Source organism: Falco cherrug, chromosome 1, assembly GCF_023634085.1.
Source record: "Falco cherrug isolate bFalChe1 chromosome 1, bFalChe1.pri, whole genome shotgun sequence".
Taxonomy (NCBI): Eukaryota; Metazoa; Chordata; class Aves; order Falconiformes; family Falconidae; genus Falco; species Falco cherrug.
Genome location: NC_073697.1, coordinates 56505234 through 56649412, shown reverse-complemented (window position 1 = coordinate 56649412; position 144179 = coordinate 56505234). Strand labels below are relative to the sequence as shown.

The 144179-nt window shown below is 39.0% G+C and overlaps 3 protein-coding genes across 10 annotated transcripts in view; 2 read left to right on the top strand and 1 right to left on the bottom strand.

Moving 5' to 3' along the window:
* The first annotated feature begins 74987 nt into the window (after positions 1-74987).
* GNPDA2 (glucosamine-6-phosphate deaminase 2) lies at positions 74988-84626 on the top strand. 5 transcript variants are annotated; one of them, XM_055696897.1, is made up of 7 exons: positions 74988-75145; positions 76591-76754; positions 77064-77165; positions 77637-77819; positions 78142-78326; positions 78422-78596; positions 84547-84626. In XM_055696897.1, the coding sequence occupies exons 2-7, from the start codon at positions 76631-76633 to the stop codon at positions 84624-84626; spliced, it is 849 nt and encodes a 282-aa protein (XP_055552872.1). In that variant the 5' UTR covers positions 74988-75145; positions 76591-76630. The 5 variants fall into 5 exon arrangements, with proteins under 5 accessions (XP_055552872.1, XP_055552941.1, XP_055553066.1 ...); XM_055696966.1 differs by having other exon boundaries at positions 76591-76758; positions 77068-77165; XM_055697091.1 differs by lacking the exon at positions 84547-84626 and adding an exon at positions 81893-83001.
* A 1679-nt stretch (positions 84627-86305) lies between these two features.
* GUF1 (GTP binding elongation factor GUF1) lies at positions 86306-111620 on the bottom strand. 4 transcript variants are annotated; one of them, XM_055696683.1, is made up of 17 exons: positions 111296-111620; positions 110171-110282; positions 108491-108639; positions 108202-108282; positions 106069-106146; positions 103901-103984; positions 103333-103397; positions 99977-100180; positions 98347-98486; positions 96967-97090; positions 96452-96584; positions 94832-94975; positions 93682-93815; positions 91644-91745; positions 89476-89595; positions 88552-88588; positions 86306-87225 (listed from the first exon to the last, which is right to left on the bottom strand). In XM_055696683.1, the coding sequence occupies exons 1-17, from the start codon at positions 111431-111433 to the stop codon at positions 87088-87090; spliced, it is 1983 nt and encodes a 660-aa protein (XP_055552658.1). In that variant the 5' UTR covers positions 111434-111620; the 3' UTR covers positions 86306-87087. The 4 variants fall into 4 exon arrangements, 3 of the variants coding, with proteins under 3 accessions (XP_055552658.1, XP_005444854.3, XP_055552770.1); XM_005444797.4 differs by lacking the exon at positions 111296-111620 and adding an exon at positions 111023-111288; XR_008729895.1 differs by lacking the exons at positions 86306-87225; positions 88552-88588; positions 89476-89595; positions 111296-111620 and adding an exon at positions 111023-111257 and having other exon boundaries at positions 91658-91745; positions 92724-93815.
* Positions 111621-134472: 22852 nt separating this feature from the next.
* Positions 134473-144179, top strand: part of YIPF7 (Yip1 domain family member 7) — a 12398-nt gene continuing 2691 nt past the window's right edge. The window contains exons 1-4 of the mRNA XM_005444794.3: positions 134473-134588; positions 135600-135766; positions 137495-137640; positions 142151-142332. Of these exons, the coding sequence (XP_005444851.1) occupies positions 134473-134588; positions 135600-135766; positions 137495-137640; positions 142151-142332 (611 nt within the window). The remainder of the gene's footprint in view (positions 134589-135599; positions 135767-137494; positions 137641-142150; positions 142333-144179) is intronic.

Here is a 144179-nt window from a genome sequence, read left to right as displayed (position 1 = left end):
CATATGCAAATGCCAACAGATTCATTTCATAAAGGAGCGTCGAAATCCCCTGTACAGGCACTCAACTTTCATCATGAAAAGATACAAGCAGTGAGGTAACACAGAATACCCCCCACTCATCATGAATCCCAACAATACAGTGGTCAATATATGCATGGACCATTCTTAGAGAAACGTCACTCACATTTAGGAAATTGAATCAATTTTATCTCTTTCTTGCATGTGACTAGGTATATCTAAGAGCTTTTGACAGTCACGGCAGGACTCCATATTTTTGTAAGACGTATTAGTAAAGTAGTAGATGGGCACTAGCAACAGGAAATTAATCTTGCACTTGAACATTAATAGCTATAGCTAATTTCTAAAGTAATTTTTCACAGCTTGTATCTGGGCTGAAAAAGGGGAGTTCTCGGAGTAAGGAGTGCTCCGTTAGTAAGAGGAGATATCCTTTATATGCCTAAAAAGAGCATCAGCAATTGAAATCTTTCCTTGATCATTCATGAGCCACAGGGGCTCTGCCTCAAGCATTGTCATGCCTCTAGTAAACAAGTTCTCCTTTTTGCTTCAGTTATCCTTGGGAAGAAAAAAAACTTGAATAAAATAACAGAAAATCTAATCCACATCCTTATAAAATGTTGGTATATTTGTTATGTCCCTATAGTCTAAGAAAAGCTTACTGAGATTATAGTGAAAGATAACATTAGATTCCCAATTTTTGCTTATTTTAGTTTATATTGTAATACTTTAGCTCTTCATGGATTTTCTTCATGACTCATCAGATAGTTTATGTTCAAACTAAGGTGTCAAACTAACTCTTGAGGGTTTGACTTTTTCAGCTCCTCCAGCCCCTCTTGGTCTTTCTCAGCCTTCCCCAATTATCAAAGTTTTGATCAGATTAATTAAATTTGCAGGTATTCTTTGTGCTTCAAATGGGCTTTGAGTTACCTGAGGTCACTATACAATTTCTCAAGTAGATGGCCAGTGTCTGAGAGGCGATTGTTGGAGCAGAGGTGGTAGGAACTACAGCCATACAAACAAATCAACTGGTGGAGCCCTTGTGAATGCTGGGACATGTCTACTGTGAGAAATTTCTTAAGCGGGACATCACTGGAGGTGTTGCGTAAAAAGTGAGTGGAAGCTTAAGGTTAAGGATAAGGTTAAGATTAGACCTAGGGTTAGGAGAGACAGAAACATTAGAGCTGCAGTTGAAGGGAGGCTGGAAAAGGGATGCAAAGGGAGGGGTGACATGTAGAAACTTTCCTTCCCTGACAATTTTGTCACATGGGCAAGAGTTCTGGATCTTAGCTTAGGATTCAGGAGAGGTCCTAGTTTTAGAGTTAAAGTTCAGAAAGACACAAGCCCTAGGGCTGCACTGGGCAGGGGCTATCAAATGAAGTGGTGGGCTGGATGGAGTTTTCTCCTGTGACAAACTCGTCACCTGGACCAAGGATGGGGCACTTGGCTAAGGTTTAGCTGAGGGACTAGGGTTAGGATTAGGAATAAAGTTAGGGGGAGGGAGCCAAAGCCTAGAGCTGTAGCAGCAGTGGGGTTGAAGATGAGCTGCCAGCCAAGGGAAGGAGTGGGCTGCAAAATGTTTCCTGCCTTGAGAACTTTTTCATGTGGATGGGTGGCACATCTCAGGTAAAATCTCAGGTAAAGGCTCAGGATCTGGGTGAGGGTTAGGTGAGAGAAGCAAAGCCTGGAGTTTAAACTTCAGCAGAGTTTGAAAGGCATTGCCAAAAGGAAAGTTTATCTGAAAAATTATTTGTTCCCTGGGAAGCATCTAATCCTTGTTGGTGGGCCACAGATAATGCTCACTTGACATTTATGGTTAGCTTCAGGGTTAGGGTTTAGAGAGATGCAAAGCCTAGAAGAAGGGCTGGAAAGAAAATGAAAACCAGAAAAATGAAGTGGTGAAGTGGTGAGCTGGAACTTTTCTTCTGAAAAAAATTTTCTACCAATACATAATAATTAAAGGAAAAAAATATAATTTTGACTACTTTTTCTTATTGTGTTTGTTCTCCATGCTTGTTCTAGGAAATGAGCTTGTTGTCAAAAATACTTCGAGATAAACTGAAGTAAATTTGTATGCAAAACTTCATTCTACTAGTTACGCTCATCTGGATTAGCAGACAATATACCACCAAATAAAGCAGCATGAATTCGGAACACAAAAAAAGCATAAATAACTTAACAAAGACATATTGAATTAGGCATCATTTGTGGGAGTTATGGGTAAATAGTTTCACAAAGCTTAGAAAAATTGCCAGCTTAGAAAAACTGACAAACAAGAAAACAGAAAAAATACTCCTCACTGAACGCATGACACAATGAATTATTCTCCCAGTTATTTCAGTGACTGGTGCAAGTAAAGCAGTGTTCACAGAACAACTCAGAGCTAAATCAAGAGCTAACCACAAATGCTGTGTGGTGGTGGGTGAGCAGCTACAAGAGCTTTTATGCATTCAACAGGTTTGTAATGCAAGCTGCTGCTGAGAGAATCAATGCTTTTATACCGAGCTGTATTTTGACTACAAAATTCTCACTGCTTACAGAGGCAGACAACACTCTTTGAATGGGTGGTCTGTTATAGGTAAGTTAGGCATTACAGCTATTACAGTGATGAAGTTGAAGGCAGCTTGCATGATTTGAACCAGCTGCTATCCAGTCTGCCAGGTTCTGGCTTCTTATACAGTCTTTGGGAAGAAGTAGTTGCGATGTCTATGTTATACACTTGGCAGTGGATTCGCTGCATATGTGCAGACTGGCAATGCTCCACATGTGCATATGGTCGAGTTCAGGAAGGCCAGCAATGGCTACCTCTGTGTCATCTTCAAAAGATTTGCTAGGTAGTGCCTTATGATTTTCAGAGCAGCGTCCATCCCACGTGCAGTGTGTGTGTGTGTGTGTGTGTGTGTGTGTGTGTGTGTGAGGATTTGGTTGAAAACCTGAAGAATGCCAGCATGTGGATAAGAGACAATTGAAGAAGGTTTCTGTGGTGTGAAGACTGGGCTCCCCTGCAGCAGGAAACAATCTTCCTAACAAACCAAATGACTTTTTGAACAACAAAGCAGGTAAACCTTTCCTACTGAAAAATACTGCTACAGATGTGTCATTTGTGCTTTTCCTTCACTCTTAGTATTACTCCCTTCATTCCATCAGGCAAGACATCCTTTTGTATAAATTTCTCAATAGTAAACAGCTGGGAACAGACTTACCATCTTACCCATGAGTTTTCAGTAACAGTTGTTTCTGAAAATGCCATTTAGTTTGTGACAAGGTTTTGAGTACGTCTCAGCATTTCTGCCTTTAGAAATTTGCAAAAAAATGGCACGTGCTTCCCTAAAATAGAATGTACATCAGGCTAGTTCTGATCTAATACAAGCAGTCACCCCAAACCCTAGAAACTAAAAAAGCCACATGTCTTTGTGTTGGGTAGTTTGAGATTGTTGTTTCTGCTTTGTGAGCTGCAGACCTTTCTAAGCCTTGCTACAGAGCAAGTGTATGAATAATTTAAGATTAAAACACAATGTCTCCCTGAACTACACCCAGATATCAACAGTTATTCCAAGCTGTGCTGACAACACCCACAGCTTGATGCTCTGTTTAGTCAGCATGACTACTAGGTCACCTATGTCAGTAGTGGTTGAGTGGTTCATACAAGGCGTCATCCAGGACTGCCAAAGTGACTGTTCATTGTTGATGAGCTTAGAACCAAGAGATTTCAAGGAGAGCTTCAGAAAAAACAGACTTTACAGTAGCAGATCAGAAAGTACCTCATGTAAAATTCTAAATACATGACACAATGAATAAATAAAGAATAATGTATTACAGATAAGGCATAAAGAATTTAGGTATGAAACAAATACATATTTTGATCATACCTAGAGACAGGTAATGACAAGATAATTGTACATTAGAAATCACTAACAGATAGACAGCCCTTTAGGGAAGAAATCCAACCTCAGTTGCCCTTTATAGAAGCAAATAGTCATGATTTCAGAGCATCTGCAAATCAGAATCTCCAAATGCACACCAGTTCAGAAAAAGAAAAGGATCCCACCGCAGAGCAGAGCTACTCATTTAGCACCTTACTGGTTGATACAAGCCTGTAATTCTGAAAGAGAAAAAAATATTGTGTTACCTGCAGTCAAACTTACTTTCCCAGCTGTGTCCCTTGGAAGTCCCAAGTTCATCTTTCCCTTTGTGTGTTTCTCACTTTTGTGTCTTCTTGTTTATTAATAGTTACTATTAATATAAATAAATTATTAAATAAAACTTCTGTTTATTAATAGTTACTATTTCCTTTAGCCAAAAGAATTTCAAGATAAATCCCAGGCAGTTATGGTTTTCTTACATTCTTAAAACCCTGTATCACTTTCAGTTCTTTCTACTTAGCTTTACATTCTCTTAAACACTGAGGCCAAAGCCTAAGGTTACAAACCAAATCACACTACACAGTCAACAAAGAGAGCACCTACTGCTACTGTGGGTATTTAGCATCAGAACCTCAGGCAAACCCTGTTTTAGATGCTGAATGCTATTTTACTGCACAGTGAAGAGGCTTAGGTCTTGACTTCTGTAATAAATCATAACTAATTATACTAATACATAGGGCATGAAATTAGCTGTTGATCTCATGCTCGTGACACCCATTAATCTATATGTTGGCTTATTACTCACATTGTGATGTTTATGAAGACAAGTCAGCTTTTTCCTACAGTAGTACCAAACAATTGTTCCTTAATTCCCAGAGTCAAATCTTCCAAACCCCTTTATCAAAGGAGACTTTGGTGCCCCTTCACAACTCCAGTGGGACCAGCAGATATCCCAGCCCATGCAAGATGTTTACAGGGTCAATGTCCAAACAGCTCAAAATCATACAGGGTTGGTACTGTATGGATTAAGTAACTGTGCCTCAAGACTTAGTGCACAACTCATTATCAGCTCACAGCAAGCACTCAAATGAACCTCCAGTTTTCAACGTTACTTTTTTCATGGGTATATATTTACACTTGTAGGATTCACTATGATAAGTGATAAAAATTGCACAGTATTCATTGTCATCAAAAACATCTGTGAAATGGCACACCTCTCCCAGGTCTCCTATTCATCTTTTTTATTAGATTATGTTCCCCAACGATACATTACAGAACAATTATGTAACAAATGAATAAGTGATGGTAGAGCTGGTAGCATATCAGTTATTAATGCATCTAAATTCTTCAGTTATAATTGATGTTTCAGATGTCAAAATTTCATGTTTACATAATGTCCCAGAATATATTCGGGCTCCCTGAAAGGACCATAACAGTGGTGGCTGTAAATCAGCCTTTCCTACACCTCCCGCAGCTGTGCCTCTGGTTCTGCACTGCTCAGGGGCAGCCAAAGCCCAGGAGAAGGCAACGGGCATGGGCAGAGAAGCCTTACCTTCAGACACACTGCATGCTGAAGCTACATGAAGAAAGAGGGGGAAAAAAGGTTCCTGGTATGAGTTCACTGTTAAGAAACCATGTAAACCTTATTAACGTGCAACGTATACTCCACAACACACCAAACATCAAATCCGTTTTGAGAAGTGGATATCATGATTAATCCCACATGCTTTGAGTCAGGAAATGAATCAAGAATATATTTCTGCTAAGCATTTTAGCCTTTTTTGTAGATTATAAGACACCGAGGTCCTGACTGCTCTCTCTGCTTGTATCTATGGTGCCTGAGGCTTATTTCAAGATAGCAGCAGCAGAATATGGGCTACAGGGGGGACAGGTGGTCTGTGAGGACCCTGTGAGGGCAAGCCGGGCTGCCCCATGCCAGACAGAGACAGTTGACAGCTTCAGGTGGCTCCAAGGGACTCTTGCAGGGCACAGCTAGGCTCCTCACCCAAGCTGGTGGCACTTCTGGGAAGAGCAGAAGGTGCTCCATGGCAGAGTGGGTACTCTGCAGCATGCTGGAGCAGAGGAAAAGCATGAGGAAGAAGGAGTGACAGAGAGGAACCTCTGTGTCCTCTTGGCAACCCTGACACCACCACCCACCATGTCACTCCTTGGCTTGCTGAAAGGACTGAGTGTGACCTGTAGTGACAGCAAGGGTAGAGGAGAGGAGTCTGGAGTGATAGAGTGGAGTTTTCTTGCTCTTGATCTTCCTATTTTCTCCCCTCTCTGTCCCACTCCCCTGGGAGGGGGGGAGTGAGCAGCTGGGTGGGAGCTGGGCTGCCCCTGGGGCCACCTCAGCACCCGCAGTAATAATTGAAGGCTGCTGCTTCCAGATCAGCTTTAGCTGATCTCAGGGCAAGTTGCCATCAAATTCACTGCCCCACTGTGTATGTACTTCTGCCCCTTTCCTTGGGCTGGGGCTAGGTGTCACTGGGGGCAAAGAGGTGTCACTGGGTCCAGCTGGCATCAGGCCTCCAGAAGGTCTGAGGAGCCTTCTGCCAGCCCAGACAGCCGTGCTTGTGCACATGGGCAGGGAAGAAGCCGTGTCATCACCTTATGCAGGTGGAGGGTGCTGTTGAAGGGTCCCATCCACTCCCCTTCCCTACTGACTATCTGTTCTCCTATATTCTAATCAATATTTAAATGTTCTTATGAAATATTTGACCAACATTTAAAACTAACAATTCACCAAATATGATAAATATAAGAAAGGAATTTGTCTGTTTTTAAAAGTGTCAAACACATAGCATATGTTTTTTCTATGATATGGAGTTACATACAAAGTTTTAATAAAGAAATGAAGTTGAAATGCTCACTTTTTGAAAGAATACGTGACATTTAAACCTGAGGAGATAGTATGTCACACAAATCTTTTTTTCCTGCAGTTCCTGTGAATAACAAAAAATCATGTAAAAGGAAGATGCAAACAGATATAGCTGAGAAAAACATTAGTGATAAATATGTAATACACATTATCTACAGTTGTCTTCCCACTACTTCAAATAAACGTTACAGCTCTCTTTCGGGTTTCTCCTATTATTGCCTGATCAAACTAATAGAAATTCTGCTCATTTTATAATTTCTTTGATGATTTTCTGTAGCCTTAAGCTGTTCACCAGAGAAGATCGCAACATGTAGGCCCAAGTCACCAGAGAATTTAAACACATGTCTAATTTTATGAATTATCATATCACAACAGAGGAAGCTGCACACATGCTTAAAATTTCAAAAGCACTTTGCTTTTTAGTCTCACTCAAAATGTATCCAGAGAGGTTAGCTGAAAAGAATGTACCTTGCTCATTATCTGCAGATTTCAGAAGCTTCTTATTTCATTAGTAATTAAAAAAAAAATAAATAAATTACAGTGTTTATGAACTGGTGCTCTTCAAGGCATCGCATCTATGTCACATACTAGTAGGGAAAAAAAGCAGTAACTAAGGTCCCAGTGTTTGTCACTGTGGTTATCTATGCCCTTTGATATTAGACACGAGAAAATAGTCTAACATATTGCAGTAAAATCGATTTAACTACATAAAATATTTTTTGTTGATGATCCTGTGCATATTTCACATTTCTCCCCAGCCTTTCAGTTCCACTGAAGCATGAATGTTATTTTGCCTGTATAATTGAGAACTCTTATTCTGAAACAAAGTTCATTGAATTGGTACCCATGTGTAAATGTAATTATTAACATAACTTCTATAATGATGAGAACATCTGTGCATAGTGCAAAATTTTATTGATGGCATTTATTGCATTTTTAGTCTGTCCATAATGTAATGTGTACATAACTAAATATAATGCATTTGGCAAGGTTTTCCATGTGCTATTTAAAGCACTCGAAATAGTGTGAACTCAAGACATTTCATTGCTATATAAAATCAATGCTAAATAAAATACACAAAAAAACACACAAAATTAAGTCTGCAAGGGCAATCTCCAAGTCATATATTTTTTCATTTGATAATTTAGCAAAAAGGATTTTCTATTTGTAATTGCATTGTTTCAAAAAAGAGTAGGAGGCTCTGTTGAGTTATTGATCTGTGAAGGTTTCCTCGTGTTCTTTCCCATGTTAAGGCACAACCAGAAAGATATGGCTGATAATTTATTTCACACCTGCTGTGGTGGGTTGACCCTGACTGGATGCCAGGTGCCCACCAAAGCTGCTTGATCACTCCCCTCCTCAGCTGGACAGGGGAGAGAAAACATAACAAAAAGCTCATCAGTTGAACTAAGGACAGGGAGATCACTCAGCAATTACCTTCACCGACAGAACTAACTCAACTTGGGGAAATTAGTTTAATTTATTAGCATTTAAATCAGAAAAACACCTTCTTCCCACCCCTCCCTTCTTCCCAGGCTTAACTTAATTTCCAGTTTCTCTACCTCCTCCCATGGAGTGGTGCAGGGGGACGGGGAATGGGGAATGGGGGTTACGGTCAGGTCATCACATGTTTCAGCCTCTCCTTCCTCCTCACAATTTTCCCCCACTCCAGCATGGGGTCCCTCCCACAGCAGACAGTTGTCCGTGAACTTTTCCCAGAGAAGTCCTTCCCACAGGCTGCAGTTCTTCACAAACTGCTGCAGTGCGGGTAGTCCCTCCCACGGGGTACAGTCCTTCAGGAACAGGCAGCTCCAGCGTGGGTCCCCCACAGGTCACAAGCCCTGCCAGCAACCCTGCTCCAGCCTGGGCTCCTCTCTCCATGGATCCGCAGGCCCTGCCAGGCCCCTGCTCCAGCACAGGCTTCCCACGGGGTCACAGCCTCCTTCAGGCACCCACCTGCTCTGGTGTGGGTCCCTCCCCGGGCTGCAGGTGGGTATCTGCCCCACCGTCAGCCTCCATGGGCCGAGGGGCACAGCCTGCCCCACCGTGGGCTTCAGCATGGGCTGGGGGGGAACCCCTGCTCTGGCGCCTGGAGCCCCCCTGCCCCTCCTGCCCTGACCCGGGGGCTGCAGGGCTGTTGCTCTCACACAGCCTCGCTCCTCTCTTCTGCTGGCATGGATTTTTCTTTTTCTTTTCCTTCTTAATATGCTATCCCAGAGGTGCTAACACCATTGCTCATTAGCGCAGCCTTCGCCAGTGGCGGGTCCATCTCAGAGCACTGGCACTGGCTCCATTGGACATGCAGGAAGCTTCTGGCCTCTCCTCACAGAAACCACCCCTGTAGATCCCCCACCCAGTACCAAAACCTTGCCACGCAAACCCACCACCCCTGTGTACCGTGCAGGGCAGCAAACCATTAAACTATTTCTGCTGAAGAGTACCCACAACAGCCTCGTGTAAACCGCTTAGATTAAAAGAACAAAATGACCTTGTAGGAGGCTGATAGCACAAGTTGCAATATTATATGATTCTTCATTTCCTAATGATTAATAATTGCATGTTTCATGATAAGCATTGAGGTTTCCTTATTTACTTCATTACAAAATGAGAAAAGGCCTGTCCCATCACAACGATGTTTTCCAAGGATCATTAAGTGCTGAAATAATTCTGGAATCATTGTAAATCTTCATAATACTTCATAATATACTGCATAATCTTCATAATACATTATAACTCAATGTTATGTATCCATTCTATTGTTCAATAAACTAAACCACAAAGAAACTAAGTGATTTACTCACGGTCAAAAACCAGAGTCAGTGGTCATAACCCCCAATTTTCTATGTTTCAGTTCATGCTCCATCGTAAAAGACTTCACGTATTCAAAGGTAATCTAAGGCATCACAGGTATGTGAATTTGACAGGATAGATGCACGTCTGATTAACCAGATGATGAATTTAGTACACAGTATTTTTGCTTCAGTTATAAGAGACAATCAGGATATCTGCACTTGATATGGAGTTTTTCTAGTTATGACTCAGAAAGGAAACCTTTAAATTCTAGTGGCTTACTTGGTAGGACATTTTGGGAGATTGTTTGAGTGTGTTCAGTTGGTTATAATTTTTTGCCTTTTACGCTTAAGACTGTCATGCTTAAGATGGAGGTGTTGGAAGCACTTAAGAACCTACTCACAATTTAAGAGTTGCTCAAAAATTAAATTTTGGTACAAAAATACCTCCAAAACATGAAAAGGAGGAGAACTGCTTCAGCAATGCAGTACATTTGGCCCGTTTGTATTTAAAAAACCATCCACAGTTCAGCCTTTGACCTCCACATGCAGAACCTGAAAGTCACCTTACTGATACTCTGAGGGGAATGACCAGCAATGAACATCTTTCCTGTCTATTATCTGACACAGGAGAGGCCAGCTCATACCATATAGGAGTTCAAAAGCAGTTTGACATTCTTTGTGACAGATCACCAAAAATATAAGGCACTTTTGTAACCTGATATTGGAAATTCCTACTGGTTCTAAAATAGAATTAATCTATCTTGACATAGAGGGTATTTTCTGTACATACTAAAGACCCTTACCTGGCTGCACTAGCCATAGTATTCTTGTTCAAATACACAGATGAAGTCACTTATTATCATATTAGATATGTAGAAAATATGGTCCATATTTTTCTCTGACATTTATAAATGGTTAGTATCCAGGAAATGATTGGGCACAAGAAATTAGTTGTGACACAGTACATGATTTGTATCATGAGAAAACACATCTGTTTATTTAATAGTATATTTTAATCTGAAGGTGTCACTTTGGTTTGACTACAGATTTTTAGACATTCAGGAAAAATTGGTGCCAATTATGATTACATTGAGAACTCAATGAATATTTTGGTCTTTACTGAGTTGTTCTCTTGAGCAATGCTAGAAAATATTAATCTATAAAAATTAGGGGGTTATGTTCACCAGGATACAATAACTGACTCCTACAGGGGCTTATCCCAGAGGCTGACGAATTTTACATTTAATATACCTGTATGATTCTGATCATACCAACACCACATGCAAATTCAGGCTAAATGCACGTACATTTTTAACTGAAAACAAAATGCATAGGTAAAAGCGATGATATCCTCTTTTTACCAAGCAATTAATGGATAGAAAAGGAAAGGTCCATTGTTTGATTCCTTCCTCTTTCAGAGCAGACTTGCACCCAGATTTACTAGAAAGTAACGTAGAGATCGTGTTAAGTTCTATGGTAAGGAACAAATTCAGTCCTATCTAGAACAAAATCTTGATTTACATTAAACTTTGAAAAATGTTGAAAAGCAGAGCTTATTTACAGAATGGCAGAAGAAGGATATTCAGTGTTTGGGGCATTTCATCAGAGAGGTGGGACATCTATTCAGCTGCTCTAATTTAGGTGATTCGTATATAAGGGAACAGTTTCACTACAAAATAATCAACTTTTTAGAGAGAAAAGAAAACCAACTAAAAAGTCTAGTCAATGTGGATGGAATTTAATTCATTTTTGCCATGATTACATTCTCTACAATGATGTTTGCTCTTTCTCTCTTGCTGCTTAAGGATTATTCAGTTTAATGCCTTTAACAGTTCCTAACTTCTAATTCCTGAGAACCAACAAAAGAAAAAAAAACCCTACACATTCATTTAAAATAAATTCATGTCTTCCCATGAGCTGCTTAATTATTAAATGTAAGATTTACAAGTCCCTCATCGTTAGAACTCTCCTTTGGTTGTTCTCAGCATGCTTCTGATAAAAATGATATAACTTCTATACTCCACTGATCATAGCAAAATAGATATATAGCCCTGCACTGAAATTCTATCTATGCTTCTGTCGCTTGTGCAAGGGATCATAATTATATGCTGCAGAAAACGAATTAATGGAATAAATGAAGTATGCAGATATCTGTCAGCCCTGACAAACAACTTTGCTGTTCAATTAGCATAACTCCATCCTTTATTAAAGAACTGGGATTACTCATCACAGTTAAATGCTTTATTTATTTAAGATGCTCATTTATAAAACAGACCTACAGAAGTATCAATTTATTTCCCTGAAGCCTCTTAAGTGACAGAAGTTGGTGTGGTTATGTACAGAAGACGGTTTGTACATCTTTTTAATATTGTGGGCCACATCTCCAAGCCATACTGTTCTGTGAGCTCTTCACCCATTTACATGATGTGACATTCCCATGGCAACTACTGTAACTGCCAACATGGAAAAATACTAGTGGCATATTTAATGCATTCTAACTTAGCAGTAAGCACATCATACCTTTTGGGGGCGAAATGCAGACAAAGCAGCCATAGTTTGCAAGGAGTTGCAGAACGTACCAGAATCTGCATGGAAGGAGCAGTCAGAAGCACCCTGAGACTGCCCAAAGTCTCCAAACCCACTGGCAGGTTTTCTCAGCACTCTGTGCTGCAATGCTATGTAAAATACCACTAGCGCACGGTTCCTAGAAAGAAGGACTTAAGCATAATTATAGGCTTGGTGTCAGTATTCACAAGTTTCTTTGACAGCGGCCAGGGAGTGCTGATTTATGACAGCACACAGAGTGCAGCACACAGGAGAGGGCTCCACGCTCAGAAACTGTCCCCAGCCTGGAAGACCCCTGTCCCCTCTGTGCTCCACAGAAGCTGCAAAGTGCATTAGAAGAACCAATCCTCAAAGCACAGGACAGGCTGGATGTCTTACACTGACACCTTGAAAAAAATAAAAAAAAAAAAAAAGTGAAGCCTCATTCCCTCTAGGAAATAAAAAAGGAGATAAGATAAACACGGCCAGAAATAATTTAAGAGTCAGAAGTTTGAAGGACTTCAGTACAACCACAATAATCTTGTCTCATTTCCAGTGTCCATTTGTACATCTCTAAGACTGTTCTTTCTGTCTCTCACTGTCAGTAGCAAACACAGTAGAGGAAAAAAAAAAGCCCAAAACACATGCATATTAGGTGGACTAAAATAAGGCCATAAATCTACATTAAGGTTTCAAAATAGATATATTGGCAGGGAAAAATTATTTCTGTCCGCATCAGAAATCAATTTGATAGCATAAATGTAAAACAATTTGTAAACATAAATGAAGACTATAACGCCGTTATAAAAAGGAAAAACAGAGCTAATTCTTTAATACCGAAATAGTTCTCGTTGGCCATCACGTCAGGAATGTACTGGACGGTTGCTATTAGCTCTCCTTATCCTCTGCCGCCATCTGGTGGCCATTTAATTCAAAAGGCTGTAATTAAACCTGCAAAGAACTCGAGAAGTCGGGACCTTTAGCAAAAGGTAGGCAGAACAGCCAAACTTTGGGCGAAGCAGCATGTTTTCAGGCACGGGATACTAACAGTAAATTAACACTCAGCAATTTTTTTTAAGTACACGTCTTTTAACAAACCACAGAAAGGTGGAGGATGGCAGACCAGTAAGGGAAAAAAAAAATCATCCTTCTGTGTGAAAATCCGGTGTTTAGGTCAAAGCAGTTGTGGCATTTCCCTTCCTGAGGTAATGGGGAAGCAAAGGACAAACCAAGGCAGCTCCAAAGACAAAGTCGTCAAAACTGTTGGGGTTTAACCCCGGCTGGCAACCGAGCCCCACGCAGCTGCTCACTCTCTCCCCACAGTGGGATGGGGGAGAGGATCGGAGGGGTAAAATTAAGAAAATTCATGGGGTGAGCTAAAGAAAGTTTCATAAGCAGAGCAAAACCCATGCACACAAGCAAAGAGAAACAAGGAATTCATTCACTTTGTCCCATTGGCAGGCAGGTGTTCAGCCAACTCCAGGGAAGCCGGGCTCCATCACCATAATGGCTATTTGGGAAGACAAATGCCATCACACCAAACATCCCCCTGCATCCTTCTTCTTCCCCCAGCTCTATATGCTCACCAATGACACCATATGGCATGGAATATCCCTTTAGTCAGCTGGGGTCCACTGTCCTGGCTGTGCGCCCTCCCAACTCCTTGTGCCACTCCAGCCTGCTCGCTGCTGGGCTGGGGTGAGGGGCAGAAAGCCCTCGGCTCTGTGTCAGCACCGCTCTGTAGTGATGAAAACATCCCTGTGTTATCAACACTGTTTCCAGCACAAACTCCAAACATAGCCCCATACCAGCTACTATGAAGAAAATTAACTCTACCCTAGCCAAACCCAGTCCATTCCATCCCTTTATAAAATGGGATGTCTAAAGTAAATGGGATTAATTAGCATCTGTCTGTGCCTCGCTCTCTCCACTGCCTACAAAGGAATCCTCTGGGCACCTGACATTCAGATAATGTCGCTTAGAGAGCTCAATCCCACTGAGTGACAAGCCGAAACAGCAGACCTTATGGCACATCTGCATAAGTACATGCCTTGCATTGATTTAGTAGTATGCAAATATCAGGGAAGAGGAGACTGCTCATAATGCAACATTAATAATGTGATTTTGAGCTGCTAAAACAATGATATTTTTTAGCAGCTGTCCAGCTCCAGATAGAAAACCTTATATCTCACTTTCAAAGGAGGGAGAGTGAAAAGTACGTATTCAGTTAAATCAAAACATTAGGAGTATCACCATAAGACACCAAGGCTCAGAACTCCAGTAACAGAAGACAGCAAAGGCTGCTTTTCTCCAGCCTGCACTTGTAGAAAGGGTTTCTGCTGTACTCTGCCATATTTATATTAATGATCAGTGCTGCAAGAGAAAGAAGGGTGGCCAATTGTCAACAGTTGCCCATAATTTTGGTTTAGTCTCATTGGTATGCTGCTTTGACTAAATTTAGGACTATCAAAAGTGGGTGAGATCTTAAGAATGATTGGCTTCTCTCTGCCATATGAGCATGCTGACCTCTTAAATGCTTAGTGAAAATACTGATGTATTTCCAACTGCCAATCAAATTTTCTCTTCAATCAGATAAAGGATATTTGTTTTCTTTCTTTACTTATGTCTGTAAATATGTGTTTCAATGAGGATAATGGTCAATGGAGGAACAGCTACAAATATTCTTCCTAAAAGACAGAAAAATACTTCTATGCATGGAGAGTCTTAGTTTGGACAAAAATAAGTTTGATAGAGAAAAGCAGCCAGTGCTCCCATAAATAATGAGTTGACAGTTCATTCATGAGCAGCTTCTATCACTACAGATCCAGCAAGAAAAACAATTAACAAACAAAAAAAAACACAAAAAAAAAGGGAAAAGGAGAGCAAATGCTGGAGAAAAAAGTTGGCATTTAATGACTATAAAAGAAGGAGAAAAGTGGATGATTCCCATAGAGCAAGAAACAGTAGCAAAGAGATCCATGAGTGAGGAAACTGGGCTGAAGCTTGGTTAGCTTAGACAACACGCTAGTATCAGCCATTTAAAATGGTGGCAGCAGGGCATAAAACATGCACAATAATGAGTGTTCTGCATTGCTCACATCCCCAGCCATGCCTGAAAGCCATCAGAGTTAGTTTCATTGGGATTCACTGATGAGAAGACACTCAGTGAGTGACAGAAAACAAAACAGGCCTGCAGTGTTGAGAGGAAAAGTCACAGGTATCTACAAGCTTGGATAAGATGCTAAAGTTGATAGGAGAGGATCTCCTAGCTGAGTATGATTAACCTGGATTCAGGTTTATAATACAAGACAACAGGGAAACTACTTTCATGATTTACTGGCATTCTAACAGCTGGATGCACAAAAATCCTGCTCTCATAGGAAATAGGAAATGTCCCCTACACAGTCATGGGTACAAAGTTGCTTAATCTTCTTTACTCTAATTTTGTGGTTGCTGGGTATAGGTCCTCTTTCTTCTCTTTGGTGCAAAGTGCTAATCTGCTTTCTGGTTCCTAGTTTTTCCTGTTCTTTCCTTGTCAGTTATTTTTCATGTTCAATCTGCACTGGCACCATCTGGCTATCAAGGAACTTTCCCTTCCTCTCTCACGCTGTGTAGAAGCAACTATCCTAATGTCTGCCATCTAGGGAAAAAAAGATTTAGCCTGGAGTTCCTCCAGAATGGTAAAGGGTTTTCCCAGTTATGTTCCAAAAAGAAAAAAAAATCTTGATGACCTTCCGTCTGTTACATTGCTTCTAGTCACAGTTCATTAGAGTGAATCCTAATAAAGAGCAAGCTGCCTGCATGACTGATACCTACCTGGGTTAGGCTGAACTGCCATTGTCAGACACATCTTCTGAAAAACTCTGATGTATTTGGAGCAGTTGTAAAGGCTGGTGTGGAAAAAAAATATTTATTAAACAAAGAAGAAACATTTTTTTAGCACACCATTAGCTAAGGTTAATTTCTGCAGCATGTAAAAATATGCCAGACCTTAGGAAACACACTCAATAAAAGATGTTTTTATAATCTTGTTAGTACAGAAACTCAAATGTTAAGCCTAGGAGAAAAATGTTTTCTTCTTCTTTGTGAGATATCTATTATTTTAAATATTTCAGGTATTAGAACTTGTTTCTATTTTTAACACCCTTTTATATCATTTATCATGCCAGAATCGTCTAGCGCCTTCTGAGAATAAAATGTCTCAGCAGGTTAGCTGAATTTATGTAACACCGCCACAGATTACTTCTTCCTAGGAGCTTGTCAGTTTTATACAAAACAAGGACTGTACAGACACAAAATGAGTTTGTGAAGGACTTTTTAAGTATAGTAATTCTTCATTAAAAGGTATATATATATCAAAAATAATCAATAGAATGAAAAAAAAAAATCAAAGAAAAACATTCCCTGTAAAGCTTGGCCCAACCTCCCTCCCTTAATTTGGTTTTCATTATCTATTTGTATTATGGCCTTCAAAAATTGTGTGAATTAAAATGCATTGTTTAACGTGCAGGCAATAGGCCTGTGCAACCACTTCCAGCATTAAGATTTTTGGGTTTGGGATGCCACATAATTTGTTTGTACAGCTTTCCTTACTGAGAGGCACCATAACATCTGAGTGCCTCCTAATCATTAAACTTTGGATGCACAGTAGGAAAACATTACTTTTTAGATTTTACAGATGAGGACAGAAGCAAAGACTAGTTACCTAAAGTTATCAAAATCTTACTTTTTTCTATCATTACTCATCCTGTTGAATGTGCTGATTTTTGTGCTAACAATACATTTCAAAGGGTATAGTAATCACAGAAAAACCTAGTTTGAATGAAAAATACAACTTAAATAACAAAGTCATTCAAAAAGACACACACAAAACCTCATTCCTGTTAGTGAAGACAGATTGGGACATAGAGTTCAAATTACTGATGGCTTAATATACTAATATAATAATTTTGCTCATATATATTCAGTTTAGGTGAAAGTGTGCTATTAAAGATGAAGGGCAAAAAGAGACTAAGTAAGCCAAAGGAGAATTTGTAAATGTTTTTGAGCTAATACAGAAACGTTTTAATATAAGTCTGGAAGAATAAAAGCACAGGGATCTGTCTCAGCACAGATATAACTGATAAGAGCACTTTACAAAAATATGGTTAAAAGTTCAAAATAATTCTGAAAAATATAATAGATAACAGCACAAATTACAAATCAGCCTTTTTAACTTCTACTGGATCGATCTCTGTCCTTTAAAAGGCAAGAAAAAAATTAGACTCTAAGGGCCAGACCCAAACCAGAACTGCGGCTGGGAATTTAAAATTAGACTTGCATGGACTTTGCAATCTTCCAATAATCAGCTGCTGTCTGGACCTGCGGGTCTTTCTCTTCTGTAAGCATTTCAGTCCATTTATCTTCTAGTTCTCCAGAATTTTTCCAGTTGCACTTCAGTCTTCATAATGCTGAGCAGCTTCATGATTGCCTCATGTCTACAAAACAAGATATCCCTGTCCTTGTCAGCAGAGGGGCTCCATCTGACTGGCAATCTCAACAGAAACTTGTCCTACAGATGTTCTAATGAAGGACAGCAGCCAGGAAGGACAGCATCTCTTTTCATGTTCTTCATTTTTTAGCCACATCTCAGTCCTTAGAGTATGATGGCGGAGAAAGTTCTCCATTGCTTGGAAGAAGCCACAGACAGGTGGCTTCTTAAAGAGTCATGTGGCAACTTGGGGCCCCACTTCACAGACAACTGCCTGTAGCGCTCCTCATCCCTGCTGGGGGTAAGTCTGTGAAGACTAGATCTCAAACGTTGCTGGATCAAATTATTTGAAGCTACTCTTAATACAGACACTGTAAAGCACTTTCAAGCAAGCTAAACCTTGCAGATGTTTCTCTGGTCTATTGTTATGTTACAAGGGCTATAAGAGCACTTGCAAAAATGTTTTCTTATTAGCACCCTTACTGGGAAGGAAAGAACAGGCCTGACAGGTGTGTATGCTCCTGTATCATCCTGTTGGGAATACAATACAATCTTTGTTTTAAGTCAAGTGCTGTTCCAGATATGTCCTTTTTTTTTAAAGAAAGAAAAGCACTCCCCTTCTCTCCACAATTAATGGCAAGAGACTAAAAATATCAGTTTCATATGTTCAGTAGTAAATAATTCACTTCTGCAGTAACATTAGTCGCTGAGCAACCTGTAATTTCTCTAGAACCTCTCAGGGAAAAAGGGCCTGCTCAGCTGGAGTGACTGCAGCAAGCAGCTATCTCGTTTTGCTCTGCATTGCCTCAATACCCAACTAAGAGCCTGTCGTGGTTTAACCACAGTGCTATTTTTTATTCCTTGTGCTTTGGGGCTATTGCAGCAAACCCACTATTTAAACGTAGTAACAGTGGTCCACTCAGATGGAAGACAGTTAACTTGAAGAGGTCTACAGTCTCTGTTGCAAGACGTGTGTAGGGACTGGAAATGGGGTACCTGAAGATCATGCTGCTCTAACTGCATTAAATTCAGTCACAGCACAAAAGGGATGATACAAAGGACATTTCACTCCCCTAAATAAGATCATAATGGGATAGACAGGACTTTACTATGTAGACTCATGGCAAAAATATAGATATGCAATGAAAAAATGCCATGAGAGATAATGAACTCTCAAAGCATAGTGTTGGATCCATAGTGATGGCTGCACTACAGTTCTGTAGCCTGTAGGATAGGCTATAACCTTGTTTCTTCTTTAAAACTCTAATTTTTCCACTTCCAAACTCCCCATGTAAAACCTAAGTAGGCTGGGTACAATAGTTTTTACTTTAAAAGAGGGGGTTTGTGCTGGTTTTGGCTGGGATCGAGTTAATTTTCTTCATAGTAGCTAGTACGGGGCTATGTTTGGAGTTTGTGCTGGAAACAGTGCTGATAAATAACACAGGGATGTTTTAGTTACAGCTGAGCAGGGCTGACACAGAGCCCAGGGCTTTTCTGCCCCTCACCCCAGCCCAGCAGCGAGCAGGCTGGGGGGGCACAAGGAGCTGGGAGGGGGCACAGCCGGGACAGTGAACCCCAGCTGACCAAAGGGACATTCCATACCATATGGTGTCATTGCTCAGCATAGAAACTTGGGGGAAGAAGAAGGATGCAGGGGGACATTTGGATTGATGGTGTTTGGCTTCCCAAGTAACCGTTAGGCGTGATGGAGCCCTGCTTCTCTGGAGATGGCTGCCTATGGGAAGAGGTGAATGAATTCCTCGATTTTCTTTGCTTGTGTTTTTGGGGGTTGCTTTACCTATTAAACTCTCTTTATCTCATCCCATGCGTTTTCTTACTTTTGCTCTTCAAATCTCTCCTCCATCCCACTATGGGGAGAGAGTGAACAGCTGCGTGGGGCTCGGTTGCAAGCTGGGGTTAAACCACAACAGTTTTGAAGTTTCTTCATTTGTTTGTTAGCTCTTCCAGTAATGATTGGTTAAACAGGGATGAGTAAAACAAAGCAGAAAATAACCATTTCATTTCGAAGGACATACACTTCATCAGAATGTGATCTGACAGTGATGCAGTCTTTTCATAGTGCTGTGTTCCTGTGCATGGACTGGCTGGAACACACTTTGCCTTGGGAGTTTCTAAAGTGAGCTGAGAACACAGGTGTTTTCATCTGAAAATAATTCATCCAAGTGTTAAGTAATTTCTTCAGAAGAAAGGCTGACAATTCTCCTGAGAGCTTAACATCTGTAAAGAGGTTTTCTCTAAAAAATGGTTTTGGTTTCCCCCCCCCTAGATAACATGTAGTTTATTCTTGATTTTATTTAAAGGGTCTTGTTAAATTTCTGCAAAGGTCCTGTGCAAGGACAGTCATCAATTAGGTATGTTAAACATACATTATAGATCTTACATGCTTCCAAACCAGATGGCTCTTGGACCATGTAAACACTGCCTTTCCTTTGGTTTTGGTCTGTTAGCACATCCTCCTGTGCAACACCCACAGCCTCATTTGACAGCGCAGTCCTGCTGTCCAGCTGGTTGTGTTGAATCCAAGCTGTTCTGAGAGTCCACCTTTCTGAGCACTTTGTATTTATTTCAATAGCTTGAAGACTGTGTAGCAATTAAAAGAAGAAATGCAGGTTCTGCACAGAACATTCTGAAGGTACAAATGTACAAGATGTTAAGTCTTCACTTGCAAAAACAGAAGTAATTGAAAAGCCACAGACACAGATCGCTGCATATAGTTTCATCATAGTCCCAAGTGCTTTGCTGGACTTCTCTCGAGTATCTTTGTCCCCTTGCAGTCAGTGTGGCTAAACATTCACACATCAAAGTGTTACTTTCTTCTAAAAACAAGGATTGGAACCTCCCCTAACTTTTGTTTTTTCTCTAGGAGATTTCCATATGTCAGCAGGTAAGCAGGAGGCTGGACTAGAGACCTCCTGTGGTCCCTTCCAAACTGAATTATCCTATGAACCTAGTCACGGTCAAAGACAAGCTGATGGCTTGTTCACAGGTTTTTAGACCTAGTTTGCTGGCTGTTGCCACAGTGCTTACACTACTGAACAATAAGCACATTCACACAGCCAGGTTCCTCAGATCTCATAGAAAGCACTTGACATAAGCATTGATCTTACCTCAGTATTTTAGAATTACACGTTCCACTGATGTTTGCTATAACATATCTATAATTGTAGAAAACATTGACTGATCTATTTATTTCTTAAAAGCAAAATCTTGCTGAGATATTTGGCTCTTTGTCTTTTAAAGTATCAGCCCACATTAGGCCAAGTCCATTTACATTGAAGCCAGTGCTATTCTGGTGGCATGCTTTACCACACATTCAGCTGTGATATGTCAGGCTGTCACGATTCTACTGAATTTTATTATTTATTTGCTATCTGCCTGAGACTGTGAGATTATTTGCCTTTACTTTATTCAATATAATACAGATCTTATTTGAAACAATGAAGTAATCTTTGAAGGTAAAATATTGTTCTGACCTGTTCAAATTGAGTGAACATTAGCATCCATTAATATGTCCATTTCTAAGACTTTATTGTGGTTTACATCTACCCTGTCTATTCTGTTGACACACTGAAGCTTTAGACAATCACCAGAACTACACACATACACACAAAAATGTCTGAAGTAGTAGCACTCTGAACTGGAATGTTGCTGGCTAAAAACTGGGCTCTGAATGAAGAAATAGATCCAAACACAAATGAACAATTGTTGCTCGTCAATAATAAACACAAATACTTTAAAGTCAAGTGGTTCAATATGCCTCCAATTGCAATGCACCAAAATCTGAATCTAGAAATAATTGGGAAATAGCCCAGAGACCTTATTTTATCTCATGATCCCTGCTTGAAAAGCTACACATTTTGTACATTGTAGGGGTGGTGAGATAAGGAGTAGAAGTCACAGAACATGTAAAAGAACAGGAGAAAATTGCATGCCAGTAATATCGTTGAATCTTCATCAATACATGGAGAGTGAGACATTTTATACCAGTGTTCCTATGCTTTCCTTTTTCTCTTTGTTCCGTCATAATGCTGTTTCTCTTCTAAAAACAAACTAGACTTAAGATGACTGGTTACCAGACGTGACCATTGCCATTTCCCAGTTCCACGTTCAAACGACATTAGTGCCCTGTGGCCATGGAACTAAACTGAGACCACAGAATAAGAATTCTCATCTTGTATCATGACAAATACAACCACATTGTCTTTCTCTGTTCACTCAGAAATTCCATGTAAGACTTCTGCTCAGGAAAGTACATTATATCAAGCATATCACACATCATCCTGATAGTGTTATTTCACCATCAAAACACAAAAAGAGAGGCTACAATTAAAGTGTGTGCTTCTGATGAGGCCTGGAACAACTTGTAAGTTAAGGGCTATATCATTGATTTATTAGGAGTCTGATGACAATATAACCAGATGCATTTTAAAAATTGAGAAAGCAGTAAACTATGATATATGAGATAAAATGTTTTGAAAAAAAATATTAAAAATAGGAGTTTAATATGTGAGAAACTAGAATTCTATCCAAAAGAATCTAAAATGTTTCTTTATTCCAAGACAAGGGACATGAGTTATCCCCCCCAGGTAAGACTGTCAACTGTAGATTAACTACTTCAACTGATTGCTAACTGTCTGTGCACTTTGCTTTCTGGCCGACCAGTTTTATTTGTTCCAGGCTAGTGGTGCTTTATTCAAGAAGTCCAAGTCCTTAAACTAATGTCATTACCTTGTTCCTACTCTGACAACCATCCTTCAGAGGAACAAATTTAAAATGTCACTGGCTAATACTTTGAAAGTAAAAAGAAAGAGACACATAAAAAAAAAAAAAAAAAAAAAAGAAGACAAAACAATATCCATGTTGTCAAAGCCCTTCTGCTTCAATGTCTTGCACAGTTTGAAATAACTTGCAGTCAGCAGAGAGCAACAGCAATGTTGCAGGTCGTGGGAACATAAATAGCGGAATAAACAACCAAATACACATGTATCTCTATATAGAACAAAAAATCCAGAGGTAAGAGAAGATAGCAAGACAAAATGCATGGCTAACTCCAAGGCTGAAGCTTCTGTTAAGAGCAGGGGATAGTACAAGTCAACTGGCTATAGGTGGCAAGATTGTACCAGCCAGAAGGTCTCCCGAAGATAAGTAACAAGGTAACAGAATAAAAGACTAGATTACTTTCAAGAAATGAGAAACACTCTAGTACCATGAGAAGTCATTACCAGGCAGGTGAAACAGTAAGAGACAATAACAGTGTCCAAACCTACAAAACCTGAAATTGAAGCCTAGCCAAAGTAGTGATAGTCAATGATTACAGAACAACTCACAAAATCAAAAACTTTTCAGCAAAATAAAGATATCAGAAAAAGAAATAATGGAGTAATATCTAAATTACCAAGAAAACTGATCAGTCAGAGATAGTTGTGTAATATAATCTCACACAGAATAAAGGAAGCACTTGAAGCAAAAAAAACCAACCAACCGTAAACTAGATTTCAAGCAAGAAAACCACATGATAACTAGTGTTTCAACATTGGAATAGTCCTCAAGCTGAGAAAGCTATTCCCTCGTCTTTTTTATTGAGCATTGCTGATGACACAAGGAGCTGACGAATACATCAGAGTAGAAAATTTCACTTCTCAAGCTCATGACAACTCAGCTGCTCTGTAGAAAAAGAACAAATAATTTTATAACACCAGAGAAAACATTGGATTAAAAAATAAGATGAGAAGTTCAGAGTTGCCCTCATCTGACATATTGTACAAGGAGGCAGAGAAATTCAAAAGCCGATTTATTTACTACAGCTACACAGTGAGGAGTGTGCAGTGTACTAAATAATATCACAATTTGGAGAAGTAACAGATTACAAAACTCTACTTATAATGTTATCACCAGTTTAACAGACAGATGTGAAGGCTTGCAGTGCATCAAAGAAATGTCTCCCTTTTTCTGAAGTCAGCAGGAAGTTAACTAGAATCCTCTAACTTCTTTATAACCAGAGCCTACAGCTGCTCCCATCACATCTCTTTGGGATTTTCATGTAGTCTCCCATACACTGCTGTAATATTGCTGACACAGTATGGCCCAGCCATCAAACTCACTGATATTTGCTTTGGTGTCTCTGAAACCAAATACCTGATGATTATAAAAGCAATTAAAAGAGATCTATCTATACATGCCTAGACCAACTGGGGTCCAGTGATTGTATTAAAGGAAGAGACAGAAATATGAAGGAAATGTTAAGAACTAAGCTCCTTGGTAGCCACAGCAACAGAGAAGAAGGTTCTGACTTAAGAATCCATCTCTTCAGGACAGAACATATTATAAATACGAAAATCAGACCAAGCGAAAAAAATAAGAAAATGGTTGTAATTGTTTATGTATCAGATTATACAAAAAATATTTTTATTTAATATTAAAAATTAATAAAGACTAACATATAATACTTCAAATCACCTTTTGTTTGGCTTTTTTTGTTTGTTTGTTTGTTTGTTTTGAAATAATGCTTTGTATCAATAATTATCAAAAATTACTCTGCTAACTTACCAATAAATTCTACAGGAAATAAAAAGAAATAGTTTCTTTAAAAGATATATGATTAATCAGAGGAGATTTGGTTTTGAGGCATTTATTACGATATGGTTCATAGTTTTCTTTTCCTTTTTTTAAAAGGAATTATGGCCTTGTAAACTTACTTTAGACAGTTCTATGACTGCTAGCAACGTGAAAGGAAATACTTTCTTTGCAATGTAACAAATACATTACAGACCAACTGTATTGCAGAAACTGTTTCTCATTGTCGACAGGCCTCACTATTTTCAAAAAGTGAAAATTGTGTTGTTTACTTTTTCTTTGCCTTTTTGTATTTGATATCTCTATACTAACACCAGCTTCTTGAAGCATGTCCAGACTCCTGCTTTAGGCAGTGAAATCTCTCATCCCTCCCCATCAGACATTTTACTCTTTCATACACCAGGCAGGACTATTTATAAGCAGGTTGTTTATAATCTATCCATACATCTCAATGTGTTAATTATTCTTTGGGGTACATCATGTCTATGCACGTTTGGTTCACTTCAGCTAAATGTCTCTCTCCCTTTCCAAGGAGACATGAAGTCTCTTTAAGCAGCTTATCTAAGATCAAAGTGACATACATGTAAAGCTGCACACACCTCCCTATTCTCAAGTGTCAGTTCTATTTTTTATGTTAAATATCTCAAAAATAAAACCAAAAATCTCTTCAGATGGCAGTTTGAGGAAAACGTCTTCCAAAGTGGGTGTTAAATCTGTCCTGTGTTTTTAAGGACACACATTCAGACTTCTTGGCACACAAATGTGGAAAAATATTTTTCATTAAGTCATCTCTCGAAGTATTTACATTTGTAGAGTTATTCCTTTTTCTTTTTTTTTTGAGAGAGAGATTTTTAGAGATTTGTGTTGATAAGTACATGTCTTCTTTACCTATATATTCAACAATAACACTCAGGCTGTTGGATCTGCTGCTGTTGCAACCTTGCCATTGTGACAAGCAGAGAGAATATCTTGCCCCCTTTTTGGCTCTGCAACCAAAGTTAAAGGAACTTTCCTTGAGGCAAGCATTAGAAATGTTCTTTCAACTCAATCCTGTATTCATTGAGTTATCCTTTCCTGATTTTCCTTTATCATTGGTTTTGGATTGCAGGGGTTTTTCCCTCCATGCCCCCTTCTGCCCTGCCTGTTCCTTTTTCCTATTCCTTTAAAATTCTTAAGAAGTGCTTACAATTTTTAAGAAGTGCTATGATGATATATCAAGAACTTGCATGGATTCCACTTCCATGGACCCAACCTCTCCATCAAATAATGAGACAAATCAGGTGGGTTTCGTTTCTTCTGGGACCTCATAAAAGCTGATTTTACCTTCGTTGGAACATCCAAGGGACTGAGATCAGCTAGAGAATTAATTTCTCCTCTGTCCAGTTGAATCAGAATAACTTATGTACAGAGAAGGCTTTTCAACTAAAATTTAGATTTCTGGAGACTTTGTCATTTTTCAGTCCAGTGCTTTTTCTGAAAGCTTTCTAACTAAGCAGTGTTTTTATTTTATGTAGGTTCTGGACCAGTGTGTATTCTGGATACAGAGCTTTAAAAAGTCTGTGCAGATGGTACCATTGCTTCAGACATGTGTGTTCATAAATAAAGAAACAAAGAAACAATAATACCTTTTTAGAATAGAGCTTATTAGCATTTTGATGGCTTCTTTATCCTGGGAATAGTCTTTTGCTTTTGGCCTGTTCCTTCTATTCTTCACCCTGAACATGTCATCTTTCTCTAATAATTAGAATTTATACTAAGCAATCACGGCTTAGGTTGTCACAGCAAAAAATGAATAAAAATGAATTTTACCATGTTCTCCCTGCAGATAAGAATAGCATATATTTCCTTTATAAATCATGATTTTAATATGTAAATTACCATGAACATCAGATGGTGAAGGGTGTATGAAAAGCTGTAAAATTTCAATTTTTCTAAAGCCATAAGTAATTTCTTATAGGAATAACACGAATAACACTGGGGGGGGGGGGGGGGGGGGATTAATTTGGCTATGTGAAAAAAAATTGATAGCAACACTTTATGACAACAGTTAGACTTTTAAATGAGTAAAAGGTAGCATTCACCAAACCACCACCACGATAGGACTGCAACCAAATGAATAATAAATACTCTTAGATACCCGATTCCAACTATGTGATAGATGACTCTCAAAGCAATACCAAATCTATGACATTAGTGCAGTTGAGGCAATAACATTCTAACAGTATTTTCTAACCGTATTTCTATTATTATATAAATTAATCATAATAATGCAAAGTTACTCAGTCTTATTCAGTATCTTTAGTAGTAGTGGCCAATGTTAAGTATTTTTGTTTCTCATTATTCTATTCTATTCAGTCTAGTAAAGAATATTTTAAGGCATAACTTTAGACTTTGATGTTTCATCCTTTAATAAAGAAAATATTCTTAGTTTAACAGTTCAACACAGGTTAGCAGGTGTTAGAGGCAGAAAAAGTCATGCAGAATAAAGTGTTTTCAAACAGAATCAGGAATTCCAAAATCACATCATATTTAGAAGAGGCACAATCCTAGGAGGAGCAATACCAGAAGGAAAAATACTAAAACTCAATCTTTTACTGTTTCAGTTTTTTAGTTTCCAAATGCGGTTAGTCTGACAGTGTGGACAGAAAACCTCTGAGTTTTCTCTTGCAATATATTCCATATGATTTTCAGTACCAGATGCCACTTTGCAGGAAACTGAAATGGCTAAAGCAGTGAAAAAGCAGCATAATTCATGCCACTTTGAAGCCCAGCTTTCACACCTTTTCTTTGAATTTACTGATTCCTCAGACTCTCAGGTCTTGTGGACAGAGTAAAATAGATTTCCACAATATTCTAAGAAAACAAATAAATATATTCTGGGAACTGGAACTCTGGGGTTCTATTCTCGGTGCTACTATTTATCTCTGTTACTATTCCAGGCAAGTAGATGTGTCTTACAGAGCTTTGAGGAGTGGGGGAAGCCAAGGGAGATGGTGAAATACTGTTTTCTACTACCTTACTTGTCCTTCTTAATGAAGTTATTGATTGACATTGTTCAGTGCCTCAAAGCCATGCTGTATCCCTTCAGACTGTGTTTTTTTTCCTAACAGAAGACAGTGATTATGCTTACCCTTTGTTTTTACTTTCTTCTGGTAATTAACACAGCATTATTTTTCTTTTTCACATCCATCATAGCCAATACCACTTTGCTAAGGCAAACACTTAGATGCAACAGATTAACAATTGGGACCCTAAGCCATACAAAAATGTAACTGAAAAAGGATGAAAACCTCCAGAAACATCTAGAAAGAACTAGCCATGGGCTATTTTTCTAGTATTATCTGACAGAGACATTTATGACCAATCTGATGTGGCACATTTTGTTACCTGATTTCAATATTTTTACACCAAAAATAATAAAAAACCAAGTTCATTACTTCATGACACTATCTAAAAAAAAATATTTGTCCAAAAGTTCCTCATGACTCTACCTCTAAGTCTTTCTTGGCTGTTCCTTTTGCCACAGCAGGCTGCACAGGCACACACCATGTGGAACATATATCCGAGTCTCTGCTTTCTGTCTGGTTCTTGGGCGCTCTGTTACTGTGAGAAACAGCCTGACAGGAAGAAGTTATACAACTTCAAAGCATAGTTTTTATCTTCTGAGGAAAAACATGTAACAGACTGTATGGAAAACATATATGAACTATGGCAATTTATTAAACATTTCCAAAAACCATCATTCGGCAAACAAGCTTCATGCATTGGAAAGGATGAGAGAAGACAGAAGACAGTGAGCAGCTGAAATGAGTAACTGCTGGAAGAGTGAGAGTGACAGCAGTCAGCACGGGAGCCTGAATGGGTGAGTGAGGAGCCAGAAGACACAGAAGCCCTGCCTTGCCATGTGGATTCACATTAACCTGCAGTGGTCATTATTTTTCAAATTACTTGCCTGTGAGTACATAATGACAACATATGGGTTCTATATGTGAGTACTACTCTGTGATTAACGTAGTATGCAGTGTATGCAACTGCACAGGGTTTAGTCATAGGTACTTTTTCATGCGGTACAGTCCCAACGTATACCAAAATATATAGCAACATAAGAAGGGTATGGACCTGTTGGAGGGAGTCCAGAGGAGGGCAACAAAGGCCTGATGTCTGAGTGGAGACCAGTGATGAGCAGGGCTCCTCAAGGGTCATTACTGGGACCGGTGCTGTCCAACATCTTCGCCAGCAACATGGACAGAGTGCACCCTCAGCAAGTTTGCCAATGACACGGAGCTGAGAGGGGCAGTGGGCACGCTGAAGGGAAAGGATGCCATCCAGAGGGACCTTGGCGGGCTTAGAAGGTGTGTCGCAGCACTCTCCAAACTAGCCGGCTGCAACAAGGTCTTTTCCCATCTCACACCATCATACTTTTTATGCCAGTCCCTCTGCTGCCTTATCCTAGTCTCTCCTCACCCAGGGCACACTCTGTGTCTCTATCTTTTCACTGCGTCTTCCTCCTCTCTCTTCCTTGGCTGCCCAACCACTCAACAGAACCAGCCACAGCTGCACCTTGTCTACATCAGCCAACACGCTGCCACTGAAGCCAGCCCACAGCTGTATATTATCAATGCTAATTAACCCAGCTTCATTCCTCTACAGAGGTGAGCCCGAGCAAACCTCAAGAGGTTACAACACGGCCAAATGCAGGGTCCTGCACACGGATCAGGACAATCCCAAGCACAAGTACAGGCTGGTCAAATGACCTGGCAATGTGTGCTCACAGCCCAGAGAGCCAACCGTATCCTGGGTTGCATCAAAAGAATATGCCCAGCAGCTCAAGGGAGATGATTCACCTGCTCTTCTCTCCTCTGGTGAGACCCCACCTGGAGTACTGCATTCAGCTCTAGGGACACCAACATAAGAAGGACATGGACCTGTTGGGATGAGTCCAGAGAAGGGCCACAAAGGCGCTCAGAGGGCTGGAACAGCTCTCCTCTGAAGACAGGTTGGGAGAGTTGGGGTTGTCCAGCCTGGAGAAGGGAAGGCTCTGGGGAGACCTTATAGTGGTCTTTCAATGCCTAAAGGGGGCTTATAAGAAAGATGGGGACAGTGTTTTTAGCAGGGCCTGTGGCATTAGGACAAGAGGTAATGGGTTAAAATTAAAAGGGGGTAGATTTTGAGTAGGTATTAGGAAGGAACTTTTCATTATGGAGATGGTGGCAAGACACTGGAACAGTTTGCCCCTAGAAGCTGTGGGTGCCCCATCCCTGGCAGTGTTCAAGGCCAGGCTGGATGGGGCTCTGAGCAGCCTGGTCTGGTGGAAGGTGTCCCTGCCCATGGCAGGGAAGGTGGAACTATATAATCTTTAAGGTCCTTTCCAACGCAAAACATTCTATGATGTCGGCATACCTTCAGGCAGTTCAGCACAGGTATTGTTCCTATTCAGACAGTTCACACTCAGGAACTGGTTTGCCAGCAATATCCTCTGTGGATAAAGCATGAAAGTCCCATTGCCTCTACCTCTTATCTCTGAACTCTTTCTACTGCTGGTATTGAATCCCAATTCTTCCACCCCTTGCCAGGCTCTGTGCTATTTGATTCTAGGCAGTCTCTCCTCTAGCATTTTTCTACAGTTCAACATTTTCTGAATTTCTGAGAGGTCATCTGCATCTTGTTCAGCCAAAAATCTTAACAGTGCTGAGATATAATACTTCTCTTGCAAAATTTCCTAGTCGCAGGCAGTCAGCTGAGTCCAGTGAAATGGAAAACTAATGACACTGATGCCCTGGTGGATCTCCTATACAAGCTTCTCCCATTATCACTGAGAGAAGGGGAAAAATGGGAAGATACCACTGAAATAAGCATCACTAGTCATTGCCTTCTCTGCCCATGGGAAAAACTAAGCAGGACTTAGGATGTAAATACTCTGTTGAGTTTGGGACAGTTTGAACATCAGAACTTTTAAAAGAAAGGTATTAATGTTACCATTCATGATTTTTAAGACAAGGAGTTCTGGTTTTGTTCGATGTCACCCAGCAAAATTTGCAGAAAAATTTCTTTGTTCTTTGTGCAGGATGTACAACTGAGTTCCACACCCAAATAGAGATGATTTACATGGTAAATTGTGAAATATGTCAAACTGTTTTCACAAAGTGCAATTTGTGCATTTTTCACTTTTATCTCAGGGAATATTAAAGCTCTTTGAAGAAGCCATGGCTTTATTCATAATTTCTGTTGAAGATGTAGGAAAGCTTAGTGTAAAAGTGTCTCAAAGGGGTATGTTCTTAAGGTAGCAGTTGTTCTGAGTACTAAACTTATTATGTGATTTCTATTTGAATTAGACTGCAACACAGCAAAGTCTGGGTGCTACAGGTGTTTCCTGAATGTTTAACTGAAGTGTGCTGAGAAATTTAAGGAGCAGAACCATGTAAAATTCAGCTCAAAATCAGATTTAGACTGAAAGCTTGCAAGTTCATATTTGTATTTTATTTCTGAAGCTCTACTGTATGTTGGATAGTTACTTAGATTTTCTTCTGCGTTCTTAGACTGCATACAAGTTGGTACCAAGCATTTGAAGATGTTACAGGTTATATTACAGTACTTACACTAGAATATTCCCACACTGAGAATTGTGTTTCATATTTTCCTATTTATTTCATCCCATCCCACACAAGCTCCTGTTATAGCAATCTTCTTCAGGAAAACAAGAAATGTGATTAATGCAGTGATCCAGAAATGATCAGTCAAAGGTAATAGAGCATATTTTTTTCCCCAAGCACTGGGGAGGGAGAAAAGACATCTTGCTGTTCTGCTTTTAAGCTACTAAGCCAGATCCAGGTGAACTGGAAATACAGACAATGGGGCAGCCACTGAACAACAAAAATTATGTTCTATAGTTTTTGTGCATTTTTGTGCCTACCAAATATCACGTTCTGCATTTCTTCAGTAAATATTTGGGTTTTTACTTGGACATTAGATCCGATTTTTAGAATTTTTTCAATGTGCAATTACAACTCAATGTGAAATGAAACAAAAAAAGCCAGATGATTAAGTAGAACCAAGCTGTTACATCTGATGCTTTGGAAATACGGCCATCATCTGTCACTGTATAGAAAAACTGTTATGAGAAGATGTGCTTTCATCAGTATGCTCTGAAAAAACGTACAGGATTTGAAGTGTAAGAAACCCAGCACAATTAAAAATTATCTGTTGTTGGTAGGAAGTTCATAGTGAAGCAAAATAGGAACACACATTAAACAATCTTTATCACTATAGATAAGCAGGATTTGATTCTGATTTTCACTGAAGGATAGATTTCTGTCAATACAGGCAAAAAAATCCCATCAGTTTATCCCAGCAGACTAGCTATGCTTACAAATGCATATCTTTATATCTTAGCATTTTGCAGTTGTGTTTACCAGGGATTTGATTCCACAGTCTTTCTGTGCACTGCCTTCTTACTCCTTACACAAGCATTTTAAACTTGATGTCTTACAGAAGTGGACACACTTCAAATACTGAAGGAAACTGGTAAACAGTTTCCTATGAATGATTTTGTTCCTCTCATAAATAGCTATTTTGATTGTATTTAAATCATATAGTATTGATTACATACATATTAGTATATAGTTTGATAAATCACATGTTATTTCTTTTGTTCATTTTTTTCACAGCCTTTTTTTCCCTTGGTATTTTTTTTCAGAACACCTCACTAAAAAAAACACCAAAAATTAATGCAAGAAGGAAAGACGTGCTGTTAAAGATTCAGAGATGAAGAAACAAGGAACAGTGGGTGAAGGAGGTGGGGAACTAAGGCTCAGTTTAAATCTTTACAAAGAAGGTGGGTGAGTCTGGCATTGATCCAACTCATGGAAGCAATGGGAAAGACAACAAAACTGTTATGTGGAACATAGTTCTTTCATGAAAGCTACTGAATTAGGAGCCAAGTGTACACAGATCTCACATAAGATTTACTAGAAAAATGAGAACTTAAGTGTAAATAGATCTTGGCAAGTTTCAATGTAAAACCATCATTTACCCTAGTGATCTACCTCTTCCTAAGGACTGCAACATGCTTTCACCATGTGGTTAGCTGTATCCTGCTGGCTTACTGAGGTATCTGAAAGACAAACGCAGACTCTTCTCTTCCCAGTTTCACTGAGAGACTGTCTTCTACAGTTTCTAAGGGATAACAAATTACCATTTTTTCCATGACATTTATTCTTGTTCTCTTGAGGAAAATTTTTACTGAATTGAATAAGATTTGCCTTGAGTCAGTACAAAACAAAGCTGTTACTAATGCATTTTGTTAATCAAGTTGGAATTGTGACCATTTTCATTTCAAGTACATGTAGAGGCAAAAATCTTCGGAAACTCAGGGTTCCCTGGAAAACTAACCTCTGAATGTTTCAGCCATGTGACTGAGACTCTGTTGGCAGTGTAGGAAGCTCATGTTCAGATTTGTGCACTGCCTCAATCAGAAAGAACGGAGATGGAAAACCGTTGGGAGTACAACAAGGCAAGGAATCAAAGGCAGGTGTTTCTCACCTTGGTCACCAGGCTGAAGGTGAAGAAAATGCTTCTGGAGGTAGATTTGAGGCTCAGGACCCAAGAAGCTCCAGGTTTTTTTCCAAAGTATAGGCATGTTGGCTTTGTGGCAGTAATTGTGAGTCTTTTGTTCTGTTGCAAAATTTGAAACTTCAGAAGTTGGTGCAAAATGGAGTTGCCATCCTCTAGCCAGCTCCAACTGTTCAGAGCTTCTTCCCTGGCAAGCAGAGAGTCGGGACAATAGATTGCAGAATGTAGCCCCCAACTAACCTGCTCTTTCCCACAGAACTCTATTCCTACCTGCCTCTCAGGAGAGACCTGCCTATATGCCATCAGCACAGTACTATGCCAGCAGAATACATGAAAATTAAATTGCATACTTCAAACCTGAGCTAAGAAAGTAACAGCCAAGTGTGAAGATAGTAGTCATTCTGAGGGTAAAAACATACTCAAACAGGATTAAAAAAAAGGTTTAAATAACATGGCAGAGACCAGCACCATAAATTTGGCTGATGTGTGGCAATTTATTTATTTATTTTTTTCTAGAAAACAATTTCAAGAAGGATGGGATGGAGCAGGGATATTAACAAGAACGCAGTGTTGGCTCAACCCTATTCCCACAAAGGTTGATGTAGCTTTTCAGAGTTTTTTTAAAACACTTTTTAAAGTGTTTAAGAGTGAATCCTTTGAATATCTATCCAAAGTGACTCGTAGGGTGAAAGCAAAGAGGACTAGTGGCTTCTTCTCAATGTGTTTGTATACTGAGGTGAATAACATTTTATTGATATGGGTTTCTATATTCAATATATGGCATAACTGTTTCAGGACAGTAAACATTAGTGGTAGTATGCATTTGCTCAGATTTTCATTGTTGCCTGAGAACATATTGCTGAAGTTGAACTGTCAACAGGAAAACATGAACAGTTCAATTCCCATAAATCATTTCAAACCCAAAGAACAGATGGTGTTGAGAAGCAGCACCACAGCCTGCTGTTCCCTGAGATTTGAGGAAGGCCCTGTAGCTCTCTATGGAAAGCAATTTTATTTTGTTTGCTTCATCCATTAGGCATAAGAGTGATTAAAAAGTTAACCAAAAATGTCATTTCAGCTCCCGAAGAGAATCTAAATACTGACTTTAAAATCATACTTCATGCTTTCTATCCTCAGTTTCTATCCTTTGGATTGAGATTCACATCTCACAGATATTCAGGATATGCATTGCACATGTCTTAACAGAATCTTCTAAAAATTAATTTTAAAATATCTCTATTTTTTGCTTGGTTTAAAATGTTTACATCTTTGGTATAACAACCTGATCCTAGCTAGAGTAAAATTTTTTAGCTATAGGAAATTCCAAGGACTTCAGCTGAGCCTGTAGCTGTTTAGAATCAGAGAGAAATAAAAGAAAATATTTGGCTCACACCTGGAATAAAGTAAGGATTGCTGTAAATGTAGTTAAACCTTTACTTATTAGTGTATTTAGTCCACTATGATGTGACTGGTCTTGCCTCAGATTAAAATCGGAGGGCTGAATCAGATACTACTTCTGACTGTCTCTCTGACAGAGGATACCTTCCTGTGGCAGGACCAAACCAGCATCACTTAGTGCCATGTTAATCAGTGCCTGGGTTGTTTAGACAGGTAAAAGGTAATTCCTCCAGCATTTGGAGTTCTTCAGTCACACCTGTACTGTCAAATCATCTTCTGTACTCCAAAAAACCTCATTCAGCTTGACAAATTCTAGTTACATAATGTGCAGAAGGCACCTAGAAGAGATAAACACTATTATGAATGGTTCCAAACAGGCATAAGGAGATTCAGTGTCCTTACAGACCTCAGGAAACTGTTTTTAGAAGTATCATCAGCAACACTTAAGGGGTACTTAAAGGGGCGTAGAGTGGATAAGCAGTGAGCCTGTTATCTTTGTAATTTGAACTAATTTTGCCCACAAACAAATAGAAATAATATAGCTCATTCCCAAGTAATTGTTCGCATACTTGCTTGAAGTCAGAATTTTGCTTCAGCTCTTAGTGTTACTACTCTAGCAATTATTAATATCCACCAGAGAAGAAGGCCTGGAGCAAAGCAGCCAGGTGATGCTTTGGACTCGTTAATGAGCTGGAATCTGAAAAAGCTGTCATATGTATGGCCTGTGAACATAGGGCATCTGTCTGTGGTGATTCATATCTTCATGGCATCATCAGGAAACTCTTTGTCACTTGGCCAATATAATACCTTCTTTCTTCCCTTATTTCTTCCTTACCAGGGAACACAGTTCTAGGATGGAATTACTTTTTCAACAAAAAGGTATATTTCTGACCAAGGCCATTCTGTAAAACCACATTTTTATTTCAAAGTACAGATTCATTTTAAACACTAGATGAGAAAAAGACTCAGTGCCATTTATCAGCTTAGCCATAGGTTTTCTAGAGTTTGCACTAGAACATCTAGGCATACAGAAGTACCTATTCTCAAACTCTGACCCTGTTCAACTGTTTAATGTCATATAGCTACATAGTGTTAATAATACAGTGAAAGGGATGTTCTCATATTGTTATTTTGGACAGGTCTGTCTATCTTTTAAAAAACTAATCCAAACTAAAATAATTGTCAAAAATTACAGGAAATTTTAAAACACTAACCAATCTGCACCTATTAAAACAAAACAAACAAAGAAAGAAAACAACAAAAACAAACAAACAAAATTGAAAAACTGTAACTTCTCTTTCTATTCTTCATAATATCACTTTCATATAATATTTCTGGGGGGAAAAATAAAATAATTCATTATAGTTAAAACAGTTCCATTCTTCCCACAACATATTCTACATTATTTGGGTCCTGCACTTTGGTCACAACAACCCCATGCAACAGTACAAGCTTAGAAAAGAGTTGACTGAAAAGCTGCCCTGACAGAAAAGGACCTGGGGTATTACTTGACAGCCAGCTGAGCATGAGCCAGCAGTGTGCCCAGGTGGCCAAGAAGGCCAAAAGAATCCTGGCTTGTATCAGAAATGGTGTGGCCAGCAGGGCAAGGGAAGTGATCATCCCCCTGTGCTCAGCACTGGTGAGGCCGCACCTCGAATCCTGCGTTCAGTGTTGGGCCCCTCACTACAAGACAGACACTGAGGTGCTGGAGCGTGTCCAGAGAAGGGCAACAGAGCTGGTGATGGGTCTGGAGCACAAGTCCTATGAGGAGCGTCTGAGGGAACTGGTGTCATTGAGCCTGGAGAAAAGGAGACCAAGGGGAGACCTTATCGCTCTCTACAGCTACCTGAAAAGGGGTCACAGCGAGGTGTGTGTCAGTCTCTTCCCTGAGTAACATGTGACAGGACAAGGGGAAATGGCCTCAGGTTGCACCAGGGGAGGTTTATATTTCCTATTAGGAAAAATTTCTTTATTGAAAGGGTTGTCAAGCACTGGCACAGGCTGCCCAGAGAAGTGGTTGAGTCACCATCTCTGGAGGTATTGAAAAAAACTGAAGATGTGGTGCTTAGGGACATGGCTTAGTGGTGGACTTGGCAGTGTTAGGTTTACAGTTGGACTCTGTGATCTCAAAGGTCTCTTCCAACCTAAAAAATTCTGTGATTCTGTGACTTTTAAAGAAGAGAGAGAGAAAAAAACATTTTGTAACCTATTTGGTCCCTCTGAAGTAAGCAGTCTGTCTTGTACAACTTAATATACTACACACTTCTGCTTTCCATATAGGACTCAGCTGCTAAAATCAACATTTTAGAAACTAATCAGTGTCAAAATAAAAGGGAAAACAATCTAATGGTATGCATTGAGTTGCAATATATGAGAATACATTAAAAAACAGTGGCCACCACTTTGGTTCATTTTGTTCAATGCTGCCTGGTTTTTTCCCTATTGCATAAATACCAATCTGAGCTGGAAAACAGAGGCAGAATCTCTCCATGCAAAGACAGTAATATTAACAGTGTTTCTGGCATTAAGTTAGCAATTAACTATTCATGTGTTCTCTGTATCCTATAATAGGCCAAATCATGCTATTTAGGATACTACATTAATACCTACTGCTATAAGGAATAGTAAAAACAAAAATTCTGTACAATTGCACTTTTGAAACCAATCAACTGTCACTGGAGAAACCTTATTCCCAATCCTTGATCTACTTTACTGGAGAAAGTGTGAAATGTAAGAAAAAACTCAGAAGACGGATCTCATACCCTGATTATTTGTATTTTTCATCTCTTTCATAAGAAATGTCATCTGTTTTGCTAGAAATGAAGCACTCACTCTTGTCTTCAAAAAATACAAAAACTAGGGAAATGGTTAATATACACTTCAGAAGTCAGCCATGAAATGAAGATGCATTTTTCAGCTGGATTTCCTTTAATTACTCACAGTACAACTGGCATAGAGATTAGCCCCACACACCTCTATATAGATTAGCTAACACCTTATAATGTGCCTTTGTATAAATATATGAAGGGAAAGTGAAATTACCATCAACATCTATATAACAGTAAATTGTACCTTAGGGCTCAAGATATGATACAAGAGCCTTAAAAGGCATTTCATCTGTTTTTAATCAGTTTGGGAATTTCTAAGATTTTGTCGATTATATCAAAAACTTGACAAAAACACTATCCTAACCCCCTGTTCTTCAGTGTCATTATTTAAGCACTATTCCTAATATTTTCAGTAATTAAGGAAGGAAACCTTTACAGTGATTTGCAGTGAGACCCTTGAAGATGAGAGAGCAGGAATGCTATCTCTTTCTGTCACTTCTGTTCTGGGTCTTTAGCTTCATTCAATGTTTTCCTTGAAACAGGTTTTAGAAATCAACTGTAATTTCCCTGATGTACTATATCAGCTACCAGACAGAACTGCAAAGCATTGACTGGCTGAAAGTAAATGACAATTAAGAGAGTCCAGGAACCCAGCTGGGATATATCTATTATTTGTCTTGCACAACATAATATGTTTGACACTACTTTTCAATAAATTTCTGGGGCATAATTTCTTTCTGTAATATCAGAGGGAATAGTGCAGACTCTTTCCAAAAACTTCAGACCAGAAAGAAAAGCCTTTTACATTCATCTTTTATGGAACATGAACAGAATATACAGATATCAAATAGCAAAAAATAGCACATCCTCTGAAGAAATATGTAGTTTTCATCCTACACGTATGACACTTTCAAACCAGAAGGGAATATCATCATGAAAGAACACCAGATTGCTCCAGCCGATGCATTCTCACAGAGCTGCACTCAAAGGAAAATCCCCAAACAACATTTACTTGACAGCAACACTCTCAATAGCTAAGAAAACTTGCCTGTACTAAGGAAGTACAACAAGAAACAGTGTCTGATCACTATAAAATGTCATGAATACCAAACAGTGGGGAAAGTTATTTTAAAAGGAACTGGTGCTTTTCATATATCAGCTCTTTAACTTTCACTAGGAAGACAGATGGCCTCTCTAACTGGTAGGTGTCAAAGGAAATGGAAGGCATATTGGACAGGCTTGGACAACAGCCAAAGTAAAAATTGTAATTTTCATATTGTAGAGTTGAAATGTAGTGCATATTGCAATCTTTTGATAATGTCTAGCTGACTGACTGCCTTAGTCTTAATTTCAAGACCCAGAACATTGTAAGCAATAGATCAAACCAGGTGTATGTTTGTGAGAGGAACAGTGGACATCCATTTTGTAGATGACATTTTCTTCTTGAGTGCAGCCTCCAACCCACTCACCTTCACACCAAGGTGAAACAACTTGATTTCATTCAGAAGACACAACTTCTGGAATACAATGCTGTTGTGAAGATGTTAAAATATTCGTAGTTGTGCTGTACAGATGGTCTTCAAAACAGTCCTTTAGATGTCCATTTAGATATGTATTGTGAAACAGAGGACAACCACCTGAGGTATTTAAAATTTAAAGCAACTAATAAGATGAGTCAGAATTTCAGCTTACTGCGGCTCATTCTTTTTTCTTTTGCTTTTAATATTCTCTTTTTGGGTCTAACATGTTTGAGACATGCACTCCAAACAAAATACTCTTATCTATTACATACTTATTTCAAAGATATCTGGTCCACTAAACATCTACAAATACATGTCTCTGATACTGCTGAAGTTCACTGTAGCTTACCTGTTGTCTGGGTAAAAAGGTCTCTAAGTATGTGCAGATGGGTTGAACAAATCTGAAACTGATAATTTATGACTTAATTTGGCTATCAAAAAAGTCTGTAGGCTCTGGAAAAAAATTAAAAATATGAGGAATTCTACAACAGTTTTTCAATACTTTATTAATATTCCTTTACACTGTTAAGTCCAGTACCACTAAGAAAATAGGGGGGTTATTTCTTTATTTCTGTTAGTGAATCTGTGGCTCTTCTCTAAATAATATCTTCTGGCTCTTAAAGATCAATATTAGTTCAAATCCTCAGTTGCCACTTTCCTCTAGACCAGACAGGCTAAAGGTAATCATGCATTTATTCCAGAGGTGATAAAAAAATCAAGTAAATTTGGTTCTTGCTGTCACCATCAGTCACATCTGTGAGGAAATACATTTATTTCACAAATATATGAATGTTCCATAAAGGGAAATGCAATTGATAGGACAATTTTTTCCAGATATCAAAAGATGAAATTCAATGGAGAATTACAAAATACAGCCCTAATTCTAATCTATGGGAACTATCTTTACCTGAGACAGTTTAACTGTGCCTGAAGAAGACAGATAAAGAGTACTCTGGGTTGGATACAATTATTAATTCTTTCAGATATTTATCTGAGTTATTGTAAAGCAGCTCAAACTCCTCAGCCTAATGCAGTTTTCTATGGGGAGACATTGCTATGTTTTGATAAAAAGTAGGTGGAATGAAGGAGCATTATGACACAGAAAGGGAATAATGCCAAGGCATAAATAAATGCAGAAGATGAATGAGAAAGAAAATTGTAGGGGGAGGAAGGTGATGAAGCTATAAATATAAAATTAAGGTGAGGCAAAAGAAAAGACTTAATTTTTCATGGTGGCAATTAGAAGGAAGGAAAATTATGTCAGTTTGGAATTAAGAGGAGGTTTAATCTGACAGCTCAATTCTCAGACAAAAGACAGTCACCACTGTAAAGTGCAATATTGGTTCAATGCACTAATTATTAAGGAAGGAAATACAGATGCTAAGTAGTTTCTGAGGATTTTTTTTTAAAACAAATTAGATGGGGAGTTTAAAGCTTTCAAGACAAGTCATCTGTTTTACTTGTCACTGATGATAACTGTGATTTTCATTTTACATCGAGTTTGATGTGTTTGAGGATACAGTTTCAGAAGACTGCTAATATAGAAACACAAATATAGGAGGCTTCACTTTAACATTGAATTTCCTTCCATCATTTTGCCAGCTGGTAGTGAATTTGCCTACTGTAAGGTGTTTGCTAGTTTCTTCCACATCTTTGCCATTATGAATATAAGTTTCTGACTTCTGGCAGTATACATGCAAGCTGGAGCATATAAAACACAAAATCCAGACTAAGCCTCTAGGTACCTTTGGGTTGCAGAATGTAACTCATATTATTACCATGTAGAAAGTCTGTTTTAGCTTTGTAACTATATGGTTTGTTTCAGTATCATCACTACGTGGAGATTGCTAACCAGACTTAGCAGTGTAATTTTATGCCAAGAGGACAAAAGTCATCTAAAACTTAAGGGTGCTGAGGAGACTGAGTAGCTGAGGAGACCGGAGTATAGGTAACTAACGAAACAAACTTGGACTCCTCATATAAGGGAAGTAAATTAAGGTTCAGTGACTGATCAGCTGTAACTATAGGGTCAATTATTGTTTGGGACTCCTTAGAAAACTCTAAAATACCTTTAAGGAGCATGTGTCACGTTTAATCAACATAGTACTGCCTATTGAATTTATATGTGTGATTTTTCTGAGAAATGTAATGCATAAACTTAAGTGTGGACTATATAATTTTCTTTTAATATAACATATGGCATGCATGTTAGATGGAGCGATTCCCCATACATCCAGCACTGCAATAAAGGAATGCCTATTTCTTAATGCTACATTGGTGTTGATGAGTTTTCTTATTCCCAATTTCAGTGACTACAGGTAATTAGTTTATTTGGGAGAGTCTGTTTAAAGAAAAATGAAATATAGAAAACTGGCATTTCAGGGGCATGGCATATGCTGGACTACATCAGCAGGGGCAAAGGACTTGGGCTTCTTGCCAGCATCCAAATTTCAGCCTGGATGTGGCCATTATGTTCTGAGGTGAGGAGAGTTTATGGCTATGCTTGTAAAATAAATGCATCCAAGGATGTTAGCTGTTGTGTGCTGAGAAGCCAGCCTTCCCTGAAAGCAACTGCTTACCCCTCAGACCTGTATGGCTTTCCTCTATCCAAGCTCATGCAGTGATTTCTACAAAGCCCAAGGCAGCAAGGTCAGACCTCTGTTGGTTTTGTAGAACTGCCAGGGAGGAAAAACAAAGATATCATTAGTACATACTTATTTAAAATTAATTAATAACAGCCGAAAGTGAAAATGTGGTATCAATGTGCAACAAAGATGGGCAAAGTCTAGAACATTATCACTTAGTTTGACATCAGTAAAAACAACTGACCGAAAGATAAAGGAATTAATTCGGAAGCACAAGGTGGACAACTGCTAAACAAACATCAACAGCATGGGCCTGCAAAGAGCAGATTGTACCTCATAAACCTGAATGACTTTTTTGCTCGCACCCTGGAAAGAGGGACCAAGTTGAGAGATGATAAAAGCCAGTCAGCAGAGAATTGCAATAAACTTCAGAAAGACCTAACAAAGATGGGCAATTTGATAATATACCAGCAGATTACCAGTGAGGAGTGTTCATGGAGATGTGCAGAGAAAGAAGCAATTTCAACTGCACAGATGTTTTTTGAGGTACAAGGGGTCTGATCTTGCTGACACATCACTGTGAAGAGCTCAGTAGCCCCAAAGTTAACCATAAAAAAAACCTCAGACCCCAAACTCACAAATATTGAACATATACTGCTGCTACAAACGATGGCTACATACAGCCTTCCTTATTATTGTTCATCTATCAAGCCCCAGCTTCAGGATAGGTTTCATCTTGATATAATAAAGCAATTTTTTACACTGAGAATAATAATTCACTGGAACAACCTCCCCAGGGATGTGGTGATGTCCCCATCACTGGAGGTTTATAAGATGTACCTGGACAGGGTGCTAGATAATGTCATCTAGGTTCCCTTTCCCACAGAAGTTTGGGCCAGATAATCTTTTGAGGTCTTTTCCAACCTGGGCTGTTTATCATTCTATGAAATTCTCACTCACATGCTTTTAATTAAATTGACTCTAGCATAGGCATGGTGTTGTCTGCTTAAAATTGTAATTATTCCCCAACTGTTCCTGACATTTCAAAGTTATATATTTATTTATATTTATATTTTAAAATAATATAAAATATAAAAAATAATATATTATATATAAAAAATATAAGTAACAGCAACTTAAGAACGCCCTACTTTTGAAACAGACACAAACTGACTATAGCATATTTAACCTCAACACCTGCCTTGTTATTAATTTCTCTCTCAGTCTGATTATACAGTTATAGTGTGCAGGAAATAGTCCAGAGACTCTCTATTCAAATGTGGTTGCTACCTCATTGAAAAGTAATTTCTTCAGAGGAATGTTGATAATGACTTCTGCTAGCCATGTGAGAACAAACTGACCTCAGAAAATGAGCAGGGCTTGCTTCTGATAGCTTGACAGTTGCCTTAGCCAACACATCAGCAAGACCACCCTCCCCATCCACTCCCTCCCTCCTTTCCCATCATTCGTAGTTCAGTCCAGAGCCAGGACAGGAGGTTGCCATACAGTAAGGGCAGAAACGGGCTGCCACTGCACTGAACACTGCAAACCCCCGTGGCCTCAGTGCTTGGCCATCTGCAGCAGTGCCAGGTGGTGGTGGTGGTTTCATAACTCCCCAGCTCTGCTGAGTGCTGCTGTTGCCTGGGTCCCAGCAGCAGGGCTGGGGGATGTCCTCAGTCCCAATAGGAGCATAAGTCCCCTATTTAGTGTGTGCAGGCACGCCTGTGGTGGAGAAAGCACATTGATTAGGAGTGAATTCAGTGTTAGCTTTACATCTGGGATGTCTGCCAAGAAAAATTACACAAGTACGAACATTGCTAATGGTTGTGTAAGATTTACTGAGGTTTTCTGAGTTACCTTTTCTCCCTGCTTGTCCCCCACTTCTCCAGGTGATTTGTCTTTAGGAGTACAGTGGTGTCCTATAGATTTGCCTGCTAATATCTGCATCTAAAGTCTTCTTCCAGTTACTGGTAGAGAATTGGAATGTTTTAACAGAGGATGTCCAGGAGCTTTTATAGCTACTAAGATTCTCTGTCTGCAAAATAAACGTTTAGACAGCATAATATAATCTGATCTGAGCCTTCCAGTTTCTACATGCAGGTAAACAAGATGCCATAATTGTTGTCATGTGAAATGTGACTTTCATCTTATACATGGGTGCAGTAGAAGCCAAGAGACTTGTCCTTTACCAACAGCTGGGCACACAATAAAAAAAAAGGCAAGGAAGCATTCCCTCCCCTTTACACCTAGACTTTCCCTTTCAGCTTCCTTAGCTGCACAGGGACCATCAAGACTGAGAAGGGATTCTGTTCAGATGCATTGATGACAACATTTCCTAGGTCCATGAGGAATGCTTGAGTAATTCTGCACTGAGGACATTATAATAGGAGAAGTGCCACCACAAGCATTACAAAGACGTTTTAATGCCATGATTTTAGAAACAAGATAATGTCTTTTTTTTTTTCTCAGAAACATTTGACTCTCTTTAGTCATATCCTCCTTCTGCAGCCTTGCAAAGTCACAGTATAGAAGGTCTTGTAACATTTCTCCTCGTGGATTTTTAATGGAGCAATGGAAAGTATAGTATTGAGAACAATATTAAGGCAAGTTTGCAAAAGGTATATTTGACCTCTTTTTTATTGGTATTAAATCAGGTTCAGTGTTTAGGGCACAACTACAGAATTAGATAGTGCGATATCCTTTGCCCATTTCCTCAGTAATGCCACCCTCAAAACCGCACTATATAATTTAAAATTGCAGCTACGTTTGGAAGGTGGTGATTACACCATTGTCGTGGTTTAACCCCAGCCATCAACCAAGCAGCATGCAGCTGCTCGCTCACTCCCCCCAGAGTGGGATGGGGGAGAGGACTGGAAGAGTAAAAGTTAGAAAAGCTGTGGATTGTGATAAAGACAGTTTAATAGGTAAAGCAAAAGCCACGCACACAAGCAAAGCAAAGCAAGGAATTCATTCACCACTTCCCAGCGGCAGGCAGGTGCTCAGCCATCCCCAGGGAAGCAGGGCTCCATCATGCATAACAGCTACTTGGGAAGACAAACACCATGATGCCAGATGTCCCCCAACTTCCTTCTTCATCCCCCAGCTTATATACCCAGCATGACATCCCATGGTATGGAATATCCCTTTGGCTAGTTCGGGTCACCTGTCCTGGCTGTGTCCCCTCCCAATTTCCCATGCCCCTCCAGCCCTTTCACGGGCAGGGCTCAAGAAACTGCAAAGTCCTTGACTTAGAATAAACATTACCCAGCAACAACTAAAATCATCAGTGTGCTGTCAACATTGTTCTTATACCAAATCCAAAACACAGCACTGCACCAGCTACTAAGAAGAAAATTAACTCTATCCCAGCTGAAAGCAGGACAACCATCTTTTTCAAATTTGCTGACATCAGCCTCCCTGACACATGGCTGTCTGTGGCCATATGGAGAGAAGATGATGGATAGACTGTATTTCAAAAAGCGGCGATCAGTCCGGCAACAAGCTCCATGCATCATCCAAGTTATGCGAAAATGGCATAAATCTTTTTCTTCTCATTGTAATCAGACTGATTACTGTGTAATTACATTGTAATCTGACTGTGTCACAGCTCAAAGAAGGGGTACATCCAGGTAGTTTCACACTTCACAGTTTCCTGGAACATTTTGTTAATAATTTGGAACTGATAACTTCTGAAAGAAGAAAGAAGCAGGCTGGCATTTAAGCTTATTGTCTGATGATGCATTTCCATATGCTGCAAACTCTTGCCATAAAGAGAGGATCAGAACATCTGTCTAGCTGGTCTTCTCAGAAGCATCAGCATTTTCAGATCAGCATTTCAGAATTCTTGTTTCTTTTGATCAGTGTTGGCAACACTAAGACCAAAAGTGCTCTTCAGACTGAAGTTGGCAATTCCTTTCCAGGAAAACCCACATTTTTATCAAGTGTCCATTTGGCTCCTCCAGAACATTTTCCATCTCTGAGAACAAGTATGACTGTGCAGTTAATTCTGCAGTCCTAAAAGAGAGATGTCAGCATTTTGAGATGTCCGTGGCTGCAGAAAAGTTCTCAAGGAGTTGAGGTATGTTATAAACTCTTAAACAAACAAGGCTGTTCTGTCTTCCAGACACTGACCTGTCTTTCATAATCTGAACTGTGCCCTTGCCTACAGATTTCTGCGTTACCCTTAGAGCTGGTTGAGTGGGGATTGCTTAGTTTTTCTCTAACTTTTTCTGTAGACATGAGTTAGCAGTGCCATCATTATGTGTGGTTGTTCCTTTTTTTTCTTTTTTTTTAATCTGTTTGTGAGCAGACAATTATGATGCAGAAAGCTCGTCCCAACTAGTCAGTAGCAAGGTTCTGCATGTCCAAATCATCTTCTGAGAGCATACTGCAGCCTATCTTTTCAAGGGCAGAGCTACATTATCCACATTACCTCCATTACAGCACATACTCGGGAGAGGTCATAACAGTTTTCCCTGTTGGATGTGGCTGTGAGGGGGACTTGTGAATGCTCTGCCCTTGACAGAACAATTAAGGGCACACCCACGTGCAATAAAATGAGGTTAGGATGACCCTGAGCTGACATGTTTCCAATTCTTCAGCAGCCATCCTGCAAAGCTGAGGCATTTGGATTTACAAGCTCAGCTGCAATACAAGTTTAAAAATATTTAAGCACCAGCCTTAATGACAAAAGACATTTTCTGTTGGGTTTTCAGTGTATAAAAATATTCTAACGAGACTGGGTACAGAAATGTTGCCACCTTACCTCAAGGGTGCTGGTTTGGACTGAAATCCCAGCAGGGGCTATAAGGATCTTGCCTTCCCAAGATCCCGGTATTACATACACTCTGTTTATCCCTCCCTTTGTCCAGATTGTTTGTTCTTTTACACTGGAAGGCTAGATAAGGAGCCTAGGACTGAGAGGCTCACACTTGAGCCCAGAAACGGCTGAAACAAAGACAGATAAATACCAGTACATCTGTGTCATTCCATGGTAATTCCTATATGGGTCTTCTAACACTCATGGTCTTGGACAAACTGCCCCTTTATAGTCCCAGAGAAAGGTCACAGAAAGCTGTAACTTTTGATTTTATCTAAATCATGTAATTATTCATGTCAAAACGTGAGCTTTGGGGTCTGGCTTTTTTTGTGGGTGGTTTTTGTTTGTTTGTTTGTTTGCTGGTTTGGTGAGGTTTTTTGTCTGCTTGTTTTTAAATAATATTAACAAGGTCATTCAAACAAATTTCAACTTATGTACCAAAGTGGAATATAGAAAGAACACTGGTACCAAGCTGTCCATTATTTTCATCTGTGATTTAGGAAAAACAGCAGATCCTACCTCATTTCAAATGTAATGCTTCCAACCACAGGAAGAGTATGAGACCTTTTGCAATGGTTTGTCTTGAGAATTTAGCAATCTGAATACATCTTAACAGGATCAGCTTTAGTGAAAATAAATCTCCTTCCACTCCTTCACCCATCTCTTTTTTGTTGTATGGAAAGGCTAAATTATTTGCTGTAGCAAGCTTTTTTAAAGTCTGCAGTAATTTGATAGCAGGGATAAGCTCCAGGCCCTCTTGCTCTACAGAGACCAAGTTCTTACAATCCGTTATCTGTCAAACAATTTCTAAGTGCTGCTAACCGACTGCTGTCTCCTTTTGTCTAGCCTACAGTCAGAAGTAGGCACCATGCACATCTGTTCCAAGCACTGCATAGAAGACATCATCAGCTTTTGTTTAGTTGTTACCATTACTAGGTGAATCATGCTATGTCACGTAATTTATTCAGGCCTTCAACATAAAAAATGATATTTTATAGTTCTGTCTCGATAAATCAAATCTGTTGCATTGAAAATCCAGTAAGTGAATCGGTGGCATTGAAACCTAATGTCTTCCAAATGAAATGCTTCATTTTTCAAAGCCTCTAATGGGTCTAGTAATTTCTTATTTCACAGGCCGTAGCAGATTTATCACCTAAATTAAAAACACACATTGCTGGACTTTGAATGACAATAAAAATACTGGCACTGAAAGACTGAGGAAAGACATACTGCCTTCTAGACAGAGTCTGAACTTCACCTCTAAACAACTGAACTGATATTCTGGATTGTTCATGTATAACTGATCTGTGCAGGGGTGTAGGTCTAGTATGAACTTAAGAAAAAAAAGAAAGTAGCTTTGCATTAAAAATGAGAAGTCATTAAAGGGTATCCATTTGTTAAAGTATTTCTTTGTGGTGAACAATAAGAAAATGAGCATTCACATGCTTACCAAGGCTAGAGAAAGCACATGCAGTCTTCAGAGACAGCAGTTACAGATGGCCAGGGCTAGCCAGTACCATTAAGGACACTCTACAGATATACGTACAGATTGCTTAGTTGAGTACATTCTAAAACTGAAATAAAAGAGCATTTAACCAATGCTCAGAATCAACAGTGTAAATTAGTGATTGATTCTCAGTGATTTTGAAAGTGGCACAGCGCAGGACAGCATGCTCCTGCCCCCTCCTACAGCTTTCTTGCCCCAGTGGCAAAGGTTGGATTCCCATTGTTCAAATCAGCTCCAAATTCTCAAAAGTGCCTGTTCATGCTCATCTGTCAAGGTGTTGACCCAGGTTTTATGACTTTTTAGTTACTTCTGCCTTCACAGATGTGGCATGATTTTTGTAAGTGATCTGATCTCTTCCCTGTCAACCTGAAGTGGGTTCAGGCCCTCCTTAACAGCATGCCTGCTCAGCTTTAAAAGATACATATCACTGAAAAAAAAAAGAAAGCTAAAAGCAGGATTAAAGCCATCTACGGTATCAGTAGTTGTATCAAAAAATGAAGGTAATACAATTAGAAACAGGTCATTGTTTTGCACATATATACATACATAGAAACATTGTAAAACTATTTATTCTTAACTTTATCAACACATACATTGTCAGGCCTTGAAAGTTTATGTCGATAATTTCTCAATAGTAATGATTACATTGCTTAATAAATCAGATCTTTCACTTTCCCTTTGCACTCGCATGTAGAATTTATTTCAGTCTTGAATTGCAATCTAGAGGGATGTGAACTATCTAATTTTCCCAACTGGAGTTCAGATACAAGTGTCTGGCTCTGCTTTGGAGGTGTTTACTTGAATGGACAGCATAGTGCTGTTACAAGACTCACTCAAGCCCATAATGGGTACAGCACAAACTGGAATCTTCTGCTTCAGCTAACACAAAAACTATACATTTACCCCCTGTGCATTGGTCAGGAGTCAGCAGCTTTCTATTTTCTAACAAAGCACTTAAAATGACTGTCTATTTTTTGTTGCTATATCTCACATTTTAACGCTGATGCTATCAGAAGATTATGTAAACAAATTTAAGCTTGCATGGGGAGAAATCAACCCCTGCTTGCCTCGTCTAGAAACAGAATTATTGAGCTGTACCACTATTTTTAGAAGTCTAGAGAACTAAAAAAAACCCCACACTTCAATACTGTGAATAAGAAAACCTCGTGTGTCACATAATACATGTGACAGAGAAACCAGGCCCATACATGTGTGATTGTCAAAATACTGGTATGGGACAGGACCATTTTTAGGATTTCACTCAAGCAGTATATGGGAGATTTTAACTTTCCATTTATACTGAAGCTATTCAGCAGCCATAGTGGGGGAAGGAAACCCATACAAGTAACCCTGGCAGTGTGATTTGGGACCCATTTGTTGCAGCTGTTTCCAAAATGAGTGAGCGGGGTACTGGAGAAGGCATCATAGCAGGCAGGGGCAATGCTGTCTCTCCAGCTGCTGATTCTCTGGCTGTTAAAACTAGAGCAGTGTGTGCCAGGTTAATTAGTCATTTTCTGATCATAATCCCTAAATAAGTTTGTGGGCGTTCATACCATGTAGCCCTGCCTGTGGATCCCACGAGGGTTTCAGCAGGAGCTAGAGGCCTACAGACTCAGGACAGCCCCAGCCTAATGCATTTTTAGGCCTACATTGAAGAAGCCTAGCACATTTAGGATTAGCCAGCTCCTGTGGATTGTTTGACTGACAGAAATTTTGAACATAGGGGGGAAAAAAAATCTCTTCTAGGTGCCACATCACATCACTATGTAAAGTACCAGGCAATAACAACTTTGCTGGTCTTTCCTAAGACAAAGATTTCTCTTTACATGTTTATTAAACAGTGACACACCTGTATGACAAATTTATTAAACTGTGTGACACACCATCCCCCTCAAATGATTCCTAATTAAAAGATAAATGCTTCAAATCCTATGGTTTGCCATTTGTTTTACATAGTCATTATGCCCTGATCTGTCACCTCTAATAAGACTTCTAGGCAGGTACTGTGAAGACAACTGAACCGATTTGTCCCTGACCATGAGTTTGTTAAGAGTGCTCTTCTCCTCCTCACATTTGTTGTTTTCTCTGGTTTATCCCTCTCATTTATCTCCCCACTGCCACCTTCACAGCCTCTTCGATTTCTATAAGCTCTGTAGTAGCAGCTTCTCTTTGGGTGACTAGGATGTGCATGCACATGTTTTAAAATAATCTGAGCCTGGCAGAAGAGGATACTGGACCAGAGCTCTGAATCATCCTCTGGGCTGTGTATCCACCCTCGTGCAAGCAGGTGCTGTCCTTCAGCCACAGCTGCTGCCAAGTCCCCTCTCCGCCCCCCCCCCCACCCCCCACCCCGCCCCTGTCACAGGCAGACAGGAGGTGGAAGAAGATGGGCAAAGAGCTGCTGCCCAAACAAAGACTGACCCCAGGAGATAAGGCAGGGAGGCTCCATGTCAGCCCTGCTCTTCTCAGCAGTAGGGAGGACAGCATCAGGATCACCACACTGTAGCTGCTCCTAGCAAACCGTCAGGCCTGGGCTCATGTCTATGTCCATGCATCACACCCTTATACCAGGATGTTGTGGTGAAAATTTATTAAATTGATTACTGCTTATTAAAAAGCCCTTGTCTTTAATTAGGGACTGCTTAACTTGGACAGTGAGCTCAAGGACAGCTTTAATGAGCAGGTGGTGTTTGTCTTGAGCCCCCCGAACAGGCAAGATATGAGCAGGAACATCCAGACAATGAATATTGTGCGCAGCTGTGTCATGATGGTAACTCACTCCACCCCGCCCAGGCGTCTGGCCAGTGTCCCTGGCTTGTGTGAACCTTACAAATCATGAAATAGCCCACGCCTGCACTTAGCCTAAACTTAAAAGTTTGTATACACTAGGTGCGTAAACTATTTTTGTTTTTCACTGAGTATAAAGGCGGGCAAGCTCCAGGACTGGGACAGAAGCCTCATCTATGGGTGGATGCACCGCATAGTAATTTTCGCAGTTACCGAGAGACTCCTGGCACAGGCTGCAACTGGGCTTCCCAGCTAAAGTGTGAGCCTGGATGATATTAAGGTGGTAATTGGTGATGTATCCTTTTCTTAGTCTCTGTAACATTTTGCAGTAACGATCTGATGCTTTGCTCCTATTGCTTTTTTATCATATTGTGCATAATAACTAGTACTGCTTCCTTTTATCATATTGCATGCTATTTTTCCTTTACAGTGTAATATAATAAACTGCATTTATTCTTATATTTGATTTGGAATTAATTTTTGCTTGGTATCCAGTCAATCAGCAAAACAGATGTCACCACACTTACCATGCCAGCCACACACATGAGGAGAAAAAGACCTATATACATTTCTCTGTTACTTCCTCAAGGCTGTTCCTTGCTCAGCAAAGTAGTGTGCGCCCTTCTTTGCTCAGAAGCATGTGAAAAATTTTATGGCATTTGTGATTTTCTTCCAAATCTGTCGTTCTTTTCTAAGGCCACCCCACAAAGTATAAGAGACTGGAAATGTCAAATTACTTCCTAAAACTACTATTGCAAGGACTTAGGGTGTCATCCCTATGGGAGCAGTGGGAGAAGCAAGACTGAGTAACCTGTCATTCTGAAAGTCATGAGAGGGAAACTGGATTTCTAGACAGCAAAGCAAGAGAGCATGCTGCAGTTCCCATGGGAAATGGGAGATTGAAAAAAAAGACATCTGTTTTCCAGTTTGTTCAGTGAGGCAAATTACATTGCACTAGAACATGCACAGGAAGAGATATGTGTTCAGTGTTACACAGTACATAGATTTATCAGGTTTGCACGAGCAGCAAGCATACAGCTGCTTTTAAGTCTTCCTTATGCACCAGGACAAAAGCAGAACCTATCTCCCCATCACTGAAAACAGTACTGCCTCCTGTGAGAGATGGCCTGCAGCGGGGGTTATAAAGCAAGCTGTGTGACACCTAGCAGGTCGGAGTAGTGTTTCTGGCTTTGGGTGTCTGTGTATCTCTTTGGCACAATTTGTTGGGTTACACTACTTTCTCTAGACTCATTTCAAACTGTCCTAATCCCACCTGTCTTAATCTAGCTCCAGACAATGTAATTCGGGGCTCTAGTTTCAAACCAGCACAGAATACTACAAGCAAATCCAGCTACTTCATGCCTGCCTTTCCTTGGGGCTCCTTCCCATCAACCTAGTTACTTTACAAAGAACTAAAACTTTCCATCAGTATTTCCTCAAGGCAGATTCTCTTTTCATCACCAATACCTGTGGTTGTAGGATAATCTATTATTACAGTGCCTTTAGCCTCTTTTTCTCCCGCTTCTATAGAATTCAGATACATTTTGTTTGGGTTTTGTAGTTTGTTGGTTTTCTGCAGGACTGACACTTAGACACTTCCTATCAATTTGCAAATATCATTACTGGGGAGGAAAATCTGGTATACTTCTATAGTGAATCAAGAAAGTCTTAAGAAGCCTCTCTCCCAGTGTCATCCCTAAATCAGGGGTCTTCACTGAGTGCACAACAGCCGATCAATACACAGAGTCTGCACAGAGGTGGGTGCTAGGTGGTAAATCCACAAAATTAGCATATCTTTTCCTGGGTTTAGGAGTTTTATATACAGTTCAACAAACAGAGAAGTTAGTTGTCATAAAACGTGATTGACTACAACTCTTTACATAACATTGTATACAATACACATGTTCCAGAGGGTGAGGGTGGGGGGTGCTACCTTTTCAAAGTTTCTGCTTCAATGGGAGTTACTTGTAATATTATAATTATATTGTAAGGAGGATGGGTTAGTTTTAAGTAGTTTCTCTCAGCAATTAGTGGGTCTGCAAATGTTTTCCTTACCCTGTTCCACATTGACTTTTCAGGGTCACTGTGTCTGAATTCTGTTAGCCTTATCAGGGTCAGTATGTCTGTGTTCTGCCTGTGTTCCATTAGCAGTAATAATCAATTCCTTGGATTATTTCACATTCCTCCTTCAGCCATTTGTCATCTCCAGGACATGGTTACTTTCTTTTTATTTACATCTTTAACTGTGGTAAGCAAAGAATGCTTTTAAACTTTGCTGCATAAGTGAAGAGGCCATTTTAATGATTCAGTTTTTGATATTCTACTACAGTATGTACATTAAGCTACTGCACTGTTAAAAGCATAGTCTTGTGTCTTCGATGTATTAACTTTAAGAATTACTTCAAAATTTAGTCTAGGTAGAGAAAATGAAAATTCAATATTCAATGTTAAAAATTAATACAAAATGATAAAATGAAGACATTTATTTCAGGCAGTGTAATCCTGGGCATTTGCTGTCCCATACCCTTTGGCTGCACTTTATAAATGAATGCCCACAAGAACATCGTTATTTCAAAAGATGTAAAAAAGATAGAGCTGTTTTTCCTCCAGCACATGCTGTGTATTTTCCTCCTGCAGTCTTTCACAATTGTCTGAGGAACTGAATGTCCGTACACACATAGAGTTGCTTCCCCTCTGCTTAGGAAATTTCAAGGGGCAGGTGCTTTAAACTAGTTTGGCTTGCAATGAAGAACAGCTATAATAACTTGAGTAACTTGTTAAAGTGTGAGAGCAATGGGCAAGTTTACCACAAATTAGTCTTTTAAGTACCTTGTTGACATGCCTTAAAACTGGAAATACAGGCTTTCCTTTAAACCATAGGTATTAAGAGTCAGGATGACTGCTCAATTTGAAAACTGCAACTGTAGGTCAAACAGCCTTTAGTAACTCAGGAACCTTGAAAAAGGAGGAGATAAGGCTGACCACAACCCAGTATTTCTCTCGAGGGTAATGCCTACACTAACACCTGCGCTTTTTTCTTTTTTTTTTTCCCTTTAATAATTCAAACTCCAAGAAAGAACAGACATCCCCTCCTTATACACCAAAGTGCTCCCCTATTGTTTTTTGAAGATACTTCTGTAAATGTCATTTCTGTCAGCTTAATGACATTCAGTTGATCTTTCTACAAACTGCCTTAAAAATAACTATCCATGCCTCTGTCTGTTTTACAGGCTTGGTGTCCCATCTTAGTGACCAAGTGGTACCACAATCAATTACCATTGGACCTTGTTTTAGAGAGAACTGGGATATGGACCACTGACACCTCCCCAGAGATAGTTTACCGTACCAAAGGAGGGAAGGACAGTAGATGAAGGGGCCCTGATGTGCGCTACTTTACAGAACTTATTCCATCAGTGGAGCTTCCAGGTGTACCAACATGAGAGAAACTGCTGGGAAGTGGAGAAGGTGAGTATAGATCTCCTGAATAAATTTGGGAAGTGGGTGATGCAATTAAGCCCGGGAACAGGGAGCAGAAAAATAGGGATAGCAGGTGAAAGCAATGTGATATAATCCTGTCTGCCTTTAAAGTGTGGAGGACTGCAACAAGCTCAAGGCTCTTAACAGTATGAATTTGCAAGGTGAATTTGCTGGATGTCCAGTTCCTTTAGGAAAAGGGTGTTGCACTATTTCTACTGCTGGATTAGTGTAAAAGTGCTGATAAAAGGCACATTTCTCAGATCCAGAGATAACAGGAAAAGGTGTAGGAGCTTTCTGTAGCAACCATTTCTCTCTAGACCTGGTTTATCTCGATGCTTAACATATTCAAGGAGTTTAAATCATAGTGCAACTACACTGTATTTTTAGTGCAATAGTATCTACTTACTAAGTCTATCCAAATTATAACTGGTGGTTTCCGTGAAAAAGGTCTCTTATTGCCTGCACACAAGCCCATATTCCTCTCAGTTCTAAAAGACTGCAAGTGTGGCGTGATCAACCTGTCTTTCCTTGACAAGAAGTTACATTTCCAGTGACCCTCTTAGAATTACCTATTTTCAAGTATTGAAAGTTCGCTGTCTTGCTGATTTAAGACCCATCTCTGCAACATAACAGAACTGTTTTCTGAAGTAAAGACCTAACAAACATTTGTCTGAAGTCTTGCTTTTTAAGCACAATTTCCACACCAAAACTCAAGTGCCATGTTACTATTTTCTCAGCAGTAGACCCAGGGTAAGATCTTTCATCTCTATCACTCGTTCCTGATTTTGGTAGAAGATTTAGCATTTTTTACGGGAATGGTTCTGTGGCAGTACTGCTAATGAAATCTGTTAAAAGAGCCAGATAAAAGAAGTTGTGTGAGCCAGTAAGGAGTTCTGGGGTTTGGGTTTTCTTTTCTTTTTAAACTAATCATTTAGCAAACTGAGTACACCCAAACTGTTGAGACAGCCCCACTGAGGAGACTGATAACATCTCAAAAGTGAAAATGGAAAAGGTTTTGGAACTTCTTAAAGTTGGTCACCAAAAGAGTTGTAACATGGATCTACAGTTTCTTTCATGCTTTTGTAATACAGAAAGAAACTGTGCCTCAGACAAAAAACACGGATAAAACTGTAATTTATATTCATAGGTTTTTATTATGTCTCTGTAGATGTGTGTCAGTCATTCACTGATCCCTATAAATTACATTTCAAAAAGCAGTTGGGCATGTAAATAGGATCTCTAAGGGGCACTAGTAGCACACCTTACGGATGGTATTAGGTGAAGCAAGTAAGAAAGATATTACCAAGAAAATAATTACTTTTTAACTGTAATATTACCCCCCTTGACACACAAAGATAGTATGGTAGGTTTCTGTGCCTGAGAGCTGCACAGAATTAAAAAAGAAACTTCAATACTTGGTATTTTGAGATTTAAATCTATATATTCATGTAGCAGAATGATGGCTTTTTCCAAAAGTCTGTGAATATCTTCTATTTATTGTGCTGTGTATATCATGAGATTAACCTGAACTATCCCATAAAAAACACTAAAACACACTTATTTCCTGCTAAAGGTCAGTGTTAGCAACATATATTGGTGCAGAATTCCCACTTTGCACATCCCTTAATATAGGCAGCTACAGCTGGCTTGAAAATTCATCCCCTTACATCACTGCTACCCTGTTAGAACCTTCACCTAGCAGTGCTGGTTCTATCCAGTCATATATCACAATTCTGTCCTTCACCCATCATGTTGTGTTAACAGTTCCCATCCATCTTCATCCCTGACATCATTGTTTACAGGCCATTATCTCCAAGTGAGCCCAGATGACAGTTTGGCTACCAAAAGAGCTCAGAAAGCCAAGTTCTGGATGTGGCACAGCACTGCTCACCCTGTATTGTAAAAGCGTGAGCTTCACACAGCAAAAAACTTAAAAGATCTCTATGCATAGCAAGCTGCTCTGAAAAGGTCTTTCATAATGCAAAATATTTGTACGCAGTACTCTTCATCAGAATGTGATGAAACAACAGAGAAATACCTAACTGTGAGCTGAACTCAGGTGTCTGGCTTAGAAATGTACTTTGTACAAGTGCCAGAAGGTCCATGAAGTCTACAGAGGAAGAATCCCAGTAATTGTATGAATCATTTTGTACCGAAGCCTCAAACTAATATGCAATGGGATCTACAGTATGCTCTCTCTAGCAGGTGAGTCAGTTATAGAGGCCTGAGGTAAAGATTTAAATTGAATGACTGTGGGGAGAGGGATGAGTATGTACAGTGCTTCTCAGCGCTAACTGAATTATAAATTAGTAAAAAGCATAGCTGAAGAGCAGGATGGGAAGGCATAACAGCAGCTATCCAACATTTTTCCTAGCATCTCACTTGTATGCAGTCCCCATAAGTAAAAAAAAAATCATCAGATTTATCTCCTGACTTGATCACTTCATTCTCTTTCTCTGAAACTTTCTGAGGTCTTATCTTGCTACCCTTTCAATCCTTCTAAAATGCTGCTGTTATGTAGGTGCTGCACTGGGGCCTGACTTTCAAAGCTGTCCTAGTCCCATTTGTTTCTTTATATTCCTCCCGGGTTTTTTTCAAACCACCTTCCACATTATGTATTATTCCATTCTTCGGTTTTGCTCTCTCCCTGATGGGATACCTTCATCCTGCATGTTTCTAAATAACTAATATTTTGGTACAGGTAGTGATTTATAATATGTTTTTCATTCCTGCACCATTCGAGGAACTTCATGGTAGTATAGATGCATACTGAACCAGAATTTCATTTAGTGCAGTGCTCTCAGTTCCTATTGTAAGGTCACAATTGTATTTCATTAGAGACGAAGAGTAAAGCTGCTGGCATACACAGTCATTGTTTGGTTCTTATTTAAGCTTTTGAAAACAAAAATTAGTATTTAAAATGCTGAGAAAAGTAAATTACTAAGCCTCTAGGCACCAGAGATGTTCACCTAGCAGGAACAAAGGTAGGTCAAGTCCCTCACCTATACTGCTTTGCCATGGATTAGCTCGGTACCATGCAGTGGGATTCTTCCCACACACAACTTTTCGACAGCAGCAGCCAACTGGTGTGTGCTTTTGCACTAAATGGTGTGCTGATTGGATTGCCTCCAGCCAGAACCAGGGCTAGCACTGAATCACTACCACAGAGTGGCAGTTCAATCCTAAAGCCGTTCCTGAAGAAATCTCTGTTCAACACATCAGCACAACCTCTTATCTGGAGGTGGTGCCGCACCAGTGCTGAATATTTCCCGGCCTCAGGAGCTTTGGATTTACTTTGGTTTTGTTTGTTTCTTTCAGGGCACTATTTCTATCTTGGTTGAAATACAATAAAAATAGTGCCCAAATAAAGATTTCTGGTTGTTAATTCAGATCACAGAATTAGGCTTTAACGTTGTTCAGTTACTTATCTAGTGCCATTGACTTATGGCAAGGTGACTGATAAAACTTCTCAACAGACTATAAGATGATGATGATACTAGGTCATGATCAGGGAGTAACTCATTGACCTTTTAAACGAAACAGGGATACAACTATTTTAAAGAAGTCCCCAACATGTTAGTGAATCTGGTTTTAGCCTTGGAACAACCCTGCAGCAGTGGGATGGTGGCACAAGAGTGAAGCCTTTCCTTCCTCTTCTGAGAAACTTGTGCTTCATGCCACATACTGCTAGACCCCAATGGGAACCACAACTGAGCTGTAGCTGTTGGATGAACGTACAGCCCCTGAAAAAGATGCCAGTGCCCCAGCCTACCTCAGTTCTTTCACTGGTTTCTTTATACAGACACGAGAGGCTCAAAAATGCACTTTTGGTGTGGGCATCTCATTGATCTTCAGGTAGCTCCACCTTGCTGATATGCCAAGTGCATGCTTCACCTTGCAGCACCATGATGAAAAGACAGTGTTAAATTGTTGTCAACAGTCTGCCACTGTCCAGCTATAGCCTCATTATCCACCATGGAAGTGGATATGCAGCTTCTGCCATGATACAGACTATCATGATGGCAACATGTATTGTCCTCTCATTCTGAATTCCAGAGCCAGTGCTCCCAACCCCCTGCACAGGCTAGCAGGTCTTGCCCACACTTTGCTGTTCACGTGAGACAAAGCAAGCTGTATGGCCTTACGTTCAAAACACAAGGAACTCTTGCTCCGAGACATATTTGCATGAAGTCATAGACTTATTCACAACATTTGATTGAAAACTCTTGTTAGTCTTCCAAAAACAGAATACTGAGTCTCAGGTATTAGGATCAGTCAGATCATCAATCTCTGTAACCAGAGAACCGTCCTGAGCACATGATGGCAATTAAATGTCTGCATAGTAAGATCAAAGAGGGGAAGACAAGCAAAGGTGAGTTTTCCTAATTCTCAAGAGACTGAACAGACTGCAGAACAGACCAAAAGAAAAGAAAGCTTTCGCTAGAGAGACATGAGTCAGAGTACGGTACGCAGATGACTTCTTTGCATTGCCTGTTAGGTGGAAACACATGGCGTGCACCCAGGGCCAGCTGCTGGCATGAACTTCACTGCTAGAAAATGCATGAGGACAAAGTCCTCAGATCAAAACAGTTCTTATGAAATTGAGCACAGCCATTCCCTTCATTGCCTGCCATATAGGCACCCTCTATGACAGATACACTGTCAACTGTTCAATCGGTGCCCTACTCTTACTTTAAATATTGGATTTTTGTATTAGTTTTCAACAGAAAGGACTCCAGTAGATGTACCAGCTGAAGTACACACAGCAGAAGGAACACGTTTCATCCAGTGCAACCTGCACGCATCCATCATCTCTAGGGCACAGAAGAGTTTATTCTTCAACTTCTTTATTTAGATAGGCAAGCTGAATGTAAAGGATTGGTAGATTTCTTGTAGGATCAACTAGTATATATTACGTATTTTTTGTCAATTATCAGTGATCTACCAATTTTGCATTTTAGAACAAATCCCTGGCCAGTTCTCCAGTACCTGCAGGTAATTTGCATTTTCAGTTTTTGATGATGATTTATTTCTAGTGATATATTAGAAATAAACATAATTTGCTTATTTCTAAATAGATCTCAAACTCATTTCAATGTGGTTTCTGTTAGCAAAGGATTTAACTAAATTGCAAAGGCTTTCATAAGAAACCTCAGCTGTCTCCCCTTCAGAGCAGCAGTTGATGAAAAGGCACTCTTTTATATATCCTTGTAGAAATAAAACATTTGTCCCATCTTTTCAGTACCCAATCATGATCATCTTCATCTTCACTGCTGGTGAAGTGGAAAGACCTGGAAATGGGTTCTGCTTCCTTTCTGACAGTGCAGATGAGTGATTTTGTCTTATCTGAGCATCACCCATTAATTTCCCTAGCTTTGTAGCTATCCTGAATCATTTCCTTCTATTCTGTGCTATCACCAAAATTAGAGAAATTGAAATGCTTCAAAGGATCAAACTTAGAAGATACTTGCACTGATGCTTATAGTTACAAAGGTTAGGAAAACAACTGTGTTATCTATTTGGCACTCATGGAAAATTCTTTGTGTCGGGAAATGACAATAAGGTTTCTTTCCCTTCCTTCCCTTGTGCTCGGGCTTTTGTTGTCACTCTGACATATCTTTATTAACTCTTCAACAGTTTGAGAGAAAGAAAAAACATTGTGGTTTTTCATCACAAGGTCAAGAGCAGTACTTTTATTCTTTATAACAGATTGGCAAGTAACTTTTTGTGGCTGTAACTTTCTGTACTTTAACCATAACTCTCTTGCAGAAATGTTGAAAGAACCAGAATGGTTCTTTAAAAACCCCACAGAGGGGTGGGAGAGAGAACCATTTTAGTGCTGAGGCAGAAGTTACCTCCCTCTGAGATAGCCCATGCCCTTCCTTTCACTTCACACACAACTCCTTCTCAGGCATTACACTAAACCCTACATTCAAAGCTTGGATGTCCTACTTTCTTTTTACTACGATTTTGGAGCGGTTTCTGTCTCTATCCTGTCTTTGTTAGATGGGTCTCAGGCCCACTCAGAAAATTATACCAAACAGTTATTGAATAGAAAAGGTGAAACGTGCTTAATATTCTCAACATGCAGCTAGCCCAAGAAACAGGAAAAGCATGCTGTTTTTCTTCTCTTACACAGAAGCAAGGACAAAAAAAAATCTTACCATCAAGACTGAAAAACTGTGGGATGTTTTGTCTAGGGATGGGAGAACTGAGAGGAAACATCACAGCGGTCTTCAAAGAGAAGAAAGACTTCTGTGAGGACAAAAGGAATCCTTGATGTTACAAACTTTGCGTAAGGAGTAAACGTAATTGTATCAAATTACACAAAGTGCAGATTTAGGTTAGACATCAGAACAGATATTACAATAGCAAGGTTAATTGAGCACTGGAGGAGACTATGAAATAACCATCAGAAAAGGTCTTTAAAAACAGGCTAGACAAGAAACAGTCTGGAAAGATATGGCTACAACTGAAGTAAGGGACTAAACTTCTCTCAATGTCCCTCCCAGTTCAGTATTTTTTAATGACTTTGCGATTCCACATAGACTTATGCCCTGTTCATGCCCTGGATTATTTCCTGGAAGTAAAATTAAAACACCCAAAATTATATAATCTGTATGCTATAATGAAACAACACACACTGCAATTTTTCCTCCTGATCAAAAACATGAGTGGGAAACCTTATCTGTGTTTTGTACCTGGAGGTACCAGCAAGTACCTTTCCTCTTTTGGCTCACCTGCAGCAGCTACAGTGTGCTACAGTCAAGTGCATTTTTTGTTATGAAGACCTACTACCACATTTTCCAGAATGTCTCATTTATCCCCAAGTGTCCAGATTTGTTCCTGCTATGGAACATGAGGTAAGTGACAGAGACAGCAGCAGAACAGTCAACAATTTAGCCATTTTATTAATGACTATATGAGTCAAGTTTTACCTTGTATATTATGCAACTGCACTTAAAACTGCATAGCTTCAATGACACCAGAAGAGAAAGGACAGCACAATACAATGGCAAAAGAAGAAAAACAAGTGCTTCCTTGAAATACGATCAAAATATCTTGATTTCATAATTAGGTTGCTGTTGTCTGTGAAGGGATCCTTATCATACTGCAAGTTACATAAGCCAGCACTGGCAGCAGCAAACAGTGGACTAAAAAAAGTACTCTCAAAGAGAGTTGCATAGCTTTCATACACTGAGTTTGCACAAAAAAGTTCACATAAAACATTTGTAGTTAGAAAAAAACATTTTAGGAGACCACAGACCCCTACATTCACAAGAACAACCCAGAAAATCTCTGCTGTTCTCACCTCAGTTCTCAAGAACTACAGAGCACAGCTTTCCCATGTCTTGGTATTCATTTTCCGGCTGGAGTTGTTTGCAAGCCAGAAGGTCAGCATTCAGAAGCTAAATCTGCTAATGTCTGGTGGACACACATTTGTGCACCTTGCATTGCCAGTGGACTCTTTAGCACATACAGAAAAAGCCCAGCTGATCACTTTTGAGACTCACCACAAAGCGATTTTCTGTGATAAAAGAGCTATAATTTTACACAGCTGTAAAAAGGAGCACAGGATACTACTGAGAACTCATCCCAGATCATGCATGTTACTGGGAGACAGAGGGATTTGGGCAGAGCAAGTCAAATCTTGGTGAAACCCCTGAACTGCCTTGCACAGACCGCTTACTGGCTCAAGAGGTACTGCCCACAACAGCCTCTGTCATTTCCTTTGCAGAGATTTTGCCATTTTCCAAGGCAAAAATTTTAATTTATCAATTAAACAGCTTGTCTTGGAATTTCTGCTGCATCTCCAACACATAGCCAGAACCCACCAATATAAACTTGCCTGTAACTTCAAGGAGTCTCAGTAAGTTCCTTTAAGAAATAACCCTCCAGCAACAGAGTATCTGGAATGCTTTTGTCCTCCTACCTAAAATGCAGCAGCAACAGTGGTGTGTGGTCAAGTGACTGTTTTCACTGGACTGTGGCCTTCACAGCTAGAAGCACGTGGAAACACAGACAAAAGGCCCAAGCTTGCGTCAGTATGCTGATATCCTTGAATGACTATCATGTACCATGTGTATGGTATGTAACCGGGTCAAGAAGAAGTTCCTCATTTTCCAGTATGTAGTTTCCACAGAAGTTCTCGGGTTCTGGCCATTTTTCTCTCCCACAGCTGTGAAAAAAAAACAAGCTCCAAAAAAGCCACTCTTTACATTTTTAGATACCACACTTTTTAAAAAATCCTTTTTTTTTTTTTTTCCCTTCAGAAATACCATCCTAGGATGATGTGTGCATCCCACTTTTAGCCAATGTCTGTGCCATAATAACATCTCTGTGATATAACATTTATTGAAAATGACAGCCTGACAGATGGCAGGGCAAACCCTTTAATCCTTGTTCTCAACAGCATAGTACATGGCACATTGATGCCAAATAATGTTTTCCTCATGTATGCAAAGCCATGTGCTCCCTGAAGCCTTCAAACTCCTAGAGCTGTGATGGAGGTGTCTCAGTTACTATAAAAAATACCTTGCACCCTCAGATGGTTAATAAAATGTTTTTGGTATGATATATATTGCACAATATAGCACATTACTAGCTGAAGAGCTAGACAGAAAGGAAGAGGGAAAGGGTGTAAGTGGAAGAGAAAGAAAATGACAGGTGTTGAGGAGGAATTTTCAGAAAGTTGCTTCCATGCAACTTCCAGGAAACTGCAGCTGACCACTGTCAGAGGCTGCAGGAGAGAAAATGGCCTTTCATGAAACATCTTTCAGGTCACCAACTGCCAGAATTAGGAAATCAGAAAAGTTAGATGTACAAGCAATTTCTGTAAATTATTCACTACAAAGAAAAATGCACATTTTTCCCAGATAAAAATAATTAGGCTGACATGGGAAAACAAAACAAAATGAAGCAAAAACCAGCAACAACAATTTCTCAGTTTTTCTGCTTATTTCCATATGAACAACATGGATAAATTCAAAATGTAGGCTAGGAAATGCAGATTACAAACAATTTGACAAGCCTTGCTCTGAAACAGAATTTTACTTTACAATTACTGTCCAAATTAAACTTTCACATTTAAATAGCACAGCGTAGCATTTCTTTGCAATCCTCTGCGCTGCAGGATCATCAAAGGAATTTCCAAGCCAAAAGTCTGGGGTCTCCCAACTTGGGAGACATGCAGGAAAGATGTACACTTCAGGCAAGTGTCGTGCCTTTCAGGACAACCTTGGGGACCATGTGATGCAATATGCAACTGCTCAGCTGCTGCTTGCCCTAAGTACATTGCTTTACCAGGGTGTCAGCAGCTGGAATGCAAGTGAGGGGTATCAGATTCAGAGGGTCTCTTGGCCAGCCCGTTACCTCTCACTGAAGTGAGGAACATACATAGCTTGTTGCGTACATCCTTTGCCCCACAATCCAATATGGTCATGCAGACCAGCTGCCCTATGAATTGGGGGAGAGGTGGAACTAGGAGGCACTGGAACTGGGAGTTGGGGAAGAAAAGGAAACCACCACATTTGATGGAAGGCTTTGATGAGGAAACAGAAGGGTGAAAAAGGTGGAAAAAGAGGAATTCAGGCCATCTCTCTTGGGGAAGTTCACTAGATAAAGTGGGGTAGTACAAGAAGCACAATTAAGCGTGTACAGGTAAAAGGCTTTGCAAATAAAATGCACGCCCATGACTGAAAACCTGTAAGGGGACACGCCGTAACTTAAACACTGACACAAACTTCTTTGTGGACCATTGTGCACAAGAGATGGCACCTAACCCATACATGACAGATTCTCCATTTTGAAGGCAGTAGGACCACTCTTCTCCATAGTGCCTCCTCTCTCCAGTGTTTCTTTCCCAAAAGCCCATCTTAACTTTCCTCTTAGAATTTCTCACTTTTTCTTTGTATTTCCAGTTTACACTGCTTTTCCACAGTGTTGACCACCAGCTTGTTCTTCTCAGCTGACTTCTGCTGCATAAGGAACGCTTCCCCTCTGTAGATAAGTTTGCAGGCCAGCAAATCTTGATTTCTTTTTTGTAATACAAGAACAGCTGAACTGGGTCAAACCAAAGGTCCATCTAACCCAGCAGAAGGTTTTGTGATGGGAAAAGGAATTTAGCATGGTGGGTGCCATTTGGTTTTGAATTGGAAGCAGCTGAAGGGATGGACGCAACTGTCTCTTAAAGACCCTTCAACATACCCCCAGAATGAATAGAGGTGATGTTTGTTAAAAAACGTCTGTGTGATTTGTTTTCAGTGCACTCCTACCATATACATCAGCGAACCAGTTAAGAGCTGACTCCTTCCAACCATTTGTGGCTTCTTGTTTGTGGATTCATGCCTTGCTTAAATTGAAATCAGCAGGAGCATCTACTCCTAGACATAATCTGGCTGTGTCAGTTGCCAACAGCAATTACAGAAAGTCATGGGGAACATTGGCTGCAGGTTACCGAAACAGATGTCAGTTGTAGCAACACAGGCATGAGGCTGAATTTCAGAGTGCAACCAGCCCAGTGTGCCACGTGTAAGTTCCAACAGCTCCAGCCACAAATCAGACTAACAGCTAAAAATCACAATTTGCAACCATCATTCACATTCAGAGCACCTCCTACTTTCATTTGCCTCATGGGATCACATATATATCACAGCATTCCAGTGCTTTTTTCCTAGTAAGTCCTTATAACCTTACCAGGGGTATGAAAAACAGAAAGGTAGAGATGTGACAACAAGCAATTGGAAACACAGGCTCATTTCTGTTAGAGGAGGACAGTCATTCTAGGAATAAGGCTAATAAAATTTAGAGATTATTCATACTGGCAGATTATTATTTTTTTTAATCTATTGAATTTTAAAGCAAATGTTAAGAAATGTTTCTGCGAGTTTTGTGCTGCCATCACTCACAAATGTGCCCCCTTTTTAATTCCCATCTCTGCTTCTACATAGGTGAAAAGAGGAAAACATTTTGAACATGCTGAATATGCTAATTCAGATAATCAGTACAGGCAGGTCTACTTCATGTTAAAATCTAGCCTGAGCCCACCCCACCTCGTTTTCTGTTCACAACCCTATTGTCACAAGCACAGCCTCCTGTCCTGCTGAAGTTTTTCCCCTCAGGTGAGAGCAGGATCAACACCGCAGAGTATTACCACAGCTTTATATGCAGCGCAAGCCAGGCCCGAGATCTACAAATTCTTCAAACACTTTACAAACCTGCAGGTCATCCCAGCTCCCACGGTATGTCCTGTACTCTCTCACAGTACCCCTTGCCCCTCAGAGAAAGCTACAGGAGGTAACAGCAGTCTGTTTTCTGCATTAGCTGTAACATCTGGGGGGAGTGCTAGAGCAGCCTGAAGAAAACAGCTCCCCACGTACTAGCTGTTGTCCCACTAAACACAGGCAGCAACCATCCTGAAACTTCTGAAAGGAGTTCAGCACAAAGCACAACTTTTCCACCAACAAGCAAAACATTCGTATCATCGATAACATACAAATTAACTGAAATGGGGCACTGTCACACACATAGTCGAATGGAGTGAAAATAACCCGATGCCAACAGTCTGACAGCTCCAAAAGCCTGGGACTGTTTTTATACGGAGCTAGACAAATTACTCACCAAAAACTGTGTGTTTAGCAGTTGTCTACATAGTTCAAGGCAAGACTAGGAGAGGCCCTTCCTGCCAGAGGAAGATGTCAAGCATGGTAAAGCCTCAGCAGAGGAAGACTATGAGAGGAAGATGGAATGAGTATGATCCTTGCGGATGGCACACTGGAGAGGCAGACTTACATAAAGTCTTGTGTGCAAACTCTTAACTAAAGACTACTGACCACCATAATGCTCCGCTTGGGTGAGTCATTTGGCCATGCCTACAGCACCCTTACACCCATGCCCACAGGGAGAGAGGTTACCCTTTTAGTCAAATTGTCTGTAGGTGCAACTCCAGGTGTCAGAGCTCAGCAGACAGTAGCCGTCCCAAGCGTTTGCCCATGCTTTCCTGCTTTTCCTACTTGGCGACTGTGTGATTTGCCTCCCTGTGCTCCTAGAAGATGCAGGAGAAGCTGGAGTGGCAGGTCCTTTCTGACTGCTCTGCTAAGCCAGATCTTGGCACAGTTTCAGGCTTCCCTGAGTGCCTGCTAAAAGCATTTAAAGCCAAAGGTAATGTTGAACAGAAATTTATTTCCCTTTCCAAACTGCAGTAACCTTGAGGTGAATTAAGACATTTTTTTTTTCATATTCTGTCTTCTGTGCCAGTATTATCCTGCCTGTAGAATATGAATAGATTTTATAGGTTTTGAAGTAAATGGGTTGCATTCTATGTATTTTTAGACCTTCAAAAAAGAATATGTATCTGGAAAGCCTGGCTCTCCCAGGACTTTGTTAAAGAAATAAAGGATGCAGTGTTAAGAGAGTCAGGGATAATTCTGGCCTCAGGTCTTTCAACTTCTCTGCCTGCTGATCACCACCCCCTTAGTCTGAGAGGTGGCAACAGAAATCAGATGAGTCAAATAAAATAATGGGCTATTTCTGTTTGCTACAACAAAAGATACTTTCTGGAGGCTTTGCCATGTTCACATACCCTTTCTCATCCCATGTTTCATCACATGGCCACTCCAACCAACCAGACTCAGGTAGCTTTAGGACATATAGACACATTTCTAAAGGGAATATTTAACTTTATAACAATCTATATCTCTCAAAGTTCAAAATTATACTAAAAAGTTGATGAGAAATATCAGTACTTTCCAGTGCCACAGTCTGAGGGAAGCTTTGACTGGTCCCTGGGTGGGGGTAGGATGGGTGGGAACCAACCCCGCCATGCACCTGCATTCTCATAGGAGATCCCTGGGTCCCGATACGAGAACAAACATCACACCAAAAAAAGGTGCCAGCTATGCATTAAGAGAGAAAAGTGGTTTATAATCAGGGCACACCTGAAGATCTGCTGTTCACTCTGGAACAGCATGAAGCAGGTATGTACACAACCATACAAGGTACAGTCAGCTGAGCACAACCTACTGTCTGCGGGCAGACAGTCACTCCTGGGTTTAGGGATTAAAAAAGAATTCTCCTGGGAGAAGAATTTGTTTAAGCCTTCGATTTTCTCAGTTCATTTGTAACGTCCCAGGTCAGGCAAGAACCATTATCTTCCCTTTCAAGAAATAATGACCTAGGCAGGACCCAAGCTTCAGCAACTGCACTGCAGGATAACCATTTTCTAAGCTCTATTTGACAGCTTCAGGCAGCCAAGTACAAAGTAGGTTCAGAAAGCCTCTGGTTGAAACCGTCGCACAGTAAATACCAAGCGAGTCCAGATAAACATCCACCAGTAGTTTGCTGCACATTCTGCAAACTAAGCGCAAATATACTTCTGATCCGCTCAAGCCTTACCCGAGTCTATTCTGACTCGATGGGTGATATGGCAAAGGATACCATCAGAGTTTCCAAAAATAAGTTTATATATGTTGAAAGAAATTAGCTGGGAAAAATAATAGATTAATTCCATTTTAATGGAGTCTATTTTTTTGTAAAAATACAAATTTTAGGGTTTTGCTGGGGGGTTTGTTGGTTTTGCGTTATTTTTTTTGTAAAGGAGCAAAAAGTTCATTATTATCGTTTCCTGCCAGCTGTTGAAGAAAAGAAATAAGGCAGCAAGTAAGACTGCAAAGAACGCAAGGTATTTAACAGGGAGTATTTGTTCAATATAATTAAATACTCCCTGGTAAATACCTTGTGTTCTATACAGTCTTGCTGCCTTGTTTCCCAACAGACTAGGGAAGCGCAGGGCTGATGTGCGGTCAGGCGGGGCGCAGCGCTGCAGCGGGGCAGCGGCGGGGCAGGGGAGGGCAGCAGCCCGCGGAGCTGCCGCAGCCCCCGCGCCCCCCGCCCGCCGCGGCGCGGCACACTGCTGCCACCTGCCGGGAGACCGCGGCAGCGCCCCCCCGCCTGCTCCACCCACAGTCGGTCTGTTGAAATAATGACATTTTAAGGAAAAAAAAAAAATACCCCAAAGCCATGAATGATATTTGAAAGGTTTATTCAATACAAAGAGAATTAACAAGTACAAACTACACTTATTGAAGTTGTTTTACAATTCTGCCCTTTCCAAGCTTTTCTTAAAGAAGGCAAAGGCAGTTTCATAAAAAGAAGCAATATTAAGCAGGAGGCAGGTCCTTGTAAGTACTAATAAAAAACACTAAGCATGATTTTTCTGGTTGTCTCCCATCTTATCTTTCAAAGCCTAGCATGAAACTTTAAACCCTGGTTCAGTTTTGCACAAACACTGCCAAAGGAGAGCACTTTCATGAGCACTAGTTTCTCAATACTCATCAATTTACATATACCCCAGAATGTGCCCAAGCACTGAGATGCCCGGCACAGGACGGCCCGTGGATAAGCTAGTAGAGGGTTTACTAGCTGCAAAACCAGGGAACCTATTTCCCATGTGTGTAGCTTGAATAGGATGGAGCATTAAACATATCCTGCATATTTTGGTGCCCAGTGTCACAAATGTAAACACCTACTACCTCTGCTGCTTTGTCACTGGCTTGGTGCAGCACATGACAATATGCCATTCCAGATGCAGCAGTCAACATCAGGGCCAGTCCCTCCTCTTCCTCTGTGCTTTACTGTGGCCTCTCTAACCCCTCAAAACCAAAACGTGATGGTAGAGGAGGCAGAGAAGGGCAAGCAGCTGCCTATTTGCCTGACCGTATATTGTGACACAAGACTACAGATACACTATGTGCCTTCATTGTGACTTCCTGAGAAATGATAATCAGAATATTGTTTTACTTTCATATAAGAATCTGCAATGACCGATGCTAGCTACATTTTGAAACACTGCCACCTGGGCTGCAATTCATCTTACTCCATCTTTGCATATTCACGCCACATAAACCTCTATGTTCAGGCTAGTTACGCTTTTCTGTAGGAGATGCTTAAGATTAGCTAGAATTCAACCACACAGGACATAAATTTTATTGTCTTATTTCCCCCATCACTCAGCAGATGGCATTCTGGCAACGGTCTTGCAGATGGTGTGAATCAGCCCACCCATGCTTTAATCAGGCTGCCTAACTGGGCAGACAAGACTCAGCACGCTGAGCAAATAAATACCCATACTCAAAGCCCTTGTCATTCACTCTTGCTCCTTAAGAGCTATCACAGCACCCCATGCAGAAAGACCTCAAAATCAATCAGTCTTCTACACTGATAAAACTTCCATGAAGCACTGGACCAAACAGAGATTCCCTGCAGAGAAGGGGGAGGGAAAAAAAAAAAAAAAAAAAAAAAAAAAGGAGAGGAAAAAAAAGCAGCTCCTTATCACACAATGTTTGGTGTAGGGGCACAACTTTTGTCTTAAGCCTGCAAATGATCCTGTGCTTGGTACCCTTTATTTCTACCTTTAGAAATAGCTTCACTTTACAAAAGACAACAGATGAGTCAAGTGGACTCCCTGTTGTACATATTTCAGCCCAGTCATGTTCCTGGAAGGGCTAGAAAGGCTTACTTATTCAGCCTAGGTGAGGAGAGGATTAGGAGAGGGGAGAGAGATAAGGAAGGACAGGAATGGTGAACACGTAATCTGTGCACTCTGAAAGGAACAGGCTTAACCAGCAGCTGAGAGCACTGTCAGAAATTTCTCAACAATCCTGCACACATCAAGAATGTTCCACAGTGCAGGGACACAGCCAGCCACGGACTGATGCACTCATACCTACGAGGCAGCTGACGCTGACTTCAGTAACAGTGGAAAGGTCTGATGTGGAGGGGATGTAGGAGGCAGCTGTGCCTGCTGGCACAGGCAGAAATGCTTGCAGAGAAATATCCTGGCAGTCCACACATGGGAAAACGATCAGCATCAGCTCTCGCTACATGTCAAAATTAAGTAGTAGTGAGTAGCAACCTCCAGCACTGGACCCCTACTATCAGGAACTGAAGAGTTCACCAGCAATAAGGTGAGAGGGTGGTGGTTCAATGCTTAAGTCACATGCCTCTCTCCTCATCACTTTTACTACTTACTCCGTAGTGATCGACACTTATGTTCAGAACCAGCTGGTACTGGGTAACTGTCTGTTTTGGTACAGATTCTACCAGAATCGATGTAGAAAGCACCAACACATGGTATGCAAGAACACACATGGAAAACAAAACCATAGGGTGCTTATCCATTACTGTGTATAGCTTCACAAACTGACTCAAAGCCTTGCCTGTGAGAATTAAGATGGTGCTAAATACTGGCTAGATGCTTCATTTGTGTCTCTGCTGGTATACTCCTAGCATCACAGAATCTGCCGCTGCCTATGTTGCTGGAAAATGATTCCAATGGAATTGTTGGATAAAACATAAAATCAAGATGTGACATGCCATGTACTTCTCAGCTTGTAGAAGTGCAGCAAGGTCTAACCAAGGAAGCTTTGAAGAAAGCTGTGACATGTACAGGGATGCATGAGCATGTGAAACTATCTTCAGTCTTTGTTGATGCCAAAACAGCACAGAGTAACTACTCAGAGATTAATTTTGTCTTTAAGCAGCAAAGGTATTTATTTTGTGCAAATTTGGGGAGCTAGCCAATTTGCACCGGACAAACTGGTTCCGAAGTTTTCAGTGAAAAATTAGGTATTTTATACAGTTTTCCTTAGAGGTTACACAACGTTTTTACATACATATTCATTTGATTTTGACACCCAATCATTCCATTCATAATAGGTGGGATCTAGGTGGAATAGACCTTTCAATTTTCTTTGTTCAACGATTTCCTGACTTGATGGTCTCCTTATGTCCTTCAGGTGCCCACCTTCTCTTTTCTAATTATTCAGAGTACATTCCTTTCTCAACACAAACAGAGCATCAACCAAAGCATTGTACCAAACTCATCCTGACCCATCTTTTTAAGACCTTGTTCTGTTTCATTGTGAGCAGTAAGCAAAGCTGCCAAGTAGATTCAGCCCCCTCAGGCTTATGCCCAGAAGACAAATGAAGTTAACCAGAAATTCCATATGCTTTAGTCCCAGGAAAACAGAAGGCTATTGACCCTGTGGCATTAAACAGAGTACCAGGAGTAACTACCACTGTCTTCACATTCTTTCAGAGCTCTGAAAATTAAAAAAAACCCAAACCCCAAAAACAACTCCACTGCGTTTTTCCTCCTTCTCTCCTTACAGTTATCACATTCTGCAAGGTTTCAGCTTCTATGTTATTTTCTATCCTTATTCTTGATTTGCACACCTGTTACACAGCAGAGCTGTGTTGACTGTGGCTGGATGCCAGGAGCCCACCAAGCTGCTCTATCACTCCCCTCCTCAGCAGAACAGGGCGGGTGAGAAAAAAAAATGGAAAAAGCCTTCCTAGATAAAGGCAGTTTAATAAAGCAAGAGCAAAGGCCATGTGTGGTAGCAAAGGAGAACAAAAGAAGTTATTTTCTACTTCCCATCAGCAAGCAATATTCAGCTACTTCCTGAGAAGCAGGACTTCAGTACACGTAGCAGTTGCTCCGGGAGACAAATGTCATCATAAGGAATGCCCCCTGCTTCTTCCTTCTCTTAGCTTTTATTGCTGAGCAGACATTACATGGTATGGAATATCCCTTTTGTCAGTTTGGATCAGGTGTCCTGGCTATGTCCCCCCACAAGATCTTGCCCACCCCCAGCCCACTGGTGAGGGGGGATGCTGGAGAGCCAGCCTTGGTGCTGTGGAGCACGGCTCAGCAGTAGCCAAACCACTGTGTGTTACCAGCACCCTTCTAGCTGCCAATACAGAGCACAGCACTGCGAGGGCTGCCGTGGGGAAAATTAAACACACCTCAGCTAGAACTGATACAAGAGTTTAATTCAGCAAGGTGATGAGAGGTAGGGTTCTTTTTTTGTTTGTTTGTTTGTTTGGGCTTTAGTTTAATTTTTTTTTGCTAAGTCTGTTCATCAATTATTTTTTCAACCTCTATGTTTAATGCCCTGGCAAATATCTTCATTGCAACTTTTTTGGCTTTTTCTCAGAGTCTTTCCTGCATGTCAACTGTGCATGTTCTGCATGTCCAGTTGAGTAATTTTTCTTCATAGGTCCCAACTTTGGGCAGGATGCTTTGTTTTTCAAATTAAAAAAAGAGGGAATCTGAAGGAATAGCTACCTTGATAAAAGAGTGGATTCAGCCAAAGTTCAGGTGGCCCTCCTTAGGTAAAACTCAATGCCATTTGGTTACTGCTGAAGTACATCCAGTTTAAATTCATAGTCACTTAAACACAGGTTTAAAAGAAGCAGCTTAAAAGCCCCCCTATCATAACAGATATATAAAAATCCAATCACCATGACTAGAATAAATGAACTAATACTTAACAGAAGAGGCCATTAAGAAAGAAAAGAAAAAAAATATCACAGAAAGACTGTTTCCAAAAGCAACAGAAGGACCCTGGGGTTTAAAATACTATGACTGTGAGATTTTAAGAAATTTCGAGTCATGCTACTCAATGAAACCTAATAAGGAATTAGGAATGTGGCCTAATTGCTAGCAACAACAATCAGTGCATATAGAGCATTTTGCATCTGCTATTAGATGCAAATTAACAATAAATAAATAAATAAATAATAATTAGAAAGCAAAATTCAAAGAATTACTTTGGAAAAATCATACCCTAGGCATTAGCATACTAACAAGAGGCAGAACTGAATATGCCCACAAAAGACAGGGAATTTGTCTGAGCGTGTGTCTAATAGAAGCAGTTGTTAATATCAAGAAGTTTGCTAAAAGGCAACAGACACAAAAGGTTGTTCAGAATTGAGGCAGCAGGGAAAAGTGCAACAAGTTCCACTGAGCATAGAACAGTGCATAGCATATTCTTTGACCTCCTGGAGAATCTGAAATGTGGGGGAGCCTACTATCTGAATTTTAGGAGTTTTTCATTAGTGATGAATAAAGCATATGTTAAGGTTTTGGAAACCAACAGAACTTGCATGAAAGATCTCATTATAATAACTTCACATGCAGAGTGATGAGCAACGCCGATCAACTATGGTAGGATAGGGAATATATAGTAGCGTCATACCTACAGGGCAGAGGAAGGAACGGGATCTGAGAAGGGAAGCCTAAAAGTTGAGCAACACTGTTTTGCCAAGGGAAGAGGAGATAATGCAAACAGCTAATCTTGCTGTACCATCCATTCTGGCATGCTCCACTCCCACCTCATCAAGGCAGCAGGTAGCAAGTATACATCACAGTAAAAATCTGTTGGAAGAAGGGTTCGCCGGAGTCAAGAAGACGCTCAATATGAGTTATGCATCTTGCTCAACTTTATTAGTTTCAAACACTACTTATATAGAACCGATACACATGCATATTCGTAAAGCAGAAATATAATTGGTTAGTAGTCTCTGAACACGCGTGGTTCTCACACCCCTAATTATCATGACTAAAATAAACATTCTATCCATGTAGCTAATTGTGTTGCTATGCTTCAGCCTTATAGTTTGTTACTCCCTATATTCCCATACCACTCCCTATCTTTCTTGGCCCTGCACCTGCTTTCCCAGCAGCTGTATCCTGTTAGAGCCACGGCCTGTTGGCACAACATAATTACTCAGTCTCAGGATTCAAGAATAGCTCAAGGCTACCTTTCTTGTTATCTTCAGCACAGCAACTTCAGTACAATTCTGATTACAGGCCTATTCTAATACCAGGCCTGGATTGTGCAGATCTTCAGAGATTCTAAGGCCATGCTTCTGCAGCCATTCTTCTGCAAAAATCCTCAGAAAAATTTGACCATCTTGAGATCAAGGTGGCTAGTAAAATTTTTGGGAGGTAGAGAAGCCTGTTGTTGCTACCTTCAGGGGCACTGTAAAGCAAGTGCCACATAAAAGCTGGCAACATTAAGGTTGCAAAGAAAGTGAATAGACAATCCAAGCAGGATTGCAAGGAGCTGATGATGAGAGAAACACAGATGGATACCTGACCATGAGAAAATAATTAAGTAATCTCCTACACTGAGCTTACATTTTAGAGAACAAGGCTCACCAATGGAAGGGAAGGATCAGCCCTACAATTCTGGGGGTGATTTCAGGCCTGTAGGTACCTAGGTATGTAGTAAAACCAAAGAAATGTGTTAACTAGTCTGCTATATGCAGAAGCGGTTTACCACTGAAGTGTTAACATGGTCCATAACCGGAATGGAAGTCTAGGGGCAAAACTTATATTGTTACATAGTAGCTGAAAATCACAACCTCCACTGCAAACATACTCTGAAACAAGGAGAGCAGCAGAGATTCAGAGCATGACTTAAGAAATGGTGCAAGAAAACCCAATATTCTTTATTTCTAAGATAAACACCTTATTGGAAGAACAGGCATGAGCTAAATCAAGTTGCTAATATTAGAAAGCTACATTCAAGTAAAGGGCAGATATTGAAACAAAGGGTATTTTTATTGGTTGCCTGCTAAGCCCAGGGACTCCAGTAAGATATTTTTCCTCACAAGTTTGCAGATGCACCTTTCATGCCCTTGGCAAAGCATTACACAGTCTTTCTAAACTACCTTGCAGTAGTTCTAGTCAAGTTACCAGAGAGCGTATAATTATGTTCATGTATGACTCCAGGTATTTTTTTTTACCACTTTATTAGCTGTCTTCCCTTTAGCCTTCAGTCATGAGATTTATCCTCAGCCAGCTATGCTCCTGCCTAGTAAACAGATTTATTCTGGTCTTCTAGTGTAGTAAAGCCTTGGTGAAGCCTGCAGCATGAGCTTACGCATGTATTCAGAATGATATAGTTTGCTCTTTTACATTCCCCACCCTCCCCAGTTTCCTTACCAAGTTCTGAAGAAGCCCCCTTTAAGACTTAGTCCTTTCCCAACTAGCAGGACCTACCACACCATAGCTGTTTAGATTATAGTTTAGCTATGTCTATAAAATTACTTCACTACTTTTAAAGCAAAAAGAAAAGCAAGTTGATGCTTTAGCTATTATTTTTGTAGTAACTATGAACAGCCTCTTTTGTAACTGGTTTAGGCAAATCCTTAGGTTAAAGAGGCACTTTTCTCATTAAGACCTTAGTGTGCCACCTGCTTCACAAAACAGGGGCTCCAAGAGAAGGCCTCGTGCAAAGGCCCCGCTCTAGTCAGTGGAGCACGTTAGTACTGTCGCAGCCGTCCGTCCCGTCCCTCCCTTCCCCTCCCCTCCCCTCCCCAACCCAGCAGCAGCAGCAGCGGCCTGGCCCTCCTCCGAAGGCAGACACCTCCTCTGCTCATACCCCACCCCTACAATCCACACCAGAAGAGGCGGAACAACCCGACCCGCCGCATCCCAAACTCCCGCCTTGCCAGGCCGCCGCCCCGCGCACGCGCGGCACCGCCCACCCGCGCAGCTATTTCCGGCCGCCGCCGGGCGCTTCCGGTTTGCGCGCGAGGCCCGGCCGGAGGCGGAGGGGCGAGTGCTGCGGCGGGTCCCGGCCGCCCTCCTGTGCCGCTGGGTGCCGGCCCTGCGCCGCTTGTGCTCGCTGCTGGATCCCCCGAGGGTGAGCGGGGCCGGGCGGGGCCGTGCCCCCTGGCGGGGCGGGGCTGGGCAGCGCTGCCGGCCGCGGGGGCTGCAGCCCCGGGCGGTGGGCGGGCAGGGGGAGGCCGTGGCGGGGAGCGCGGCGGGCCGCAGGGGGTCTCTTCTAGCAGCGCAGATTCGCCGCCCCCCCAAAAAGTGCCCTCAGCCGAAACAACCGCGGTCGTGCTGGTGCTGTTGGCCGGTTGCTCCTCTTGGAGACCATCACTGTGTTTTCGGGGTAAAATGGTTAAAGCTTTACAAGGCCGCCCTGAAGCCGCGGGGTCTCTTTCTGGCGTCCTGGTTTTCCTCCTCGAGGAAACGTGTTTGCCGGTAGCTGCCGGGTAGCGCTTCCTCTGTAAGAGCCGGTTCGGCTTGGCAGGGCCCGGCTGCCCGGGGGAGGGGGCGGTGGGCGCGCAGGGGTTACCCCGCAACGCTGCTGTAGCGCAATTCGTATTTCTAAACGTGGCCCTCGCTTTGGGTCAGCTAAAAGTAGCATGTGCTCGTGGTTTGGCGCCTAGTTAACCTGAGGCTTCTGACAGCTGTGGTGTTCTCTGGCTAATGCCTCGTGCGCTCGGACCTGCAAAGAGAGGAGCAATACATTGCAAACTGGCTAAAGAACCTCAGCCTTCCTGATAATTACCTGACTTTGAGCAGGATCTCACGGAAAAATTTTGCTTAAATGCAAGAGATGCTTATGTACTTTTTACAGTCAAGCTTGTTTTCTAGATACCCATCTTAATAGCTGATGTAGTTGTACTCAAAATCAGAGCCTATAAGGAATGACTGTCTTCTGTTTAAAGTTATGTTGGGGGAAAAAAGTGACCTCATAGATATTTTTCCTGTAAATTGTAAAGATTTCAAGTATCTGTAATACACTTTAACTGTTTTTTTTTGCAGATTAGTAAGTTTACTGAAGCATTGTTACGGAGCTAGAATGGGAGTGAAAGGAGTTTTAATTGTTTACTTCCAGTTATGCATTTTGAATATAGATACATAGGGTTGTTCTGGGTGTTGTTTTTGAAATATTAGATGTTCAGCTAGTCACAAGAAAAAGGGGTTAATGTTTATTTATCTGTTTACTTTCATTTCAAGCAGAGTAGTTCCTCTTTTCTAAGAGTAGCAACTAATTAAATGACTGAAGTTCAGAGTGACTTGTTCTCGTTTTAGCTTTTTCCTACATGTTAGTTTGTGACACTTAATATTTTGGCGGTAATCTATCCACTTGGATTCTGTAGCTTTTCTTTTCACTGTCCAGTAGTCCGGCTTGAGCTAAGACTGCAAGAGTACAATATGCTCATGCAAGTAAACTTCCTTTATATAGCACTATAAGTCATCAGTATAAAAGGTCATTTTTTTGTCTTTTCTGTAGTCTGAGTTTTGCAGCTATTCATGTGGTGTTTAGTTTTAAACTTTTGACATTTTTTCCAGGTTTAAGTCTGTTTTATTATACAAGATCCTCACTGTCGTAATGAGGCTGGTAATTCTTGAAGATTATGATCAGGCTAGTGAATGGGCAGCAAAATACATCTGTAATCGTATTATCCAATTCAAGCCAAGCCAAGGAAGATATTTCACGCTTGGTCTACCAACAGGCAAGTTTCATTCAAAGCCTATATAACTGACTAAATATAGAACTATGTTTGTATTGTTGCTAACAGATACAGTACTTAAAAGAACATAAATACACTTTTGGTAATGCTCCCAATATATTTCTTTTAAAATACGAATTTAATTTGTGTAAAAAGTTGTGATAGTATTTCTCAGCTTCTCAAACTAAATGAGAAATAATAGGTTTATTTTATGTTGAAAAGCTTTGTAGCAAAATCTGACTATAAAGACACTTAAATAAACTGAAAGTGTTGTGTGGATACATAGAACAGTAGAAAAACTTTATTTAACAGGGAGTACACCGTTGGGATGCTACAAAAAGCTGATAGAATATCACAAGAATGGAGATCTTTCTTTCAAATATGTGAAGACTTTTAACATGGATGAATATGTAGGTAAGGTGCTAATTTTTTCCTTTTTTAAAACTATTAAATACTTTGTCAAAGCACGATGTCAGTATAGTATCTTTGTATCTCTGTTAGACTTCTGTCATAAGATGACCCCATAGGGTCATCTTAAGCATTATTCTCTATTCCTTTATCCACAAAAATGCAAATAAGAAACAGGTGGATCCTGGGCTAAATTAAATGCTTCCAAATAATTCTGTAGACAGTATGTTATGTAATATTTGTGACTTCATTTCTTCTGAGGACTTTACATTTATCACTGATAAATGTAATCTGAAAGGAATGTAAACCAATTACTCTGTGCATGCCAGCAGGAAATATTTCTTCTCAATATAATTTCAAATAGTGCTTTATCTGACTGATTTGCCTTGCATGCCCTACGTTGGTTACACACAGAGTAGAATTAAGGCTGCTTGGTTAAATCTTGCAATATGTTAATTTCACTCTAAATTATTTCAGGACTTCCCAGAAATCATCCAGAGAGTTATCATTCCTATATGTGGAATAACTTCTTCAAACATATTGACATAGATCCAAATAATGCTCATATCCTTGATGGGAATGCTCCAGACTTACAGGCAGAATGCGATGCATTTGAAAAGAAAATTGAAGAAGCAGGGGGAATTGATCTGTTTGTTGGAGGTATGAGGAAATGCTCTGTGGTTAGTTATGATTCAAGTATACTGACTTTAATCATTATTTTCATAATGTAGCTAAACCCATTTTTTTCAAAGATGGTATAAGAAAGTTCTGTGACTAACAATCAGTATGAATACCAAAACAAAGTTGGTGTCCAGGTTTCTAATAACTTAATTTCAAGTATGTTCTGAATGTTTTTTTATTGGAAATGGGGAACCAAAAGGAAAGAATGAGTCCTAAAACTTTTTTATGAATTTACAATGTTTAAGGATATTTGTTGACTCACAGGTGTGGAATGATTTACTTTTTTTTTAACTTTGGAAAGGCATTGGTCCAGATGGCCACATTGCATTCAATGAACCCGGATCAAGTTTGTCTTCAAGAACAAGATTAAAGACTTTAGCAATGGACACCATTTTGGCAAATGCTAAATACTTTGATGGAGACTTATCTAAAGTACCAACTATGGCGCTTACAGTTGGTGTGGGTACAGTGATGGATGCTAGAGAAGTAAGAACTCATTTAGTTTTAGTTGCATGCATCTGTTTTCAAGACTAGTGGGTATTGATACTGGGATTAAAAGTAAAGAAACCTTTGTTTTGCAGGTGATGATTCTTATAACAGGTGCACATAAGGCTTTTGCATTGTACAAAGCAATTGAAGAAGGAGTTAATCACATGTGGACAGTTTCTGCTTTCCAGCAACACCCTCGTACTATCTTCGTGTGTGATGAAGATGCTACTTTAGAACTAAGAGTTAAAACTGTGAAGTACTTTAAAGGTGAGCACTGAACCAGAGGTTACATGTACTTAAAAAAAAATATTAAATTGACTTAAGTCTGAGCCTTCCAACACTTTAGCTAGTGTATAATGCTATATATTCAAAATGCTAAATGTTAACTTATTTCTTGTATTACTTACATTCCTGAAAAATTTACTTTGGAAAAATATTTCCATTGCTTCCAATTTTAAAATGATAGTTTAGTAATATTCAGTATGTAGAACAGCAGCGGTCTCGTGTTCCAGAATACTGGTCTTAAATATACTGGAAAGTTTCACTTAAAGAAAACTTGTGTATTTATTAATCCTGGTATTTTTTATGCTGCTTTTGCTACGTACTGTAATGTGTTATCTAGTAAACTTGAAATGTGTGATAACAGACTTTGAAGCCACTTGAGGATGTTTTTTCATGCAGTGCAATTAACATAACAATCTATACTGACTGGATACGCTGCACCCTTTTACTGACCTTTTCATATTTGTAGTAAGTATAATGAGGGAAACTTGAGATTTTTGGTAGTCATTGAGACTTCCTAGATGTGAATTCTGTTTCACTGAGACTGCCGAGAAAAGCTTTTTCCTAACTATATTAGCACAGCAAATGCAATTGTGTATGTCAGTCTTCTTTCTTACTAGCATGGATACCTGTAGTAGTTGAGGCATCTGAGATCAAGACTGTATTTTAGGAAATTATTTTTTTAGAGCATTATATCACCAATGTCTATATATTAGATTGCAGTTCTGGTATTAATGTGATTTTTATTTTTTTTTTATCCTGATATCACTTGTGGCCAGCTTGTTAATTTTGGGGTTTTCCAGTATGCTGTCCTCCCCTATGTATGAGGTGTGGGGTGTGTTAGTCTTTACCTGTATCACACTGCTAGGTAGTACTTGGTGTTGTTTTCAAAGATAAACTTCTTTAAGTGCTCGGATAAACTTTAAACATTATCTTGTGTTTCATAGCTTTCCCAAACAAAGCTTTTGTATATATAAATCTGATAGAGAATTAGTAGGTATGAATGAAACTGAACATTGCTTTAAAAAGTCAAGGGCTACATTATATGAATGTGTGCTTTTATCACAATGTCTTTGATTACCCTGTAATACAAAGCAATAGAATTCTTAAAGATTGTTTACTTTAAACTTGCTTTATTATTAGTGAGATTTTCCCCTTTTAAGATGGAAGAGAAATCAATGTGGGTCAAACCTGGAATTATTTTTGAGTCTTGATCTTAGTTAGACTTATTAGGAAGCTGAGTAGTTCTTAATACTGCTAATTATGGTAGTTATTTACTCTAATTTTTCACTACTTAAAAAAAAAAAATCCTCAAGGTACTATTTGAAACTTGACATTTTTTTCATAACAAAGTGCCACACTGGCTGGTAACTAGAATAACTCTTACTCCACTTTATTTCTAAACTTTCTGAAAACTGGCTGGTTAGAAGCTAGAATTACCAAGTGTACTTCAGTGTTCTTACTGGAAAAGGGAAAGGTAACTTCCTTGCAGAATGAAGCAGAAAGTGAACTTTGAATTTACTAACTACTGCAGATAAGTCAGTTCAGTATAGCTTTTCCTGTATTTGTGCATGCTGCTCTTAACTGTATGCAGAAATCTGTTTATTCAAAGCATACTTGAATATACAGTGAGACTTTCCTTTGAAATAATTTTGGCATCTATCAAGTAAGGACTCTGGTGCATATGTTTTTTATAAAACCCTTTTCTTTATGACTTTTTCCTGAATCATTCACTAACAGGATTTAAATATATTGACAGCAGCAATACTTTAAACATTTCTCATGCATCTAGGAAGTGGGTAATTATCTCCATTTCCTTTTTTTGGAAGAGAAAAACACTAGCAGGAAGTGAAATGCTTTAAAGTTCAAAACATGGTTCTAGTTTGAGTAGTGTGTGCAGCTGTTAACTCTTTCAGTACAAATGGCTTTTGTACCAAATGTATACTTAATATTTTGTCACTGCTAAACTCCTGAAAAATACTAGACATGACCGTGTACATCAATCCAATAGTTACCCTTCACGAAATCTAAGAAACTGTTTTCTTATGTTGCCTTCTAATGTTTGGTGGTTTTGCACAAATATTTGAAGCGAAGTCATTAGCTAGAGAGACCAATTGAGCTGGGTTCTTGGGTTGGTTATAGGAGTGTTGCCTGAATGTGTGATTAAGTGGAGAAGGAAACAGTAACGTCTGGATTTTAGGATAAATAATCACACGTTGATTAGAAATAGATGCTGCATAAGACTCCTTTTGTTGTGGTCACCTACAGTAAATGACCCAAGACTGTAAAGTTGTTCAAGTCTCATGTTGCTGCAGTGATCCTAAGTTTGCCACCAGATGCATCATGTAGCAAAGGTATTTAAATATTCTTTGCCATAGGTCATCACTAAAATATGCACTACTGTTGGAGTTCTTTCATGGTTTTTTGTTTGTTTTTTTTTTTTGTTTTAATGTTGCACATCACGTAAACTTGTAATTTTAGAAGTTAATCTTTAGTTTGATGCTAAAATGGTCTTTTACTTTGCAGATATTAGTCCTTAAGGTGAAATGAGGTTAAAAACATATCTGTGACTGAATGTCATACCAACTAGATGTAGGTAACATTTTTACTAAGTCGTAACACAGTAAAGAAAGAAGCACTCTTTTTATTGCTCTTCTCTTCAGCACTTTCCAAAATTAAAATACCTGAATAGGAAAACAAATGCTCCCCTAACCACAGCTATGGATGACTTGTATAGGACCAAAAAAAAGCCTGGCTAGACTAGAAAACGGCTGCACTACTGAAGTTCTGAATCTGTATTAACAGTCCGGGTACTTTTAGCTTGTTTTCCTGTCTAGGACCAGAAGGTATATTACTAATTAGAAGGTAATACTGCAATGCTAGAACACTGGAATTCAAACTGACTTTTATGACAAGTTGTGGTATGAGGGGAATTTTTATGTTGTTATGCAGTTTTTATTACAAAAGAAAGATGGGTGGATCTCATGTATTGAAGTCACCTGGAAGTATTCCAGATCTACTTTTTAATAGGTCTGTTACCAGACAACTGTCTCATCCCTGTTCACTTTATGCTGAAGATGTTGTTAGTATAAGTGATACAGGAATATATGCTGTCTTTAACTTCTGATTTTAAACTCCTTTTAAATAGCCATTGTTGTTTTCTTTAGGGAACTATTTAAGATGTATACTTTGAAGCAAACTCCAAGTAAAAATGTGGATAGAAGGGACATGTTGAAAAAGTATAACTAATGTAAAGCTGGCATTGTTGCTTTCCCCCCAAGGTTTAATGCATGTGCACAATAAGCTTGTGGACCCACTGTACAGTATGAAAGAAAACTGAAAGAAGAATTCAAGAGGAACTCCATGTGGGTCAACAGCAACAGTTTTAGGTAGCAGATGAGTTCACTGCTATGCAGTATGCTGAAAACTGTTTAAAATGGGGAATCCTAGGTACTGTATTTTTTTAAAAGGTCCAATATCTGTACATTAACATTCCATATCTGTTGTGCATTTTGCTTTAAGATTTGGAGCTCTGTTGTAGGCTGGTGGTACATAATTAAATGGAATAGAATAGAACAAACCTGGGGGAGACTGCATGTTATGGGCAGGGGGGAGGGGGGAAGCAGAGCACTTATTCTAGCACAGCAATGTAACGCATCTGCCTTGTGTTAGAGAAGATGATATTTTATTTCCAGGAATTTGTAACTTTTGGCTTGATTAGTGTAACTACCTTTTGCGTTTGTGTCTCTAGGCAGAATGGTTTTGGCCTTTGTCAATACTATGGACTTGTAATAGTTGTAAAATTTCTACTATGAAATGTTCTGTTTACATATATCTAATGTACACTGAGCTTTTGCACTTGGTTGCCTTAAATTTATCTTAAAACAGTTTTTGGGCATCTCAAGTCCTGCTGTACAATTCAGGCAAATAAAAATATAAAAACAGTGCCTAAAAATGCACCAAATTCTTGAGAGTTGTAACTTCACAGATAAAATATTAAACTTCTGCCATAGCACTTTTTCCTCTCATGTATTTCAAATTACTTTAGGATTTTTATATTTTTGGTAATTGGAGCTTTATACATAAGAAATTTAGATGTTCCTTTCTGGAGGTACCTATTTAATCATACTATTGATGTTACTATTAAATGCCTGAAATAAGGTTAATTTACAGGAATATGTCTGCAGGTTTAATATATAAGCATTTAAAGTCAACTGTTAATCACTTTGCAATAGTTACCTCTCGTTGTATCATTATAAACATTGAGCTGTTATAAGGAATGTTATTTCCTACTTTGAATATAAGTAAAACTTCATATATCTACAATTTCAAAATTGTTTTCTTTCTACTATAAATTCTGACATGAATAAATACTTCAGGGTTTCATGGAGGGGTTAGGAATTTTGTGCCTTCTTCCACCTAAAGAGGAAGTTAAGAGTTTGATTAATACTTTTTTTTTTGGGGGGGTGGGGAGGGGCCATGGGGAGCATGCCCTTGTGTAAAATACTCACTGGGAGAAAGTGCAATAAAGCAAACTTTTTTTTTTTACCCATATGAGTGGTAGGTAACCCTTCTTGCAGATCACATTACCTTCCCAGGGATGTGGAAGAGTCCCCCCTTGCTGCTGGAGGTTTTTCAAGATGCGATTGGGCAGGTTGCTAGATAATCTTATCTAGGTCACCTCTCCCAGAAAGGGTTGGACCAGGTGGTTTTTCAAGGTCCCTTTCAAACCTGGACTGTTCTATGATTCTGTGAAATTAGAAAAGGAGGAAAGAGTCTGCCTTAGAGCAGTGTAGGAAGCCAGGGCTAGTGTTTCAGTTCCTAAGAGTAGATTGAACAAGCGCAGGTTTAAAATAGGCTTTCAGGTTAAGGTTCAACTTTCACGCTTGTAATTTTTAAGTATAATGCAATACTGGGGGGAAAAGTTTAACTGTGCTTCAGGAGAAAGCTGTTACATGTAGCATATAACCCACGATTTGCATTGTGAGGCTTGCCATTCTTGGCGTTTACAGCTAAGTAAAGACTTTGTATTTGAAATTCTGTTGAGGACACTAGAATTCAGGTATGAGTGGAAATGCATGGCTTTTATATCTTTCTACTTAAAAAGCTTTTTCTTCCTTGCAACTCCTTATTTTTGTTTTTACTCCAGAGTACCTTTCAGTCATCTGCCTTGGCAGCCTTACCAACTAGAGCCCTTTTTGGTGTTATCTTAAAACATTGTGAGGCCACAGTATTGGTACCTCTTTTCCCTTCACAACTACTGAAACTTCTGTGAAACACAGGCCGGTTTAAGTACTGGTACAGCAGTACCCATGCTTGTCTGAGGGGGTCTAAGGCTTCCTGCCTCTTTTTGTGAAGTTTCCAGTAGTTCTCCAGTTTGTTTCTGTTAAACTTTTTCTAAGTTATGAATTCTATGGGGGGGAGAGACTTCTACTCTAGCCCCTGTAAATTCATGACTTCATTTTTTTTTTTTAATACTGCTGCACTGTTTCTATCATTTCAGTCCTTAAGATGCTTCCAATTACTTTCTTAGTAAATACCAGTTCTTTATTGATGGTACCTCCCAAACTTGTTTAGCTATAAGTCAGCCCTGTAAATTGTTCTACCTGTTACCCTGCAGTATTTTCAAACATTTTCAAATTCACGAAGTCTTAGGTTATTGGTCCTTGGGTAAGTGAGTAAATCCTAATGTAGCCTGGCACATCTACTTTAGTGTTTTATTCCCCTTTTTCTCAGTAAGATTTTGAAGTATGTTTCAAAGGCGGGGAAGGGGGAATATGTGACCAGATTGACACAAAATGACCTGATTCTAAAACTAATACTTCATTTACTTTAAGAGTACTAACCAGCTCTCTTAAAGTCCTTGCTTTCAAAACTGACATCATGTACAAGTCCTCTCAGAATTAGACTGAATTTGTATTTTTTTCTGTTTCAGATGGCTGTAAGGCTAAAAGACTGAGTTCTAGTCTCATGCTCAAAGCAACTTTATACATGCATGTAACTTCGTTTAATTAGGTAATATATATTTGATATACTCAGCAACTTTATGAAATATTTACTGTTTGCATAATCTGTCTTACCTTTAGTTTCTGCTTTATTCCTCATTACGGAGCCAGTACCTACTTTCTTTTAGGTCTACTTAAAGGGAGGGTTGGGAGAAATCTTGCTGTAGTTACTTTGCTCTTAGCACATATTACTGTACCTGCACTTTCTTAAAAAATGTATCTGTACTTTCTTAAATGCTGTCTTTTAAGATAGCATTCCTGCTAGCTTTTTTTAGGGGAGGAATAATAATTATGTTAATGATAGAGCCTTTATTTGCATGTCCTTTCTTCAGCATCAGTAGTAGCAGCAACTTACTTACGTTTATTAGAGATGTGGGATAACTTGTTTGCACACAGATCTTTGGTTTTTCAGTATACTTGAAACAGCTTCAAATAAAAAACCCAAACAACAACAAACTAGCTAGCCATTAAAGTATCAGAGTTCCCCCCTCTTTCTGTAGCCTTTGAGAGCAGTGTAGTTGAAGGGGATGTCTGAAGGGGTCCAGTTCAATTCCATCCCTCCAAGGATTTTTCCCAATTCATCCTTGTACTCAGGCTGTAATAAAAGATCCACCTTGTGATTAATCAATCTCAGATTGTAGTCACAATCCTAAATTTAAAAGCAGCCTTTTCTGGGGTTGGTACTTCAGTAGGTATTAGTAGCAATCAGTTCTCCAAAATAAGTATATTTAGTAACAAGAAATGAAGACTTGTGAAGACCCAGATTAGTCCCCAAATAATAAAATAAAAGCAGCTTAAAAGTTTGGGAAGGAGGGGGGGCAAGCAGTTGTTAATGCAGTATAGAGCATGGTTATTAACTTGTGTTTATGATTGCTTTGTTTATACTTCCAAAAGCAACAGGTTATATTAAGCATGCTTAACTACAGCTTTCAATTGTGAACTTGGCGATCAGACTTTAGTATGTGAACAATACAGATGTTCAACAAGTACACCAGGATGTGCTCTAAGAGGAGGAATGAGAGCTATGTGTGGTGGCAGGGCCACGATCTCGTTGCAGTTACAGAGCCATGGTGGGATTGCTCCTGCAACTGGGATGCTCTCGCAGAAGGCTGTGTAGAAAGACAGGCCAGCAAGGAGAGGCAGTGGAGTTGCTCTTTGTGTGAGGGAGCAACTGCAATGTAGCGAGCTCTGCCGGGGTGGATGCTGAATGAGTCAAGAACTTACAGGTAAAGATTAAGGGGCTTGCTCACATGGGGGACACTGTTGCAGGTGTTTGCTCCAGGCCACCTGATCAGGAAGAGGAGGTCCATGAGGCCTTTTAGAGACAATGGGAGGTGGCCTCATGATTGCAGGACATGGTTCTTACAGGGGCCTTCAGCCACCCTGCTACCTGCTGGAAAGACAATCCAGCTAGGCTCAGAGTCAAGGATGTTCCTGCAGAGCACTGATCGTGCCAGAGCTGATGAGGTGAGGTGTGCTCATAGACCTCGTACTCACAAAGGACCCATGTGGGATGCAGCCTTGGGTGCAGTGACTGCAGGATGGTAGAGTTCAGGATCCTGCATGGAGGATCAATGTCTACAAGTAACTTAAGGGCAAGTGTCAGGAGGACAGGGCCAGGTTCTTCTGTAATGCCAAGCAACAGGACAAGGGGCAATGGGCACGAACTGAGACACCAGAAGTTCCATCTGAATAGGAGGAAGAAAATTTACCTTGAGGGTGGCAGAGCACTAGCACAGGCTGCCCAGGGAGGGTGTGGAGTCTCCTTCTCTGGAGACATTCAACACCCACCTGGGTGGGATACTGCCCAGCCTGCTGTAGGTGACCCTGCCTTAGCAGGGGGTTAGACTAGATGATCTCCATAGGCCCTGACCATTCTGTGAGTCTGTAACCAAACTTTTATTCCAAAGGAATTCTTTAAGGCTTGAAGCAGTCTTATTGAGTACAGCAGTTATGTATCTTGTGTTGTAATATATTAAAATTCCCAGCATCTTCATGATTTCCTAACAACCGCAATTTGAGGAAGTAAAACAGGAAATAGCTTGATATTTTTGTGGCCACAAACTTTTAGGTAAAACAAACCAAAAAGCCAAACAAAACCAGCATTGTTTGACTATACATATTTTCAATTATTTTTATGAACTGCCACATGGTTCCTGTTCTCTCATACAGACTTGCAATGCTAAACAAAACCTAATTATGTTACATTTTAAGTGTTAGAAAAATGTTAGAAAACAATGAAATACACTGAAAAACAATACAATTAGAATTGGCATTGTCAAGTCTAATTAATTTCATAATAATCTACAAGTATCTGTATATTTTAAGTACATAGTCCTTTCAATTTGTCCCCACATATATTTGACTTTAAGTGGTGTAAATTAGATATATTCCTTCTCACAGTGATAAATTCTACATTAGCTCCTTATTACAAAAAGTTGAGAGAATTATCAGCTGCATGCCACTGATCTCTATTTGTCAGTTTGTCTCTTTAAAACACGTATAAAGGCATCTCTTGGTACTTCCACATTGCCAATTTTCCTCATCAACTTCTTCCCTTCTGCTTGCCTCTTTAAAAGCTTCATTCTTCTTGTAATGTCTCCACCATACTATGAAAAGGAAAAATATTTTGGTAAGCTTAAATGCAACTACAGTATATTTCAGCAACACTAAACTGAAGGGCTTAAAAGTCAGAAAGGCTAGCTATATTATGATAAAAGATTATTTTATACTCCAAACAGTTAAGCCAAAAGGCCACTAGTTAAAAAGAACAACGGAGCAAACAAGCATGCTCATTTAGACAACTGAGGGTTGAATTTGGTTACCTAGATTTATGCATTCGCATAAGCCCGGCTGACAGTAGACACACCCTGTAGGACATCCAAATAACCCTCCTGGAACAGCAGGAGGATGCCAGCCCAGACACACTAGGTGAACCCTTATACGATGTTGAACAACAGCATCCCACATATGTGCCTAGCAAAACAGTTCTACAGTAGTTGTGAGAAAGGGACACTGGTTTAATTTTTTCTGACATGTTCACTTCAGAGAGCTAAATACAAAGTAAGTAAGGGGCAATGTTTTTCCCTGAAGCAACTCTCTAGACAGGCTGAGAGAGCTAGAGTTGTTGAGCCTAGAGAAGGCTCCAGGGAGACCTTATAGCAGCTTTTTGATACTTAAAGGGGTCTTACGAGAAGGACAGGGACAGACTTTTTAGTGGTGCCTATATCAACAGGACAAGGGGTAATGGTTTTAAACTAAAAGAGGGTAAATTTAGTTTAGATATTAGGAAGAAATTCTTTAAAGGTCAGGTTGGATGAGGCTTTGAGCAACTGGGTCTAGTGGAAGGTGTCCCTGCCCTTGGCAGGGGGGTTGGAACTAGATGATCTTTAAGGTCTCTTCCAGCCCAAACCATTCTATGATTCCTATAATGTTGTTGAGCCTTGCTGATAGTCAGCTATTGCATATTTAAGACCTTATCATGATGTATTTCTGAAAACCCAAGTAAGTGTCTAACCATAATCAAGTTAACAAAAAAGCACTTTTATAGTTTCTTAAATCACCTGAAAAAAACAATTTAGGAAATATGTGAAGTTACACATATGTGTGTGTACACACACATTTACCCTATGTCTACAACTATTAGAAAATGGTGAGACAGGAGTGAACACAGATACGCTGTTGAGTTCACTCTAATGTGTATAATTTTGAAAAAGCCATTACTTTTTCTGATCTGCTTTTACAGCAAGCTGAAACCAGAGGTTACACAAACTGAGTTTCAAAATACAAGCTTAAAAGTACATGTTAATATTCCCCTGACACTTGGTAGAATGCATAAACAGAACATGTCTTTGCTGGGTGTTTAGGAAGAGATAAGCCCAAGTTAAGAGGACTCTTAGGTTTACAAATTTAAAAAAAATGAAAAAAATACCTACACATTTTGCCACAACATTTTTTCTGTAAGCTTTCAGCCTGTAAAATGAAACATACATAAACATATTAGAACATCTCCTATGTGTGAAGCTAAATACTGAGCTGTCAAAATGCTAAGCATTTTTTTCTATTAGTTTAGTAAGATGCATCAGAATTATGACATTTTCATATTTTGTATACAGAAGATAGTTCTAAACAGAAAACTTGATTCACATTTCTCAGTTCTAGAAATAACCTTTAGGTCGTGCAATATGTACATAATGTACATATGTACATGCCTTTTTATCTACAGTTTCTGCTATGATTCAGTGTTACATACATGTGTGTATATAGATATGTACATACAAATCCTTAGAGCACCTCTGCTTGGATCCCTACCTTTAATTATTTTACCACATTCCAAATTCTATTTAAACAGCAACAGCAAAAATGTGACAAGAAACAAAGTGTCAAGGAAACTATTTGCTCTAAAAGAAGTGACTGCTGCTGAGAAATAGCTATGTGTTTAGCTTGCAACACGTTTCCTTTGGAACAGCACAGTTCAGTTCTTTTTTCTGCTGACTCTCCCAGAGATTAAACTCTTCCAGTAGTAAGAAACTTCTTCCACTGCGCCAAAGAGGAAGTGGACACATGGGTATTGCAAGTTACTAAGAGCAATGCTGACCGCAAGCAATTATAAATAAAATATACATTTCCCAATCAAATTTACACAAAGACCTTAGTCATAGTCACAGCTCAAATGTTTGGATTCGGTCAGCCTGTGTCCCCCGTGAGATTCGGTAGCATACACAAGAAAATTACAAATTTACAGTAAAATCAAAGTACCGTAATATATAAAACTATTTAGGTTAAGGCATTCAAAGTCCATTTTTAAAGCAGCTTAAAATAAGGGAAAAAAAAAAGTAAACAGAAGAAGCTTTACTTACGTTTCTCTTGCAATGATTTTCTTGCCAATAGCAGCCTGAATGGCTATTTCAAACAATTGTCTAGGTATAGCATCTTTTAAACGTTCACACAGGAATTTACCAGTCACATGTGCCTTATCACTGAAAAATGAAGTCACCAGTGTCTTCAGAAAGAGTAATACAACCCCCAAAATATATCCTGTTTGATAAAAGGATTTTAGTAGAGGTTTTCCTCTTTTTAACTCAAAAGATAAGCTGATCAGATCATAATTTTATATCTAATGAGTGGTCCCTGTATGTCACCTGCTTCATAGGAAAAGGTGATAACATTGTATTCACAGAAAGTCTTCAAATAAATTTAGAATATTTATAAGCAGCACCCTGATCATTTATCACACTGAAGCCTGAGTACCATTACATTTTCAAATGCAATTTTAAACTAGGTGGTCAAGGAGGATTTTCATTGATTATAAGTCCAGAAGGTCAAAATATCTATGTATTACAGAAATATTTTTCAAACATCTGTTTTTATATAATAAGAAAACAAACTGAACAAAAACATTTTAACATACTCCTGATATCTGCTAATAAAAATTATCCAACTATATTCTGCATCTGCATCTGCTTCAAATTTTGGAAAAAGAATATGACAAATGATCTAAAGAAGCTACTAAACAGGTACTTCCATAAGCCACTGGAAACAAATGGGTCTCTTCTCTCTAAAAACATATTTAGCAAAATACAGCTGAAAACAGTTTTACATGTTTTTATGTAGCAACAATGCGACTCCTTGCTGCCTGTACAAAGCAAACAGTTTAAGCATGAAATACTTAAGTAATGACCATTAAGCATTACATTTTAGAGGATACAGATATTTGTGTAATTAGGACAAATAATAATGGCTATCTTAATACTGAGGTTACAGTAATCTCTAATTCTTCCTCTACAAACGTAATTCAGCATAACTCCTTTATACGGACAGGTGTAGTCCATTTAGAGAGGACTGTGAGAGTAACTAAAGCAGGAGCAGAACTCATTGTGACAACAAGTTAAATCATTTGTACTCTAAAGCTACAAAAAGGCTAAAATTAATTTTAGTGAGTAAACAGTTCAGGAGTGCAAACTAAACTGATCAAGAAACACATCTTAAAGCAATAATTAACTTTTGCAAGGTTGGCCACTTCATTTTGCATCTTTTCAGAGTAAGAGATGCAGGTAAATTGCTAAACACTGTATATTTATGAAAAATATGTTAAGTAGCAATTATATATGAGAAAGTTATTCCATTCCAGCTCCCATGACCTTTTGGAACAAGGTAAAGGTTTTGTTTTCCTATGTCACGCTTCAGTTAAAGAATTCCAAGAATTTCAGGACTGACTTATGTAAAAAATATGAAAATATGCAAATATTTAGCAACTACAAGTTAGTATTTCAAGAAAGGAAAAAAAGTAAAAAGAACCACAGAAAAAGTTGATCTCAGGATTACTGGTAAGGGATGCTGAAGTTACAAAAGGGAGCCTTATAAAGACTTTGTGAGAAGAAAGCATGGGGAGAGACTGGAAACAGGAAGGCATTATTCTCACCAGCAAACCAGTAATTCTTCAGAAATTTACAGAAACTGAATCACTTTAGCAAAAAAACATTTCTGAGGAAATCACATCCAGTAAATATTTACATTATCCTGGTACTCTAGCTGTAGACAAGATAACAACAAACTTCAACAGAACAGGAATTACTGGGAGTATAAACCCAATTTTTATTTTTTTTTCCAGTACTGAGTAGCAAGTGCCAAAACAATCTGGCATCTCCTGTATTCAAGTTTTTCCAGCCCCTTAGAAGACTGGCATTTTGGATTTCCTTCTCCCCCCCTGCCCTACATTACCACAAAAATATTATACCTAGCACATAAATTGAGAAAGGGAAGTAGAAAATTGTTTTTAATTATAGTATGCATTTCCTAATTTTCCTATTACAACATGCTTCTCTTTTTTTAGATCATCTCCAAAAGTGGTGAAATCCTCAATGCTGTTTTCATACGTATTTGTCAGATATTAGTAACACATATATATAGAATCATTTAAATTGGAAAAGACCTTTAAGATCAAGTCCCATTACTATACAATGAAATGAAAAAATTGTATATTAATAGGAAGTCTATTTCTTCAGAATAGAGAATCCAGTCAACCTACTTGTGTATGATAGTTGCCAGTTCTTCTACTGGATTTCCGTTTAGAAGAATATCCATTTTGATAAGATCTGCTGCCTGGTATCCTGCATCTTCATAATCAAAACTAAACAAAAACAGTTTAGTAGTGATGATCTTGTAAAATTTATATCCTGCATTCTTTATTTTGTAAATTTTAAGTTATAGACACATTTCTTAATAAAACACTTGAACCTTTTAATACAATAGGAGCAGAGTTTTTAGTAGTCTCAGTATGTCTCCCTTACACAAGGCTGGGCTAGAAATTCACTGCAGATAAATCTCATCTCCAATGCAGCAGAAGACATCATCATATCTTGCAGCTACTGAACAAGGTAAATCAATCAAAAATCTACATGCTTAATGCAATCTCTTATAAAGTTTATGCAAACCCTTATCTCCTATCAGCTGGAACTGGAAGTTCCTCCAAGCTCCAGGCAACAGAATCCTTCAATACAGCTTTTGAACTGTAAACATCCTTGATGCCACAGGAATCAAACAGTAACCCTGGATAGTTTTCTTTTCATCCTCTCATTTGACAGATGGTTTTTTTTATATATGACCCCTGTTACCATTCTCTCTGACAACTAAGTTGTCCTCTTCATTTCCAAACCCTGTTTCTCCTTTGGTAGGTATGGGTCTTGCTGTCTGTGTATTGGTTTGCAAAAATTCTTACAATGCAGGAGATGCAGGGATATATGTATGCAAGATCTTATATAGATATGTATCTTGTATATAAGTATAAATATGGAGAATATCAGTATCACTAATTTGGTCAGATCTGATATTTATTAGAACAGATGGGGGGAAAAAATCCTTTGAGAGCATCTGAAAGTGCTTTATCTTAATTGGCTTAATAAACCATAATTTTGTAAATAGATTCATACAACAAAAGTACGATTGAGAGCATTAGATACACAAGCAACATTAGGAAGTCAATTAGGAAACAAGAAAATAATCAAGAAATGAGACAATGCAACGTAGTTTGCAATCACATCCAAATCAAAGAAAACCCAGCATAGTTCTGCTAATGAAATAGCTTCTTTATAAACAGGTTGGTTTTTACCTAGTTGGATAACTAGAACTTCACAGAAAATTCAAAGTCTTCATCCCCCAGCTTCTTCTACCTGTCCTTGCCTCTCCACTTTTGATTATGCTTTTACTGCAAATATATACAAACCTGGGCAAAACACATCTCACCTTATGTTTATAAGGCATATTTAAGAAAACACAAACTCAAACTAAATTCAGTCCTTTAATTGAATTTGGTTTTATGCTTATAAAATTAATAATGTAGTTGGGTATACCAGCTCCTGTCAAAATGTAATATATGTTACTAACAACGTCTCTTCATACCAGATTTGTAAGAACTATTGAGCCTCCTGTGGCATAAGCCCATCTGCCAGGCAACATTTTCCCTTCCATTAAACTCACAGAGGCTCTTCACAAACAGCTGAGCTTTGTTACAGCCTCCAAATTTAGAGAATCCACACACAACAGAACATTTTGCCTCAAAATATGGATGATTTACTTTACTCCCATAATAAAGCATGTAATTAAAGTAAGTGTTGTTTGTTTAAAATATAGTATGTTGATTGTTTTTACTAGCTTTAAAGAATCAATACTTGGTTATTTCCACCAAGAGACAATTAATTCATTTAAGTACAGTTTCAATGATTCCTTTAATAGAAAATGCCCATTGTAGATTGTTCTTACTGGTCTGAAGTGACATCTTACTTATCTAGATGAGTGAGTGCCACTCTAGAGGTCACACTTGAAAAATACGTGCAGAGAAAATTATTATTAGTTAGTGATACACTTTTAGTGTTTTTCAGACTCATTTCCATCCATTTTCAGAGTGAATCTAATTCATTAAAGGTGAAACGAGACTAGATTTGCAGCACCACAATAGAATATTCTTCACTTTTACCCTTCCACATTTTCTTCTCACATCTTTTTTCATTCCCACTCTTCAGGATCCAGGGTGGGGGACAACAGGAAGGGGGAACAGAAGAGGTAGTTACCTTGCATAACCTGAAGACAGAGACTTAAGAGCATCATAAAAATCCACCACAATTTCATTCAGTGGAAAAAGGTATTTTAGCATAACTCTGCGTTCATCAATGTACAACATATCCTTCTGGACTGCCCTACGATCCTAGACAAATAAAAACTGTTTCAGTTCGCCTTGACAGAAATTTTCAACAAATAAATACAAAGCAAATTAAAATAAATAGCCATCTCCAGTTATGCAAGAGAGCTCCCAGTAACTTTCTTATCTGTAGCTCACTAAAGTCCCAGAACAAATTGCAGCACCGTAAAAAACAAAGTGGTTGTAACTTAACTGGACATATGATTCAAGTCTATCCTCTCTAAAAACTTAATTTCTGAAAGCTAAATTTCTGAAATCCTTAACAGCTTCTGCTTACTGCTGCCTTTTAAATGTAGAATTATTTATCCACAAAGTCTCACTGAAATTAGATTTTCATACACACCGGAGTATTACACAGTAGGACTTGCAGGCTCATCTCCTTTCCTGCCAGGAGGGTGTTCTTAAAGTTATTTTAGGAATTTTTTTAAATAGATCTTATACTTCACTGTACTGACATGCAAGTACTGTACTGTTTTGTATTAAGCATTTCAAAGTCTTAAAAGCTAAGAAAAATATTGTGAAGAAATTATATAAAGACAATACGCATGGCAGTTAAAACATTTTTAGTATTCCAAATACACTTGGGGAAACAAGCTTGGCCATCACTATTATAAATCTACTCTAGTAAAGTACTGAAAATATATATAAAGCCTCAGAAAAGTGTTGACAGAAGTTTGATTTCCATCAACATACTTCCAAAAAATAACAGATCTTATTCCCCTGCAATAGATTCCATTCTTTCAGGAAAACAGAACTAGCTACTAATTTGTCTAGTACAGGATGCTTGACAAAGTCCTTTGTTGTCACTGAGCTTCATCACTAACTTTCAGTATAAACATTTTGTAGTTCAGAGGTTTTACACATAAAAAGTTCAACATATTTCTTTCAAAAGCATCTAATAATTACTGTCAAAGATACTCTTTAAGTACTAATATCTAGTATCGTACTATTAGTGTCTTCACTTTAAGTATGACACAAAGAGCTTAGAAATACAAATGACAAAACTAAAACTATATACCAACCTGACACAAAGCAATTATTTTCCCAATATATTCTTGAGGTGTTACAATAGTACCAAGTACAGTTGGCTCCAAATACTCTGATACTGAAAGTCTATCAGGAAACTGAGCAGGGTTGATAATAGTGATCTCTGCTTTACCATACTCCTGAAAATAAACAAATAAAGCAGATATTTGTAAAATTACAGTAAGCAGAATGAATAGCGAGACAAATATAGCACTGAAAAAATGTTTCAATTGCTTGGAAACACTTGTGAATTATGCAACCCAAATTTATACCAAGCACAATTTTAAGAGAGATTACTACATCACATATAGAAGTCTCTGATCAGTGTATCTTTAAAAATTATTATACAGGCAGGAAGATTACAGGATTTACTTTTTCACTTGAAAGATGGGGGTTTGGGGATTTTTTCCAGTGAATTTTAAATGGAAGAGGTGCTTAGGACTGGGACTACTACCTAGGGTTATCCATCAAAATAGAAGTGCCTTTCTGTCCGTCTTCCCAGCTCTGTCTTGCCTGTAAAGCAAGGATCTTCCTTCTTACTCCATCTCTATAAAGTATAAGGCACAGCTTCAACAAAAGACATGCTCCAAGTATCCTGGAGTTTGGGGATGGGGACATTGTTCTCTAAGTAGAACTTTGGGTTCAGGCTCCCTTACAGGCTGAAGCAGGCTTAGAAATTAAGTTTTCAATTTCTGTGCAAATGCTTTCATTACCTATTTTTTCCAGTCCAACACTGCAATAGGAGCTGGAGTGAGAAATAAAGTAAGAATAAAAGGAAAGTCGTGCTTCTTACATAAAACACCGCCCTGCCACCACACCGAAGCAAGTTGATTGTCACTTCCACTGACAAGGACCCAACTTCCAGCACCGTTTGAAAACAATTCCACATCAGCAATCTAGAATCACTTATGTAGCAAAGGTGTCAACTATTTCATTCATAGCTGTGACACTGCCTAAGCAAGAAACCAAAATAACTGGAGAGAAAAAGGGTCTATGCCTTATACCTTGCAAGTACTGCAACCTTTCTTATACAAGCTCTTAGTAAATTACATATTTTATGTCATGTTTAAAGGTACATGTTGGATTGTGAGTCAGTCTATTTGCAGTCTCCTGTCAGCAGGTGCTTGTAAGTCCATATCTGTCTCTCTAAAAATCCAACACAGTGATTTTATTTGCATCCAGTTCAATGAAGTTTACGCATACCTGTTTCACTGTGATCAAAGGAAAAAAAAATTCACTCGTTTTCACCAGCCCCTGCCAGTCTACAAGCTATTCCTAAAAACATTAGTGTTCTGACTGATAAAGCCTGGAAGAATATTTCACCTGCTTTAAACTCAGTCCAGTCAGTATGCACTTAAGAATACAGCAAGATATGTGTCCTATATTCCCATTTGCAAGGACAGGTAAGACATAAAAAGAGGGTGCTTGAAGTGGAAGTGGGAAGAAAAGTTAACATCCTTAAGAAAAGAAATCCATTAAAAAAGTTTCAAGTTAAATATTTTATAGTAAACATTAGAAACACCAGTAAAGTACTAGCCTACATAAAAAGTGTAGATGTTTATTACAGGAGGCTTTTAAGCTGCTATTTACATAAAGCTGTACTAAATTTAACATACCTTTATCAACTTTGCTGAAGAAAGAATAGCTTTATATGGAACCGTAGGTGCAGTCAAAATAACAGACATGTTATACTCTTGCTCCAAACGTTGATTAAAAACTTCCATGTGTAAAAGACCAAGGAAACCCAACCTGGAAAAAAAAAATCCTGTTGGTGCAAGTATCAGTACATTCCCTGGAATTTCACAGTGGGTTTGTTGTTTTTTTTACCTTCCAGCATGTTTACACTGCTAGGCTGGCAGTACCAGGCAAGCAAACAACCTCCAAAGGACCAAATGATCCTACAGTTGAATAGTACGAGTCTTGGAGAACAAAAACTATCAATCACAACAAATTGCACGCTCTGCTCAAACACAGAATGTAAGAACATCAAATGCTTTTGACCTTTACCTATCACTAATTTGAACTGAAGCTTCTAATCCTGAATTCATTTTAGCTCTACCTTCAGTTGCCTTAAATCTGCATTCTCAATTTATGAACAGTTCCAGAAAGGAAAGCAATATAAAAGCCTCACCTCCATCCAGCTCCTAAGGCAAGACTACTGTCACGATGAACAGTTACACTGGAGTCATTCAATGTCAGCCTCTCCAAAGCACTTCTGAGATTATTATATTCTGTTTGATCTACAGGATACATGCCTGTCGAAACATATTAGAAATGATGTGATAGAGAGCTTTATCTAGTGCATACGTAACTTTCAAATATGCCTCTTACAGGGAACACCATAATGAAATCAGAAATAGCTTACTTTCTGTTCCAACTGCTTTTAGATGTGGAAAACTTTACAAGGATTTTTTTTTCTTTAAAATCAGTCCAAATGTAATAAAAGTTTTAGATTACCTCTGAATTAACACTCAGATCATAATGGTAGGGGCACTGTGCTCATCTAGTCCTTCACAGTTGTGGAAGATGCACTATTAAGTATAACCATTGTTTTGCAGGGCTGCAGCGTAGACATATAGCTTAAGCATAAATGAATACACAGACAGGTTTCACTGAGACATTCCTTCAAATGTAAGAGTGAATGGGGAAAAAAAGGTGCCATTTCAAAGTTGCAAGGGTTTCTATGTTTTTTTGAAATTCATAAAAACAGCTGTTTGTATAACTACTGCCTGAAATAGGTTCTACTGTATCACTTTTCACATCACCGTGTTCAGAAAAATGTAGATTACACCAAGAAGCAACCTACATGCACACAAAACCCCCATTATTTACAGGATTACACTTTTCTACATTCACTGTCAGACTGTCTGATTTCCATGATACCAAGTTTTATCTCAAGTGAGTTTTACACGTTCCTTCACAACAAGTCTAGAAAGTGATGTATGGAATTTATTTCTTTCTAAAGCCACCTTCCATAGCATTTGTAGTAGTTACTGAAGCTGGTGGCAACAGCTCAACAAAACTATTAAAACTTAAGAAGCCAAATATTTTACAGAATCATGCCGAGTATTACCTTTGGCAGTTTACCATGTTTAACAAAAACAAAACAGCTGCTAATTTTCAAAAAAAAAAAAGATCACAATTATTATGGAAACCCGATTATCAAGATAAAGAATTCCCAAAATTGACTACTTTTTTTTTTTTTGGTCTCAACCTTTCTTTTCCAGCTATCAAGAGTTTACTGGCATTAGAAGCAAAAATAATGGCTAAAAATACATATTATTCTTGTATCATATAAAACCAGTCTGCAACTATTATTAATCCTATCTGTTGCCACAGGGAAAATTACACAAAACTATATAAATGATGTGCCTCTGTAGCTTAACTTCGCTAAAATTCTAATTCTCACAACTCTTAATATACACATCTATTATTTTAAAAGCTCTAACAGTTCTCTTACTCTTGTTAATGGAAAAAAAGTAATTCCACTTTATACCAGTTTAGTCCTCACCTGCAAAAACCATTGGCTTTGCTGTCTTAAAGCCAGGCAAAGGCTCCACTGGCTGTTTATACAAAAACAGTGTGTCTCCTATTTGGGCTTCTGTTACTTCTTTCATTCCAGCAATGAGGTAGCCCACCTGTCCAGCATATCTAAATAAAATTGGTGTTATGCAGACATGGTTCTTGGCATTATCAGTATTTCCACTATTTTTCTTACTCGACTTAGCCAGGCAGAAATTCAAATAAATCACCCCCCTAAAAGCCAATACACAGTCCAGAAGACAGATTTGTTTCTCCCCTGATTTGTGAGCTCTCTCAAGTAGCTCTACTTCTGTTAAACAGTACATCTACAGCACTGAATTTTGAATTCTCTGCTACTCCCAGTTTAAAAGCTGGAGCTAGAAGGAGCTTCTCAAGGATGTAAGACACAGAAGCCAGAACAGTTACCAGCTGCCACCACAGCAAGTTTCTGAGGGACAAACAAGAGGCAAATACCTTCCATCAGGACATAATGCTGTTAGGAGAGGAACCCATAGCAGACAAACAGTAAAACACAGTGTACTGGTTTTGGCTAGGATGGAGTTAATTTTCTTCACAGAAGCCCTATATGATGCTGTGTTTTGCATTTGTGACTAAACCAGTATTGATAATATACAATGTTTTTGTTGTTGCTGAATAGTGCTTACACAGCTGAGGGTTTTCTCTGTTTGTCATTGCACCCCCAACAAATAAGCTGGTGGTGGGCAAAAGACTGGGAGGTGACACAGGCAGGACAGCAGACCCAAACTGACCAAAGACAATAAAAAAAAATGGAGTGTGGTCTTTCCAAGGTGGCTATTACTTGTAGACTAGCAAGACATTGGTCTGCCTGTGGGAGGTGGTAAGTTATTGATTACCTTTGCATCACTATTTCTTTTCCTTTTCCTTCACTTATTAAACTCTCTTTATCTCAGCCCACAAGTCCCTCCTCACTTTTGCTCCTCCAGTTGTCTCCCCCATCTCACTAGGGTTGGGGGAGTAAGCAAGGGGCTGGCTGGGTGCTCAGTTGCTGGCTGGGCTCAAACCCACCAGACACAGTAAGGCAGTCTCACTGAGAATCTCGCAAGAAAGTCATTAACTCATACTTGGATGTAAACTGATAAAACTTCTCCACTAATTCTAAGTACCTGATTTTCTTCCCACTGCTGCCATGAGAAGCCAGTTTCTGGAAGCGGTTGTATTCACGGATTTTAAGTTTTCCACCCTCAAAATATGCTGCAGCAATAACTAAGATGAAGCCCCATTCCCTTCCATTCTCAAAGAAGGTAGTTCCTAGAAATAAATCGGACAGCTGAATAAGAATATCAAATGCTAGTCTTAAAAAAAAGCTGTCCAGATGTTCTGCATACATAATGATTTCCTCCCCTACCAGTGCCCCAAAAGCAGTCCCCACAAGCTTCTGCCTCAGCATGCCCAAAATGAAAGACACTGAGCATTAAATTACAAATAATAATCATTAGAAAACCACCACCAAAGATCAAGAACAAAACCCCCAGACATTTCCCAGACTTTACCACTCAAGCAAAAATGAAACAGAAATCAGGATTTTTGTATGTTACATAGATTTATGGCTTGTCCCAATGCAAGAAGTTTTTACTTACAGCTTATGTGTTGGCTGTTCGTTTGGTGTCAGAATTCCAACTTCATTAACTTCGTATCTTTTCTTCGTGTGTGCAGACACAATTTTATACCCTTTCTGAATCTCACCACCAAAGAGTGCAATGTTAGCTATGACACCTCGGTAGTGGTCAAAGGTGGAGTCAAATACTAAGGCTTTCAATGGATCAGCAGTATGACACTGGGGTCTGCCACAAAAAAATGAAAACAATATATTACACAGTGTGTTTATCATGCAATACTGAATGAGCAAGCACCCTAACCAGCTCCAAAAACTTTCATAGAATCCTAGAATACCAGGTTGGAAGGGATCATCTGGTCCAGCCTTTCTTGGCAAAAGTAGAATCTAGATCATTTTGCCCAGTTTTTTGGATCATCTTTGTGGCCCTTCTCTGGACCCCCTCCAGCCTGCCCACATCTTCTTTGTATAGCAGGGACCAGAACCAAACACGGTATTCCAGGTGTGGCCTGACAAGCACTCAGTAGAGTGGGATGACTACTTCATCTCTGCTGGTGATGCCCCTGTTGATGCAACCCAGCATCCTCTTGGCTTAATTTGCTGCAGCAGCACACTATTCACTCATATTGAGCTGCTTGTCCACCAGGACTCCCAGGTCCCTTTCCACAAAGCTGCTCCCAAACCAGGTACATCCCAGTCTGTGCTGCCCTCCTGGATTATGTTTTTCCAGGTACAAGACTCTTCCTTCACTGACAGTGGGTCTTGTCTTTGCATTGACGTGGATTTTTGTTCCTAAGGCTTGGGGCACAACAGCGGTGGTAATGATGGAGGTGAAGAAAGTGTTGAGAACTTCTGCCTTTTCAGTGTTGTTGGCGACTAATTCACCTCTCCTGTTTAACCATGAGCCAGTATTTTCCCTTTGTTTTGGCTTGTTAATACACATACCTGAAGAACCCTTTCTTGTAGTTTTTGTCATCTATGGACAATTTCAATTTGAGATGAGCTTTTCCTTTTCTAATTGCATCTGCACACCCTGGAAATGCCCTTGTAGTTCTCAATGGGTATTCATCTGCTTTCCATATCTGGTATGATTCTCTTTTAATTTTGAGCAGACTAAGAAGCTCACAGTTAAGCTAAAGGGATCTCTTGCTTCACCTACTTCCCTTACCTTTAAAGGGAATGGATGTTTTTTGTGCTTCCAGGAGAGCATTCCTGAAAAACTCCCAGCACTTGCTAGCTCCTTTATCCTCCATGGAAGCTTCCCACAGAATCCCTCCCAACTGAGCTCTGAGCAAGCTGAAGTTTGGTCTTCTAAAATCTAAAACCTTTGTCTAGCACTAACCTTCAGCATGCTCAGCAGGATCCCAAACTCCACAATATTGTGATCACTGCAGTCAAGGCTATCCCTAACTGAGATATTACAAAGCAGCTTTTCTTGGTTTGTGAGTAGCAAGTCCAGCACTGCCTCATTCCTGATTGGCACATCTAACATTCGTATGAGGAAGCAGTCTTCTACACATTCCAGGAACTTAATGGATGACATGTGAGCTGCTGTATTGTTCTTCCAACAAATGTCTGGATAGTTGAAGTCACCCATAAGAACCAGGCCCTGTTGACCTAAAGCTTGCTTAAGTGATCCAAATATTGCTTCATTAGCTGTATCATTTTGGTTTGGAGGTCGGTAGCAGACACCTACTGTAAGATCACCCTTGGAGACAACCCCTCTGATCTTGACCTAGAGGCATTTAATAGGGCTTCCATAATCGCCATAGCTGACATATACATTCAAGGTTCTCCACATAGAGCATGACTCCTCTTCCTCTTCTTCCCTGCCTGTCTTTACAAAACAGCTTATAGCCATCCATCGTGATCCTCCAATTATGTGGGTTATCCCACCATGTTTTAGTTATTTCTATAATATCGTGACTTTCTGACTGGGTGTGAAGCTCCAGTTCCTCCTGTTTGTTCCCCAGGCTGCGTACATTGATATACATACATATGAGGTGATTGGTCTTCTGATTCTCATTTTGGGAGGCAGCTAAGGTTCTTGCTGCTCTGTTTGGCCTGGCTTATTCCCCAGTTTGTTGCAATGGTGTGAGCATTGCCACTTCGGACCCTCCAAGTCCTTCAGTTTAAAGCCTGCCTCATGAAGTTGGCCATATTCATATTAATACAGAAAAACCGACATTAATTTTCAGTAAATACATATCAGATGTTATTTCAGTGTTTCACGATGTATTATGTAGCGTATTTGTGTTTTATTTCCCCCATATGCAACAGCAGTACAATTAGAACAAAATCAAATGCATACCTATCACACCCAGCAACAGGTGAAAACCAATGCTTAAAATATCATACTTGAGGAAAACAAAAATTCAACAGTTACATTCCTGTAGAGGAATGAAGCTGGGTTAATTAACATTGATAATATACAGCTGTGGGCTGGCTTCAGGGGCAGCAGGTTGGCTGATGTAAGTAAGGTGCAGCTGTGGCTGGTTCTGTTAAGTGGTTGAGAGCCGATGAAAAGAGAGGAGGAAAAAGCAGAGAGAAGAGAGAGACAGAGAGCGCACCCTGGATGAGGAGAGACTAGGAGAAGGCAGCAGAGAGACTGGCATAAAGAGTATGCTGGTATGAGATGGTAAATGACTTTGTTGCAGCTGGCTAGTTTGGAGAGTGCTGCGACACATTCCAACATCTGAGTTTAAAAAGTCCACTGATATTTTGGTTTTGCCATCTTTCATGGAAACCTAACCTTGGATTTTCGTTGTGGCTTCTTTTAACTTTAATTATTAACTAATATGAGGACTAAAATTATTGGCTAATAGTAGGAAACAAGAATAAAGAGCAATATGCTGATTGAAACTGAATTTAGCAGCTGTGTCATCAAGTTCTTAGGTAAATCTATCTTGAAGGTTGAGTTCAGGATATGAAACTAAACACAGCAGATTTCCATTACTTTTACCATTTTAACAATGCAAAGTTCAAAACAAGTTATAGCACACATCCTCAAACACTGAGTTTCATGGAAGCTATATAAACAGTCATGAAGTACCACCTTTAGCGACTCACTTCTCATCTTTCATTTCAGAATGAATTAATTTTTCCTCTCCCACTTCTTAAGAATAAAGAAGCCTTCTCTGCTGATATTCACACATTCATTTCTTAAAAGGCATCTCAAATCCAAAGTGTCATTTCCATCTGATTTGCAATTTTAAACTGACTTAACCAGCTCCAACATCAGATTTCTCCCATATCTCTTTATAAAGTATTGACTTTAAATCAGAAGAATATTAAGTGCAAAACTACTGCCAATACTGTATAAATGCAACTCATGGTTTCCTAATTAACCTTACAAGGTTTCATAGTTAAATACAGACTTACGGTGGAATCTTCTCAATAACCTTTTGAAGAACTTTTTCAACATTTGTTCCTTGTTTAGCAGAAATCTAGAACAAGTCCAACAACAATTTTATGAGATATGTCTTACACCCATTCAGTAAGATCTATTAACTAGTGTCACATTAGCTTAGACAGTTTTGGTGGCCACAGATAATACTATCCATAAAAACACTCTGAAACACACTTTAAAATGCTATTACTATGAACACTTTTTAATTTTTTTTTATTATAAAAAAAGTTTAGAATAATTTCTCTCCTGAATGACAATTATTATTATGGTAAAAATGAAAACAATATATAGACTCACAGTGAGAAATAATTTAAAAATCTATTTGATGCCATTCATCAAGACATACTAGAATTTTTAACAGAGAAGTATGTTCCGCAGTCGTCTTTTCCAGGAGACTGGAAATCTCCTTTAAAGAACTTTAAAGAAATTCATGTATGGCATACAAATAGCACTCTGTTGATTTACTAGGTGTACACATCTGTATATCTGCTTTGCAGCTAATGAAAATTTGCCACGTTATAAAACTTCAAGAGACCTTACCCTTACACATTCATCTATAGGGATATCAAACAGCTTCTCAATTTGTTTTTCAACTCTTTCAGGGTCTGCATTCTTCAAGTCAATCTGAAAAACAACAAACTGTTAAATATACAGGCAATTACATCTTCCATTATGATCCAGCAATGTAGTTTCCAAATATACAAGTCAAGGAACCTTTCTGTATTTATGAGTTAATACCAGGTGTCTTCAGGAAAACGCCTTTATCAAGATTCGTTTTAGAAAACATCTCCCTTGCTTGACTTCAGGAACTAGAAGTAACCCTCTGTAACTAGACTATTTTTTGCCCATTTCATTAGGCAAAACACTTCTGTCCAAGAGCTGGTAAAAATCTTCATTTTACAAAGTAATTTGAAAGCATTAAGTGCTACCTATACTGTTTATATGTTTAAACATTAAGTACAATATACATCTAAAAAAAGCAATTAACTTAAGCTAAGCAATAATTAAAACTTGTGATCCCAATCACACAGTCTGCAAACCTTGTATAAACCACAGCACTTGGATTTCATTTAAAACCAAGACTGAACTGCTACTCATGTAATCTCCTCCGTGTATCACCATTAACAAAAAAAAAAACCCAAAAAAACACCACACTAAAGCATGAAGGAATATACGTGTTATCATAGCAAGAACAGTTTAAGTTATTTCCATAAAAAGCCACTTGAAGATTCACCAGAAAAAAGTATTTCAAATGGAAAGAATTCCAGTGTTCATGAACCAGTGAATTTAAATTATGATTGGCTACAGGACAGTTACATACACCCCAAATTATCTAAGTCCTTCCTATGCACAGATAAGAGTCTTAAGTGTTCTCAGGTTAAAGGGTCAACTAAGAAGTGGCACAAAAATTATCGCTAAGTCTAAAGCATATACATATAAGACTACCTAAGCCCACACTGACAGCCTTCTAAATCATTCACATCTGTAAGTTTCAATTTGAAAACCACAGGTGTTAGAAATCTGGTATTTCAAAAAGCGGGATTAGTACTGTCCAAAAAGCCACATCACAACCAGCCTGCATGGAGCTCGGCAAAGCACCTGTAGATTAATCTACACCTTTCCAGCCATTCACACCCAAATCACAGCAACCCTGTGCAATACTACAGGCTTGGGGAAAAGCCGCTAGAAAGCTGCCTGAAGGAAAAGGACATTGACAGCCAGCTGAGCATGAGCCAGCAGTGTGCCCAGGTGGCCAAGAAGGCCAAAAGAATCCTGGCTTGTATCAGAAATGGTGTGGCCAGCAGGGCAAGGGAAGTGATCATCCCCCTGTGCTCAGCACTGGTGAGGCCGCACCTCGAATCCTGTGTTCAGTGTTGGGCCCCTCACTACAAGACAGACACTGAGGTGCTGGAGCGTGTCCAGAGAAGGGCAACAGAGCTGGTGATGGGTCTGGAGCACAAGTCCTATGAGGAGCAGCTGAGGGAACTGGTGTCATTGAGCCTGGAGAAAAGGAGACCAAGGGGAGACCTTATCGCTCTCTACAGCTACCTGAAAAGGGGTCACAGCGAGGTGTGTGTCAGTCTCTTCCCTGAGTAACATGTGACAGGACAAGGGGAAATGGCCTCAGGTTGCACCAGGGGAGGTTTATATTTCCTATTAGGAAAAATTTCTTTACCGAAAGTGTTGTCAAGCACTGGCACAGGCTGCCCAGAGAAGTGATGGCAGTCACCATCCCTGAAAGTAATTGAAAGACATGTTGATGTGGCACTTAGGGACATGGCTTAGTGATAGACTTGGCAGTGTTAGGTTTACAGTTCAACCTAGTGATCTTAAAAGGTCTTTCCCAACCTAAATGATTTTGATTCCATGAAATGTCCATACCATCTAAACATTTTCACCTCTTGTTTAACATGGAGTCAACCTGAAACCCTGAAATGCCAGAGCTTCAGCTTGTTCTCATTAGGATAAAACACACATTAATAATTTTTCAGTGCTGCTTGTAAAATGCTTCTACACGTATTTTATGAAACAAAAACCGAAGTACCCAGCAGCTACTGTAAAATATTAAACAGAAAGCAAATACACGAAGTTCTTACTACATTCTAGTTATTGGTTACATACTTCTATTTGAGGATACATTTTTTATCAATCTTCTACACATTTAAACACCAGAACTATTGAATATAAAACTCTAAAACTTTTATTACCTTGTTTATGACAGGAATTATTGCAAGCTGTGCTTCAAAAGCAAGATAGAAGTTTGCCACTGTCTGAGCCTGAATACCCTAGAAAATAAGCATTACAAAAGTTTAACATGGAAACTTCCTGAGCTGGCGGTTGGGTTTTGTTTGTTTGTTGGGGTTTTTTCAGGCAGACTATACAATGTAAGGTTACTCTGCTATTCTATCCACTCCATTTGGGGGATGGAAAATAAGTAAAGGTTATTGATTAAACATATTGCTGAGAAACAACATTCCTAATTATCATTTCTCATAATCTGATTATCAGTAGACAAACTAATAATGCTGTATGTGTGACGACTTACATGGAATTATTTATAGATAACACAGTATTACACCTACACTATGCACCAAGTACATATTTTTGTGTATGTTATTTATTTCTGAATAGCCAAGACCATAACAGGTACATCTAAAAATCAGATTCTTTGTTCACAACAAACTATTAACAAATGTACTAAGACAAAGAAAATGGGTTGCTTATCATGGTAATAAGACTGTAGTTACTCCAGAGGGCAGGAACACGTCTTCAACTTACCTTAGTTATTTTCAAAAAAGAAAACATTATAAGGTCTGCACGTCACATTTCTTTCAAAAGCATGACAAAACAATAGCTCTGATTAGGAAAAAAGGAAGATTACCTTCCAGATCCAAATACCAGACAAGGGAAAACAAAGAGACAGAGATGCTAAGGAGTAAGAGCATAAAGCCTAATATCACAACTGGACCAGAGATGAGACAAGTGAGGATAGAGGGGAAGAGAAGGAGGAAAATAAGCTACATGTTGTATTCCCCTTTGTTTGAAACAGATCAATGGGAAAATTACTTATATGGGGATATTCACTATGGATATATAGGCCTAACTTTTCAGGTAATGTAAATAAGCAGTAACGAAAATTTATGTAAAAAAATAAAATGAAAAAAAATCTGCAAGACCTAAATCTTGAACGTTATCTCCAGAATTCAGGCTGCAGGAGATACATTAGCAGTTATAACAAAAAAAGTTGAGTTTGTAAGCATTCTGACTGAATGGCAAATACAGAATACCAAGTAATCACGTATCTAAATGTGACATTAAAAAATATATATACACATTAAATAGAAAAACATAAGTACATTTAGAAAAAATGTATTTATTACCAAATTTTACGTAAGTCTACTTTCCCACCAAGCTAGGAAGGAGCAAGTGTTCAATAATCATTGAAAGTTAGCTGGTTTGGGGTTTGTTTTTTTTTTTTTTTCATGAGGAGGAAAAATGTAGCATTCATTTGACCCTTACACAGTCCAATTATAAATATGCCATAGAGAAAATTCTTACAATTCTTAAAAGAAAAAAGTATTCTTAAGGTAACCTGTCCACATGTAAAATCATGATCCCATAATGCTCACATTCTGGTCCGTTAACTGACTCTTTAAAAACATTTCTAGCCCTGTACAAATAAAAGTGCAACTAAGAGCTCTAATTTCATTTCCCTCTTAGTACAGGCTTTGTAAACTTATGAGAGTATCACCTTACAAACATTTTACTCCCTCACTCTCCTGCTTCTCCTGAAAGATCAATCAAGAACTTATTGGTCTTGCAGATGCAGAACTTCTCACTTCCAGAATACATTTATTCACATTCGGCCTATAGTGACCTTCAGCTTTATGTTGCCAGTATTGGTTTGTATTACAAATGATCAAAACCACAATGGCAATTAGTTACAACTAACAGTGTTGCTCGTTGAACAAATTATCTGGCTTTCCCACTACGAACTGAAGGTACTCAAATAGGTATTAGTACAATAACTAAAAGTTCTCCAGATGGCCATCTGCAAAGGTCACACTCTAAAAAGTAGGATCTGACTCTGCATTAATCATGTGCTTTTATTGCTATGCCAAGGAATTGCAGTATCTATTAACACACAAGTATTTGTCCCTAGTAGTTGGGTATTTTTTAAAACTCCCATAACTCTCTTTTTCTGCAACATAATACTTTTATGGAGATAGACCAGGAGCAAACACACAGATGGAAAAAACAAAACAAACAAACAAGCTAATCTTCTCTCTTGCTTGCTTCAAGAAATTACTGAAATTCTAAGTAGAAAACAAGAACTTCACCTCATTTGCATCCACTACAAGTATGACACCTTGACAGGCAGACAGTGACCGTGATACTTCATAGCTGAAATCTACGTGGCCCTGTAGAGAAAATAAATGTTTACAATTTCAGGTATTTCTAAAGTCTTTTGCAAAGATTTCTATATTGTGATGTTTCCATTTGTATATATGTTCACAAGTCTTTAAAAAAAAAATAATTCAATAAATACAAGAAGCCAGAAACCTCCTACTTTTAAATAAAAAGACATTCAGTTTTGAGTGATTCAAACACTGCTTATACTTAACTTACTGGCGTGTCAATAAGATTTAAGAGGTAGTTTACTCCTTCGTGATTGTAGAAGAGAGATGCAGACTGTGCTTTAACTGTAATTCCTCTTTCGCGTTCCACTTGCAGTTTATCCAGTACTTGTTTATTACGGCCAGTTTTAGCAATTGTTCCTAAGAATAAAAAAACCCAAACAACCAGCAGTATTACCTCATACAGTACATTAACTCTCAAAACAAATCATTCTTGAAAATGCCATTAACCAGGAAAATATGGGACTTGCTGCTGCAAATGAAGCTTTTTAATCTCAATAAGCTAAACTTAGATTTTCATTTTAAAATAAAATTATGGTTTAACTCTTAACATTTGTTAAATATATTTTTACATATAAAGTTACATATAATACTTTCCTGAACAAGCACAATACAAAGTATCACGTGAACCTAAATCAGAGATTAAGAAGCAACAAAGCTTCCATTTGGTTCTAAATAATTTTGATGTTTAAAGAAACTTCACTTTCTATCACTGGAAAGCAGCTTCATGGCCCACAGCTCCAACCTGTGCCAATCTCAAGTGCAAAAAGAGCATTAGCGCACAGCTTGACAGATCTGAATTCAAAACTCCATTCTATCACAGACATTAGGTAAATCTGCCCATAGTGACACACGACGTAATCATAAAGAATTACTTTGATCAAAGGCTTCTCTCTCAGGTTTTACTTTGTTCACTCCTTAAATAAGAAAAGTAAGATTCTTTCAAAGCTCTATTCTGAAATTAGTCTTGGGAGATAGAGCAATTGCTTTACAGCTTACCTTAGAGAACTTTCTGAGGCATCCTCTCCCCCCCCCCCCAGGAAAGCCTAGTTTCAGAGTCACAGTTATGAAGATCCCTTAGCACTTCTGTTTCTCACTTTAATTTTAAAGGGGGGTAATTTTCCTTCTTCTTAATAACAACACAGGAATAAAAACACTGAAGTGCAAGAAGCACTTTGGTGAGGACAAAATAAATACCTCTGAATATAAAAGTAACACAATTTCACCAACACTTAAGAGTGAAGGAAAAAGCAAGTCTTTATAGCAGCTGAGAATCCATGGAATTTACACTTAATTACTGGCAGTTATTCTACACACTAAATCTAAATCAACATAGGTCTGTACATTTCTAAAACTTACAATGCAGCACCATGTCAGCTTCAGTACCAGTGAGCTCTGCCACGATGAAAGGCAGTTTATGGTTTGCTCACAAGAGGACATACCACTACTTTCATTTAAGTACAAGCAGCTGAAGTTCCTCTCTTTCATCAACACTTTTGAAAACTACTCTGTCCAGAATTCCTAGGTCATGACAGTCCCTCCCTTCTGTCCAACCCAGACCCTGGCAGTAAACGTCATAAACTTGCTGTATACTTGTCTAATGGATGATTGGTCGGGAATGGAAGGAACATCTTGAACAAGGTAGTCAATTCCTTTTCAGTTACTTTCTAAACTATACACTTCTTCACCCCCTCCTTGTAGGCAGATCTCAACCAGAAATAAGTTCCATCATATTCACATCTGTAACACTACACAACTGGCAGCCTAGAGCACAAGCAACCCGGCACTAGAAGAGCAAAGATATTAGAAATTTTAGTAATAATCAAAGCTACAGGAACTTACACATCCCCTTACATGTCAAGAAAAGGTAGCATAAAATGAGGAAACTTACCTGTGATTTCCAATAATCTGTCTGCTAGTGTACTTTTGCCATGATCTACGTGAGCTATAATACTGAAGTTTCTAATGCTTTCAACAGGATACATCGACATATCGAACTTTTCCTGAAAAACAGAAATTTTCATAAACCGTAGTTATAGCCTCTACATACAATACAAGCCTTTAAAAAAATAATTAACTCTTTTCTCTAGAACAGGCATAGGTTGAATAGTAAGAGAAAAAAAACTAAATTGTCATCAATTTTTAAAATGCTGGTGTTTCACTTTAGTCATGCATACATATATATTTATTTGTTACCCTGTAAAATCAGTATGTTGGAAAGTGTCGTGAAAAGTACAATGTTCTTATGAATACAGGAAGTTGTAAAACTTAAAAACAGTTTCAAGTTTGTTCAACTACGAAACTTAAGGATTAAGAAAAACTGATTCAGGGGACCATTAAGGACATGGTTCTTCACAAACATGTTAAGAATACAGCTACAATACCTAGCAGCTCAGATAGCAGTGAACTTATAAGGAGCAAGCAGACTTTGTGGAAGAGAAAGCTACAGGTAACATCTTAGCTAAATTAAAAAAAAAAAAAAAAAAAGGCAGGAAGTCAGCTTGACTTTCTTGGTTCATACACAGAGAGGTCCAACACTTAAAAAAAAAAAAAAGATGTTGATTTTTTAAAAAAATTCCTGCACGTTCCAGGTAATACAACATTCTGAAGAAAAGTGGCTTCTTTGCTTTTCAAAGTTTTCAGCATCAGGAACCAGAAGACCCCCCAACAGCCATCAGTAACACTTCATCGAAAAACTGTGGTGGCAAATTCTATAGAGATTCACAAAGCTCATCTCTCTTACAGGGGCTATGTACGCAGCTCCGGGCCAGGCAGCGAAGCAAGCCCGCAGTTCCCTGCTAGCACCAGCACAGAGCATTAACCAGCATTTGCGGGGTGCCGCAGCTCGCCTGGCACGGCAAGCCCTATCGCCACGGGGACACAAACGCCCTTGCAGCGGCAAGTACCTACTGGAGGGCAGCATCGCCTGCCTGGGAAGGCCGCCTTCGGGGCCTCGCTGCAGGCCGATTTCGGGCAGGCGAAGCGACCCGCACCCCCGGGCAGCCCGCGGACTCACCGTGCGGCGGGAGCCGTACCGCCGCCGGCAGGCCGCGGGCCCGGCGGGCAGGCAGGGCGACAGGCAGCGCGGGGCGGCAGCGGGGCAGCGGCTCCGCAGCCGGGCCCACCACTCGGCCACCCTGCCGGCGAGGGCCATGGCGCTCAGGGCTGGGCTCGCCCCCTCACAGCGCGGAGGAGCGCTCGGCAGCCTCAGCCCCCATGGCAGCGCGCCCCGCAGCGCTCCCCTCACCGCCGGCCCGGCCCCGGCGGCTGCCCAGCCACCCCTCCCCTCCCCGCTCCGCTTCCCGCGCTCAGCGCCGGAGGAGGGCCGTTGCCACGGCGCGAGGCCGCCCCCAAGCTCAGCGGCCCGCCGCACGCCTCGCGCGCCGGAAGCCCTCCCCGCCGGCGGCGGAAGTGACGAGCGCTCCGCCTGCTCCGTGCCCCTCCCGCCGGGTGGGGCCGGGCGGCCGCGGGCGCCGCTGGGCTTCGTAGTGTCCCGCGCCGGCGGGCGGCTCGGGTGGGCGTTGCTGTCGGGCTGCACCGGGAGCTCGTTTCAGTCTCGCCTCGATAGGCTGCGGGCGCTCGCCCCGCTCGCTGTGGCTGTCGGGGGCGGCGGACGCGGCTGAGGACCCAGCCCGGCGGGGTGCTTGTCTGAGCCCTAGCTGTGCCTGGAGCCTCCTGCAGCGGCCCCATAAAGCTGCTTCAGCAGTGCAGCAGTCTCAGGGGAGAGCCTCCCCAGGGCCCTCCATCTGGCTGGCTGTAAAAAACACCTCAAAACTGCAGCATTTGGTCCAGTTCCTGCTATCAGATGGCCTAGCAACTGCTGCTAGGTGCCTGTGTATTTTTCCTAGAGCCCATTGACTATTTACAGAGAGCACAAATGGTATTTTTTCCAAGTTTTGCCAGGAGCATTTCCTTTTTTTGGTATGAAATAACTTGCAAGAGCAGCTTTGTTTCCCATCTCAACATCTCAGTGCTGCTGCAAGGCATAGAATGCTGCTGTTTTGAAATACTTGCTGGTGTTACAGAGGCCTTGCATGTCTGCTGCTTTACCAGCATACAGCTGTTCTGGCCTTCACATTTGTGCTTTGTAAAAATCCTAGAAGCGGTAGAATGTTGTCGCCTTCTGAGAAATATTTTCTGTGTGTCTGTTTTACCAAAATCTTTGAGGGCTGACATCTTCCCAGATATTTTTCTGGCTTATGTTTTTTCCTACTTTAGCTTTCATTACTGCTTGCGTGTTCCTTTAGTTTTTTATAACTTGAAAAAATTGCATTAAGGTTTCACAGACCTGGGAAAACATGAAGGCCTAGGATCGCTGCTCAGTTTACTTTTATTGGCTTTATCTTTCTCATTTTCTCAATGTAATCAGGATTTTAGCTGTAGCTACATAAAATATTTCAGAAATGCCAACAGACCACTTAGACATTTGCAGTTTTATTATCTATCAGATTCACAATCTAGAGATGTGCCAAATAAAGTCTTGGAGTATATTTTGAGGGTAAAACCAATTAAAGGAGGTTTAGTTTCCAGATATCAATATAAAATCCATATTCTTTTAAGTTACAAGGAATTGGTTTCAATAGGCTGCGTAAAAGTATATGATATGTAGTGCAGAGGGCATATACTGGCGCGGGAGCATGTGGCAGTAAATTTGCTAGCAGAGTTTACTGTGCTGATCACATTGAATTTGGATAGTAATGGGCAAAGAGGGTCCTTGAACAAATTCATGAGAACACATAGGGAAAGAGAAGTATGTCCTCGAATGGAAAATTACTGTGATTGGAGCCATGAATCCTAAGTTGCGATCAGAGCATACATATGAGTATAGCAGGCACATTTGAAGGAAAACATTGTTCCTGCTATACACAATTACATTTGATGCACTATAGGTATTGGCTTACTCGTATGCAATAACAGAGAACATAAATAAATACAATGCAATCCTATAATTCATAAATGGATATTGTCTTCACTGTCCTAAGAGACAAAAATACCAACAAATCTGAGGCGGCACTGTATTAGCAGGAATTAAATTAACATGCTTTACAGAATATCCTCACGTATCACCACCACTGAGCAATGTACATTTCAGCAATTCGAAAAAGCAACTGCAGAGGTAGCTAAATCACACATCTGCTCTAGCAACACACATTGTTCATTATGTGTAACGACATAACAAATTCACATAGTCACAGAAATACCTACAAAAGCAAAAGTTACTACAAACCAAAGAGCGTGACTAAAGGTTGCACTTGCATTCTGTATCTACTCTGTAGAGAATCAAGACTTGTATTTGCACCACCTGCACAGCAAGCTGGCTGAATACAGCCAGGATTCAAGGAGGTGTGCTGGAATAATTACTGAACGAGGTTATGTGCTGCACCTTCATGCTGGAACTCATTCTTGTCCTGTTGGCATGGAATGAACACCCATGGAGGGAGTGCTGGTCCATGCAGCGAGACAGCAGTCCTTAGTGTTAAGCTATTGGCAGGTCCATGTATTTCGGAATTCTGAAGTACATGGAGCAAAGCAGAGGTGGAACTGCATTTCAGGTACGACTCTGAGTCGTGTGAACACAATATATTAATTCCAAGTTAAGATTGGCGTCCATCAGTAAGCCAGGACAGAACACAGTAAAAATGACAGCGTCATCTATCTTTACCTTCACTTTTCACCTTGGATAAATACATGAAGCACATACTAAGATTTTTGATCAGTTTGCTTTGAGATCCATATGCAATGAACACACTTACTAGAACAATTGTGGGAAGAGGTCCAGTTCAGCAGAATAATAAATGTTAAAGTATTTACAGGACAGCAAATCAATAGCATAAACATGAATTTTCAAGTGATGCATTTACATGTCAAAATGTAATGGATGGATGTGCAAAATTAACATTTCCTGTACTTCAAAAGCCATTAGTTATGAGGATAATTAAATGTACCTATCATTAGCTATATTGAGTAACATTGAAGCCAACAACATAAAATGGTACATTCAAGTATTTACAGATTGGTGACTGAAAAAGTGAAAACAAAATATAAGTATGAATTTCTTGTATGATTCCCAACTGTATTTTTATAGCTACACATGAATGCAGCATTGAATGTCCCATCAATAATTATTTTGGTTGAAGACAATGCAATTCTGTCATAAATGCAAATCAGTCAATGTTATGTGTATTTCCTGGCAGTCGTGTTCAATAGAAACAAATATGTTCCCTAATCAACGTGATTTCATAGCCTGAGTTGTATGTTTGTCCATAAACTGAAAATATTGCAAAAGTAAGCAAGCCATGGTTTAACCCTAGCCAGTGATCAAGTACCAAGCAGCCACACTCGCACTCCCTGTCCCACCATTGGATGGGAAGGAGAATCAGAAAAAGATAAAACCCGTGGTCTGAGATAAGAACAGTTTAATAATGATGATGATGATGAAAAAGATAACAAAAAAGGAGAGAGGAATAAAACCCAAGAAAAACAAGTGATACACAGTATCATTGTTCACCACCTGCTGACTGATACCCAGCCAGTCCCCAAGCAGCACTCTGCCGACTCTCTCCAGTATTATATACTGAGCACAATGTTCTATGGTATGGAATACCCCTTTGGCTGGTTCGGGTCAGCTGTCCTGGCTCTGCTCCCTCCCGGATTCCTATGCACCTGCTCACTGGTTGTTTTGCCAATTGTCAGGAAACACAGACACCAATACAGAAAATAATCTTGATTTACTGTTTGCTTCAAATTAATACAGAAAATAAGGCAGTATACACCTACAAAAGGATTAGCCTATGATACCCTGATTCAAGCAATAAAACAGATAAGCAAGGCAACACACCTAATCATTACTACTCAAGGTTAGATACAGTGATTAGGATACATCATCAGTTTCTCTATTACATTACCATCATTCAGATCTGCAATTGCTGGAGACCCCTGGTCACAGAGAGGATTTGCAGAGCCTTTCCCAGCAATCGGGAGGTCTTACGCAGGGTGTCCCCTCGTAGGTGAGGGCTCCAAAGTCGCTGTAAGAGGGTCCAGCCTTTACACTGTTGAATGAACAGGCTCACATAATTTCACATGCAGAAACCTCTGGTTTCACACTTCTCTCAGATCCCACCAAAGCCTGACCAGGGCTCAGGGAGGAACCAAGGGACTTTCCTTTATCTACTGGATTTTAATCACCTGTTTCCAAACAAGGCCAAACATCTGGTTTCATGGCCTTAACCACCTGCCTCTAAGCAAGGAAGGATGCACTATATCTTCACTAATGATTGTATTCTAAGCTGCATCTTTCGCTAATGATCATGCGTATTTCACTAATGATCATATTTGCTAATTAGCATTTTTTGCTAATGATCTGATACTAAATATATATAAGGTTTCGTTGGTGGGTTCATCTAGAGGCCAACTTTGGCTCAGGGCCTGTTGCTCAGGCCTCAGTACCTCACTGGCAGGGCATGGGAAACTGAAAAGTCCTTGACTTGGAATAAGCACTACTTAGCAACAACTAAAACATCAGTGTGTTATCAACATTATTCTCATCCTAAATCCAAAAACACAGCACTCTACCAGTCACTAGAAAGAGTGTATCCCAGCTGAAACCAGGACAGCATTTACACTGTCAGTGACCTGAGTCATCTGCTAAACTTCCATAAGTGTGACAGTCACACAGAATGGAATAGCATATGATAATACAGTGAATAATATAAAAGGTAAAGCAGCATTTCCCTGATAGCAAAATACGAGCTGATAAAATGCAGCTAAGATTTCTTAGCATAGTATATATTCATATATGTATATATGGCATGCACAAGGCCAAGCAGATTGGTAATCAATGGTATCTATGAAACACAGCAGAGAGCATACCACTTGCTATTCAATTAGGAATGCACCTCATTTGGAAGCAACCTTTGGTAGCACTGTGAGGCTGCAGAAATGTAAAAATAAAAACAGAACAAGGTTCTATGGCAGTAGTGGGGGAAAGAAGGTGGAGGGGGAGTATTTCTTTATTTCATTTGTGAGGATTTGTGTAACAGAAGCTGGGTAAACAAAATCATGGATTTATATTCTCCACAAGTAGTTACTACACAAATGGAATAGCTGTGACAAAAACCTTTCCTGTCACTGGGAAGTGCTACTGTCAGCAGATGCTAAAAAGGAATGACTTCCTTGAAGACATTACCAGAAATTTCACCTTTCTGTAAAATGTATTCTCCTAACCCAAATTCACAGGCTTCACATTGCACAGTATGAACTGAATTAAAAGGACAAAGTTTACCCTGAAAGAAAAAAACCTAGACAAACAAGCAAAGAAAACCAAGGTTAATGAATTTCAGTCTTGAAACTTGTAAACTAAACACATTATAGGACAGGTCACTAACACTCATCTTCTAACTATGTGTCTATGTGGCAGAGGGAGGTGCCTGAACAGACACCTGAATTAACTAACCTGCCCTGCTATTTTCTTACCCAGAAGGTGAGTGACCCAACTGGTTCCTCAGCTTATTTGAGTTTGACAGGCCCTTATTGTTCTTGGGAGGACAAAACCTAACAAATCCTATTCCTTTCTTCCTTTCTTACTTTTGCAATCAAAAAATCTCAAGTGCAATATCCACTCTTGCCATTGTATCTGCTTTAGACCTTTCTTAACCAAAGTTACAGTGGACAGCAGTGCAAATGGACAGCAGTGACTGGACTTAGTATTTTGCCTCTTCAGGCTGACAGTGAATTTCTGGTTTGGAGCCTTTCCTTTACATTGATTTGTTGTGTTACTGCAATAAGTCAAGTTCTTCTCCAATTGTGCTTGAGAATGCAGCTTAAACTTTTATTTCTTGGCACTTTGTGCATGGTGATAGCCAAACATCTCTGTTATAGCCAAGCTGACAAAAATAGAAGACACTTAGGTATTTCTTGCCTTAAAAATAAAGCAGAAAAGGTAGTTAGCATCTTCCTGTCTGATTTTCAAAAGTCACAGCAGAAACAGAATGAAACAGCAGTGATTTTGTCTGTGAAGAAAAACACCTGAGAAGATTATTGTCTGTCTAATAAAAAAATCGAGAATGTTCCCTTTTTCTACAAGTGATGCTAAACTACATGCTTCTAGGCCATAGCCTTCAGAGGAAAACAGTATCTAATGAAATACATAATAGAATAATTGCTATTTTTCTTTAGATTAGAAACCTTTGTCATTTAAGACATTCATCTTGTATATTCTGCTCACTAGAAAGACAGTATTTTAGAACTATATTCTGTTTACTTCCCTGGGTTCATAATTCTGATGTATTTTAATGAGCAGCGATCAAGAATATTCCTCCTCTTTCCTTTTGCCTATATTAAGTTCTTAGTATATAGACTGTGATTAGCAGCTTTGCATGAGTTTACCAGTCTAATGGAAAATCGCCTATCTTAAGATTTTCTTGAGAAGGCTTAATGGATATTAGATGGATTCCTATTAGCTTGGCTTGTGTTTACAGAATAGCTCAAACATGTTTAAAAGGTTCCATAATTTTAACAAACTGCATATTGAGAAAAATGCTTGAACAGTAAAGATTACTGGTTATAAGAGTTTTATTTCTAATGAAATATCTTCTTCAGAGAAATGTGACATTTTAAAGTGTGTTTTCACCCTTGTATTATCCAGGTACGGAAATATTCTAAATCTTAGAGGTTACTTTGTAAGCAATATATTACGGCATGTTGAATAGGTAAAGCATATATTTAATGATGTAAATTGAACTAAACTGAAGTTCAGTCTAGAGATTTTGAAATACTGGAGAAGTGTCATATGTATCTGGATTAAAAGGCCCCCAAAAAGGAAGACATTCTTTGTGTTTCACCTGTACATAATAACATTTCTAAGACTTTCTGGATTTAATTCTTCTTTGTACTAGAATATGAGTATTAATAAAAAGTAAGGAGTCTTGATTTAGAAGGCTGTCAGTGATACAGAACCATTTGCCACATGGGATGATTACTCTAACAGCTGCCTGGTTTAAATCTTTAAGAAAGTGGATTTATTTCTGTTCTGAATTACTGTATTAGCAGCTACCTTTTGTCAGGACTGAAAAGACCATTGTGAAAGTTTCTTTCCTGTGTAAGTTCTTACCTGATCAGTAGGCTTCCCTTAAGATATTCTTTGTAAGCCAGGCAAAGTTCCCTGAGTTTTTGACTGAATTAAATAGATTTCTTTTATTGTTTTTCTTTATTTATTTTACAGTTAATTGATTTTCCTATCATATTTGCATTGTACTCTACTAATGTGGGTTTTTTTGAATGAGAAAAGGCTAGTAGCATAGCCTTCCCTTTCTCTTTATTAACTTATTTATAGCTTCAAGGGTAATTTTTTTGCCACAAAATTTCTGAAGTTGATGCTGCCACCATGTAAGCAGAGACCACTTTCTTTGTTCCTAGATGGATAACTACCTTTGGCCACATCAGAAATACTGGTTTTGATTATGGCCACCTTGCAATGACATTCAGATTGCTTTGCACCAGTGACCTGTCCTTCTCATTATCTAAATAATCCTTGATGTTTGTGTTATTTTGAGGTCTATTAGAAATTAGTTTGTTTCTCAGAGATGATAAAGAGAATTGTTAAAATGTATACAAGCAAGGAAAAACTCTGCTGAACTTCCACTAGACACACAAGTACATGATGGTAATTTCCTAACAAGTATACTTGACACCTAACAAATATACTAATCCATTTGATATGCAGTGTAAAAGTTGTTTTGTTGATATTTTTTAATCAAATATTGCATGTCATCAAAGTCACATACCATATAGAAATCTATGTATTTTATATTGAAAGAAAGTGTTACCTACCACCTCTGTCAGCGTATCTTGTAACCTTATTTTAAATAAGAAATCGAGTTGATGGGATATATTTGTCACAAATCCAGGTTGATTGGCATTAATTATGTTACCCTCCTTTAATTCTTTATTACAGTTCCGTAGCACCCATTCCATTATTTTGCATATGATTGACATCCAGCTGACAGGTCTATAATTGCCCTCTTTAAAAGCTGTAACACGTTTGCTCTCTAACTCTGTTCTGGAACTGACAGTGTATTTCAAAAGTTGCTGAAAAGTCATGTTAATGGTGCACAGATCTTGTCAGGCAGCACTTCTAAAAGTTCTCTGTGCAAATTATCTGGATACAGCTATTTTAAAATTTTACTCTGCAATGTTTTCTGGTATTCCTATTAGAATGTAAAGAATTCAACCCTCATTATTCTGTGACACGTACATAAATATTGATGGATTGGATTTTGACAGAAATTAACTGCTTAACAATTATTTTTCATCTAATAAGTGAATAACCTAATGTATCAATATGATTGGAGGCTTTTTCTCTTGAGGAATGGATTTCATTCCCTGAATCAGCACTTATCCACCTTTATCTCTGCTAAAAATTCTTACCAGGTAGCTGTAGTTCTCATCTCCTTATTGACAGTAATTATTACAACCTTTTGCTTTCTTTCATTTCTGGATTATTTTTTTTTTATATATAGCTTCGCTTCCTTTCTAAGACTAATGGTTTGTTTAACCATTGTGTCCTCTTTGACTGCCCTGTGGCTCTTTGTGCAGCTGGCGAAATGTTTGCACACGTTCTGGATTCCTGTCAAAGCTCTGTATCCTAAGCCCATACTTAGTTCTTTTATTGTTAAGAGGTATTAGAAGCATAGTTCCCTACAAGTTACTTTGTTTGAAAATGTTAGGAGTAGTCTTCTCAAAAACAAATCAGGTCTATGAAATTGCCATATCACAGTAGCCCAGCCTTAGCCATCCTCCAAGGAATTCCAGTTTTAGGATGTTACCCTGCATTTTTTCATGTCCCCATCTTTTCTAAAAAGGTATAAAAAGACTGTTAATTTCCCAAAAAATCCATTTCCTTCATCCTCCAAGGAAAAGTAAGTGACATTAACAGAATTCACGAGCCCAGATTCACCATGACAGCCACTCAATAATTGGGTCGTGCTGAAGATATAGTTTGATTAATTTTGTAATTCTAGCTTCTGTTAGTGTAAAGAGATGAAGGACAGCAAAGTACTTTTGAAGAACATCTTAAAATGCCTCAGAAAAGTAGTCTCTACACTTTGTTTTGTTTTTAAAAAGCCATTAACAGTTGTAAGGTCATGAGTTACATTGCCTGTAGATATGGTGAAAGAAAACTAGTTAAAAAGCCTAGCAGACTGATGGGTAATTGTAGAATTCTTATATTTCAGGAGGCCTTGCCTGGGTAAATGACAAATAAATAAATGGAATATTATTTACCTTGTATTTTCTTGCATTTATATGACATGTTTACCAACCAAAATGTTTAGCTTTTTTAGTACAGAAACCAGTTTTTCTCTTTCCCTTTTTTAGAGCTGTTCTGTTTCAGCTGATGTTGTGCTCTTTCTATAATTCAGTGATTATTATCTGAGTTAATATTTAATAGGAATACTGCAAGAGACATTCTGTAATTAGGTATGAGTAAACAGTTAGGAAAGGGAACAGATTGGCTTGTTAATGTAGAAGATTGATTATCTGTACTTGGATACCTAGCTTGTAGAACATAAAAGTGAGCCTTGGTCTATCACAACCATTTCTTTTAACCATTTAATATATATGCTGTTTAAACTTTTTAAAAATAATAACAACCTCTTTTAAGGATGGGGCCTCATGAACATAAAAAATGCTCTTTTTTTCATACTGCACATATTTTCCTTATCTCCCCCCAAGGTGGAGAAAATATATGGCTTTTTTAGACTACTTACAATTTGACCCATTTTTTTCAAAATTAGTGGCTCTGATTCTGCTTTTTCATAGGGGCATTCAAACAATGTAAGATAGTGTGAATTGACTTTTAGGACAAAATCCAGTTCTTTGTATGAAACCATCAAGTATGGCATGTTATTTGATATCTATATCATCACAATAGTTGCCTGGAAAACAAGTGATTCAATTATTAATAGAAAACAGAAAAAAAGAGAGAGAGAATTATTTAAAAGCAAACCAAACAATTCTGTATGTGTGAAAATACAAATAGATAATTTTATTTTAAAATATTGGCCCAGTCAGTCAAAGATGAAGAGTGAGAACCTACAGAGAAGACAGTTCATTTGTGTTATTGTTTATCTTTGAGATGTCATGGAAGACAGCTAGGTCTCTTTAGAGAAGGACAGACCTAACAGGGAAAAGAGAAAGACCTGATAATCACTCACTATGATACCCAGAAAAACAGCAATGCTAACTATTTAATTTATAATGTCTGTAAAAAAATAAGAAAAAAACAGGTGGGATGGGTTCATGGAGAAGATTACGTCAAGTCAGATAGCTATCTTTCCACAGGCCGCTTGGCCTGATGAATACAGGGAGGGAAATCAAAGGTTGCAGCTCACTTTCAACTTTAGCAGGGTTTTTCGCAATCTCAGCTTCTTACAAGAAGCTACAGCTACATTGTCAAAATCAGTGGCTCCCAAGCTCAGGTCTGAAGGCAGGTGGGGAACTTACCCCCCCACTTTCCATGAGCCTGTGTATTTATAGTTACATAGCCATCCTATGAAGTGCTCCAGATCCATCTCCACCTTCAAGACAATTTCTGAGCTACTCCAGCCTGTTGAGAGTTTGGTATCTTTTCAGTTTCTCTTTTAGCCCGGTTTGCATTTGAAGTCTATGAAAATCCTGTGTTACTAAACTCCCCAGGGAAATAGGTATTTCCTTTGGATTCACTCAGTCAATCAGTCCACTGCAGCTGCTATTTCATTAGGCTTCCTTCCAAGATACACATCTGCTATCTGCCCATTTTTCAGGGATTCCTTGACTGTGTGCTGTAGGAACAAAAATCTCTGTGTGCTGCATGAAGTGTGCCATGCTATGGCATGGTATCACATCCCCATTTCTGCCCACCCCAAGGTCTTTTGTCTTCTGTGGTTGGATCCATTCCATTCCACTGCCCAACTGTTACCTGAGGTTAACCCTTTCTTTGTATTTGGTAGTTGTGAAACCATTTGGAGTCACAATTGCATTAACCAGGAATATTTATGGGAATGTGATACAGTCATTCCGCTTCCCTCAGTATGGATGTCTCAAGGACTTAGTACTTTCCCATGACAGGCCTAGCAAAGAAATAACATTTTCTCAAAACTAGTGTTCTGTTTGGAGCAGCACAGCTTCAAAAAGTTTCTCACTGAACGTAGGAACTCCAGAGGATAGGAACAATAATACTGAGAGGATTAGAAAATAACTTTGCCAAAATGTTCAAAGAATGAGTTTAGATTCTTTTAGAAAAGGGAGAGCTAGCCAGCCTGCTATCGCACAGCCCATGCACTTAGCAATGCAGTTGCCCATGCAGAACCCATATCTGATGGGTTTGTGTAGTGCAAATCTAAGTTTCAGCATTGCGTTCCCTCCATCTCAGATGCCCTCACTACCATATGATGCCTCTCAATGCTTTAGTGAACCATGAGCTGCTAAAAGCATCATGTCACATATTGCAGCCCAGTACTTACTTTGTAATACAGTACAGGGTCACAGCAGCGAGCTGGAGACTGGTGGGAACACTAGCATTTCTTAAAGCTGAGAAAATCAAAGAGAATATATACAGCTTAATATGGCTAATTTCATTATCTATAAAACATGGCCTCACTTTAATTTCTACATACATCCAATAGATAAAACCTTACATAACTTGACAGAACTAATTCACCTCTATCTTTCCATTGGTCAAATGTATACTTTAGGATAACCTCCAACTGTAGCTGAAAGCAGTAAGAGCGTAAGAAACACCTCACTTGGTGAGATGCATGGTTTGCCCAGACCAGTATTTCCCCTTCAGCAACAGCAGCAGGATGAGCTGTTTACTGGGAGCATGGAGGCTTGGCCAAGGCCTCCAGGGCATTCCCCTTGCCCTCAGTCATGCTCCCCTTTGCCTTCTCTCCAGCGTGAAGAATCCCAGCCTCCCTCCCTTTCATCATTTCCCTTGCCATTTATTATATCCTCTTTAACTCTTATTGGCTCACCATCTTTTCTTAAGGTCTTATTTTCTGGAAGCAGAGAAGATGATTTAGCACTTTATTGTTCAAACATGGGGGTCCCAAATATGTGGGACAGTCCTTAGGATGACAACAGTATTAATCAGGGCATATGAACTGTGTTTGGAGGAACACAATCCACACTCCTTGCTATGTCTATTCAGTTCCCTCCAGACATAGATCAGGCCAAGGTCATTAATCCCAATTTTAATTGCTTTTCTCTCTCATTAAGTTATCTGTGTTAGAAAGCTAGATCCATCCAGCTGTGGAGAATGGACAATTTAAATCTTTTTGATGGTTATTGCCTAAAAAGAATTGCAAGTAAAGAAAATGTTTCTGAGCAGAAGAGAAAGGATTGTTCATATTTGACATAAGTATTGAATGTATTCCAAAACGACAGCTTTGAAGATTTGTTTTCTTAAAATACGGTATCTTGTGAATGACAGTTGTATCCTTGCTTTTTATTTTCAATGACAATAGAAGTATACATGCCTTCTGTACTATTGTGCTTAAGTTTTTGGTCTGTGTAAGATTCCTATGAGCTAGCAATATCTATCTTGTAAGACCTGTCCTGCCGGATAAATGAATGTCTCTGAAAATTAAATGATATATTTCTGGGTACTTCTTCAGTGTGTAGCAATAGATAAGAACTGCTTAACAGTACAATTCATGATAGGCTTTTCTATTGTATCTTTCAGAAAGGAGTTTTAAAAGAAGTAAACTGATATAGAGCATGCACCATAGTAAACTCTGCCAGAAAACTTAATTTTTTCCTTTCTCAGTTATTGTAGCAAAACTGTTCTGATTTTTTTCTCCTTATTTAGCTTATTACTAAAATAAAATTAATAGTGAACAGTGATCATTTTAATAAGCACTTCCAAAAGCTATTCACCCATTAGATATGGCTCTGATATCTGTACACCTATAGTTGTAGTATTTACTTTGTATTTATTTATTTATTTATTCTGCTGTGATATTTATTTATTCTGCATAGATCTTTTCTATGTTGAGAGGAAAAAAATACCTTGGCTCCTTGTTTGTTAAACTTCTGCTGTTTGCTTTTAGCCAATAAATTTTATCTCGTTTCTATATCCATCTGTTATAATGGCTACTGTGATACGGAGTAATAGGACATAAAACCTGGGCTAGGGAAATGTTAACTATGAAGTCTGGAAAGTTTGAAAGCGTTGGGAGTGAGATTCTTTTAACAGATATGATTTGAATTACTCCTGCTCATTCATTTTCATACTTGCCTAAATATTTTATTTTTCTTTCCTAAAAATGATTCTCAGAAAACAGTGAGCATTTTTTTCACTGAATTTTCTTCACCTTGAAAATAAAAGGCATGGAGAATCTAAGCCCAAATACTTAAGATTTTACAAATTTATAAGCAACAAGGTCTTTGTAGAAGGTCTTTAATTACAGCGTGGGCTGTGGCATTAATCCATTGCTTGGATTATGACTGAGTGTACACTCTGTCATGACAAGCCTGCACCCTGGATGACCTCAGCTGGGATGAATCCTGAATTCACAGATCACTTTTGTTCCATTTTGGTCCAACATTCTGTCAGTGTGTGGAATTTGGATCTAGACAAATGTGTCTCATGTATCTATTTCCTATTCAAATTGAGTTGGGCGTGGGAAGGGCTTGTCTGCGATGGCAGATTTTGCTGCTCAAGGGAATAGACCTGGCGCCACTGTCCCCTCTCTCCCTGTGAGTAACTTGCAGGATCTGTGTGGCATCTGTCTGACTTTTATCAAGGTCAGGATATATTCAGCTAAATAGAAATTCATTAGGAGACCCAGATTAATTATCAGTAAAGGCTTTCTCTGGTGATTTGGGATTATTTTCAAGATTTGGATTTAGTTTCTCTTTCCTTTCCTTCCCCACATCCACTCCCCTGTGAGAGCAAGGTAACAGCAACCAACAAAGGCTTTTCTCTTAGTTTAACATTTCTGTCCTATGCAACCCCTGTTATATATATAAAATAGTATGAGCAAAGCAGCGTATATCTCCAGAGGTCTATTGCACGTTTTACAAATCACCACCTTTTTTCTGCTCCAAGTTTTTCTGGCTCCAATTCTGGCTACACTCCTCTGTACATAATTACTCTGGGCACAGAAAGGAAGCTGAGATTTTGCCTGAGAATGCCTTTAAGGATGCCAAATTAATTTGTTTATTCAAAAAGTAAACCTCAAGTTTTGGAGTTAACATTCCCTTTAGGGAACTTGTGATCCACAGATTATTGACAAAAAATGATGCAATGTTGCAGCTTTGTTACTCTAAGAGCCCTGCGAAAAGTAGGTACCATGCAACACACTTGTCAGATGTTGAATATCTTTATTTTTGTTTGAATAATGTTGTGTTTTAAAGCTTGTCTATAGTCTTATAAAAGGCTTGCCACAGAGCCAACATTTCTATGAATAGCAGAAAAAGTCCTGTCATAGGTATCAGAAGTTTAAAATTTTATTCCCACCCTGTGTTCGGGCTTGGTGAGTTTAGTAAGGTTGCCTAAACTCCCTTTTCAATTCTATGACAGCAACAATACCTACTTCCTGCATAAACCACTTCATAATCTATTGAGCAAAAGCTGTACAAAACATTAAAAAACAATTGTGTTTTCTATATGTTAACTACCGTTTCAGTATTCTGGAAAATTATGGTCTCTTAATGCATGGATAAGCCAATATAATTAGATACCTACATTTCAAAGAAGTGTACCTCAAGAACAAGTTTTCTTTTCTTCATCCTTTGTCATAATTTATTTCAAATTGAGCTCTCCTCGAGTGTGAATACATATTGTACTTTATACACCTCTATATTTGGATCTCTCCATATGAAGATTTAAAAGAAACTGCCCTAGACTGACACAACAGAAGGGGTACAGCAACACACACACCCCAAATTAAAATTAAAATTAAGATGTTGCTGTCTTTTCTATTACATAAAAATCTTTATTTCCTGTAGATAAAAGACTGCTGTACTGTGCTGCTTATCTACCTGTTTTGGCATTCCCCACAACTTTGAATCTCTTGGCTAATTTTGAATATGTTGAACAGAGAGGCAGAGCTCTCAAGGCTAGTTAAATTTCTACAAATTTCATGAGAATAGGCAACTACTGTGAGGCAAGAAACCTTGTTAGTACCTCAGTTGAGAAAAAAATGATAACACAACTCATGCTTATCAGACACCAAATAATCAACCTGAGAACAAGGTGTTATGTGTGATTCAGCCACTAAAAAACTCTTCAACTGAAATTTCTTTCTTGGTGGATATTAGATATTAAAGAATTCAACCAGAAGATATTAATCTAGCATCAATCAGGCTCTGTTAGTTCTGATACCATAGAACTAAAGTTTCTCTTAAAATTCACTTTCCTCACAAGAAACATCAACATAAGCAGACTTGTAATGCTTTTTTTTCTTTTTTTTCTTTTTTTCTTTTTTGTATTGCATATCCATATCCAGGCAGTGGCTCCAAGGATCAGAAACTGAACTCTTCAAGATATTCTCTACATAAGGCAAAGCAGCACAGAAGTTTTGGATTTTTTTCCACCAATCCTAGTACAGAAGTGTTATGCAGGAAAGAGATTAGGTTAAGAAGCTCTGGAAAAATCAAGACAAATTCCTTTCACTTTTTTGGAAGTCTTTAGCAGGTCAGTTAACCCAGTTTTAGGGCATTTTTTCTGCTGCTTCCAGCAGAAAAAAAACCCTGGATGAGGAAGATACGTATTATGAGTCAGGAGCTGAAAGACAGCTAACTGAACAGAGAGATGAAAACAAGGGCTGCAATCAGAAGTAAAAAGCCGTGTGGAAGGAGAGGTGTAGTTGAAGCCATAAAAAGCAGTTGTTTTGGTAACTTGCATGTCAACAAATTCATCCTACATAAAATTAAGGATGTTATGGTCTCATGCAGTAGGTTTCTGCCCTTTTCTTAGATTTTAATCTATTAATCTATTTTAATCTATTCTTTTGGGTTGCTTTCTTCCTTCACAAACATAAAGAATATGAATGGCCACGTAAGTCAAAATAGAAATTCTCTTCAGCAATGACAGTAATTGAATGCATGGGGAAGAACTTGAATACTTTCCTTGAATATTTTCCTAGTCTTCTACTAATTCTATTTTATGATCTTCTTGAGCTGCATACTGTTCCTATGCATTTAGTAATTATTGGTGGATCTATCTTTCATGGACTTGTTCCAGATCCACATAGGTATTTCACAGGCATAACATCTTTTGATGAGGGGTTCCACAGGTCTGTCACTCCTGAACCTTTTGTTTTGAACCTGATGCCAAGGCTTTTTGGCTTTTGTTCTTCTTTCAGAAGAAGGAGTCAAGAGTTTATTCCTACCCCCCAGTTCACATCACTCAATTTTGTAAACCACTGCTAATAATTTCTTTTCCAGCCTAAGGGCTTCTTGCTGACCTGGTTGTTCTTAATGTGGAGCTCATTCCATGCACACCTCCCTTGCCCTTTTCTCAGCACGTCACCATTCTGTTAAACACTTTCTGAGGTAGGAAAGCTAGAAATGCCCACAATATTCAAGTCTTTATTGAATCACAGACTTACACACTGATATAATGATATTCTCTGTTTTACTGTCTTTTCCTTTCCTAATATTTTCTAGCAACAGATTCGTGTTTTTCACTGCAGTGGGTATTTGTGCAGAGACCCATAACTTTTCACTTGTTTGTTCAAGTCTAACAAACTTGTTCAGCATATAAAACACTAATAGCTTTGGATTTCACTTTTGGTTTTTGCCTCTTAACCACCCTCTGAAAACCTGTCATAGGAAAGAATTAGGGTGTTACAGCAGATGTGTTTTAGGCCTGTATGCGCAAAAATGATTTAGTAGACACTTTATAAAATGTAAGTAAGTAATTTGGTAAAAAAATATTTCATAGAAGTAGTAAATGGTATATTTCTTTTCAATTAAATTTTCCTTTTCTCTTTAGTAACATATTTTAGTAATGTCCCACTTTATTGATGGGGCCTGTAAATGTAATTAATTAAGCTGAAGGCTTACTGAATCAGTCCTTAATGTGATTAATTTTTATGTTTGAAAAAACTACAGATTAATTGACTAATTATCATAATGGATTTGCCATACTCCTCAGTTTACTTTGAATAATAAATATAGGGTTACATAGCTGATTCTATAGACAGAATTATAGTCTTTTCTATCTTGTCCCATTTAATCTTGTTATCTTTTTTTTAAAAAAAAAGTTTTCCTGAAATTTACAAAATATTTGGATTATTACCTCATTTTGTAAAAGAAAGATGAAAATTAAAATATAAGCTTATGACAACTGATGATATTTCACTTTTCTTTGCATCTGTTTTCTTTTTCAGGAAAGATAGAAAAACTAGGTAAACAAAACCATAGCAGTTTAGTTTAGGAAAATGTTTTGAATTTTCTGTAGAAATTCTCACATTTTTCATCAACTCTGTTCTTTTTTATTCTCATCAGCTTCAATTCTCATTTTCATTTTTGATGATTAATCAATCTCATCCAAACTATTTTTTCCCTAGATTGTTAGCATCCTGCATACCTGCCAGTGAAAGAAAGTGAGGTTTCACATTCTGTTCTAAAGCCTTGAGGTGCAACAGTTTCTTTTTTCCTTATATTAATGCATGTGTGACAGCCTTCTGTAATGTGTGTTAGTGATGAACTGAACATCAGGTACCTGAAGAAATGCTCAGCTCAGGCATCCCTCTGCTCAGTCTACTGGCCTGTACCAGCAAATATCGACTGGGTGCTCCTTTCACACCAGACATTTGATGTTTGCTATAGCTATTGTGATCATGGACAAATCCATTTTTCCTAGCACCTCTCTGATCCTTTTCAGCCTTATACTTTTTTGTTTTGTTTTGTTTTGTTTTTCCCCTCAGAATGGTTTGTTTAGCTTTCAAACCTGCCCCTAAGCAGAATAATTTCTTACTCATAAATCTTAAGACTACAAAGGACTTGTACTATTGTGGTGGGTTGAGATTGGCTGGACACCAAGTGCCCACCAAGCCGCTTTATCACCCTCCTCCTCAGAAGGACGGGTTGGGTGAGAAACTAAGATGGAAAAAAGCTCGTGGGTCAAGATAAAGACAGTTTAATAAAGCAAAAGCAAAGGCCGTGGGTGGAAGCAAGGGAGAACAGAAGATCTGTTCTCAGCCAGACCCAATACAGCTATCTAGTTTGTAGTCCTGGATAAACAAAGGTCATGGAGCATTACTGAATTAATTCCCTAGATGAACTAAAATATAGTATCTCATCTGATCATCAGATATCCTATTACAGGCAACTTGCTAGCACTGTTAGGAAAATGCTCTTGTGGTCAGCTGCTGCTGTCACTGCAAAAATTTTCAGGCTCTTCTGCTCTGAGTTTTATTTTACTGTTGACTAATAGCTTCAAGGATCTTTTCATTACTTGCTGTCTGTTTTTCCTAACATCTTCTGGTCAAACCAGTCTGGGACTGCCTCTGGTTTGTAGATTTTGCTTCAAAGTCTCTGCTAGATGAGGTTTGTAAAACTTCTGTCCTGCAAGGCATCATTACAAAACCTCCCCTCTTTCACAATTACATTTGAGACACATCAGATAGCACTTATTTAATCAGGAGAATTGTTGTTCCATTAAGGAGTGACGGTTCATATTTACTGAAGCAAAATCAAGTAAAATGCCTTGTATAAATATAGGTCATCAGTGGTTACCTTTTCCCACTACAAATCTTGTTAGAAAATAAATTAATTTGAAATGAGCTGGTTTCCAAAAGTCCATGTTGATTGGATTCATCAATTCAGTTTTTTATTATTTGAGCCTATAATTTGATAGGATTAACCTCATGGTGATGAGCCAGTAATTACTCAGGACATCTTATTTAGCCTTTGATAAAATGGCCTATTTACTCAGTTTCGATCTTCTCAAAATTTCTTGTTGTTTCACAACTCAACAATGTAAAAAGTTTTTGACCAATTCTAAAACATTTAAATGCAGAAATTTAAGATGTTGTTTTGAGCATTTCTAATTAAATGTTTCTGTCTTTTTGTTTTGTTAATGCCTTTACTTTTTAATCTAATGGAACAAAGTACTGGTATTATTCTATCTGCTTCTAATACACTTGACAGTCATCGTTTCTCTTGGTCACTTTCCTATCAACCACTTAATCTTACCTTCTTTACATTTTTTAATCAACTGCCTGCATCATCATTTCTAGCTAATATTATTCTCCATGTTTGTATTTTAATGTCCATTCATATGCCTATATACATAGGGATAATAATGTAGTATATATGTATAATACATGTAATAAGGCATATTGTCTTTTAATTTTATCTATGGAGAGAAATATAGCTATAAGTTTCAATTTTAACTTCATTTTTTGTGGTTTTTTTTTTCTAATTTTCAGGTGACTTACTTTTCTCTGATATGTTAAACAGCTATTAAAATATCTTCAGCCATTCCCCACTACTAGTCATTGTATTTTTTTCTGTTTAAATTCCTTCTCTGAAGGGCCTTGTCTGATAATTACTCAGAGTTCTTATCTGGCAGCCCGCATGCGTGTATGTATGAATATATATTTGTATGCAGTGTGTATATATATATAACTTTTCCTAACAGAAAGTAGCAGAAGTAAGCAAGTCATTTTTGTAATTAAAATAAACAGGAATAACCCAAGCAAATTAAGTTTTATTTATCCCTGATTATTATTATTTTTTATTTACATTCTGAAGGACAGAAGTTAATCCTATATTATTGCCCCTGCTGATTTGGTATAAACAAGATTAAACCATATTATCTAAACTAAGATGATTAGGCATTATAGAGATTAGCAGTTTGCTAAGAATTGAAACTGAAGATTCACCTTGGTGGATGCAGCAGCATGAACTGTTACTCTGGAAACCGCAGAAGTTTAAGAGCATGAGGGAGGCTTAACAACAGCTGTAATAGACACCATAGTTAATTACAAGTAATTAGCAGAAACAAATGTTATATTTTTCTACTTCTCACCATCCTTCACTTCTGGGCTCTTTTTTGAACATATGTACTGAGTGAAAACTTGGTATACTTCATTTTTTCTTATTTAAAAATGCACCTATATTATAATTTTTTCATAGCATTGTACTATGTCATGTCAGGTACTAACAGGACATGATTATTCTCCTAATGAAGTGGAAGTCATCTGGCTTTCAACCTCACAGAATTTAGTATGCACCTGAGGCATAGATTAATGGCCTGATAATACATTCCATTTAATTTTCCATTCCTTAAATTAACCAGCCCAAGTGCTCATCGGGAAGCTATCCAATAAATAAGTGAAAAAGGCAGCACCTGTTATGCTTGGTTAGGTACCTGATACTAAAGCACGTGTAAATAGAAATGCTGACTTTGAAGTTTAAATGCTATTTCAAAATCCATACTGTGCTACAAGTTTTCTAGTACCCAGGACTATAACAAAGGTTCCTCATGTTTTATTCATAATGGGTCAGGTAACGAAACGGATATCACGCTGAGCATTGCATGGGAAAAAAAACCAAAACAAACATGAATCTGATGCCTACACACTCAATAAATAAAGGCCCTCAAAAAGCAGAGTGGAGTTCCCTGTCTTTTGAGTTGAGACTTGCCCTGATCCTGGCATGGTGGGTGCTACACCGCAAGAGAGTGCTTTGCAAATGGACAACGGCTCCTGGGGAAGGAATGGGATAGGGGGATGTGCCTAGAAGATGGGGTCCTGGACATGGACTATTGAATGGACCTGGCCCCACAATGCCTTCACCCTCCTTCTTCTGTTGCAGTCCCAAAATCTTTGTAAATACCTACTTAAGAAGGAAGCTCTAAACTACAATCTAGATTCTTGGGTTGAAGTATGTAGAACAGTATTTGTTCACTTTGTTCTGCTTTTCTTGAAGACTCCTATCCTTTTCTGCTTATTATTCTTAGCTCTCGTTAAATGCTGGCCATGATATTGACAGGTTGTGGCGGTTTTTTTCCTTCATATGCATCTGTTCAAAGATCAAATTTAAGATCTTATAAATAGCGCTAAGATCATCCCTGTTGAAGCAAGAGGTTATTTTAGGTGTTCTCCAACATGTAAATTCGACAGAGTGGAGTTTTCATGAAATATCTTAAAAAGTAAGTAACCTCAACTCCAAATTCTTTTGAAAAATAAATTTATCTTTTCTGAATTCTGTTATACAGATTATAGCATGCCTGGTTAAGTAAGTATTTCATTCCTTATAGTGACAGCAAAAATCATGAAAGACTTACTGGAACTGAACTGTTGAGGTAGAGGTACCAACTAAAGTTTTTTAAAATATATTCCATGTAAAATCTTTATTGAACAAATGCATAACTGGTGTGCAATTCCAGATAAAACTGCAGTAATTAGCTTAGTACAATTAATTTCTATTAATTCATATTTACAATGTAAAAATTGTTTTGCTTCTAAATTTGGAAATCCTGTACGATTTGTTAGCAGTTAAGAAAATAATATAAGAAAAACTTCTACTCTGAATGATCTAGGTGAATGAAATAATTGGTTCCCCACAGATGAGTCTGATTATAGGAAAAGATTTAGAAACTTTAATATGCAGCATTTCAAGGTCTCTGGTGAAATACTAATATTTAGAACTCTTACCTTATGAAGAGATTTTCAAAGATCTGTTGCATAAGCAGCATGTGCTTGATAAATATAGAGGTAACGGTGAAAGTAAACGTGATGTGACAAGCATATTTTTCCAATGGCATTTGGAAAGCTGGAAAAGTGGGCAAAAGTGAAGAAAATGGGAAATGTTAGGAGAGATAAGTATCTTATATGAAAAACTTAAGTAAATTGGATATGGTTATGTTTATCAGTCAGGTTATATAACTTCTCTGTGTGTTTTAAGATTTAACTACATAAATGCTAGCAAGTGGCAAAACACATGCATACATCTATGCATTTACAGGCAAACCCTGCTCGGACTGTTTCCTAAATCACTGAGGAACTTTAGCTGGGGGGAGAGAGTGCTCAGGGGGATCTCATCAATGAATATAACCCCCTGATGCGAGGGAGTAAAGATGATGAAGTCAGACTTTTCAAGACCCAGTTGGACATGGCCCTGAGCAGCCTGCTGTGGGTCCCCCTGCTTTGGGCAGGGGGCTGGACCGGGCAGTTCCCAGAGGCATCCTCCAGCCTGAACCTGTGGGTGGCTGGGGGTCTCCCTGAACCAAGGCACTGCTCCGAGCAGGTGTGACGTCTTTGCCATCTGTGGCTCAGCATCAAGGTAACACTGAGGCAAAACAGGGTCAGTTCTTAATCTTGTGGATCCTCTTACTCAAGGCACAGAAGGCAGACCTGCCAATTTTGAAGCAGTTTTGTGGATTTATAGTCAGCAGTGCTAATAACGTTAAGAAGCACCTAGACCAAATCTAAGAACTAATAAAATATCTTTTCAATTGGAAACACTCTGTAATTCTAAAAGGTACATGATGCATTACAGAAACAATGTGCTTCATTTTTTATGTTGCTTATCTATGACCCAAACAGTCCTGCCTACACACAAGTACGTGAAATGGGCCCAGTGTGTGCAAAATTCAAATAGTTATAAAAAAAGTCACAACGTGGAAGGGAAAACAAGTTGTTCCTTTCTTAATCTAATCAGTCCACAGCTACAGAGCTGAACAGCAGGAATGGGTCAGCAGGAATGAAAGATGTGTTTAAATGTGTTTTCTTTACTATTCAATCATACAGTATGCTATCCTTTTCAAAGGCAGGTAGCTAACCGGTGAGAATGTTTCTCTGGTACTCCTAATATGCCAACTAGTGTCCTTAAAGAGAAATCACAAATTCTGTGAATGCATTTGTATTTTTCTATTGGTTTTGAAATCCAGAATAACCTCCTGAAAACGTTAATTTCGAAGCATTCTGATGTGACCAAAATGAGGAAATCTTGTATACTGCTTGTAAATTAGTATACAGTAATTAACAGTAACAGAAGATTAATTTCTCTTGTTACAACAAAAGAAAGTAGAGTCTTTTTTTGTAAATTCCAAATTATCATGCATTTCCACAGAAAGATTCTCTTGAGTTTGTGACGTTAAGGCTTGTTATTTTTGTTTAAGAGAATTAAAAACATAGGTACTGGGTTGTTGCAAAGACTATTTTTTTGATAATTGCAATTATTTTTCCAACCAGAATGTCAAATTTTGAGCAGTTTCACCTTGACTTTTACCAGTCCAATTATACCATAGATGACCAGGAAGAAGGTTACAACACTTATGGGTCTAACAAAAACCTCTGTGGAAGCAGAAAGTAAGTATGCTAAAAAATAATAATAATAAAAAAAGATGGCAATATATCTTGAAGCTGAAATGAAACTAATGACAAAAACCAGTATACAAGTGGCAAAAAAGGATTGCATAATCAATAGAGTGGAAGTTTTAGTGGAGAAATACAAACCATAACAGTAGAAAGACAGAAAGAATATTTTTTTTTCCCCTTTATTTTTTAAACCGTTTGGTGACTTCTGTCCATAGAAGAGAGACACTGAGGGGAAGAAGTTCTGAGGGTTTCCCCCTTAAGGAGATTTCAGCACGTCAGCAGTAGGAGTCTGGGAGTTGCCGCAGCTTCCCTGTTCAGCAGCTGATGGATCCATCAGGCTTTGGGTCTTGCAGGAGCTTCAAGAGATCATCTAGACTTTCCCCAAGGCAGAATCACTTTTAATTGAACCTTTCTTTGTAAAGGATTGGGTTTTGTGCTACTTCTATATCTACGGATGTTACTGGTTGTTTAACTAATTGGAGTGACTGAGCTTCATGTTATTAATGTAGATTTTAGGTCACATATATTGCTAGAAATTCTTCAAGCTCCTGCTCATATTCAAGACAAAAAATAATGTCTAAATATATGGCTCTGTCATTGGCAGTATGGACGTATCTGAGGAGTGTCACCAGGCTGCTTGGCAGAAAAGTCAGGAGTGGCTAAATTTGTGGGTACCCTCACAGCTCCTCAGTTCCCTTTGCCCCCACCCCAGCCTGGGGGCTTGCACTGTGCCATTGCCTGAGCTGGGTGGGCACAGAAGCAGGTGCAATGGACTGCAATGTGCTGGCAGGCGAGCAAAGAGCCCTGCCTGGTTTCAGGGCAGACTGCAGTGAAGGGAAGCAAAGCCATGGTCAGTGGCTTGGCATTCAGTACACACAGCAGATACCGTGCCCAGAAAATTTCCAGGTTCTCCAAATTGAAAACAGGTGAAAATTTAAACCACGGTACATGATGAGCAGCTCTAGGCTATGTGTTATGCTGTGATTTGCTTTTTTGTCCTAGGAGCCAGACAGGAGAACAACCTCCAGCTGGTGCTTTTGCCCCGTCAGAAATGCTTCTGTCCTCTCAGAGTTACACGGGTCAGATTTTGCAGCCAACATACACTCCCAGCACCCTCTCTCATCTTAGTTACACTGACGGATTTGATGAGGAACCTCCTTTGCTAGAAGGTAAAAATAAAACTGTGGCTGATATGCGTGGTTTCTGGGGGTGCCTATACTTTTCTTTGCCAGCTGGTGGTAGTCACTAGAGGAACAGCAGCAGAGCTGCCAAGCCTGGCTGTGTTAGCTTCAGCCAGCAGCCCTGGCCCTCAAACCTACATTTTCTTATTAGAATTCACCATGGATTAATTCAGCCTTATTGGCATATATAGCATATACTTTACTACCACTAGATGACAGCATAACAATAAGGTTTGCATTCACATTTCCAAATACTTTTTTTCCTCTCTGTGCTTGTCCTGCATATATATTGAAACATCTATAATTAATAAATACTGATACTAATCCTTTTTGCATATCTAGTAATAAATTTAATAGTTTGAAGATGCTAAATAGCTTGTTTCAGTGGAAAAGAAATTGAGAAAGCTGCTTTCAAATTCAATTAGTTGAGCATTTAACTACATGAACAATATCATTCTTTACGGTGACTGAACCATCCTAAGGGTAGTGGCTGATTTTGTAGTTTAAAAATATTTGTGCTACACTTAAAAAAAAAAAAAAAAGAGAATTTTTTGGGGATTACTTCAGCATGATGCAAAAAGAGCATATTCAGCCTGCTTTTGCATACTGGAAGGCAAGTGGAGTTTTTACTACTTAAAAGATAGTACTACTGTATGAAAACCAGCAAAATCACTCTGTTTGGAAGAGATAACTGCTAGATCTCTCCTTCTCAAAACTCCAAGCATTTAACTCAGATGCAGCTCACCCGGCAAAAAGGATGTTGAAATACAACTGCTTCTGATCCGCAGGGCTTCAGAGAGGTTCCTATCTGTGTACCACATAAATCTGACCAAAGACACACATTTTAATACAAAATAACTTTATATAATGTTTTGGCTCAACTCAAGATGATGGTCAGTGGAATATGGTAAATAAGGTAAATAATAAAAAATAACTTGGCTTTCAAAACAGATCTAATACATTGTCAGTCTCAGTAATTCTGGCACCCAGTTCTGAACCTAACTTTTCCCTTACTGGAGCATCTCAAGGAAGATGATTACTCTTGCAAGCTGAAGTGTTTCTGCAGAAGTTATAAAAGAAATCTTTGTCCCAGTAAACTTTATGGCAGAATTCCCACTGACTTTCATGGGGAAGAATTTTGTTCTGTTTCTAGGGGTCCTCAGTAATTACTTTTTAAATTCAAAAAAAGCTTATAAATCACTGTACAAGGTATTATTAACTTGCCTTGAAGGGACGAATGTCATTTTTAAGTGGCTTTGGCAGTTCAGGTTTAAGACACATCTCTTGTCAAATTTGCCAGAATTAAAGCATATATCTCTGTCCTTGGTGTTACTAGAGCCGCTTGAATTCTGCAGTTACTGTTAATTAGCGTATTTTTCAACATCTAAGTTAGTGTGGCATTAGGTATATGTGTTTTAAATATAGGGAAAACAAATATTAACTAAAAATTGCTGAGGGTGGGTGGTTTTTGGTTCACCGCCTAAAATAGGATTTAATGAATTAATATTCCAATTTAGAATCAGAGCTGACTCTGAATATACTGGATATATAGCAGGGACATCATGTTCTTACTACAGACTACATCATCCTACAATATTATTTTCATTAAAGCGATTAATTTCTTTGCTTGTTTGGGGTTTTGTGGTATCTCATGGGTTGATGTAAAAGCCTTGTTTTCTTGTGAGCAGTTAACAATCCTGGAATTTCTCATTGCAGAACTTGGGATCAATTTTGAGCATATATGGCAAAAAACGTTAACAGTTCTAAATCCAATGAAGCCCGCAGATGGCAGTATTATGAATGAGACAGACCTCACTGGACCTATGGTTTTCTGTTTGGCCCTTGGAGCAACGTTGCTGCTGGTAGGATGTGGTAGCAGTCTCAAGGGGTTTCTTTTCTAACAAGCTAATGCCTGGGTGATATTGCATGTGAAGTAGCAGAAAATGTAGTACTGGCATAAAATGAGTCATTTGCTGCTGTTTGTTCTGAGATTGCATACTAAAAAGTCTCATTGCCTTGAGGGTACCTGCATGAAGTTTAAATGTAATGTAGATGTAATACAGGCGAAATGATGTATTACTTCCACTGTAAACAAAAGACCACACCATTTTTTGGGGGGTGGGATTTAATAGGAACAAAGGACAGATCTGTGCTGTGTATATCCTGGGGAACACCTGAACATCCTGCCCTGAACACCTAAAGCACAGCAGTGTGCACTAGGTAAGGACCTAACAAGGAGGTTTTAAAGAAGGGAATAAAAAGGCATAGCAGACCAGCCCAGTTTTTATAACACTTTTGTTACTGTTTTGAAATTATCTTCTCTCAATGTTATTTTGGGGAGTGCAGAGTTATCAAAAAATATTATCTTTATGTAACTAGAATAATTTGAAAAAGGAAATGGAAACAGCCTTTTCCTTCCCACCTTAGATTTGCAATACCTTCCTATAAATATTGCTAGTCCTTTCTTAGTTTATATTCTTTTCCTACACCATCTGCTAAACAAAATATGGTAGCCTGTGTTTAAGCTCTTTCCTCTTTATGAATATAGCTTTCCCACAGGAGGAAAGTTGAACAGGGATTGTACAGTACTCCAAATTCATCTATTTATCACTGACAACAGGGGTTCTCCAGTGCTGCTGAGGTACAGCTCTGATTGTCGGCAGCAATTCATCAGGCAGGGATAAGGTGGGACCATTCTGGGAAGGAGTTTGCTGCTCTGCAACTGAGGTGAGAGAAATGGGGCTCTAATTCTCCATTTCCTCTATGATGAATAGTGCTGAATCAGAAGACTCTTGCAAGTCCTTACTCAATTTGCAATGTCAGTGCAGTACCTTTGATGTGCAAACTGCAATATAAATGGCAAGTATTACTACTATTTATGTCCCTATAAAAATAAAAATCTTTTAAAAGGATGGAAAAGGCAGGAGGAAAGGGAATAAAAGGAAAGGAGGGTGGGAAGCTCGAGAAGACAGGCTATTTTCCACCTGAAGAAATACAGGTATGAGGGGAATAAAAGCAGAAAGCGTCGAATTGATTATAATCAGGAAAATGGAACGAAAGCTAACAGAAAGAAAGAAAGGGGGGGGGGGGGGGGAATGGTTGCTGTTGTTTTTCCTCCTGAATAGCCAACAATTATAACTAATTAAACTACTACTAGTGAAATAAGGTACTTTAATTACCATATTTATTCTGGGATATTAAGCATTTCAGGTGTTATTAGAAAAAAACCCTATTTTCAGTGCTCCAGTTTTAGGCCACCAGAACACCTCTGATACCATCTAGTGTTTTTGTGCCACAACTTCACAGCAATAAGTCTGTGGAATTTCCATGGGCCATCTTAGAAATTCAGGCTGTTCATTTTATCATGGATGCATTTGAATACTAAAGTGGCTTTTCAGCTGCGTAAGCTATGGTAGCTTTCTGTACTTGAATAATAATTCTCTTCTAATAGCACCAGGAAGATAATCTGGTTGAGAGCTTGTTTCCAAAAATAATTTAAAAATTTTATTTAGTTTCAGCTTTTTAACTATGGAAAAATATGCAAAGATATTCTTCAAATGGTAACAGTTCTTTCAGAGTGCAGAGAAAAAGAAGAAAGCTTTGTTAGCCTGGTATCAGGACTTGATCTTCCTCATATTCGCGTAAAACCAGGCAGCTCCATTGCAGATAGAGAAACAACAGCAGTGCGAAAGTTAGCAGAAGCCCAACTGTCAGCTCCTTTGCATTTTACATAGTTGTTTGTACAAAATCAGACTTCCCCATCCACTTAAGCTAAGGATAGTAGTACCCACTCTAGGCAGATGCAAACAAGCGTACAGAGTCTGACTTTCTTCTAACCTTGTTCCTTCTGCAGGACAAATTTAGCTCTTCCCATTCATCAAAGCCTGTTAGACTCATCAAGCCTGATTCTGGTTTTGCTTACATCACTGTGAATTGGGAGTATTCCCGCATGTGTGAGTCAATATATTTACATATGTTAAGGACTAGAATTGGAACCAACATGTTCAGCTGCTCTTTTTTCTCCTCATTCCCCTGCACCACAAATCCAACATTTCACCAAGTGGAGTTTCCAGTTAGCTGCCAGTGCTAGTGCTCCCTTCATCTCTGTCTCAGTAATTTCTTAATCTTAAACTAAGCTGCTAAATAGTGCTGTGTAGAATAATTAAATACACTGAAAAAAACAGTATAAAGTATTAGCTTGTAGTTGTTTGTTACATCTGTTTGAGACAGAGCTTTTCTTAGTTGGTCTATAGTAAACGCTGCCCCAACCCACTGGGGATGTTAAACTTACTACAAATCTTTAATGACCAAAATTGTAATTGATAATAATTTGAGATAGTATTGCTCTCCCACACTCTCTCTAGCTATCAGTAATTTTATTTGGTGAAGCAATTATCCTGATTGTTTTATACCAGTAGTATGCAAATACCAGCTGTGTACCTAAATAGGAAGGTTTCTTACGCTGTTCATTCAGGAATAGTTTATTCCTTTATGGTGGAACACAGTGGCGGGGGGAAGGCCAGCACTCGGGATGCTGCTATGATATAGATAACCCGGCTGTGCCTTACCTAACCTTGAGGGCTGGAACCAGGGGAGATCTCAGCAGTGAGCCAGGTCAAGCTGAAAACAGGGTAACGGTGCTGGTGTAGAGGAGGGCTCGTTAACTGAGGCTGCCTTTCACATAAGCATGCACTGCTCTCCAGCTAGAGCGGGTGAGCTGTTACCAACCTGCAACAATAGGAATTTCAGGTTGTGTCATCTGTAGATTAGGCTTTCTCCACTGCATTTCTTTATATCTGCCCAGCTCAAATACGTCTGGCACCCAGTGCTCAGTTTCCACCTGAATGGATAGAGGAAGGGGGGGGGGGGGGGGGGGGGGGGGCGGGGCGCATAGAAGAAGGGTCCTCAGACTTGGTACCCCCTAGGTTTTATTAAAATGTATGGATAAATAAAGTGGGAGATCTTCTCAATCCTCCCTAACGATCATGAAAGAGATACTTGTAAATATTGCAAACCATGTAAAAACCTTCAATAATGTTTCCACCTTATCCATCACAAGGAAATCCAACCATAAGCCACAAAATTATTAGGAAACTGAGACCCTCTGTTAGTTTTGATTCTCGTGTGGTTTGTCATATGTAATATATAATTTGTGCAATATATAGATGTGTGTGTGTATGCACAAGCTAACCTGTGTTTTCCATATGTATATGCATATGTGTCAGGAAGGTGATCTTCATTTGAGTTTATTCCATGGTCCCGAGTTAAGGGCTGAGTCCCAGTTTTGAGCGTTCTTCTTTGAGCATGTTATTATTAGGATGTGAAGTTCCAAGACAAAACAAACAAAACCATCTTCATCTCAATCACTGTTTATTTCTATGTACAAATGTTTATTTCTGACATACAGATATGAAAAAGACAATATTGCATAGGTGACATTCAGTATTTCATTTGTTAGAAGCTTGAAGAGAGAGAAATTTAACAGTCTTTTGTGAGTGTTCATTTTTGGGAGCGAACAATGCCCTCGTGCGTGGAGGTGATCCTTCAAAATGATGGCAGGGGGAGAAGAAATGGGTGGTGCTGTGGCCACTGTTGCCTGTTGTACTAGCTTTGTGTATAAATCAGAAAGCATCAGGCTCCAGGCTGTCAGGCTGGTACCTTTCACAGGCACTAAATTTACACAGAAGAATAAAACACCTGGTGGTTGGCTGTTTTTTTTTTCATTTGTTGGAACAAAACCAGAACACAAGCTGACAGTTACTACTCAGGTTTATGTTGAAATGAACACGTTGTATTGATCTAACCACAGAGATGTGTCTTTCTCATGGTAGTCAAGGGGATGAATGGACACATTCACCCTGAAAATCAGCAAAGTTTTAGTAGTTTTTTGCAGACCTGCTTAAAGCTGGAGGTTTGTAATAAAATGTGAAGCATAACAAGTGAGTGAAGTCATCATTTTATTTAGGACACTTTTCCACAGCCCCATATACACCTATTGGAAAGGTGTTTCCTGACACTAAAATGTGCTTTCCATATTTTTTCCATAGTTTGTTACCAGTTAGACCTTCCCAAGTCTCACCAACCGGTTCCTGTCATTTCAGAGCCCAATGACAGTAAGACTGAGAATCAGCCTTACAACTTGCAAGTTAGCAACAAGCACATTCTTGCAATAGTACCTTGGCATTTTCTGATGCAAATAAATCACCCAAAAGTATCAGCTGTGATTTACAATTGAACTGATGTAGGCGAAGCGGAGGGAGAGTGTCAATGAGAAGTAACAAACCCAGTGCTTGCCTTCTGTCTTCTCCCACCTCTTTGTGATCACTTGCTCATTTCTGACACTTCATGCCTACTTACTTATACTTATTCCAGGCAGGAAAAGTTCATTTTGGCTATGTCTATGGCCTGAGTGCCATTGGGTGCCTTGCTATACATGCTCTACTGAACCTGATGAGCGTCCCAGGAGTCTCACATGGCTGTGTTGCGAGTGTCTTGGGCTATTGCCTGCTGCCCATGGTGATCCTGTCCTCTTCTGCAGTCGTCTTCTCGCTACAGTAAGTACCAGTCTATGGCAACAGGAATCATATGGAGGACAGTAAGTCAGAAGGCTGGTGTTACGCAAAACATTTTGTAAATGGTTAGGTAGTGAATTTTGGCTTCCAAAACTGTGAAGAAAAACACCATTTTGTTTCTGTGCGTAGGTGGAAATGAACAAAATTGGACTTTGTTTGAGAGAGGTAATAAATATTAATTTTAATATAAGTCCTTAATTCAACTGTTTCCCACTTGGACTGAAAGTACCTTTGATTTTAGTAGCAACCTTAGATACGATTTTTGTTTTGCACAGCCAACAGTGGCCAAACTGAGGTATCAGTTTTAAAAGTGACTGCCAGACTTTGTTTTTGTATATCTGGTTCTGTTCCTTTTTTGTTCATAGTATCAGGCTTCCATCCTTATGCTTCCTCTCCTTCTGTAGACCAACTTCTGTGTGACAGAACAAAATAATCAAGAAACCTTTAATGATTTGGAGCATTAAACCCATTGTTTAACATGCAGTAGAGTTGTAAACCCTGAGGTATAGTTGTGGTATAATTGCAAACCTGAAAATAACTGAAAACTTTGAAAAAACAAATGTGTGGTGGCATATGTATCTGTGCTTGTGTGTGGGGGTGTTCAGTAATATGACTATGAATAGGAAATCTGTATGCAAGCCTCTCCTTCCTCCTCATTTGGTAAGCCTCTTGAGATACAGGCTGTGTTTACCTCCCTGTTCACATACAGCAAAGTACAAGGAATCTCCAGGTCTTGCTTGAAGGCCTTGAGCAGGACTTTCATCCATCATTAACACGTTATTAATAATGGTTCCCCTCCTTAGTCTTTGTTGTTCACTCACATTTTAACTCTCCAGTCTATAATATAGGGGACTTGGCAGCTGATGAATAGGAAAGCACCTCTGTTTCTTTTCTTTGGAAAAGCAGCAATCTTTATATATATATATGTGTGTGTGTGTGTGTGTGTGTGTGTATATGTGCACATATATGTGTGTATATATATATACACACATACATTCTTTTTAAAGGAAATTATTAGTGGGATGAAAATTTTGGCACTATCCTTGTTACGTATTTCTGTGGAGCTACAATGGGTTAACCTAACCATATTCCATGATTTAAAGTGTTTCTGAGCTGTCCTTGATGAGGTGAACAGCAGTGACACTGAAGAAGCCATTTATTCTCTGTAGAGAATGTTCTCCTACATTCCCATATTTTCTTGATTAACCTGTTTAATAATCCACCCTGATAAAAGGTGCAGATGCATAATCGTAGGACAGATGGGGTGAACTCCAAACCAGCTGTTACAGCTGCACAGGGTACTGTTGTTTGTACAAGGAATCTCCAAGCACATGCCACACATTCATAAAATGCTGTGAATTTAGAGAAAGCACATCTTTTGAAAATCTATAAATACTATACTGTGATAGCCTTTACAAAACTAAACCATTATTTCTGAAATGAATTTATAATGTTAAGTGCCTGTCTACAGGATTCTGCAGTCCTTTCTCATTCACTCTATGAAGCTGCTTGAACACAGCAAGTACCAAGGTTAACTATTACGAACATGCTATTAAAATTAAGTGGCAACTTTTAAATCCAACATGCATTTCATTACTTTTAATTTTAAAAATTATTGAAGAATGGCAAGGGGAAAACAGCAATACATTCCTTATTTTTAAAATATTCATTAAAAAGTTATTTCTGTGTATTTCAAAGTGTAAAGAACTAACCTCAATGTTTATTTCCACAAAAAAAGTTCACAAGATAGTGCACACGTCTATTGCAAAGATACACACTAATGCAACAATTTTCAATTTAATGATTAGCTATTTCACTGTAACTGCATA

Excerpts from the sequence above, each read along its gene's own strand:
- GNPDA2 (XM_055696897.1), top strand. The coding sequence starts at position 76,631 with ATGAGGCTGGTAATTCTTGAAGATTATGATCAGGCTAGTGAATGGGCA. Across the intron at positions 76,755-77,063 it reads CACGCTTGGTCTACCAACAG|GGAGTACACCGTTGGGATGC; the intron begins GCAAGTTTCATT and ends TTTATTTAACAG. Across the intron at positions 77,166-77,636 it reads TAACATGGATGAATATGTAG|GACTTCCCAGAAATCATCCA; the intron begins GTAAGGTGCTAA and ends AAATTATTTCAG.
- GUF1 (XM_005444797.4), bottom strand. The coding sequence starts at position 111,202 with ATGCTGCCCTCCAGTAGGTACTTGCCGCTGCAAGGGCGTTTGTGTCCC. Across the intron at positions 110,283-111,022 it reads GAGCTGCGTACATAGCCCCT|GAAAAGTTCGATATGTCGAT; the intron begins GTAAGAGAGATG and ends TCTGTTTTTCAG. Across the intron at positions 108,640-110,170 it reads CAGATTATTGGAAATCACAG|GAACAATTGCTAAAACTGGC; the intron begins GTAAGTTTCCTC and ends TTTTATTCTTAG.